We start from the raw sequence: 144,179 nt of genomic DNA, 5'->3' as shown, positions 1-144,179 counted from the left end.
TGAAACGAAGATATCGCAAAACCAGTTGAGGAAAAGAAACGAGCATATCAGATATATTTTTAGGCGAAAACAGACTGTAATGGTTCTTTCTTTAGGTGACCATTACGGCACTCCAACCCCAGTTCTCGATACCAGTAATATGGAACTACTTTTCTGCGAAGCAACAGACATATTTTTGTGACAATATTCACATTTAGTTTTATTAATGTATAGGTACTGAGATGTATCGATATATTACAGAGATATGGTTCTTGTGTGTATTCATTTCTATGAGACTGTCATATTCTTTGACTTACTTGTAATCGTTTTAGCGTGAATTCGCACAGAGTAGTGTTTGTTTCACTTTGCAGAAGTTAGGTTGTTATTTCGCTTTGTATAAGAACAGTCAAGTCTTGTGTTTGGTTAAAGTGGAAATTAAATATGTGAAAATTGATACAAGACTGTTTTATTGATGATGTGACAATTAAGAAGAAGTATATGTGAATTTACAAGAAGTTTATTAAAAATGTGGATCGTGAACACCAAGTCAAGAATTATTTCTGTCATGCCCTTGTTCCGATCTGGGATTGTTTGATCATTAAGAATTTCCTGAAAAACGCGTTTGTTAGGTCTTCAAATTTTGCTAAAATACAGATCCGGACGTTCTAGCAGCCAAAGTGGAATCACCCTAGAATTAACAAGATGAGCCATAACGACTTCGACGAAATCTACGTGGGAATCCATTCAAGATAAGTGCCAAATTAATGACTTCTTTACAGTGACCTCATTATTTCGATTCTGACGATACCATCCACAGTCAATAGTTTTGTTGTTGTCCGATAAAGCGAACATAAGCTGCGTGAGCAACATTATTAATCTGATTTCTAATCTACTTTGCAAGTGATGGTATTGTTAGAAGACACCGCGAAACAAGAACGTAAAGCGAAAAGAAATAAAGTTAGAATCATTCTCAGGAAAACAAACGATGAATCATGAATAATTTTTTTGAGCAGAATTGCACCTGTATCCGCGGGACACAACGTTTAGCTTACAGATGACGAAACAGTTAAATGAAATCACGACTCGTGAGATCACACTACACGCCCCCATTTCGCTACTACCCGGTTTTTGTGTTGTATGGCCCGTTGTAGACTTTCACCTGTATGTGCCACCGTGAGCAATGTTGTTTTTGCGATGTAGTCGACTCCGAGGCCACTGAATGTCCCATCGCAGTGTTCGCTCTGCAACTGGTTGAGACAGCGGCAATACCTGACGTGTTTGAAACCGAGCGTCATTGACGGGGCGTGACACTCGTCTGTACTCCCTCTTGGCTACGACTGGCTAAATACTAGCCAAGGTCTACAACCTGACCAAGGGTCTTAACGTAACTAGGCTCGTCCCCACTCATTTGCAGAATCGCAGGTTTTTCGTCGGTTGAGACTACACGGAAAACCGAGCTCCCACAGGGAAGCATGCTGGCTCCAGTTTTGTTCAGTTTATACACAAAGACGAACCGTTAAAATATTCTCGGGTTTCCAGCCGTGTCAGGTGGTTCAGTGCCCACGAGCTTTCGGCAGAGAACTCCTCTGCCATTGTCAAGTGGATGACTGTCGCGTGACTGCCGCTGACGTGCTTATATAGCAGCGCCGTCACCAGTGACGTCACTGATGCTCAGTGTCACCAACACCGACTCAAAGGAAGGCCTCGGTGCTTGTTCGTGACGTCACGTCAGCTAGGCACGGCGAACGCCAGGTCTGTTGCAGGCATACTCATAATGGTGGTGTCTCCCTCTCTGACACAGGAAAATGTGAAACTATTGGCGGTAGTTGACCAACACACATTGTTCTGAGAGATTTCTGCAATCAATTAATTGTGCAATTCATTACACTTCTTAACAAATAGTGTACTCCTGGACTTAAATTTCCACCTGTTTTAAGGATTGACATACAAAAACAACTTCACGGTCCAGCAGCAACAGAATTCGTGCTTCTTTACCTTATTTGTAAATCTGAGGAAGTTACGTTTGTACTGGGTTGCTTTTACAAGAAACTATGAACATATTGGTGCTCTTCTTTAGGTTTCTTGGTTGACTATGGAGTGAGGAGCACTGAATATTAATGAAATATCTTGCGATTGTACACGTTGTGGGAGGGGGTGGGGGACAGAAGAAGAGGCAAAAGAGAGATACTTGTTTTATCAAATAATTTTTTTTATCTTATAAAGTTTCTCCTTTCAGTTGCAAGAGGGGAATATTTATCTTTTCTAATGTGCATGTTTAAAAAAGTTTAAGCTCAGCCGTACTTTCGATGTATGAAGCTATTTTGTTTCCTGTTTAGAATTCCTTTCGTTGAAAACGACTGTAATCTAATGACTGGCAACAGTTGGATATTTACACATGTAAATTAGTTCACATTTCCAGTGACGATGTCAAACGAAAATAAATAAATAAATAAAAGAAACGAGTTAATTGTAAGGGGGTTGGGGTAAGTTTCGATAACAAAATGGATCAAGTAAATATAGTTACTTGAATGTAAAACTTCCGAAGCTTGCAATGGGGCAAAGCATCTTCTCATATTGATCTACGCTTGTTTCGACAGGATTCAGTAATACAGAACTATGATCTTCATTTGTAGCTTTACGATAGTAATAAAATCTTTCATCTAAATAAAACTGCAGAATCCAAGACAATACCAAACATTTTGTCCAAAAATAAGAGATTTAGAGTCATAAGCACGTCCAGGCGTTTCTGCCTGCAACAGACCTGGCGTTCTCCATGCCTAGCTGACGTGACGTCACCAACAAGCGCCGAGGCTTTCCTTTGAGTCGGTGTTGGTGTCACACACCTTATGCGTCTAACGTTTTGCCGGCCGGAGTGGCCGTGCGGTTCTAGGCGCTACAGTCTGGAACCGCGAGACCGCTACGGTCGCAGGTTCGAATCCTGCCTAGGGCATGGATGTGTGTGATGTCTTTAGGTTAGTTAGGTTTAAGTAGTTCTAACAAGGGAACCTCCCCATCGCATCCACCTCAGATTTAGTTATAAGTTGGCACAGTGGATAGGCCTTGATAAACTGAACACAGATCAATTGAGAAAACAGGAAGAAGTTGTGTGGAACTGTGAAAAAATAAGCAAAATATACAAACTGAGTAGTCCATGGGACACATAAGTAGCATAATGGACAATGTAAGCTTAGGAGCCCCGTGGTCCCGTGGTTAGCGTGAGCACCTGCGGAACGAGAGGTGTGTGACACCAACACCGACTCAAAGGAAAGCCTCGGCGCTTGTTGGTGACGTCACGTCAGCTAGGCATGGAGAACGCCAGGTCTGTTGCAGGCAGAAACGCCTGGACGTGCTTATGACTATAAATCTCTTATTTTTGGACAAAATGTTTGGTATTGTCTTGGATTCTGCAGTTTTATTTAGATGAAAGATTTTATTACTATCGTAAAGCTACAAATGAAGATCATAGTTCTGTATTACTGAATCCTGTCGAAACAAGCGTAGATCAATATGAGAAGATGCTTTGCCCCATTGCAAGCTTCGGAAATTTTACATTCAAGTAACTATATTTACTTGATCCATTTTGTTATCGAAAATTACCCCAACCCCCTTACAATTAACACGTTTCTTTTATTATTTTATTTTATTTTATTATATTATAAAGTGGCGACCGTGACAGGACGCGAGCCTGCCACCCCTTTATAATATAATAAAATAATGGAATAGATGATAATAAAATGTTGAAATGTGTGGCTTTTTAAAATGTATTGAATTAATGAGATTAATTTTTCGGCATGAATGACAAGCACAATAAGCTGAGCTATGCCTGGAAATAAGTTCGTATTAGTTTATATTAGTTTGCAGGGCGAAGTAGCTTCTTTCTCCACTGTAGATTTGTGCTTACCATTCTTTATAATGCTACATTTGGTCGCTGTGTTCACCTTTGAAGTCTTGACCGTGTTCCCATTAAGCTTATCGGATCTTCGAAATTTTCCAAAGTACACAGGTGGGCTTCAGTTTTTGTAATTATCGTACTATTTGAAATAACAACTCACACGACCTTTCCGTTAATAAAACAATACTGTATTTTTCTAAACGATGCACATATGAAATACGTACTCCTCACTTATTCGTAGCGACCCCAAAATGGCGGTCTACAATTAAGCGCTAAAAATGGCGTGCTTTTCACTCGTTCACTAGCTGAACGCGAATCCTTCCTTCCTCCTACTGGCACAAGAAAATCTCCTCTCTTTTTTAACAACTGAAAATCAAAAATACCTGACGGTAGGCATAGGTTCTATGATGGGCTACCGCTTCAGCTTTTCTCTTTGCCTTTAAAGAAAACGAAAACACAAAAGAAATGCAAAAGGTTTATCACACCGGAAACTCTACAAAACTCTGCAATGGCGCTATGCTGTTCTGCTGCAGAGTATACATTACATGCCCTGTTTGGTATAATTTAACACCTGCAAAACGGGTGGACATAGCTGTCAATGGCAGAATCATAACAGGATGCTTGAAATTCACTCCAGTCATACGGCTTTACCACATCGCAGGAATAGCACCACCTCCTGTTCGACGCGAGACAGCCGCGAATGAGAAAATAAAGGAAGTTAAGCGGGACAGATCGCGTCCTCTTTATGGGCTTGAACCGGACTCGCAAGAACTGAAGTCAAGGAGGGGTTTCCTACGAACGTCGACGGTACCTGGACTCAATGTCAAAAAAGCTACGTTGCAGCTGTGGAGAGCTACGACCTACACTCCATCTGGCTGGAATAGAGTTTCAGAAACTCTACCTCCTGGCTATTACGAGAAATGGACGACTTGGAAGTCCCAGAGTAGACTTAGAACTGGTGTTGGGCGATCGAAGGTTAATTTGGCAACACGGTGGTGCACTGCATAAGACGACAAACAATGCGACTGTGCAGAAGACCAGACGGTTCATCACGTATTTCAATGCCGCCTGTGTTTGGCCTCTTGCACGGAAGACGAATTTCATCAAGGAGCAAAAGGTGCACTGAAAGTGGTCGCGTTTTGGGCAAAAGTAATACAGTCATGCCTGACGTAAAAACAGTAGCGACAACAAAAAATAATTAATGTTGTGCAATGAAATTTTTGGAAGTACATTTGCCCAGGTAACATGTTTCCAGTGAGATCACACGTTAATGTAAGCGTCAGATAAGACATTGCAAATATGAAATGCTGGTACATTAGCGCTATAATGTTGGATGGAAACAATCAAACGTGCGTGCGTTGTGTTATACAGGTGTCAGTTTTTGGAATGGAGTTCTCACCTCTACATCTACATCTACATACATAGTGCGCAAGCCACCTGACGATGTGTGGCGGAGGGTACCTTGAGTACCTCTATCGGTTCTCCCTTCTATTCCAGTCTCGTATTGTTCGTGGAAAGAAGGATTGTCGGTATGCCTCTGTGTGGCCTGCAATCTCTCTGATTTTATCCTCTTTGTCTCTTCGCGAGATATACGTAGGAGGGAGCACTATACTACTTGACTCCTCGGTGAAGGTATGCTCTCGAAACTTCAACAAAATCCCGTACCGAGGTACTGAGCGTCTCTCCTACAGAGTCTTCCACTGGAGTTTATCTGTCATCTCAGTAACGCTTTCGCGATTACTAAATGATCCTGTAACGAAGCGCGCTGCTCTCCGTTGGATCTTCTCTGTCTCTTCTATCAACCCTACGTGGTACGGATCCCACACTGCTGAGCAGTATTCAAGCAGTGAGCGAACAAGTGTACTGTAACCTACTTCCTTTGTTTTCGGCTTGCATTTCCTTAGGATTCTTCTCGTGATGTTCCGCTACTGCCGATTTTGTACTTTGATTTAGCCGCATGTGCCGTTAGTGTTCCTTAATGCGCTCTTTAACAGTTCTTCCCGTTTCGCCTATATACACTTTGCCGCAGCCACATGACACTTGATAGACGCCTGCATTGTGGAGGTAATCAGGTGCATCCGTTTGCAGTCGGCCAAAGTCTTATATTTTGTTTTGACTAAAGAAAGATGTCTGGATACCATTTTTCCTTAAAATTCTGCTTATGCAGTCAGTGACCCCAGAAACGAACGGTAACCTGACGGAGTGTGAAGGTGGTTCCTCGTCATTCTTATTAGCGGTATAATCATTCCGCCTAAAAGCCCTGTCGATTGAATAACTATCATATCCATTTGCCTTCAATGTCCTCTTTAAAAAATTCAACTCCGATTCTAAGTTGTCGTCATAGCTGATACGGAAGGCACGTGAAGACAGAGTGTTGAGTACTGCTTGCTTCTGGGCTGGGTGGTGGTGCGAAATGGCATCTAAATACCTGTTTGTGTTAGTCGGCTTTCTGTGTACTCTGTGACCTAGAGTGTTATCAGATCTTCTGTATACCAGCACATCTAGGAACGGGAGACCGACCTCACTCTCAACCTCCAAGGTGAATTTTATATTGGGGTGAATTCCATTTAAGAGATTGTGGAACGCATGAAGTTCTTCTTCGCCGTGTGGCCATACGAGGGCTATACCAAAAGTTTTTAGCAGCCCGTAAACCGTAAGGCAGAGGGCAATGGGGTTGTTTTGATTCGAAAGAGCGATGTTTTTCGACCTTGGAACGTGCGCGCGCAGCCCCTGGCTAGCGGTGATCCCCCCAAAGCGCGGTAAGAAAGCACAGGCAGTGCTGAATCAGAGACAGTGCAGGATGGAGCTGTCGCGCATGACTTTTTGCGATTATAAAAATGGTTTAAGTGCCGAAGAATGCCACTCTTCTTTGCTGCGTGTTTTTGGTGAAGCTTCCCCTTCTAGGGCCACAGTTGGTTTCGCGAGTTTTCGAGGGGTCGGCTGTCAATTGAAGACGAACCTAGTCCAGGTCGGCCAGCAACAGCTATGACTCCTGAAAACAATGATGCTGTGAGGAAAATGATGAAAGAAGATCCACATCTTACATTTTGCGACATTGAAGGGACCCTAAATATTGGATCAACAGGAGCACAGACCAGTGTTTATAGTCACTTAGGCCTTACTAAGAGATGTGCCTGTTGGGTGCCACATTCCCTGACAGAAAATCAAAAGGAGGCGAGAGTGGACTGTTGTCGTTTCATGCTCGAAAAATTCAGTAGAGGGAAGTCCCAAGACACCTACAATACCGTTACAGGTGATGAAACGTGGGTCTACCATTATGACCCTGAAACGAAGAAAAAGTGTTCTGTGTGGTGCTTTCCAGGGGAGGAACCACCAACAAAAGTTCGACGAAGTCGGAGCTCTGGAAAAAAGATGGTGGCAACTTTTTTCACAAAGATCGGGCATCTCACATCTGTGACCTTGAGCACACGTCGTACAGTCAATGCTGAATGGTACGTGATCGTTTGTCTTCCAAAAGTCATCGCCACATGGAGGTCACAGCATCCAAAGTTCAAGAGTGGGCACCTTCTGCTGCATCACCACAATGCATCTGCGCACAGGGGATGCCAGAACGATGGACTTTCTGGAGAAGGGGTGTTACCCCACCCTCCCCATATTCACCTGACCTGGCCCCCTGTGACTTCTTTCTGTTCCCTAAGACGAAGGAAAAAATTCGAGGGCACTGGTTTTCATCAGATGAAGGAGCCATTGCAGCGTACGAGAGTGCACTAAGTGACATTCCAAAAGAAGCTTGGACTGACACATTTCCTAAGTGGTTTCACAGAATGGAAAAGTGTATACATGCTAATGCAGAGTACTTTGAAAAGCTGTAAACGTTTTTGTGCAAATAATTTTTTTTTCACACATTCTGCTAAAAACTTTCGGCATAGCCCTCGTATAACAAAGGTATCGTCCACGTAGCGGAGCCAGCAAGAAGGCTTCAAAGGAGCACTACTTAACGCCTGTTGCTCAAAATGTTCCATAAAAACGTCAGCTGCAACTGGCGAAATGGGTGAACCCATAGCAAGGCCGTCAGCCTGTTCATAGAATTCACCATTGTACTTAAAATAGCTCGAGCACCCCAGGTCTGGTCCTAATCTACACACGGCCATCGCTGGCTAGAACCAGCTGTCGTCAAAAATGACAACAAACTCGACCCTGCCCTCCGGTGAGCTCTCGCTTGACACCACTGACGTCGCGAATGGTCTGAGGTCAGTGGAGTGCAGGCAGGCTACAAGGCGTCTGGCCTGGAGCTGTACGTGAAGTAACCGACTTGTAACAGTCCGTAGTGTCACAGTGGTGCCACCTGCTGCTCAGGTTGCTGCTGGTGGTGCTGCAGCTGCAGCAGAAGGCACCAGGGCCGCACGCCGAACACGACGGTCTTCCCTCCCAACAGTGCGACGTGGCCGTATGGAGACCAGTCTTCCCACGACCGTAAGTTCCCGTGACCACTGCTTCCGGCAGCCACCTACCGTGGCTACATTCCTGCCGAGACTTTCTGCAGCATCGCAGAAGGATCATCCAGCCTCTCGTAGCCCTATCGCGCGATCTCGTTAAAACTCAGTGATGTGTTGATAACGATGTCTTTATCGTCTTAAGGGGCGTAGGGCGTCAAACGGGCCTACTTGGAGCAGGAGAGGCACCACAGGACATTTCAATTTCCACTGTCTACACTTTTACAAATAAATTTATAGAACTTATTCAGCATGACCAGGAAGGATTCAGAATTCACACTCTTAGCAGTGGAAGTTGTAAAACATAACGAAATATTTTTTTTACGTGTGAAATTTCATAATTTTTTTCACTCTACTAATGGCAGCATTTGTTGCTATAGGTACATTTTTCTTCATAAATAAGAGAGATTCTTCGATGAATTTTGCACAGCATACAAACTGTGGTGTCACCGCCAGACACCACACTTGCTAGGTGGTAGTTTTAAATCGGCCGCGGTCCATTAGTGCATGTCGGACCCGCGTGTCGCCACTGTGTGATCGCATACCGAGCGCCACCACAAGGCAGGTCTCGAGATACGGACTAGCACTCGCCCCAGTTGTACGGACGACGTAACTAGCGATGCGCACTGACGAAGCCTCGCTCATTTGCAGAGCAGATAGTTAGAATAGCCTTCAGCTAAGTCAATGGCTACGACCTAGCAAGGCGCCATTAGTAACATTGCATGTATCTAAAGAGTCTCACTTGTATCGTCACAATCTCCAGATGTACCAAAAGGATGGATTAAAGTTTATTCCAGAAGCTACGTACTTTTCTTTATAGCATTCATTACGTATCCTGTTTCAGACCTCACGCCATCCTGCTTTAGCTTAGCGCGTGCCTTTCGGCTTCCTCTCATTGTGTCTAGGCTGTCTTGTCTAGACACAACACAAACCATACTTAAAGGTGTATGAAACTCTAGAATCTTCCAAATCTATTAAAAACTGGGGTAAAAATTGAGGTAATTAACTAGAAAATTAGTGTTATTTCTAAACATCAAGTTTAAAATACAACAGCTCATTCATTTTCTCATAAATTAAATAAATTCTAGAGTTTCATGCACCTGTAAGTATGGTATGTATGCTGTGCAAAATTCATCGAAGAATATCTCTAACTTATGAAGAAAAGTGTGCCTATAACAACAAATGCAGCCATTAGTAAGTGAAAAAACGATGAATTTTCACACGCAAAAAAAATTATTTTGTTATGTTTTCGAACTTCCACTGCAATGTGTGTGAAACCTGAATCCTTCCTGGTGATGCTACAAAGTTTTATGAATTGATTTGTAAAAGTATACACACTGGAAATTAAAATGTCCTGTGATGCCTCTCCTGCTCCAAGTCGGCCCGTTTGACGTCCTACCCCCCTTAAAGGCATTCTTGACTAACATCGACTCACCACGTCCAATCTCAAAGATAACTAACGCTCACGACCGTTCGCATATTTAAAGCAATACTGGTGGAAAATTCGGAGTAGACGTCATCTTTGAAACGTACAAACACGACTGCCAATTTTCGTTTGCGTCGCACAACTCCTTCTTTGTGTTGCGACTTTTCTTTCAGTCAGTGTATGTCTGTTTCTGTTACATCATATTACATGTCTGCGAGTGATACCGCATTCCTTGTAGAAGGACGGATCCTCAAAATTACAGACCAATATCCTTAACATCGGTTTGTTACAGGATTCTTGAACATATTCTCAGTTCGAATATAATGAATTTCCTTGAGACAGAGAAGTTGCTGTCCATGCATCAGCACGGCTTTAGAAAGCATCGCTCCTGCGAAACGCAATTAGCCCTTTTTTCACATATCTTGCGAACCATGGATGAAGGGTATCAGACGGATGTCATATTCCTTGACTTCCGGAAAGCGTTTGACTTGGTTCCCCTTTGCAGACTCCTAACTAAGGTACGAACATATGGGATTGGTTCCCAAATATGTGACTGGCTTGAAGACTTCTTAAGTAATAGAATCCAGTATGTTGTCCTCGATGGTGAGTGTTCATCAGAGGTGAGGGTATCATCTGGAGTGCCCCAGGGAAATGTGGTAGGTCCGCTGTTGTTTTCTATCTACATAAATGATGAAACTTCCTGGCAGATTAAAACTGTGTGCCCGACCGAGACTCGAACTCGGTCGGGCACACAGTTTTAATCTGCCAGGAAGTTTCATATCAGCGCACACTCCGCTGCAGAGTGAAAATCTCATTCTGGATACATAAATGATCTTTTGGATAGGGCGGATAGCAATGTGCGACTGTTTGCTGATGATGCTGTGGTGTACGGGAAGGTGTCGTCGTTGAGTGACTGTAGGAGGATACAAGATGACTTGGACAGGATTTGTGATTGGTGTAAAGAATGGCTGCTAACTCTAAATATAGATAAATATAAATTAATGCAGATGAATAGGAAAAAGAATCCCGTAATGTTTGAATACTCCATTAGTAGTGTAGCGCTTGACACAGTCACGTCGATTAAATATTTGGGCGTTAACACTGCAGAGCGATATGAAGTGGGACAAGCATGTAATGGCAGTTGTGGGGAAGGCGGATAGTCGTCTTCGGTTAATTGGTAGAATTTTGGGAAGATGTGGTTCATCTGTAAAGGAGACCGCTTATAAAACACTAATATGACCTATTCTTGAGTACTGCTAGAGCGTTTGGGATCCGTATCAGGTCGGATTGAAGGAGGACATAGAAGCAATTCAGAGGCGGGCTGCTAGATTTGTTACTGGTACGTTTGATCATCACGCGAGTGTTACGGAAATGCTTCAGGAACTCGGGTGGGAGTCTCTAGAGGAAAGGAGGCGTTCTTTTCGTGAATCGCTACTGAGGAAATTTAGAGAACCAGCATTTGAGGCTGACTGCAGTACAATTTTACTCCCGCCAGCTTACATTTCGAGGAAAGACCACAAAGATAAGTTAAGAGAGATTAGGGCTCGTACAGAGGCATATAGGCAGTCATTTTTCCCTCGTTCTGTTTGGGAGTGGAACAGGGAGAGAAGATGCTAGTTGTGGAACGAGGTACCCTCCGCCACGCACCGTATGGTGGATTGCGGAGTATGTATGTAGATGTAGATGTAGATGTAGACGTTGAATAGTTCTTGTTGACAGACCAACAAATCTAGTAATCTCATTCACGGTGTGGGCATGGGCTCGTACAAACGCGACTGCTCAAGTCTCAGGTCTTCTAATTTTACTGCGTCGATTCCACAGACCCGATTGCCACATAGACAACGCTTCACTGCCGTGACTGACGGAAGCGATGGGAGGTCACGTGAGAAGCTGGTAGCAGTTCAACACTATCTACACAGCACCAGAAGTGACCGTGGCGGCCTTTCAGAGGGGTGACTCTTTTCCTTCTGGTGGGCTGAGAACTCTTTGATCTCTGACTGCTGAAGTGGGTATTCTTCTGCAGTGGTCGCGAGTACGGGAGTACCGGGCGTAATGGCGCCGATGTTTACGAGCGATAAAAATTGCGCAGTTGCTACTTCAGCGTCGTCACTTTAAGATTGCTCCCTGATGTTATCGCTGAAAGATATAAATCTTTGTGATTGGAGATAAAAGAGATGTGTCAGTGTTGATTTCAGCCACGTGAAGTCCTTTTCGTGGGAAATTAACCAATCACCGCTATGAATGAACAACCACGGCGATCGCCGCTGATACAGGCGGTTCCGGTCGTTATAAATTTCACACAGCGAGATTAGACGTGTGACTCATGTTACAAGTAACTATTATCAAGAAAGAAATAAACAGCCTCGGACAGCTGTTGACTTCGTATGTCTAGCATGTGGTGGGTTTCTGATGCCCTCAACGTTCGCAAGTATAACAAACAAATCACTGAAATGTGGATGGTTTATTCAAAGGAAAGAGTTTCAGGAATTGGTCAGTAAAGCGTCGGTCCACAGGTGGTCCTTATGCAACAGATTTTTCGGCTTGTTGTTGGATGTCCTCTTGAGCGAACCGAACTTTCTCATTTAGAGAGATATCTGACAATCTTGCTGGTCAAAGTAGAGTTATGCAAACACGGACACACGCAGTAGAAAATGGCAGTTTGCATGCGGGTATTGTTGTTGTTGTTGTGGTCATCAGTCCTGAGACTGGTTTGATGCAGTTCTCCATGCTACTCTATCCTGTGTAAGCTTCTTCATCTCCCAGTACCTACTGCAGCCTACATCCTTATGAATCTGCTTAGTGTATTCATCTCTTGGTCTCCCTCTGCGATTTTTACCCTCCACGCTGCCCTCCAGTACTAAATTGGTGATCCCTTGATGCCTCAGAACATGTCCTACCAACCGATCCCTTCTTCTATTCAAGTTGTGCCACAAACTCCTCTTCTCCGCAATTCTATTCAATACCTCCTCATTAGTTATGTGATCCACCCATCTAATCTCCAGCATTCTTCTGTAGCACCACATTTCGAAAGCTTCTATTCTCTTCTTGTTTAAACTATTTATCGTCCATGTTTCACTTCCATACATGGCTACACTCCATACGAATACTTTCAGAAACGACTTCCTGACACTTAAATCTATACTCGATGTTAACAAATTTCTCTTCTTCAGAAACGCTTTCCTTGTCACAAGGGATGGGGTCCCTCCACGCCCACACCAATGTGGTGACCAAACCAAAAGTTCTACTGTCACCTCCGTATAACATGTTAGTTTTTGAATCAGGGGTCACAGGATGCGGGCTGTGATGTTATCCGTGCATCTGGGTAAGATTACTCATTAACATGGTCCATCAGGAGATAGAGAGTGGACGAAAGCGATCGAAGGGTAGCAACTGTGAGGGCAGAGGAAAAAAAGTGCCAAGGCAAGCGCCAAGGGGAAAAAACCTCTGCGACAGTAGGACGGGTAGCAAGGGCAGTAGCGGCTTGCTAGCTGCGACAGTGTATTCAAGGTGTGGTTATGTTAGTGCGAGGTATTGTGCATCGTTACCTTTGTCGTTGCTGCAGCTCGTTGCGGGACTTGCTGCAGTTGCTGCGTCCCTGCAACAGTTCAAGGTCGTTGTACATTAGTGGGCGATCAGTCATAGATCGGCTCACAGATAGTGCAGGAAGTGTGTGTGATTGGTTTGCGTGCTGTGTACGGTACGGTTTCCCTGCGGCTGCCTGTTTTTCGGCTGGTCGAGCATCTGGGGTTACCAGTAGTAGCTGTGTTGCAGGGGCTCGCCGGTACTGTCGTGTTAGCGTGCTATGGACCATAGATGTTTAGTTCCTAGCCAATAGTGTCTTGCCATTGCCAGTCTACATTTTATATCCTCTCTACTTCGACCATCATCAGTTATTTTGCTCCCCAAATAGGAAAACTCCTTTACTGATTTAAGTCTCTCATTTCCTAATCTAATTCCCTCAGCATCACCCGACTTAATTCGACTACATTCCATTATCCTCGTTTTGCTTTTGTTGATGTTCATCTTATACCCTCTTTTCAGGACACTGTCCATTCCGTTCAAGTGCTCTTCGAAGTCATTTGCTGTCTCTGACAGAATTACAACGTCATCGGCGAACCTCAAAGTTTTTATTTCTTCTCCATGGATTTTAATGCCTACTCCGAACTTTTCTTTTGTTTCATTTACTGCTTGCTCGAAATGTAAATCCAGGATGGCTTGACACGAATGTCACTAAAAAGGAACGCAGGATATCGTGGTCCTACTACTGTGCTGTAAGGCTGCCGCGGATGACAACCAAAGAGGTCCTGCTATGAAGTGAAACGACGTCCCAGAGCATCGCTCTTGTTTGTGTGGCGGTACGGCAGGCGACATCCGGCTGCTGCCGAGGACATCTTCAGTCACGTCTTCACTGGTCATCGGTGCTGAGTTCGAAGCAGGACTCGTTACTGAGGAGATTTCTGCTCTGGTCAGTGAGATTCCAGGCCCTGGAGACCTCCCGGACAGCGGCCCTCCATCCTGACAGTCGCCCGCCATATTGCCCAACAACCGAGAGTGGTGGTCTAGGGTGCCGTGCCTTTTCAAAGCGGAACTCTTCGGCTGTCGTCCGCAGCTCGTGGTCTCTCGGTCGCGTCCTCGCTTCCCGAGCACAGGACCCGGGCTCGATTCCCGACGGGGTCAGGGATTTTCACGTGCCTCGAGATGACTGGGTGTTTCTGTTCTCCTCACCATTTCATCACCATTCATGAAAGTGGCCAGTTTGGACTGACCAACGGTTGGGACTCTATACGGGCGCTGATAACAGCGCAGTTGAGCGCCTCACAAACCAAACATCCTCTTCATCATTATCTTTGGTTGTCATCGGCGGCACCCATACAACAGAGCTGGACGTCGGCTATACAGAGCGTCCGAAAAGTCTTTCCCTGATTACATAAATTGATAACTCAGGCTAGAAGTAAGATACATATATGAAACTGGTTTCTAATTGTTTACAAACTATCAAAGTTTTTTTCACACATCAGTAAACTTCCATTTCCATTGTTGGCCAATGACAGTACACGTCGATATGACTTTGCGGTCGAAATGCTATCATGTATTGAGGACGGTGATGGTTATCTCAGACGAATTGACTTTTCCGACGAAGCGACCTTTTCTGTCAGTGGAGTAGTGAATCGCCATAATGTGCGCATTTGGGGTTCACAACCCCCTGGCGAGGTCATGGAGTGCACCAGAGGCAGTGAACGTTTGGTGCGCGCTATTGCACGATCGAATTATGGGGGCCATTCTTCGCTGAGGCTACCATCACATCTGCAGTGTATTTGGACATGTTGCAACTGTATGCTGTTCCTCAGATGCTTCAGTATCACCCCGATGTCTTGTTTCAGCAAGACGGTGCACCGCCTCATTGGGGTTTGGACGTCCATGCCTATCTCGATATGACCTTTCCTGGGCGATGGATTGGTCGTGATGGGCCAACGGTTTGGCCTCCACGCTCTCTTGACATAACCCCATTAGACTTCTTGTTATGGGGTTATGTCAAGGACGAGGTCTACCGAACACGTGCACGAGATCTTGAAACCCTGCGGCAACGGATAACCACAGTCGTTGAATCGATCCCTCCAGTGATGTTGGCTAACGTGTGGGCGGAAATTGAATATCGCCTAGATGTGCTACGTGCTACCAAGGGTGCTCAAGTGGAAGTTTACTGATGTGTGAAAAAAACTTTGATAGTTTGTAATCAATTAGACACCAGTTTCATATTTGTATCTTACTTCTAGCCTGAGTTATCAATTTATGCAATCAGGGAAAGACTTTTCGGACACCCTGTATTTTAGGCTCCGCTTTGTCGCCCTTCGTGCCAAGCAATCATATGTTTAGACTTCAGTAAGATAATGTCCACCCGCACACGGCGAGAGTTTCTGCTCCTTGTCTTCATGCTTGATAAACCCTACCTTGTCCAGCAAGGTCGCTGGATGTCACCAATTGGAAACAATAGGAACGTCATGGACAGGGCCCTCCACCCAACTTGGGATTTTAACAATATAACCGGCCAATTTGAAACGTCACAGGTTTACGCTTCATTTAACTGACTCATCAATTTCTACATGTTTAGTAATTCATTTTACGCCGAGAGCGCCCATTCAATGTTTCGTCTAGCTAATTAACCTCTGGATTCAAGAATGCTTCCGTGTATATTTCTTCTTGGTGTCACACCTCCTCTCTCATCCTTTGATCCCATGATGTATGTGGATGGATAAACGTAATTATGTATGGAATATATAATAATCTGGGTTAGTCAAAGATGGTAGCAGTAGGGTAGTTTAGCACCAACATAACAACGTGAGCAGAATCGGCAGAGAGTTCGTGATTCCAAAGATAGTAGGGATGAGCAGGGCAGAGTTTGTGCGGTTGGTTCTCACTGAGGTCCTACCCCCACCAACAGTTTTTTTTTACGGTTGGCGGATGGTCCTGGAACGCTCCATGTGAGGACACTCTGGGGCCACCGATTGAATGAGAAGGACGCAGGGCTGCGGCGCTCATCATGGATGGTGAGGAAAGTTATTCGCAATGTAGGTTTTTTGGAGTAACATTGATTATCAAGCATGTTCGGGTGTGAATTAATACCGGGAAACGTTCAGCGATATTTTATTTCTAGAAATTTTTCAGATTAATGTGTTTCGACTAGCGGATTTGGGCGCGAGGTGATTGAGGGCATGAACCAACGGTTCTTGTTCTTAGGCCAATAGCGGATAGGTTCATTAATGTTTCATTTGTTGCATAGTTTCGTTCTGGGTACAAGCAATATAAATTTATCACGATTCAGCGGTTTATTTTACTCCTTTCTTTGTTGTCGAACTTGGCCACGTGTTGCCAGCATTCATAACGGTAGTCACTGGATTTGCCTTTCGTTAATCACAGCATGAATAACGTGGAGTCATGAAGTCTGGGCTGGTTTGCTCGCGCTGCATTGCGGTTGCACAATACGCGCTTTCAGCATGAACTTATCCGCATGGTACTGCATGTGTAGTAACACAAGTAATGTGTGAGAGAGTGAAAGGTAATATCCTTCCCTGCTCGGCGCGTTAAATAGGTGTGACAATAACTAAATGGTGTTAAGATGCCACCATTCAGTAACATTCATTTTTACCCATTTTAATCATTAGTAGATGTAACTGGCGGCGAAGTGTTGTCTGTGTTTCCGGTATGACGAGATGCAAGAGATAGTGTGAGTGCTTCATGAAGGTTTTGTCACTGAGAGCGGTAGGTTTCTTAAATGTAATAGATTTCATGTATGTTTTGTCACAGCGAGTAATAGTTTCATTAAACGTTTTGTCACAGAGAGTAATAGTTTTGAGATTACAATGAAATGAACAACCTTAGCTGATTACAGGCGTTGACATACGTCAACGGGAACAGATGAAAATGTGTGCCCCGACCGGGACTCGAACCCGGGATCTCCTGCTTACATGGCAGACGCTCTATCCATTTTATTTATTTTTTACTCATTTTGTTCGTTTTCGTTCGTTTCATCTGCTCGGGGCGGACGTCACACCCATTTCAGTTCGTCGTCGATCCATTTACTCAGTTTTTTTATTACAGAGGCCACCCGGCTCTCTGACCGAACACGCTGAGCTACCGTGCCGGCATCCATCTGAGCCACCGAGGACACAGAGGATAGCGCGACTGCAGGGATTTCTCTGTGGCACGCCTCCCGCGAAACCCACATTCTCAACGTTTGTCCCGCACTACATTCGTAGTGCCCCCGCCCATTACACTCCTTACTCGCGGCGCATTGCCGATTCCCGTAAGAGTTCGGGCACTGTTTGTGCATTCGCACAGAAGAAGAAGATGGCCAAGTGGCCGGTGAGCCTTAACTACACTCCTGGAAATTGAAATAATAACTCCGTGAATTCATTGTCCCAGGAAGGGGAAACTTTATTGACACATTCCTGGGGTCAGATACATCACATGATCACACTGACAGAACCACAGGCACATAGACACAGGCAACAGAGCATGCACAATGTCGGCACTAGTACAGTGTATATCCACCTTTCGCAGCAATGCAGGCTGCTATTCTCCCATGCAGACGATCGTAGAGATGCTGGATGTAGTCCTGTGGAACGGCTTGCCATGCCATTTCCACCTGGCGCCTCAGTTGGACCAGCGTTCGTGCTGGACGTGCAGACCGCGTCAGACGACGCTTCATCCAGTCCCAAACATGCTCAATGGGGGACAGATCCGGAGATCTTGCTGGCCAGGGTAGTTGACTTACACCTTCTAGAGCACGTTGGGTGGCACAGGATACATGCGGACGTGCATTGTCCTGTTGGAACAGCAAGTTCCCTTGCCGGTCTAGGAATGGTAGAACGATGGGTTCGATGACGGTTTGGATGTACCGTGCACTATTCAGTGTCCCCTCGACGATCACCAGTGGTGTACGGCCAGTGTAGGAGATCGCTCCCCACACCATGATGCCGGGTGTTGGCCCTGTGTGCCTCGGTCGTATGCAGTCCTGATTGTGGCGCTCACCTGCACGGCGCCAAACACGCATACGACCATCATTGGCACCAAGGCAGAAGCGACTCTCATCGCTGAAGACGACACGTCTCCATTCGTCCCTCCATTCACGTCTGTCGCGACACCACTGGAGGCGGGCTGCACGATGTTGGGGCGTGAGCGGAAGACGGCCTAACGGTGTGCGGGACCGTAGCCCAGCTTCATGGAGACGGTTGCGAATGGTCCTCGCCGATACCCCAGGAGCAACAGTGTCCCTAATTTACTGGGAAGTGGCGGTGCGGTCCCCTCTGGCACTGCGTAGGATCCTACGGTCTTGGCGTGCATCCGTGCGTCGCTGCGGTCCGGTCCCAGGTCGACGGGCACGTGCACCTTCCGCCGACCACTGGCGACAACATCGATGTACTGTGGAGACCTCACGCCCCACGTGTTGAGCAATTCGGCGGTACGTCCACCCGGCCTCCCGCATGCCCACTATACGCCCTCGCTCAAAGTCCGTCAACTGCACATACGGTTCACGTCCACGCGTGTCGCGGCATGCTACCAGTGTTAAAGACTGCGATGGAGCTCCGTATGCCACGGCAAACTGGCTGACACTGACGGCGGCGGTGCACAAATGCTGCGCAACTTGCGCCATTCGACGGCCAACACCGTGATTCCTGGTGTGTCCGCTGTGCCGTGCGTGTGATCATTGCTTGTACAGCCCTCTCGCAGTGTCCGGAGCAAGTATGGTGGGTCTGACACACCGGTGTCAATGTGTTCTTTTTTCCATTTCCAGGAGTGTATATACTAAGATGGTATCTGTTCTTCCGGACATGTCTTCTGTGCGAATGCGCAAACAGTGCCCGAACTCTTACGGGAATCGGCAACGCGCCGCGAGTAATGAGTATAAAGGGCGGGGGCACTACGAATGTAGTGCGGGACAATACGTTGAGAATGTGGGTTTCGCGGGAGGCGTGCCAGAGATAAATCCCAGCAGTCGCGCTATCCTCTGTGTCCTCGGTGGCTCAGCCGGCACGGTAGCTCAGCGTGTTCGGTCAGGGAACCAACGATCAATTTGAACGGATGTCTTTTGACGTCAGCCGCGACCAAACGGAACGAATTATATCGAACAAAATGAGTAAAAAAAAAAAATGGATAAAGCGTCTGCCATGTAAGCAGGAGATCCCAGGTTCGAGTGCAGGTCGGGGCACACATTTTCATCTGTCCCCGTTGACGTGTGTCAACGCCTGTAAGCAGCTAAGGGTGTTCATTTCATTGTAATTTCATTCTAACGTGCTGCATGGTCACTGATGGTATCTGCTCTTTCGAAATTCTGTCTTAGCGTTATTTACTATCCTTCATCCATGCCACTGAGATAATGACTGTATTCGATGAATTTTCAACCCAGGCACATCCATTGTATACATTATGCACTTTATGCGACTAACTGAATTCATAGTATCAGAAAAAGAAGGTCTTACCATCCCTATTGTGCACGTATTGTTCCATGGCCAGTCACCGATGTTGCGTTATCCGTTGCTTCATTTTTAAATTAGAATACTATCTTTTCTAGCGGGTTTGATTACCCATATCTCAATTTATCGGGCCTAATTGAAAGAATTAGACACATAGACTTTCAAATTGCACAGAAATTGGCACGATATCTGACGTCCAATAGCTCTGCCAATCAGTGCCAAGCCGAGTAACTGCTTGCATAAGGGCCAGACGTGGACCAACGCCTTAATGTCTTGCTCAATTCATGACACTATTTCTCTTGAATAAATCATCCAATTTTTCTGAAACTGTATGTGTTTGTCTATAGGTGTACATCGTATCTTCTGATTTCCGCCCCATTCGGATAACTCATTTGTGATATGTAGTTTTGTGTTTTTTGCCTTAATAGGGGACCCTCCACACAGTAATTCACGGATTTTGATGCGCTTCAAACATGTTGTAGAGGCACTCCCCATGAGTACCTGCCTATCCGGTTTTATAGCGACGGGCCTTGGTTTTTGAGAAAACCGATTTTGAAGTTCATTGCGTAGTTTGTATACCCGTAACATTGCATGCGTTCCGAACAAGTCAGCGTAGCTCAGCGGTAATTTTTCTCTGCGCAGGAACTGGGTGATGTTTAAGTGCTCGGGTAGCTCAGATGTTAGAGCACTTGCCCCCGGAAGGTAAAGGTCTCGAGTTCGTGTCTCGATCCGGCACTGAGTAATCGGTATCTCAGCGTGTTCGGTCATAGGGGGAGCTGTCCTCTGTAATAAAAAGCTGGGTTAATGGATCAACAACGAACTGAAACCGGTGTCTTTCGACGTCCGTCCAGAGCAGATACTGTTGTGGATTGGCAAGACAGCCAACCCACTATAAGGAAGCCGGAGGCACGTGTTTAAGCCCACGCAGGCTGGCGTGAGGTCTGGAACAGGACACGGATTTTAGACTTCAGAAAAAAAGAGGAATCTGGTAGAATACTTAACTTTAATCCATAATTGGTGAACATCGCACTTGACGGTACATGTTTTACAGCATCAATAGTAATTGGTAATGGCGCCTTGCTAGGTTGTAGCTAATGACGTAGCTGAAGGCTATGCTAACTATCGTCTCGGCAAATGAGAGCGTAATTTGTCAGCGAACCGTCGCTAGCAAAGTCGGCTGTACAACTGGGGCGAGTGCTAAGGAGTGTCTCTAGACCTGCCGTGTGGCGGCGCTCGGTCTGCAATCACTGATAGTGGCGACACGCGGGTCCGACGTATACTAACGGACCGCGGCCGATTTAAAGGCTACCACCTAGCAAGTGTGGTGTCTGGCGGTGACACCACAGATACAACGAACAAAAACCAACAAAATGAGATTAAAAAAAGCCGTAAAGGTTTACAGCGCTGGAGGTACTGTGTTCGAATCCTGTTCGTGTACCTTCATTTTTTTCAAAAGCGAGTGAATTTTTAAATTTTATTTTAAAGTATATCAGCAAACAGTGTAAGGTGTGCGATATTATAAAGATATATTCAGTTATTAATTTTTTCAATTGTTCATTCCGTTTGTGGTTCGCAGTTGGAGTTCCCAACGTTCGTACAATGGTCGCTTCTTGTATTACCTGAAATCGATCTCCGCGCATTTTTGTCCCCCTCTCTCGTGAATACCGTTAGCCGTAACGGGAGCCCCGGCTCCTAGTAGCGGCCAATGAGGATGCGAGTTGCATTCCTTTACGTTCGCATCTAACTACAGCGTCAGTCGCCCGCAGAGCGTACTTAGTGTCGTGTGTTGGAAAAATTCTGTCAAATGGAAGAACCGAGCGTTTCTGCTGCAGTGTAGCCAAAAGAAGATCCACAAGTAGAGGAGGTGAACGAAGAATCGAAAGGCGAAATCACAAATGCCATTAAATTCGCCGAAAATCTACTCCGCGGGCGGGATTCGAACACGGTACCTCAAGCACGGTAGCTGTGAACCTTTACCGCCGCGCTACGCTGACTTGCTCGGAATGTATGTAATGTTACGGGTATACAAAGTGCGCAATGAAGTTCAAAATCGATTTTCTCAAAAGCCAAGGCCCGTCGCTAAAAGACAGGATAGCCAGGTACTGAGGGTAAGTGACTCTACAACATATTTGAAGCGCATCAAAATCCATGATTAGAGTACGTATGGAGTGTATTTACCTGCAGCTCCCTACCCCCCCCCCCCCCCCCCCCTCACCCTCTCCCCTGCTCCCGCAATCATATCGCCTGACAATCTTATTTTGAGCAGCTAGTTGCACACAAGAGTAGTCGACGGACAGTTGTGACCAAGAGTCAGAAATTGGACCATGTTACAATCGTAGACTTGTCGTCCCATTCGTCATGTAAACGAAGAAGACTCTTAGTTCCCTATAGGACTCCTGCAGCGGCTCTCGAAGAGCAAATTTAAATCATATTTCTACGATTTCCGAAGCTACTCGGAATACCTTCTTAACTACACTACTTGCCATTGTTACACCACGAAGATGACGTGCTACAGACGCGAAATTTGACCGACAGGAAGAAGACGCTGTGATATGCAAATGATTAGCTTTTCAGAGCATTCACAGAAGGTTGGCGCCAGTGGCGACACCTACAACGTGCTGACATGAGGAAAGTTTACAACCGATTTCTCATACACAAACAGCACTTGACCGGCGTTGCCTGCTGAAACGTTGTTGTGATTCCTCGTGTAAGGAGGAGAAATGCGTACCATCACGTTTCAGACTTTCATAAAGGTCGGATTGTAGCCTATTGCGATTGCTGTTTGTGGTATCGCGACATTGCTGCTCGCGTTGGTCGAGATCCAATGACGGTTAGCAGAATATGGAATCGGTGGGTTCAGGAGGGTAATACGGAACGCCGTGCTGGATCCCAACGGCCTCGTATCACTAGCAGTCGAGATGACAGGCGTCTTATCCGCATGGCTGTAACGGATCGTGCAGCCACGTCTCGATCCCAGAGTCAACAGATGGTGACGTTTGCAGGCCAACAACCATCTGCACGAACAGTTGGACGACGTTTGCAGCAGCATGGACTATCAACTCGGAGACCATGGCTGCGGTTACCCTTGACGCTGCATCACAGACAGGAGCGCCTGTGATGGTGTACTCAACGACGAACCTGTGTGCACGAATGGCAAAACGTCATTTTTCCGGATAAATTCAGGTCCTGTTTACAGCATCATGATGGTGGCATCCGTGTTTGGCGACATCGCGGTGAATGCACATTGGATGCGTGTATTCGTCATCGCCATACTGGCGTATCACCCAGCATGGTGGTATGGGGCGCCTTTGGCTACACGTCTCGGTCACCTCTCGTTCGCATTCACGGCACTTTGAACAGTGGACGTTATATTTCGGATGTGTTACGACCCGTGGCTCTATCCTTCATTCGATCTTTGCGAAACCCTGCATTTCAGCAGGATAATGCACGACTGCATGTTGCAGGTCCTGTACGGGCCATTCTGGATACAGAAAATGTTCGACTGCTGCCCTGGCCAGCACATTCTGATCTCTCACGAACTGAGAACGTCTGGTCAATGGTGGCCGAGCAACTGGCTCGTCACAATACGCCAGTCATCACTACTCTTGATGAAATGTGGTATCGAGTTGAAGCTGCATGGGCAGCTGTACCTGTACACGCCATCCAAGCTGTGTTTGACTCAATGCCCAGGCGTATACAGGCCGTTTTTACTTCCAGTGGTGGTTGTTTGGGTACCGATTTCTCAGGATCTATACACCCAAATTGCGTGAAAATGTAATCACATGTCACTTCTTGTATAATATATTTGTCCAATGAATACCCGTTTATCATCTGCATTTCTTCTTGGTGTAGCAATTTTAATGACCAGTAGCCTATAAGAGAATGTCAGAGAAACCATTTGATGACCTATTGGAAACTATAAAACATATGGTTCTGGGCTGAGGTGAGAGCACAAAACAATAAATTTTGTGTTCAAGTGCAGCTTGGTGTGGCGTTGTGATCAATGTTGAGTAATGGCGCTTTTACGAGCTTGTATTTAGAGTGTTCAACTTGTATTTTGAGTCATCAGCGACGCAGGCTTTGCATCACGTCCAGATATTTATTTTATTTATTTATTTATTTAACCTGATCAGATTAGGGCCATCAGGCCCTCTCTTACATCAGACCAGTGTTCCACACATGCAGCATTTCACACATCAGAGTTACATCATGACCATAGTTTAAATGAGAAAATTAGCTTACTCTAGTGACAATATGAATAAAGAGTAGTGACTAAGACCTAATAAAGTAAATGCGACAGTATTTTCACAACAGGTGCTATACATACAGATTATGATAAAAGCAATAATAATAACAGTAAAAAAAATCAAATAATAATGACAAACATGAGAAGGATTGGCAATAGTAATGAAGGTTTGTGCAGATGTACATAATATCTCGGTGTGTAAAGTAGATGTTTACTAGTATAGCGAGTTTTGCGGAAGGGAGATTTAAGGAGGGGGAAAGAGGGAAGTAATGAGGTGAAGTGCACTCATGTACAGAGGAAGGCATTACTGTTGCTTAAGTAGATACGTCATTAACTGTTTCTTGAAGCCGGACATGTTTTTAAGTTCTCTAACATAACGAGGGAGGTTACTCCAGAGTCGGGTTCCCGCTACCGTAAAGGACTTGGAGAAGGTGACTGAGCGATGCAGTGGAACGGAGAGGATTTTATTATGATGGGAACGTGTGTTTATGTCAAGTTCTTCCGACATGAGCGTTAGGGATGAGGAGAGATATGAGGGACAGTGTACATTTATAAGGCAGTAGATGAGGCAGAGTGTATGGAAATCTCTGCGTTTGTCTGCACGCAGCCAGGACAATTTTGCATATGCTGGTGAAATGTGATCAAAAAGTCGAACGTCACAGATATATCGGACGCAGGCATTCATGACCAGTTCTAGACGTCGGGAGTTTTTCTGAGAGAGGCCTGGTAGGATAATATCGCTGTAGTCAATGATTGGGAGTATAAGTGTTTGTACTAATTTCTTTTTCAGATCGAAAGGGAAGAGTTTTTTATATTTTTGTAGGACTTGAAGGGATGCTGATGCTTTTTTGCACACTGCAGTTACGTGCTCTGTCCAATTTAGATTTTCATCTATTATTACTCCCAAACTCTTTGCTGAGGGAGAGAAGTTAATATTTGTTCCATTTAGTATAAGAGGTGGTACGGATTCCCGATGTTTTGGGCTAATGAGCTTAGAGTGACCAACAAGTACTGCTTGGGTTTTAGATGGGTTTAGTTTTAGACCTATGTCCTGTGCCCATTTTGACAGTGCATCGAGGTCAGTATTGAAATTTTCAATAGCTTTCTTGAGATTGCTTGGTTTCGCACTTAGATACAACTGAAGGTCATCAGCATACATATGGTATTTGCAATAGGTCAGAACCGATGACACATCATTGACATACAGAGAGAAGAGTATAGGACCTAATACTGAGCCTTGGGGAACGCCTGACACTACCTGCCGCCATTGTGATTTTATATTCCCGGACAGGACGCGTTGCTGACAAGACGTCATGTATGAGCGAAACCATTGCACTGCACTTGGTGAGAAATTTAGACCGCTAAGTTTGGCCAGTAAGATGTCGAAGTCGACAGTATCAATTGCTTTGCTGAAATCTAAGAAGCAAATGATAGTCGCTTCTTGTCTGTCCATGGCAAGTTTCAGGTCAACTGTCACCTTTATCAGAGCGGATGTTGTGCTACGATGTTTACGGAAACCTGATTGGTATTCGTCTAGTAGGTTGTTAGTAGTTAAGTAGTTGGTGAGCTGGTCATGGACTATATATTCTAAGGCCTTTGATAGTGCAGGAAGAAGGCAGATGGAGCGGTAGTCGGAGGGTGCTGTGGCGATGTCCTTTTTAGGCAGTGGCTTAATTTGTCCCAGTTTCCAGGCCTCAGGGAAAACACTTGTGATTAATGAATCGTTGAAAATGTCTGTTATAGAGGGCAGTAGTTGGTCAATAATAAGTTTTAATATCTGGATAGTGATACCATCATGCCCAGTAGATGCTGATCTAATCCGCATTATGGCTTTCTTGACAGTACTGCAAGTGACGTGCTGTACATAGAATTTTTCTTTGCTACAGTTGTTCATCTCCATGAAGTAATCAATGATTCTCTGTTTTTTTTGCGGTTCAATTTTGGTTGTAGGTAGTGTGAAGAATCGGTTTAGTTCTTCAGCTGGGACCATGTGATTTTCTGCAACTTTTATTTTGCCTAAACCGAAACTACGGAGGTTTTTCCACAGGATAGCTGGTCTACATCTATTGTCAGCTAATGTACGGGCATGTCTGAGCTTTGCGTTTCTCACCGCTTGACTGACTTTGTTTCGTTTCTGCTTGTATACAGCATGATTTTCAGGTGTAGGGTGTATCTTGTATGCTCGATGTGCAGCATCTCTGTGATTCATGAGCATAGTACCTTCGATTAACAGTTTGTCCCTGTGGCACGAATTCATGATGAACTAATGCCAAACAAAGAGCAATATGAGAATGCCTTTGACATTTGACCTGACCTGACGAGCCGTTTTTGGGCTTCGAGAATCTTTCCGGACCACTTGTGAAGACTGAACATTGGTCTCATAATCGTAACCGTAGACCCACGACTCATCACCAGTTATCATTCTCTTAAGGAGAAATACTAACGCGAATTCTTCACAGACGAATGGAAAATCTGGTAGAAGCCGACCTCGGGAAAGATCAGTTTGGATTCCGTAGAAATATTGGAACATGTGAGGCAATACTGACCCTACGACTTATCTTAGAAGAAATATAAGGACAGGCAAACCTACATTTCTAGCATTTGCAGACTTAGAGAAAGCTTTTGACAATGTTGACTGGAATACTCTCTTTCAAATTCTGAAGGTGGCAGGGGTAAAATACAGGGAGCGAAAGGCTATTTACAGTTTGTACAAAAAACCAGATGGCAGTTATAAGAGTGGAGGGGCATGAAAGGGAAGCAGTGGTTGGGAAGGGAGTGAGACAGGGTTGTATCCTCTCCCTGACGTTATTCAATCTCTATATTGAGCACGCAGTAAAGGAAACAAAAGAAAAATTCGGAGTAGGTATTAAAATCCGTGAAGAAGAAATAAAAACTTTGAGGTTCACCGATGACATTGTAATTCTGTCAGAGACAGCAAAGGACTTGGAAGAGCAGTTGAACGGAATGGACAGTGTCTTGAAAGGAGGATATAAGATGAACATCAACAAAAGCAAAACTAGGATAATGGAATGTAGTCGAATTAAGTCGGGTGATGCTGAGGGGATTAGATTAGGAAATGAGACACTTAAAGTAGTAAAGGAGTTTTGCTATTTGGGGAGCAAAAAACTGATGATGGTCGAAGGAGAGCTGCATCAAACCAGTCTCTGGACTGAAGACCTCAACAACAACAAAGGAGGATCTCGTTCGCAGTTGCTCGATCCAAAAGTTCTTCGCAGATTGCGAGGTGAAGGTCATTCTGGTCTCGGCTCATGAGCCGTGGGACGAACTTGGCGGCAACTCGATGCACTCCCAGATGCTGTGTCAGAATTTCCTGAGGTGATCCAATTGAATTTTTACATTCTTCTGCAGTCTCTCGAACAGTCAGTCTTCGACTGGCACGCACAGATTCGTTGACATTCCTGACAAGAGCATCGTCGGAAGACGTCGAAGGGTGCCACGAACGAGGATCGTATTTAACTTTTCGTTCGGACATTTTTAAACCGTGCGAACCATTCTAACATCGAGTACGGCTTAAGCAGTCATCACAGTAGGCTTACAGCATCGTTTGGTGTGTCTCTGTAAAGGTTTTCTTGACTTTAGCGCAAAATTTAATGATGACGTGTTGTTCCTCTAACTCTGCTCTCTCGAAATTCGCAAACTGTGAGCCCACGTTTTACTCAATACAGCACTCAACAACAACGAACAGACACACAACAATGAAACTTCTGGTTCAAGTGGCTCTGAGCACTATGGGACTTAACAACTAAGGTCATCAGTCCCCTAGAACTTAGAACTACAGGGTAGCGCAAGAAATGTGTTACCATTTTGTTTTTGAATATAAACTTTATTGTCAATACAATCTGAAAGGAACATATACTTCAATGAAGAGCCGTCCATGGTGATTTGTTCTAACTCAGCACATGCTCAATATGTCCACTATTTCGTTTCCTAACTTCCTTCAAACGAACACTGAAGTTAGTGATTACCCTACGGCAGATGTCTTTCGTAGTTTCACTGCAAGCTTGAAGAATAAGTCTTCTGAGCTACATTAAATCACGTGAACGTTTCGGGAAAATTTTTTCCTGTAGGTATCCCCAAAGAAAAAAGTCACATGGCTTGAGGTCTGGACTATAGGGGGGCCAATTTTGTCCGTTATTGAAGCTACCTGGAAACCTGAGTGAAATGATCCGCATGTCGAAATGCTCGTGTAAAATCTCCAACACAGTGTTTGCAGTATGTGGCCTTCCTCGCCCGCCCGGACTCCCGGGTTCGATTCCCGGCGGGGTCAGGGATTTTCTCTGCCTCGTGATGACTGGGTGTTGTGTTATGTCCTTAGGTTAGTTAGGTTTAAGTAGTTCTAAGTTCTAGGGGACTGATGACCATAGCTGTTAAGTCCCATAGTGCTCAGAGCCATTTGAACCATTTGGCCTTCCTCCATCTTGCATGAAGCACTGCGTGTCGAAGGGTAAGGCAGTAGCAAGAAGCTGTGGAATGAAGCTATTGCGAAGCATGCTCAAATAACGCTCGCTCTTCACAGTTTCTTCAAAGAACAAGGGTCCAATAAGTCCGTGACTGGAAATTGCTGCCCACACTGTAATCCTCGGAGCATGTTGTTGTCGTTCATGAAGCACTTGTGGGTTTTCAGTGGCCCAAAAGCGTACATTTTGTTTGTTAACCACACCGTCTAAATGAAAATGCTCCTCGTTTGAAAACCAAACGTTGTTGAGTGTTTCTTTCCTATCCTCCACCCACTGAGCAAACAGTAGTCTCTGCTGCTTGTGTTCTTCAGTGAGCTTCTGTGCACAGGTCATCTTGTATGGGTACATATGGAGGTCACTTTTAAGAATGCGTTGAACGGAGCGTCTGGATATTCCCAGTTGCACTGCTGCCTTTCTACACGATTTCCCGGGACTTCTCTGTACAGCAACTCGTACCGCTTCAATATTCTCCGGCTAACAAACAGGCTTAGGCCGAGGTCGCTTCGCTTCCAATACTGTTCCTTCCTGTACAAATTTATCGCACAACCTGTGGATGGTCTTGTTGCAAGGGACCCATCGTGTGTTAAACTGTTGTCGAAAACGCCTCTGAGTCACAACAAGGCTTTTCGTTTCATGAAAAAGTAACAGAATTGCCGATCGTTGCTGTGTCGTCAGTCTTCCATTGTCAGCCATTGCTGCTTACTAGTCTCCTAGCGGCAGTATCGTGAATTACACGTCTTTTCGTAACTAATTTGTTTTTCCAAGCTCTGCTGGTACTGCTATAGAGATCCCAGAGGGATATCTAATGTGCGTCGTAAATTGTGAAACGAACAATTGGTAACATATTTCGTGCGCCACCCTATACTTAAACCTAACTGCCCGCATCTCGTGGTCGTGCGGTAGCGTTCTCGCTTCCCACGCCCGGGTTCCCGGGTTCGATTCCCGGCGGGGTCAGGGATTTTCTCTGCCTCGTGATGGCTGGGTGTTGTGTGCTGTCCTTAGGTTAGTTAGGTTTAAGTAGTTCTAAGTTCTAGGGGACTTATGACCACAGCAGTTGAGTCCCATAGTGCTCAGAGCCATTTGAACCATTTTTAAACCTAACTAACGAAAGGACATCACACACATCCATGCCCGAGGCGGGATTCGAACCTGCGACCGTAGCAGTGCGCGGCCCCAGACTGTAGCGCCTAGAACCGCTCGGTCACAGCGGCCGGCCGAAACTTCTGGCAGTTACACGTTAAACACAGTCGTGTGCAGGGATGTCAACCGCATTTCGCTCCAACATACCATTGGTACGAAATTACGAATGTGCTGGAATTTTATGAGCAGAGCTTGGCCAGCCATGAAAGTGTGAGTACTAGATGGACAAGCTTTAAGGGGGAAAAATTGGCCAGGTGCGATAACAACACGCGCTTTTACGGTTCAATACTAACTTAATTATGTTTATAGGAAGTTCATCCATCCTGGATTTCGAAGACATGCAACCGTTCGCTTGACAAAAGATCCGTACCCAAAGATTGGAAAATTGTACAGGTCACACCAACATTCAAGAAAGGTAGTAGGAGCAATCCACTAAATTATAGACCCATATCGTTAACGTCGATATGCAGCTGGATTTTAGAACATATATTGTTTTCGAACGTAATGAATTACTTCGAAGAAAACGGCCTATTGACAGACAGTCAATATGGGCTTAGAAAATATCGTTCCTGTGAAACACAACTAGCTATTGAGTGCTACTGACAAGGGATTTCAGATCGGTTCCGTATTTCTGGATTTGCGGAAGGCTTTTTATACTGTACCACACAAGCGGCTTGTAGTGAAATTGCGTGCTTATGGAATATCGTCTCAGTTATGTGACTGGATTTGTGATTTCCTGTCAGAGAGATCAGAGTTCATAGTAATTGACGGAAAGTCATCGAGTAAAACAGAAGCGATTTCTGGCGTACTGTTATAGGCCCTCTGCTGTTCCTTATCTGTATAAACGATTTTGGAGACAATCTGAGCAGCCGTCTTAGGTTGTTTGCAGATGACGCTGCGCTGTCGTTTATCGACTAATAAAGTCATCAGAAGATCAAAACAAATTGCAAAACGATTTGGAAAAGATATCTGAACGGTGCGAGAATTGGCTGTTGGCCGTTAATAACGAAAAGTGTGAGGTCAATCACATGAGTGCTAAAAGGAATTCGTTAAACTACGGTTACACGATACATCAGTGTAATCTAAAAGCCGTAAATTCAACTAAATACCTAGGTATTATAATTACGAACAACTTAAATTGGAAGGAACACATAGAAAATGTTGTGGGGAAGGCTAACCAAAGACTGCGTTTTTAGGCAGGACACTTAGAAAATGTAACGGACCTACTAAGGAGACTGCCTACACTATGCTAGTCCGTCCTATTTTAGAATACCGCTGCGCGGTGTGGGATCCATACCAGATAGGACTGATGGAGTACATCGAAGAAGTTCAAAGAAGGGCAGCACGTTTTGTATTATCGCGAAATATGGGTGAGAGTGTCACAGAAATGACACAGGATTTTGGCTGGACATCATCAAAAGAAAGGCGTTTTTCGTTGCGACGGAATCTTCGCACGAAATCCCAATCGCCAACTTTCTGCTCCGAATGCGAAAATATTTTGTTGACACTAACCTACAGAGGGAGAAACGATCACCACGATAAAATCAGAGCTCGTACGGAAAGATATGTGTTCGTTCTTTTCGCGCGCATATGAGTTTGTAATAACAGAGAATTGTGAAGGTGGTTCGATGAACCCTCTGCCAGGCACTTATATGTGATTTGCAGAGTGTCCATGTAGATGTACATGTACTTATTGCTGACATTGATATTGGCAAGATATCGATTCCAGGCTTTCGAGAATGTTATAATTTCATGCTCGAGGTTGAATAATAAACGACAAAAGAAATTTTTTTCCAGTGATATGATTACAAATTAACATTTTTCTAATTTTTACCCTTTACTTGTACTGTGGTACTCTTCTTGCCAAATTTCATCATTCTAGATCTACGAGAAGTACACCATAGATTTCGAGGAGTGAGTTTGCGAGTATGAAATTCTGTAATGTAGATGGCCATATCTTTTAAGAGCACAGACGTAAAAGCCATCGTTGTTTATAGCGTCAAGGGACCATTGTGACACATAAACTGAAGACCCAAAGAAATGTGTTCACCACCCTAATATCGTGTAGGGCCTCCGCGAGCACTCATGGGTACCGCAGTACGACGTGGCATGGAATCGACTAATGTCTGAAGCAGTGCTAGAGGTATCTGACGCCATGAACCCTGCAGGGCTGCCCATAAATCCGTAAGAGTACGAGGGGGTGAAGATCTCTTCTGAAATTCACGTTGCAAGGCATCTCTCATATGCTCAATAATGTTCATGTCTGAGGAGTTTGGTGGCCAGCGGAAGTGTTTGAACTCAAAAGAGTGTTCGTAGAGCCAGTCTGTATCAACTCAGGACAGGTGGGGTGACGAATTGCCAAGTCCGTCAGAATGCACAATGGACATGAATGGATACAGGAGATCAGACAGGATGCTTACGTACATGGCAGGTATCAGAGCCGTATCTAGACATATCAGGGGTCCCATATCACTCCAACTGCATACAACCCACACCATTACAGATCCTCCACTAGCTTGAATAGCTCCCTGCTGACATGCAGGGTTCATGAGGTTGACTCCATACCCGTACACGTCCATCCGCACGATACAATTTGAAACGAGACTCGTCCGACCAGGCAACATGTTTCTGTCATCAACTATCCGATGTCGGTGTTGACGGGCCCAGGCAAGGCATAAACCTTTGTGTGATGCAGTCATTAAGAGTACATGAGTGGACCTTCGGCTTCGAGAGTCCATATCGATGATGTTTCATTGAATGGTTCTCACGCTGACACTTGCTGATGGATCAGCATTGAAATCTCAGCAATTTGCGGAAGGGTTGCACTTCCCTCACACTGAATGATTCTCTTCAGTCGTCGTTGATCCCATTCTTGCAGGGTCTTTTTCCGGCCACAGCGATGTCGGAGATGGTCGTACAGGAAAATCCCCACTTCATCGTTACATAGAAGTTGCTGTGTACTCCCGCTCGTGTGCGGACTACAACACCACGTTCAGACTCATATAAATGTTGATAACCTGCCATTGCAGCGGCAGTACCCGATCTAACAACTGCACCAGACACTTGTCTTATATAGGCGTTGCCGACGGGAGCCCTATATTCTGCCTGTTTACATATCTCTGTATGGGAATACACATGCCTATACCAGTTTCTCTGGCGCTTCAGTGTATTAACGTAACTTTTTGCAGTATTTCTTATAAAATGTTTGACATTTCACGATGTAATGAACCATACAGTAAGTAATGTTTATGGAGATATTTAGAATGCCGTTTTCATATAACAGAAAAATGGAAATGTAACATTACATGAGCCGGCCGAAGTGGCCGTGCGGTTAAAGGTGCTGCTGTCTGGAACCGCAAGACCGCTACGGTCGCAGGTTCGAATCCTGCCTCGGGCATGGATGTTTGTGATGTCCTTAGGTTAGTTAGGATTAACTAGTTCTAAGTTCTAGGGGGCTAATGACCTCAGCAGTTGAGTCCCATAGTGCTCAGAGCCATTTGAACCATTTTTTTTAACATTACATGGCTATAGAAAAGCAGGCTCGGAACTTATGTGGTACTTCGCAAATATTAAGTGTATCGAGTTAAGAGTTCGGTACCAATGTTTTCAAATATGAGTGTTGTGCAGTAATAACCGGTGGCTATATATTAGTTTTGCCTATATATAGCCACTTGTAAGAGATGTGTTTATTCAAAAGGAGCTATTTTAAGAAATGCTCCATTTTTATTTTACAGAGGTGGGGGAAAGTATATTTTCGTCTCACAGTGAAACGAATTTTTATTAATAGTTTCATCTATCATTTAACCAGTATAAATTCTACGCACTCTGATAGGTTTTTTGCTTGTTGAATTGTGGTAAAAACTTAATTCTCTGAAGGTTTTGTAACTTGTGCAGTTTCCCGCACAATGACCAATTCCAAATATCTGAATTAGCTCTCGTTCTACCGTGCTTATGTGTGAAATGGGGTTAATTATTAATTAGTTTTTGTTGTATGTTTATGATAAGACGTATAGATTCCTCTCCAATTTACCAACTGCGAAAATATCTCATGAATCTAAACATTTTGAGACGAACTGCTTCACTACAGTTTCTGACTGGGAAGAAACGCAGTTGCGTACACGTGGATTCATGTTTATAGCTATTTTTATTAATGTGTATTTACAATACACAGCTGAACGTCAGGTGGTTGCCAATTGTCTCTCCGGCAGGCTATGGCCCATTTTTTTTATTCATTCAGGGTCACTAGAAAATCGAAACATGAAAAACCTTTTTCGTAATGATCAGTGCAGTTCATAGCTGAGCAACCACCCATTTTTACACTGAAATCCTCATTACTTTAGCCGGCCGCTGGTGACCGAGCAGTTCTAGGCGCTACAGTCCGGAACCGCGCGACTGTTACGGTCGCTGGTTCGATTCCTGCCTCGGGCATGGATGTGTGTGATGTCCTTAGGTTATGTTTAAGTAGTTCTAAGTTCTAGGGGACTCATGACCTCAGGTGTTAAGTCCCATAGTGCTCAGAGCCATTTGAACCATTGTCTTCATTACTTTACACTGAAGCAGCAAATAAACTGGTATAGGTATGCATATCCAAATACACAGATATGTAAACAGACAGAATACGGTCGTGCAGTCGGCCATTCCCGTATAAAGCAACAAGTGTCTGGCGCTGTTGCCAGATCGCTTACTGCTGCCACAAACGCAGGTTATCGAGTTTTAAGTGAGTTTGAACGTGGTGTTACAGTCGGCGCACGAGCCATGGGACACAGCATCTCCAAGGTAGCGATGAAGTGGGGATTTTCCCAAACGACCATTTCACGAGTGTGTCGTGTATATCGAGAATCCGGTAAAACATCAAATATCCGACATCGCTGCTGCCGGAAAAGTATACTGCAAGAACGGGACCAGCGGCGACTGAAGACAATTGTCCAACGTGGCAGAAGTGCAACCTTCCGTAGATTGCAGCAGATTTCAATGCTGTGTCAGTGTGCGAACCATACAACAAAACACCTATGGGCTTTCAGAGCCGAAGGCCCACTCGTGTACCCCTCATGTTGTAAGACGTCGTGGTCTCCTGACCTTCATTGCTTACATATTCCGCCCTCACAATCATATTCCGCACATCAAGATGCTTCATTCGAACCCAAACTCGATAAGATGAAGTCAATGTTGTATGAATTCATGTAAGCGCACCAGGGTAGAAATACTAAAGGTTGGCGTACACACATACATTACAGACACGACGGTCACAGGAGCTTTTAGTTCAGGAGAGAAACCGCACAACGGGATGCTGGTCTCTTCAGAGGACGACGCAGCCTATCTATGTCAGCCGGCGACCGCCCGTGGAGCGGACAGCATGTGCCTGAGGGAAAAGAGGAACGATCCCATGTTTGGCTTAAAAGCAAATTCCGCTACATTGTGCGGGAGCGGCCAGCCTACGCATTCTTTACACATAGCACGCAGTTTCAGAGATTTTCACTGGGGGACAACAAACGCTAAACGCCAATGCTACAGATTTCCGGATTGGTCACCTTAAACGAAACGTCATTCTCTCGTTTTAGAAGATCAATGCTGATTGGCAGACGATATTTCTGACGCCTTGAGCTGAAGGAGTAGTGGAAGAGAGCGAAGGATACACCCCTGCACGTCTGGCGCGGAGAGGGGCCGTTCCGTTGTCGCTCTTGGAGCGAGAACATGTAACGAGAGTGTGCGTGCTTATACGTGTACTCAAAGAGTGAGGAACAAGTCTCTCCTCAGTACTTCACTGGGAGAGCACCTCTGTCGAGAGCAAATCGAAGTGCGACTCTATATTGAGTCCTTCCGATTAAGCGTTGTTCACTGTGTTGGCCGACACACTTATTGTGCGGTGTGAACAGACAGAGTTATAGTTAAACGCCTGCAAGCGAATTTTGAGTGGCATCATGGTGGACTGGTTATCTGACCGGTGTACCACGCCAATAGTTAGACTAGGGGCGAATAGGAGTCCTTGACTTCATCAAGGCGTGGGGAGAGTTTGATTGGTGAAGGTCAATCCAGATAGAACGAGAGTTATCTTATTTGTCAGCAGCGAGCGGCGCAGACAGCAGTCATCTCAGTTTACAGTATTGTGCGCTACAGCTCTTGCGAGCCCCGTATTTCCTGCACAACAGTACCCTTCACTGCATTTCACACGCGACAGCCTCGACCGTACCTAGCAACATTCTAACGGATAATTATTCAAGCTGAGTAGGCGCGGCTCTCAGCCATTCTGCCAAGTCAATAAGAATCTTAAACTTTGTATAGAAATTTCATTAGCGAATCCTGTCCTTGAGAGGTAACTTCACATTCCGAAAAGAACCAGGAAATAACGTGTTAAATTCATAACTAAAAGTGCCATTGTGATTTCTCAGAATTTTTGCAAAATAAATAATAATTTTCGTTAGTTTCATGTTTTTCTTACACTAACTAGCACTACTCCAGTACCCAAGTATCCCACTAGTTACGTAAGAAATGTTGTGAATTTTTGTGTCATTTCCTTACAGCAGACGACTCCAGAAGATACTTATTGCTGAAAGTTTTTCAGGCATTTCTCTTTAGAACGTTAGGAGCGTCTGTCTGACTTCTGTAGTAGTGTGGGGGTGGAAACTGCATCTTGCAGGAGCCACAGGGTAAAGGGTACATCTCAGATTAATCCGTTGCGCAGAGTGACAGAACAGCAATCCCACGCTCACAATGTCTGCACGACACGTAGCTTTACGCCTCGCCTGGGCCCGTCCAACACCGACACTGGACTGTTGGTGACTGGAAACGTGTTGCCTGGTCGGACGAGTCTCGTTTCAGATTGTATCGAACGGGTGGACGTGTGCGGATATGGAGACAATCTCCTGAGTCCACGGACCCGGCATGTCGACAGGGGTCTGTTCAAGCTGGTGGAGGCTCTGCGATGATGTGCGGTGTGTGCAGTCAGAGTGATATGGGACACCTCATATGTCTAGATACGACTCTGACAGGTGACACGTACGTAAGCATCCTGTTTGATCACTTGCATCCATTCAGGTCAATTGTGCATTCCGACGGACTTGGACAATTCCAGCCGGCCAATGCGACACCCCACACGTCCAGAATCGCAACAGAGTGGCTCCGGGAACATTCTTCTGAGTTTAAACACTTCAACATTATTGAGCATATTTGGGGCGCCTTGCAACGGGCTGTTCAGAGAAGATTTCCACCCCCTCGTACTCTTACCAATTTATGAACAGCCCTGCGGGATTAATGGTGTCAGTAACCTCCAGCACTACGTTAGTCGAGTCGGTGCCACGTCGTGTTCCGGCGCTTTTGCGTGCACGCGGAGGCGCTACACGATATTTGGCAGGTGTACCAGTTTCTTTCGCTCTTCATTGTAATTATAAACCTCCAGTCGCATGGTGACTCGTACTTAAACAAGTAGAATATTCTATACTTTGGGGAAACTTGGCAGACAGTTCGGTTCAGGTTATGGGAGTCTTACAAGGGGAGGCCACGACGTTTGGAACGCAGATTTATTGAGAAAATCGCAAGATAATTTCGGTCGTCAAATATATGCCTGTGCGTGGACATTTGTACCACGAAGCGGCAGCAGCCGAGTGGCGCCGGCGCGGTACCTCAGCGTGTTCGGCCAGAGAGCCGGTTGGCCTCCGTAATAAAAAACAAAGTTCGTTTGTTGATCCTTCCATTCAGTTTTTTTTTATTACAGAAGCCAACCAGCTCACTGACCGAAAATCCTGAGCTACCGTGCCGGCATACTCAGCTGCTGCCTCTTGTGGTAAAAATGTCCACGCACAGGTATACAGGGTGTTACAAAAAGGTAAGGCCAAACTTTCAGGAAACATTCCTCACACACAAATAAAGATAAAATTTTACGTGGACATGTGTCCGGAAATGCTTAATTTCCATGTTAGAGCTCATTTTAGTTTCGTCAGTATGTACTGTACTTCCTCCACTCACCACCAGTTGGCCCAATTGAAGGAAGGTAATGTTGACTTCGGTGCTTATGTTGGCACAAGACTGATTGCTCTACAGTACTAGCATCGAGCACATCAGTACGTAGCATGAACAGGTTAGTGTTCATCACGAACATGGTTTAGCAGTCAGTGCAATGTTTGCAAATGCGCAGTTGGCAGATGTCCATTTGATGTGCGGATTAGCACGGGGCAATAGCTGTGGCGCGGTACGTTTGTATCGAGACAGATTTCCAGAACGAAGGTGTCCCGACAGGAAGACGTTCTAAGCAATTGATCGGCGTCTTAGGGAGCACGGAACATTCCAGCCTATGACTCGCGACTGGGGAAGACATAGAACGACGAGGACACGTGCAATGGACGAGGCAATTCTTCGTGCAGTTGACGATAATCCTAATGTCAGCGTCAGAGAAGTTGCTGCTGTACAAGGTAACGTTGACCACGTCACTGTATGGAGAGTGCTACGGGAGAACCAGTTGCTTCCGTACCATGTACAGCGTGTGCAGGCACTATCAGCAGCTGATTGACCTCCACAGGTACACTTCTGCGAATGGTTCATCCAACAACGTGTCAATCCTCATTTCAGTACAAATGTTCTCTTTACGGATGAGGCTTCATTCCCACTTGATCAAATTGTAAATTTTCAGAATCCGAGAATCCGCACGCAATTGTGCAATCACGTCATCAACACAGATTTTCTGTGAACGTTTTGGCAGGCATTGTTGGTGATGACTTGATTGGGCCCCATGTTCTTCCACCTACGCTCAATGGAGCACGTTATCATGTTTTCATACGGGATACTCTACCTGTGCTGCTAGAATATGTGCCTGTACAAGTACGACACAACATGTGGTTGATGCACGATGGAGCTCCTGCACATTTCAGTCGAAGTGTTCGTACGCTTCTCAACATCAGATTCGGTGACCGATGGATTGGTAGAGGCGGACCAATTCCATGGCCTCCACGCTCTCCTGACCTCAACCCTATTGACTTTCATTTATGGGGGCATTTGAAAGCTCTTGTCTACACAACCCCGGTACCAAATGTAGAGACTCTTCGTGCTAGTATTGTGGACGGCTGTGATACAATACGCCATTCTCCAGGGCTGCATCAGCGCATCAGGGATTCCATGCGACGGAGGGTGGATGCATGTGTCCTCGCTAACGGAGGACATTTTGAACATTTCCTGTAACAAAGTGTTTGAAGTCATTGGTACGTTCTGTTGCTGTGTGTTTCCATTCCATGATTAATGTGATTTGAAGAGAAGTAATAAAATGAGCTCTAACATGGAAAGTAAGCGTTTCCGGACACATGTCCACATAACATATTTTCTTTCTTTGTGTGTGGGGAATGTTTCCTGAAAGTTTGGCCGTACCTTTTTGTAACACCCGGGTATATTTGACGACCGATATTATGTTGCGATTTTCTCAGTAACGCTTGAGAAGTACGCGCTACTGCTTTCACATTTTGCTGTCCTCGCGGAGTACTACGAGTGTACGAAGTTGCAGTAAATACGCGTTCCACACGTCGTGGCCTCCCCTTGTTAGCTAAGTCTGTGACGTCAGCGGCGCACTGCTTCTCCCGGTAATGGTGGCCGCTCCTCTGTAACTCACGCGCATTTACCACGTTGGGGGGGGGGGGGAGGGGGGGGACGTGGTGTCTGTTCTGCTCAGGATTCTGCCTGCTGCTCCTAGCACACAGTTTTTTTTTTTTTTTTAATCTTATGGGACATAACTGCTAAGGTCATCAGTCCCTAAACTTACACACTACTTAACCTAAATTATCCTAAGGACAAACACACACACCCATGCCCGAGGGAGGACTCGAACCACCGCCGGGATCAGCCGCACAGGCACACAGTTTTAATCTGCCAGTAAGTTTCAAAGAAAGAGTTACTTCCTGGTATGCAGTAATTCCACTGGCAATCGTAAACCGCGCCTTACTTTAATTGGCAAATCCAAAAACCAAGAACATTTGGTCGGCAACCACGTGACAAACATTTGCCGTTGATGTACACGAATCAGTCTAAGGCATGGATGAACGGTGCCATCATCAAAGAGTGGTTCCGGGCAGAGTTTCTTCCAGCTGTAGAAAAATACATGGAGGACTATGGACTTCCACAAAAGCGCAAATTCTTCTCACCCAGGTGATCGACAAGATGGGGACATCAAAGCTGTATTTCTCCCACCAAACGCCACGTCTCTATGTCAGCCGATGGACCACGGTGTTCTCGAGACGATGAAAAAACATTGCAGACCAAAGCTGCTGGAATACTTAATCTGTGTTGTGTGATGTCCTTAGGTTAGTTAGGTTTAAGTAGTTCTCAGTTCTAGGGGACTGATGACCATAGATGTTAAGTCCCATAGTGCTGAGAGCCATTTTTTTTTTACTTAATCTGTGCGACTAATGCTGAAGAAGATTTTGTGCAAGCTCTTAAAAAAAATTGGTGTTTTAAGTGTCATTCGTTGAATAGGTGAAGCTTGGAATCTAATTCCTCCAATTTCTCTCCTTAGATCGTGGAAAAAACTCTTAGATCATAAGAGAACTCATCAGTGGTGGGAAGAATGAGGCGACACCGGAACTGAAGATGACGAGCCAGAAGATTCTGCTACGGGGTAGGAACATTGATCAAGTAAGACTGACCTTGGGGTTTTACTAAAATGTGAATGATGAAATAATGTTTATCTCTTGCGGAGAAGTATTCCAAATTAGTACCTCACTGTTTGTAATGGAACTTTGATAAGCCTGCGTCCTTATTGATTGGACATGGTACTTCCTTTTCGTGAACGATGGAGGAAATGTGCGTTTTAATAGAGCTAACGTGGGAATTTCACATGCGCCCGTTGAGTAAACAGTGTGATTTACGAACTAGAAACATCCCTCAACTGCCGCTGGTGTGCGTTGCGATCGCATATACCACGTTGGGTCCCACGTACCACAAGTCGCATCGTTCCAGAGCGTTCAGCAGCACGTTGAACTTGGCACGCCCAACGTGACGTTCGACAGCACGGTCCGTGTGCCGGCGGCTTTAGCGTGGTGACATTGCCTCGCTCACTGCGGTGGCTACTGCAGCGCTATAATGTTTTGTTCTGGGATCAACAGCCTTTGGTATCCAACCTGATTGCCTGTCGGTTTATACACGTCACTACACGGACGGCTTCCAACCCGAGACGGCCAGTCCAATGCTTCTTGTCGCTAATTTACCACTTCCGATTACTTTCTCCAGACTGTGGTGTTACAGCATGATCAAACTGAATATTAGTTAAGTTACAAAATAACTAAAATATCTAAATCCTTAGTAAAATTGATGTTGTTGTGATCTTCAGTCCAAAGACTGGTTTGATAAAGCTCTCCATGCTACTCTGTCCATTAAAGCCGCGTGCTCTCTGCAAAAATTATGGCTGTAGTTTCTAATTGCTTTCGGCCGTTTGCAGTACCAGCACAGCAAAGCCGTTTTGGTTGATGTTACAAGTCCAGATCCGTCAATTAACCAGACTCTTGCCCGTGAAATTGCTGGAAAAGCTGCTGCCCTTTTCAGAAACTACACGTTTGCCTTGCCTCTCACCAGATACCCCTCCGTTGTGGTGTAAAATTAATATTAAACACATAAAAATTATGAAAACATTGCCATTTTAATGTGAAAGTACAGGCTTCAAATGGTTCAAATGGCTCTGAGCACTATGGGACTTAACATCTGAAGTCATCAGTCCCCTAGAACTTAGTACTACTTAAAGCTAACTATCCTAAGGACATCACACACATCCATGCCCGAGGCAGGATTGGAATCTGCGAGCATAGCGGTCACCCGGTTCCAGACTGAAGAGCCTAGAACCGCTCGGCCACCGGGGCCGGCCAAAGTACAGGCCATGCTGAATGTAGCCCCTCTGTACATGGCAACAAACTGATCCCTTTAGTGGTGTGATGGAATAAAGGATCACTTACTCGCTGGTGTATGGAGTATTAGTCTATTACAACATGTCCTAAATACATTGTTGTCCAAAATATTAAAAATGCAGACACTGCGACAACTAGTTATTCCTTATCAGATGCTACAACCTAGAGGGAGCATACAGAAATGAAAATAAGGCATGCACTGAAAGCACATGGTGTAATGTATATCCTACACTAGAACGCAGGCAGTTTTATTTAATTCCTCAGGTAGAAAGTGTTCCAGCCTAACGACAAGTGCCAGCACGTAGGTGAAGAACGCAAAAGCAGAGAGGGCTATGAGACGACGTCAGCCAATAGCTTGCTGACTAGGAGGTCACCGTGACAGAAGCGGCCTCTGCATGAAGAGAATAAAAGCCAGCCTCGGCCATACTTCCACCGTCCTTCATACCTACAAATCCTTGTACGCCCCATCCTTTGTTATTCCAGCGTTGCTTGGATTTCCACCCCTCCCAGGTTCTATAACGTCCTCCAAATCCTCTAGCACCATGCACTCCACCTTGCCTTCTGTATCCACCTACCGTCCCCCACGCACATCCTCTAAGACCTTCTCCCTTTCCTTGAACACACCAGCACCTTGTATATTGTCTGCCAACTCGATCCCCCCTACCCCCTGGTGTTCCCCTTCCTCCCCAGCACCGGCCCATTTCCGCTGCTTTACTGTTTTGTCCCGCCCTCCCTTCATCTCCACACCCTCCACCTCCTCTCCCAATGCAACTTCCAGTGTCTACCCCTCCCAGAAGATGAACTTCGTCCTGACGTCTACCCCTACTACCACCATCCTCTTGCCTCCTCCTCAGGGCTCCCCCTCCTTCCCCCTTCCCCTGAGTGGCTTTCCCCTCCTACACCCTGTCCCTCTCCTGTGATCCCCTTCAATGTCTCTGCACTCCCTCCTGCCTTGTCTTCCCTCTTCATATCCCACCCACCTGTCTCCTGCCTCTCGGTACACCCCCTGACCCCCCTATTCCTTTCGTCCCACCCCCTCCCCCCACTGCACCTTGCTCTCCCCTCTTTTTCCATTTCCTCAGGCCTTGCCCGTTGCGGCCGTTCTGTGGTCTTTGTGTGGACCCCGGGCCATGTTGGGATACCAGGTGATGAACACGTAGACCGCCTGGCCAAACAGGCCACCAGTAAACCATCTCTGGACGTTGGCCTCCCGGAGATTGATTTGCGAGCATTCTTACGCCGAAAAGTTTTCACGCTTTGGGACGCTGAATGGCGTGATCTGGCCACACCCAATAAACTCTGTGCTATCAAGGAGACGACGACTGTGTGGTGGTCATCCATGCGAGCCACTCACAGGGACTCAGTTGTCCTTTGACAGCTCCGCATTGGCCACACCTGGCTAATTCACAGTTATTTACTGCATCATGAGGACCCGCCTCTATGTCGCTGCGGGGCAGCTTTGACGGTGGTCCACATTTTGTTGGCCTGTCCCCTTTTAGCTGTGCTCAGGCAGATATTTGCGCTGCCTGATACGCTCCCTGCCCTTTTAACAGATGACACTGCCATGACAGGCCTAGTTTTGCGTTTTATTCGGGCAGGGGGCTTTGATCAATTAATCTGTTTACCTTTTTTGTGTTGAGTCTGGCCTACGATTTTAGACTGAGTTTTTAATGTGTTTCTCGGTGGTTGGTTTTTCCTTTTTTGTCTCTATGGTCAGCCAACTACTGTCACACTCTGTGTGATATTAATTCCTTTTGTCTGGACTCTGTCTAAGTCTTTCTTGTCCTGTGTCGTCTGCCGTCTTTTCCATTGTTCGGTTTTATTCTGTGTGGGTGTTTGAAATTTTGGAAAAAGGGGCCGATGACCATAGCAGTCTGGTCCCTTCAATCCCACAAACCAACCAACCCTCAGGCCTCTCCCTCGGCGGGTCCCTCCTGCCAGGGTTTATTCTTTGTCATGTGTGCTTCATCTCTTAAAGTGGTTTTAAAGTGCCTTTTTTCTGGAGAGTTTTAATACTGTGGCCAACTTTCAACCTCTGCATGTGACTTCAGTGTCTTTTTTGTGCTCTATGAATCGCCAACAGATTTTTTTAACTTTATGTAGACATTTTTAATTGTCCCCCCATGAACACCTCCATGTCAGTGTATATTTTACCTCGATTGTCTCCCCTTACTCTGTTTTTATGTCCCCTTTTTTATCGCCTTTATACAGGGCGAAAAGTACTTAAACTGACAAACTCTGGGAGGTTGTAGGGGACATCAAAAGAAATATTTTTCCCTGATGTCATTTTTTCCTACGAGGATTATTTAAACCGGTGGAGGCCGTATTACGCTCTTCAGTTGTTAGCAGCTGTATTAAGATCTTCACTTGTTAGAGGGCGTATTACTCTCTTCAGTTGTACGCAACTGCTGTCCACCAGTGTAGAAGCGCATTGTCTCTGTTTACTAATGGAGCGATACACCTGGAGTGAGTACACTGATATGATTCGTGCATACTACGTAGCTCACCACAACGGACGAGCTGCACAGCGGGTTTATCAACAACAATATCCTAATCACCGTATCCCGCATCATACGACCTTTGCTGCTGTGTACCAACGTCTGCGTGAGACCGGGTCATTTAGCAGATTACCTGGACAGGGACGCCGTCGCACGGTAAGAACGCTGCAATTTGAGAAAGCTGTCTTGCAGCATGTGGAGCGGGATCCTTCAATCAGCACTCGTGCAATTGCACGTAACATGGGGACGAATCAGACGAATGCAAGAACAGTCCTTCGAGAGCAATTGTTACGTCAATTTCACATACAGCGTGTCCACAACCTGGAACCAGTTGATTATCCACCTAGAGCACAGTTTTTGCAGGGATGGTACCTGGAACAATCTGAAATGCATCCTTCATTTCCATCCTCTGTGTTGTTTAACGATGAAGCAACGTTTGGGCGTGATGGAGTCTTCCACATGCCCAATTCTCATGTTTGGAGTGAGGATAACCCGCATGCCACAGTTACTAGCGCTCATCGAGTGTGGTTCTTCGTTAATGTGTGGGTCAGTGTCGTTGGGGACTGTTTAATTGGGCCGTATCTGCTACCTAGGCCATTAAATGGCAGGCACTATTACATTTTTCTCGCCAGAGTATTGCCAGAATTGCTGGAAGACGTCCCGCTCCCTACAAGACACCACATGTGGTTCCAACATGACGGGGCGCCGGCACATTTCAGTCGTTGTGTGCGTCGATTCCTGGACCGACGGTTCCCAGAAACGTGGATTGGCAGAGGTGGTCCTGTACCGTGGCCTACTCGATCCCCAGATATGTCCCCTCTGGACTTTTTTGTGTGGGGAGAGATGCGCAACCTTGTTTACATAACTCCAACTCCTGTTGCATCAGAAGAGGGTCTGGTTGCCCGGATAGTAGCAGCAGTAGCAGGAACAATTCAGGATACTCCTGGGATTTTTGTCCATGTCAGACAGAACATGATCCGACGGTGTAACCTTTGTTTACTTGTCAATGGAGGCAATTTTGAAAATCTACTGTAATTGAAATTGCGTTGTGTTAATGTGTTGTCTCTTGGTCATAAAAAATAGAAAAGTGTTTGTTGGTTTAATTAATTTGCCGCAGGAGAAATCGTCCTCTACCGGTTTAAATACTCCTCATAGGAAATAAATGACATCAGGGAAAATATTTGTTTTGATGTCCCCTACAAACTCCCAGAGATTGTCGGTTTAAATACTTTTCACCCTGTATGTATAATTTTCTCCTTTTTTAGCTGTCGTATCAGTCGACTGAAGAGCGGTCGATTGTGCCGTTGCCAGCCCTCCCCTGCCCATATGGGGCAGGGGAATGAAATCACAATAATGGGGGGAAAAAACCAGCCTCGGCCGGACAGTAGTAGACCAGGACTAGTAGAAGGCAGACACTAACAGAGAGACCTAGAAGAGCTCTGATATTAACGATAGCAGTGACTTATGAGTGGGTGTGAATAACTTGCCTGGACATTGTAATTAGTGAAGGACACAGATTATTTGTTTGTCGCCCATTGCTTGCGACACCATTGTAACCAAAGTTAAGTATTGTCATTCTACTTTTTGGAATAAAAACTATTAATGTGATTTGCTGGAATTGTTGTATGGGTATCGAAGAAAGCAGCATCGTTTAGGCACTCTATGAGAGACGAGTAGGCAGGCCCCACTGAAAGTATATACACTATGTAAGGAATGGGGAATTAAAGTGTCCACTGGACGAAGAATCTAAGTGGATAGATTGGTAAGGGCACTAACTCCAAAAGTCAGGAGTGACTTCCACGACATTTCAGAGTTTAAACCTATCTTGAATGGGAAAGGCAGTTAGTCAGATCAAAGTGAGGTTGGCGATGGACAAAAACTAGCTTCCGAGAGATCTGAGAGTTTGGTGAGCCATGTGGGCAGTGCCAAAACTGGGAAAAGCTGTGTTCACTGCAGCTCAGCACAAGCCTGAGCGTTATCGAATCCCAAACCGTGATAACAATATGTCCAATTCGCTTTCTGACCACAGGCTAATATCTTCATTCAGGTCTCTTCCACTGTTTGTGAGCCCTGTGGTATACTTAGTCCAAGGAGGAGCAGCCTTTGACTCAGCATGCAGTCTACAGTGCTGGTCTGTGAGCAGATCATCAATATTTGCTCCCCATAAACCAATCCAGGCGGACCATTACCTTACAGAAAATGATAGCTTAATAGCATGAACACTTATATTAAAGACTGAAATCTACCCTTGTTGGTTCCCATCATCCTCACTGGGCTACTATTATTACTAGAGTGATCTTTGGCAATCGATAGAGGAACAGGTGTAGACATGGGCACTCTCTATTACTTTTGACTTAAAGATACTTTCTTTTCGAAAAAGTTCTAGATTTTTGTTCTTCAATAACAATTATAATAAGTTTAATAAATGAATGGAGGCAAAACTATGATCAATATCTTACTCGAAAACGACGATTCACAAAAAGGACATAAAACGGAAGCAAAATATGAGTCATAACTTGTAAAAGTTGCCAGAAATTAAGATATTTTAGTGAAATGGATAAAACGGAGGTTTCTTGCGCCAGTGAAGGCGCAGTGAGAATACTACCCAGATAAACAGTTTAGAACAAGTTTATTATTTAGTACATAAAAAAATTAACTCCTTGGAGTAAACAATTTACAAATGAAAGTTTGTTCTGTAATTTGTGTCCTAACAAGAAAAGCAAATGACGACTAAGTGGCCGATGCCCAAAATTAGTAACAAAATGGTGCAAGGCCAGGTTCATTCAGAATGTTCACTTCTTACTTCCACAGAAAGTAGTTGGTTGGTATAAGGCCAAAACCTGAAGAAGTCCAGTACAGATCAGAAGTTTAGCGTCCGGAGAAGGATCCTAGTGAGAGCTTGGACTGATAGGCTACAGATGCAGCCAGTGTCTGGTCCAGGGACCTCGAAGCAATCATCGGTCTGATGGCTGCGACGGCATTCGAGATCCATTGTTGAATGCTTTTCTAAATACCGTCGCACCACGGGGATACAGGGCGTGCTGCTGGTGGGCACGTGACACGGCATAGGTTGGTTGGTTGACATGGGGGAGGAGACCAAACAGCGAGGTCACTGGTCCCATCAGATGAGGGAAGAATGGGGAAGGGAGTCAGCCGTGCCCTTTCAAAGGAACCAACCCGGCATTTGCCTCAAGCGATTTGGGGAAATTATGGAAAACCTGAATCAGGACGGCCAGACGCGGGTTTGAACCGTCGTCCTCCAGAATGCAAGTCCAATGTGTTAACCACTGCGCCACCTCGCTCAGTTATGTTGTAGGGAAATAGTGAGGCGAGTCCATGTGGAAGTGGACACTGCCGGCTGTGGACTGGGGGCCTCTAATGGAGGCTGCCAGAGACTCATTGGGCAACAAATCAGCGTGCTGTTGTTGCTCTGGTTGTTTTCATCCAAAACAGTTACCAACATCCACACGAGCATGCATCGCTGTCTGGCTTCCAGATGCGTTTGCCTGTTGCAGCAGGCGACGCCTGAAGTACGGCAACCTGCAGGACGTCAGCGTGCTGCGCAGTTGCCACTGGCTGTCTTGTAGGGTGGGCACAGCAAAAACAATACAAAATGGTTGAGTAGTGGGCAAAGAGGAACTTGTATGTGCAAAATAGTAGAGAGAAATTTTGAAGGATGGTATAGGGTGTCTTGTGTAGCAAATCGCGAAACCTATATCCAGAAACGTCATCCAGTGAGGTTACTGAGAATCGAAGTTATAGGCGCTGGCGCCTGCCAGTAGGCCACCCCTTCAGCAGTAAACATGGCTGTGTATCCAGAATAAGATTTTCACTCTGCAGCGGAGTGTGCGCTGATCTGAAACTTCCTGGCAGATTAAAACTGTGTGCCGGAACGAGACTCGAACTCGGGACCTTTGCCTTTCGCTTGCAAGTGCTCTACCATCTGAGCTACCCAAGCACGACTCACACCCCGTCCTCACACCTTTACTTCTGCCAGTACCTCGTCTCCTACCTTCCAAACAAGGTACTGGCAGAAATAAAGCTGTGAGGACGGGGCGTGAGTCAAGCTTGGGTAGCTCAGTTGGTAGAGCACTTGCCCGCGAAAGCCAAAGGTCCCGAGTTTGAGTCTCGGTTCGGCACACATTTTTGATCTGCCAGGAAGTTTCATATCAGCGCACACTCCGCTGCAGAGTGAAAACCTCATTCTGGAAACATCCCCCAAGCTGTGGCTAAGCCATGTCTCCGCAATATCCTTTCTTTCAGCAGTGCTAGTTCTGCATGGTTTGCAGGAGAGCTTCTGTAAAGTTTGGAAGGTAGGAGACGAGGTACTGGCAGAAGTTAAGCTGTGAGGACGGGGCGTGAGTCATGCTTGGGTATATCAGTTGGTACAGCACTTGCCCACGACAGGCAAAGGTCCCAAGTTCGAGTCTCAGTCCGGAACACAATCTGCCAGGAAGTTTCAAATCAGCGCACACTCCACTGCAGAGTGAAAATCTCATTCTGGAAGCATCCCCCAGGCTGTGGCTAAGCCAAGTCTCCGCAATATCCTTTCTTTCAGGAGTGCTAGTCCTGCAAGGTTCGTAGGAGAGCTTCTGTAAAGTTTGGAAGGTAGGAGACGAGGTACTGGCAGAAGTAAAGCTGTGAGGAAGGGTCGTGGGTCGTGCTTGGGTCGCTCAGTGGTAGAGCATTTGCCTGCGAAAGTGAAAGGTCGCGAGTTCGATTCTCGGTCCGGCACACAGTTTTAATCTGCCAGGAAGTTTCATGGCTGTGTATGTTCGTGGGCTGCAGGCAGAACGCCTCGCAGTTTTGCTCGTTATTCAGTGATCGCGCTGATCGCCACGTTTGCCAGGGGAGGACATGGAACCAGCTGTTGAGTGGGCAAGCCTTTTCTCCTATGAATGCCATAATCTGTTGCCCTGGTAGAAGACAGTTTCAGACATTAGTTTCTACGCACACTTTATTTTCCTCCTGTACAGTGAAAGACGTTAAAAATTTTACAGGGTTCCAGGAGAAAAACTGCGGATGGAAACCTGCGTCCGAAACTGTCATCCACTGAAGCAACAGAGAGTTCTAAATCTAAAGCCTGTCAAAGATGTCAGCTAAACTGACCAATCTTGACAATCATCACTGAAAAAATTCTACTTATTAATGTTTTTTCACTGAAAAACATAAAGATTTCGGTCTTCAGTTCAAATATTCTGTTTAAAATCTGGTCGTGACAGAGCCATATTAGTTGAGAAGAAAAAGGAAACGCCAGCGGCTGTGGCCGAGCGGTTCTAGGCGCTTCAATCCGGAACCGAGCTGTTGCTGCGGTTGAAGGTTCAAATCCTTCCTCGTGCATGACTGTGTGTGATGTCCTTAGATTAGTTAGGTTTAAGTAGTTCTAACAAGGGAACCTCCCCATCGCACCCCCCTCAGATTTAGTTATAACTTGGCACAGTGGATAGGCCTTGAAAAACTGAACACAGATCAATTGAGAAAACAGGAAGAAGTTGTGTGGAACTGTGAAAAAATAAGCAAAATATACAAACTGAGAAGTTCATGGGAAGATAGGCAACATCAAGGACACAGGGGCTGCAGGTACGCCGTGGTCTCGTGGTAACGTGAGCAGCTGCGGAACGAAAGGTCGAGTGAAAACTTTAACTTTTTATTTTCAGTTTATGTGACAAACTCTTATGTTTTCATCACTTTTTTGGGGGTGATTTTCACATCCACAAGAATACCTAAATCGGGCAAGGTAGAAGAATCTTTTTACCCATTCGCCAAGTGTACAAGTTAGGTGGGTCGACAACATATTCCTGTCATGTGACGCACATGCCGTCACCAGTGTTGTATAGAATATATCAGATGTGTTTTCCTGCGGAGGAATCGGTTGACCAATGACCTTGCGATCAAATGTTTTCGGTTCCGATTGGAGAGGCACGTCCTTTCGTCTACTAATCGCACGCTTTTGCGATGCGGTCGCAAAACGCAGACACTAAACTTATTACAGTGAACAGAGACGTCAATGAACGAACGGACAGATAATAACTACGCAAAAATAAAGTAAAATTTTCACTCGTGGGAAGACTTGAACCAAGGACCTCTCCTTCTGCAGCTGCGCACGCTGCCACGGGACCACGGCACTGCTGAGCTCACATCCTCCTTGATGTTGCCTATGTAGCCCATGGACTACTCAGTTTGTATATTTTGCTTATTTTTTCACAGTTCCACACAACTTCTTCCTGTTTTCTCAATTGATCTGTGTTCAGTTTTTCAAGGCCTATCCACTGTGCCAACTTATAACTAAATCTGAGGGGGGTGCGATGGGGAGGTTCCCTTGTAAGTCTAGGGGACTGATGACCTCAGACGTTAAGCCCCATAGTGCTTAGAGCCATTTGAAGAATTTGAATTTGAAAAAGGAAACTTTTAAATTTACCTCCCATATCTCCACACAATCATTACAACTTCACTCACGATTATACACTGAAGAGCCAAAGAAGCTGGTTCACCTGCCTAATATCTTGTAGGGCCCCCACGAGCACTCAGAAGTGCCGCAACAGGACGTGGTATGGACTCGAATAATGTCTGAATTAGTGCTGCAGGGAACTGACACCAAGCAGGACCGTCCATAAATCGGTAAGAGTACGAGCGGATGGAGATCTCTTCTGAACAGTACATTGCAAGGCATCCCAGATATGTTGAATAATGTTCATGCATGGGGAGTTTGGCGGCCAGCAGAATTATTTTAAACTTAGTTCCTGTAGCCACTCTTTAGCAATTCTGGGCGTGAGGGGTGTCGCATTGTCCTGCTGGAATTCTCCAAGTCCTTCGGAATATATAATGGACATGAATGGATGCAGGTGATCATAGAGGATGTTTACGTACGTGCCTCCTGTCAGGTCCGCCACGCCCGGGTTCCCGGGTTCGATTCCCGGCGGGGTCAGGGATTTTCTCTGCCTCGTGATGACTGGGTGTTGTGTGCTGTCCTTAGGTTAGTTAGGTTTAAGTGGTTTTAAGTTCTCCGGGACTGATAACCATAGATGTTAAGTCCCATAGTGCTCAGAGCCAGCCACCTGTCAGAGTCGTATCTAGACGTATCAGGGATCCCGAATCACTCCAGCTGCACACCCCACACACCATTACGGAGCCTCGACCACCTTGAACAGTCCCCTGCTCACATGCAGGATCCATGGGATCATGAGCTTGTCTCCATTCCCGTACACGTCCATCCCCTCGACAGCGTTTGAAACGAGACTCGTCCGACCTGGCAAATTGTTTCCAGACATCAGCAGTCCAATGTCGGTGTCGACTGGTCCAGGCGACGCGTAAAGCTTTGTGTCATGCAGTCATCAAGGGTACACAAGTGGGCCTTCGGCTTCGAGAGCCCATATCGATGATGAAACTTCCTGGCAGATTAAAACTGTGTGCCGGACCGAGACTCGAATTCAGGACCTTTGCATTCCGCGGGATAGTGCTCTACCATCTGAGCTACTCAAGCACGACTCACGCCCCATCCTCACAGCTTCACTTCTGCCAGTACCTCGTCTCCTACCTTCCAAACTTTGCAGAAGCTCTCCTGTGAACCTTGCAGAACTAGCACTCCTGAAAGAAAGGATATTGCGGAGACATGGCTTTACCACAGCCTGGGGGATGTTTCCAGAATGAGATTCTCACGCTGCAGCGGAGTGAACGCTGATATAAAACTTACTGGCAGATTAAAACTGTGTGCCTGTTCGGCTGATCCCGGCGGTGGTTCGAGTCCTCCCTCGGGCATGGGTGTGTGTGTTTGTCCTTAGGATAATTTAGGTTAAGTAGTATGTAAGCTTAGGGACTGATGACCTTAGAAGATAAGTCCCATAAGATAAAAAAAAAACTGTGTGCTAGACCGAGACTCGAACTCGGGCCCTTAAGCAAAGGTCCCGAGTCCGAGTCTCCGCCCGGCACACTCCGCTGCAGAGTCAGAATCTTATTCTGCATGTCGATGATGTTTCATTCGATGCTTCACAAGCTGCCACTTGTTGACGATCCAGCATTGAAATCTGGAGCAATTTGCGGAAGGTTGCACTTCTTTCACGTTGAACGGTTTTCTTCAGTCGTCGTTGGTCCCGTTTTTGCAGGATATTTTTCTGGCCGCAGCGATGTCGGAGATTTGAAGTTAACCGGATTCCTGGTAGTCACAGTACACTCGTGAAATGGTCGAACTGGAGAATCCCCACTTCATTGCTACCTGGGAGGTACTGTGTCCCATCGGTCGTGCGCTGACTGTTCAAACTCACTTAAATCTTGATAGTCATCAAAGCAGCAGTGAGCGATCGAACAACTGCGCCAAACACTTGTGTTACGAGGGCTATTCGGAAAGTAAGGAACGATAGGTCGCGAAGTGGAAACCTCAATGAAAATCAAAACTGTTTTATTTGCAACGGTTAGCTACACCTTCCAGCCACTTCTCTACACAGTCGCCGCTCAGACTTAGACATCTGCCATAGCGTCGTACCAGCTTTTCAATTCCCTCGATATAGAAGACAGCCCCCAGTGATTTTCGACAGTTTTCTACTCTGGACTGCAGCTCGTTGTCTGTGTCAAAATATTGCGTTCATAGCCAGAGGTTCATTTGAGCAGAGATGAACTTCAGGGGTAGCCAGTTACGCACCGTATTGTGGGTGATCAAACACTTCCCTTCAGAAACGCTGCAGGAGCGTCTTCATTGCCCCTGCAGAGTGCGGCCGAGAATTGTCGTCTAGAACGAACCGCATGACAGTTATATTATGTTGATTGCATGGCTTCAGGCGAAATATTTCGCCAGGCCCTCATACTTGGTGGGAGACGCTAATTTCTAGCCATCTTTACGCTCTCACTGTGAGCACAGAACTGAAAAGAGAACCATGATGCGATCGACGGGCGTACTAGACACAGGGCCCAACGCATCTGTGCAAAGCGTCATCAGATTTTCACTGTATTTTCCATTTCGCGACCGATCGTTCTTTCCTTTCCGAATAACCCTCGTATATAGGCGTTGCCGACCTCAATGCGGTATTCTGCCTGTTTACATATTTCTATATTTGAATATACATGCGTATACCAGTTACTTTGGCTCTTCAGTGCAGAAGTCAAGCACCAGCTCGATGTAATTCATACAGTCCGGTTCCAGGTGCAAGCTTCCTCCGTATCACGGTGTCACTTAATGTATCGGCAATAAAGAGACAATGACAATAAAATGTTTACTGCGTAATGACTACAGCAGCGCCGCATATTCGTACACCTCATAAGCTGGTAAGCAGCTGCAAAGAGTATCGAAAATTTTCAAATAACAATGGCTAAGACTACAGGGTGTTACAAAAAGGTACGGCCAAACTTTCAGGAATCATTCCTCACACACACAAAGAAAGAAAATATGTTATGTGGACATGTGTCCGGAAACGCTTACTTTCCATGTTAGAGCTCATTTTATTACTTCGCTTCAAATCACATTAATCATGGAATGGAAACACACAGCAACAGAACGTACCAGCGTGACGTCAAACACTTTGATACAGGAAATGTTCAAAATGTTCTCCGTTAGCGAGGATACATTCATCCACCCTCCGTCGCATGGAATCCTTGATGCGCTAATGCAGCCCTGGAGAATGGCGTATTGTATCACAGCCGTCCACAATACGAACACGAGGAGTCTCTACATTTGGTACCGGGGTTGCGTAGACAAGGGCTTTCAAATGCCCGCATAAATGAAAGTCAAGAGGGTTGAGGTCAGGAGAGCGTGGAGGCCATGGAATTGGTCCGCCTCTACCAATCCATCGGTCACCGAATCTGTTGTTGAGAAGTGTACGAACACTTCGACTGAAATGTGCAGGAGCTCCATCGTGCATGAACCACATGTTGTGTCGTACTTGTAAAGGCACATGTTCTAGCAGCACAGGTAGAGTATCCCGTATGAAATCATGATAACGTGCTCCATTGAGCGTAGGTGGAAGAGCATGGGGCCCAATCAAGACATCACCAACAATGCCTGCCCAAACGTTCACAGAAAATCTGTGTTGATGACGTGATTGCACAATTGCGTGCGGATTCTCGTCAGCCCACACATGTTGATTGTGAAAATTTACAATTTGCTCACGTTGGAATGAAGCCTCATCCGTAAAGAGAACATTTGCACTGAAATGAGGATTGACACGTTGTTGGATGAACCATTCGCAGAAGTGTACCCGTGGAGGCCAATCAGCTGCTGATAGTGCCTGCACACGCTGTACATGGTACGGAAGCAACTGGTTCTCCCGTAGCACTCTCCATACCGTGACGTGGTCAACGTTACCTTGTACAGCAGCAACTTCTCTGACGCTGACATTAGGGTTATTGTCAACTGCACGAAGAATTGCCTCGTCCATTGCAGGTGTCCTCGTCGTTCTAGGTCTTCCCCAGTCGCGAGTCATAGGCTGCTCCCTAGGACGCCGATCAATCGCTTCGAACGTCTTCCTGTCGGGACACCTTCGTTCTGGATATCTGTCTCGATACAAACGTACCGCGCCACGGCTATTGCCCCGTGCTAATCCATACATCAAATGGGCATCTGCCAACTCCGCATTTGTAGACATTGCACTGACTGCAAAACCACGTTCGTGATGAACACTAACCTGTTGATGCTACGTACTGATGTGCTTGATGCTAGTACTGTAGAGCAATGAGTCGCATGTCAACACATGCACCGAAGTCAACATTACCTTCCTTCAACTGGGCCAACTGGGGGTGAATCGAGGAAGTACAGTACATGCTGACGAAACTAAAATGAGCTCTAACATGGAAAGTAAGCGTTTACGGACACATGTCCACATAACATCTTTTCTTTATTTGTGTGTGAGGAATGTTTCCTGAAAGTTTGGCCGTACCTTTATGTAACACCCTGTAAATCGAGCTACCGCCAACGTCAGAAAAAAACGTTATCATTCCTGGCCAAGGCTGCCACGATTAATGAAGGGAGGTTTGGGGAAGGTACACTCTGACCTTCCTGTGTCCTGCGTAGTGTCTGAAACAAACATTCTGGGGTAAATACAGTTTCTTTAAGATATACAGATGCCGTTGTTATCATTCACTTTTCTCAAGAACGGACAGCTATTGCCATTGAGTCCGATTCCAGCACACTGTTTTAATATTCTAGGAGTTTCCATTCAGTGCAGCTGCATTACCGGTTGTTCATACCTGTGAATTGTTTCTGCCAGAGAAGAAAGAGAACTAATTATTGCAACCACTCATATTTCTACAAACAGTTGTGTAGGAACAACGTACTGTTTCTTCTGCGACCTACTGCCTGTCTTCTTTGCATGTTACCACTGTGTATTAAATACAATGGTATGCAAAACTTAAGGACGAAAGCAACTTTCGCATGGTGTCACTGCAAAGTAACGTAGCGTGACGAAACTAGGACTGCACATAGAAAGAACTGCTGCAACATAGGAGGTAACTGAACGAAATATGCAGTTAGGCGCACGGGAGTGACATTTTTATTGAAAAAACACTGAAGTCACCATGATTAATGATGGTCCTCTGGTGGACACTGTGATATTTCTGGCTCAGGCCACCAAAATTTTATTTACAAGGAAATGAACACCCTTAGCTGCTTCCAGGCGTTGACATACGTCAACGGGGACAGATGAAAATGTGTGCCGCGACCTGGACTCGAACCCGGGATCTCCTATCTCCTGCTTACATGGCAGACGCTCTATTCATCTTTTTTTTTTTGCATGTTGTTCGTTATTGATCGTTGTGTTTGGTCGTTGCGGACGTCGCAAGACATCCTGTTCAAGTTCGGTGGTTGATCCTTCCACTCAGTTTCTTATTACAGAGGCCACCCGGCTCTCTGACCGAACTCGCTGAGCTACCGTGGCGGCATCCATCTGAGCCACCGAGGACACAGAGGATAGCGCGACTGCAGGGATTTATCTCTGGCACGCCTCCCGCCAAACCTACATTCTCAACGTATTGTCCCGCACTACATTCGTAGTGCCCCCGCCCATTATACTCATTACTCGCGGCGCGTTGCCGATTCCCGTAAGAGTTCGGGCACTGTTTGTGCATTCGCACAAAAGAAGAAGATGGTGAAGTGGCCGGTGAGCTTTAACTATATATATACTAAGATGGTATCTGTTCTTTCGGACATGTCCGAAAGGACAGATACCATCTTAGTATACTGGGTGTCCCAGCTATCTTGTCCACCCAAAATATCTCTGGAACAATAACAGCTATTGGAAAACGACTTTCACCGGTATATATGTAGGGCAGGGGCCCATGAATTTACATATTTGGAAACATTCTAAAACGAAAGCATATGTGTTTTTAACACAAACTTATGTTTTTTAAATGGACCTCCTATGTTTTTTCTGCAGAAATCCATAGCATGACAAAGCACATACACAATGGCGATTGCATCGCAATATTCCCGAGATATTGAGACGCGAAGTTGACGCTTGAAACACCCGACATGCGCTGCTAGCGCACGTCCTGAGGCTCAGGCGTGAACCCCACGCTGCCCGTAATCGCGATGTGATTGACAAGTAAGTGTCCCTCTTGATAAGTATGGAGGTGTGATTACACATGTCAATCACATCGCGATTAAGGGCAGCATGGGGTTCACGCCTGAGCCTCAGGACGCGCACTAGCAGCGCATGTCGGGTGTTTCAAGCGTCAACTTGTTATGTTGGGTGGACAAGATAGCTAGGACACCGTGTATATAAAATTTTATTTTGCTAGAAGCTCGCCTTGAAGCAGCTTGATATACGTGAAGTAGCATTCGGTACAAAAGTGGAGTGAAGTATGTATCAGTCCCGTGGGAGAGTGCGCCAATTCTACTGAACTTGCTCCTGCTTGGTCGGTACGTTCGGGTGCAAGGCACCAAATAGCCAAAATGGCGAACTTCTCTTATTATTTACATGCTTTTCATTGTATTTAACCCAGCTTTTAGTATGAGAATCTCTCATGGTTACCCTACGAGTCTATCGTTTTTGTGTACTAAATTTTAGTAGTTTTGGGAATCATAAGAGTAACGATATTGCGACCGAAGTGCTTCGGACACCTTCGGCGCCTGGGAGACAAAATACTTCGGCTGCACTAGTCACTCTTTCGGCCGTTCTGGAGGACCGGACACGTATCTCAGTATCGTGCGTGAATGTGTAATAGTCACTCTGTTTCGGGTGTTCTTCAGAGCCGGACATGTTGTACTCTATATCGGGTGTAACTTAGTTGTGAACATGTAATACTCACTCAGTCTTGTGCGTATCGGAGAGCCGGACATGTGTATCATATTTCGGAAGTTGGATGGAAAAGTTATCACACAATTAAGAAAGCTGTGTCAAGTGTTGTAAAAGATAGTGTAAATGTATGGATATTTGAATAATAAACAGACAGGATACAGTAATGAGAAGTGTCACCTGCTATCATTGTCAGTACTACAGATCTCGCCCACTGTAGATAGAGAGTAATCTGGGCGAGTGGCATCCCGCAAAAAGGACTGTAAGCTACCGCTTCTGTTTTGCTCTTTTCTACTGATGGGTAAGCCTGCGAGCCGAACGTGTAAGTGGAAAATTTTGCACAACGGACTTTATAACGCTAATCTGTCGCCCTGACACTTATACTCCACAAGCGTAAGCTTATCCTTTGCTCTATATGTGACGTTAACTAGTCATATGCAAATCTGGTTGGTTTATGATCATATCCTCAGTATATGCTAGAATGTTCAGATGTGCTGACCTACAAACACTGCCTCCACCACGTGGTTGTAAACAAGAAACACCCAAATAAGGAGATAATAAAATGACCAACGAAAGTACTAGCTATGAAGTGATACACTCAGTAGTGTTAAATACTTTACTCTCCTGCAATTTACTCTATACAAGATTAGACAGCACGTGCAACATTATAGTTCTGCCTATTCACATTTGGTTATCGCTCTGTCTGGCACTGTCCTGTCATATATTCGCTGTCGTTAATTCAAGCGCGGAATACTGACATCAGCTATGGCAATTGCAATTATATTTAGAACTACACTCGAGACTAGCAACGTGAAGCCTCAGCATAGAACGAAAAAGACACGTGATCAGCAATTTACTTTACTTCCCTAACCGCCGTTGCGAATGTACTACCACTACAGTGATCTAGCTCTTATCGCTGCAAAGGTTCTCGTCTCAGTAAGATAACATAAATTCTACCTCACCAAAAGCTTCCGTAGGCACCTCCACGGCTGCCGTGGAACGCCAGACGATCCTCAGGCTCTCGCTACAAGTCCTCTGTCCCAGTAACGAGGTCGCACATCTCGCCAGGACCAACCTCTCTCCTCGACGCCCCAGGAACAAGTGTTTCTCAGTAGCTGCGCTTTTTCGTAGCTCCGGTGGGAAATGGCAGGCCGGGGCATTCGCCGAATGTGCTCACATTTCTAGAGCGCATTTTCATCCATTATCAGGACCAAATGCATATGGGGAAGGACTACAGCGTCACAGTAACACTGTGGCTGTACCGTGTTTAAAGATATGGAGGTCAGTAGGCCCACCCACCGTTATGTTTCTGTCGCCAAAACATCTGGACCATCAAACGATCATATGCGACAGTGATCCTGGATGCGCTACACGTCCCCACCTCTCACCATATGAGGGTACGTCCAGAATCACTAATCAGACTGAATCTGCTCTCATACGAGAAGGGTACGCCTTCTCTCTGGTCCAGTCGCTATGCTCTTTGAAACCAGCGCAAATGATGCCACCGAAGTGTGGATGTGAACGGAACACCTCGTACCGACCTTTATGCAAACAGAACCCCTCTCCCCACTCCCAAGCAGTCACTATGGCATGTGCGTTGCGTGTCTTGCAGTCTTGTTAAACGTGCTTGTAACAACACACTCTGTTTGATGTGGGTCCCATTTTGGCGGTTGCGCCGTGTGCTGCTGTAGTTGACCACACTCAACCATCTCCTCTCCCTGGGGCAGCACTGCCTGTGCTTTGGAACGCTCACCATGCACGTGCCCTAGCCACACGACATTTCCATTTACGTGAAAAGTTGCAGTGAGCAATATCGAACTCCTGCATTACGTACATCATTCTTTCAGTTTCCCATTGATTCTTCCATGTGTGAAGTCATCCAAATTTTGTGTCCAGATCATGTTGTAATGAAAAACACCATCACAGTACACTGTAATTGCTCTCTGACTGACACATACTGTCTTTTTCGCGTTCCTTCAAGCGCCTCGTTTTCCGAGGCCAACCCATTTGGCACTACAGCCACGCACGCATTACCCCATGTGACACGAGGCCCACGAGAAAGACAGGCGCGACGCGTACATCGCGAAGGTGGGCTTGAAGTCACTTGCTCGCTCAACTCAGCAGACAAACTGCGTTTCCATATCTGTTAACTCGTAACTAGTTGTGTGGGTGCAAACGGGAATTTCATCTTCTACGGGGACCCGCTATTATGGAGTCTTACTGTTACTAGCCCTACAATGATCGGAAGTCCATAGGCCTACTCATAAATTGTTACGGTTGTACTGGAGAAAAATAAAATTAAAATCATGTCAATATCATTATCAGCCGCACAAGGCACCACTTCTTGTATGAAGCATCGGTTTGTTGCAGGATTCTCGAACATGTTCTCAGTTCGAATATAATGAATTTCCTTGAGACAGAGAACTTGCTGTCCATGTATCAGCACGGCTTTAGAAAGCAGGGCTCCTGCGAAACGCAACTCGCCCTTTTTTCACATGATATCTTGCGAACCGTGGATGAAGGGTATCAGACGGATGCCATATTCCTTGACATCCGGAAAGCGTTTGACTCGGTGCCCCACTGCAGACTCATAACTAAGGTACGAGCACATCGGATTGGTTCCCAAGTATGTGAGTGGCTCGGAGACTTCTTAAGTAATAGAAGCCAGTACGTTGTCCTCGATGGTGAGTGTTCATCGGAGGTGAGGGTACCATCTGGAGTGCCCCAGGGATGTGTGGTAGGTCCGTTGTTGTTTTCTATCTACATAAATGATCTTTTGGATAGGGTGGATAGCAATGTGCGGCTGTCTGCTGATGATGCTGTGGTGTACGGGAAGGTGTCGTCGTTGAGTGACTGTAGGAGGATACAAGATGACTTGGAAAAGATTTGTGATTGGTGTAAAGAATGGCAGCTATCTCTAAATATAGATAAATGTAAATTAATGCAGATGAATAGGAAAAAGAATCTTGTAATGTTTGAATACTCCAAGAGTAGTGTAGCGCTTGACACAGTCACGTCGATTAAATATTTGGGCGTAACACTGCAGAGCGATATTAAGTGGGACAAGCATGTAATGGTAGTTGTGGGGAAGGCGGATAGTTGTCTTCGGTTCATTGCTAGAATTTTGGGAAGATGTGGTTCATCTGTAAAGGAGTCCGCTTATAAAACACTAATACGACCTATTCTTGAGTACCGCTCGAGCGTTTGGGATCCCTGTCAGGTCCGATTGAGGGAGGACATAGAAGCAATTCAGAAGCGGGCTGCTAGATTTGTTACTGGTAGGTTTGATCACCACGCGAGTGTTACGGAAATGCTTCAGGAACTCGGGTGGGAGTCTCTAGAGGAAAGGAGGCGTGCTTTTCGTGAATCGCTACTGAGGAAATCTAGAGAACCAGCATTTGAGGCTGACTGCAGTACAATTTTACTGCCGCCAACTTACATTTCGCGGAAAGACCACAAAGATAAGAGAGATTAGGGCTCGTACAGAGGCGTATAGGCAGGCATTATTCCCTCGTTCATTTTGGGAGTGGAACAAGGAGAGAAGATGCTAGCTGTGATACGAGGTACCCTCCGCCACGCACCGTATGGTGGATTGCGGAATATGTACGTAGATGTAGATGAAATGAGGACCTTTAAACAGAAGAGACTAAATGCTACAAACAAGCCGTTATACCATTTATATCGAGTATTGATCTTAAATTGCCAACGGGCTTGCCGCAATGGTAACATCAGTTCCCGCCATATCAGCGAAGTTAAGCGCTCTCGGGCTGGGCTAGCACTTGGATGGGTGACCATCTGGTCTGCCGACCGCTGTTGGCAAGCGGGGTGCACTCAGCCCTTGTGAGGCAAACTGAGGAGCTACTTGATTGAGAAGCAGCGGCTCCCGTCTCGTAAACTGACGTACGGCCGCGAGGGGGGTGTGCTGACCATATGCCCCTCCATATCCGCCTGTGGACTGAGGATGCCACGGCTGCCGGTCGGTACCATTCAGCCTTCATGGCCTGTTAGGACGGAGTCAAAACAAAAAAAAATAAATCTGATATTAAACTGTCCAACTTTCTTTGCACGACTGGGAGACCTCTGACAACACGCCCCTACACTCATTCATTTCAACCGAGTACATCTCATTCTGCAGAGCAGCGCAGTCGGAAGCGAACACGTACTCGGCAGAGAACTTTACCGTCGATGAATCACCCATCACGATGAACAAGTACGATGGAAGTACAGGTATTCTCCACGAGCAGTGATAACGCGAAACTGATATCTCGCTAATTTGCTCTGTAGCAATCCTCATATGTTATCGCTCTCGACGACCTCTGTTATTTAAGCGCTTACCACGAACTGAACGCACACACACCGCAGGGGAAGTGATACGGGGTATAAAGAGGCCCGGCGGGGTAACGCACGAAGCAGTGCAGTCTTCTCGCTGGCTGGCGGTACAACAGGGGCAGAAAGGTAAACACCGTACGAGGCGTCTGCTGCGTTCCCTCATACTGCAGCACAGGCGATATTCCATTGTCGCTCGTTTCAACATGGAACTGCTATCCGAGTTCACAACTGACTTTTATTGTAACTTCGACTTTGTCGTATTGCTTGCTACCTACAGCTACGAACCACTGTAGTCACTCAGACTTATTTACTTTCGTCCGCATGGTTAAACAGGAAAAATGGAAGGTTGTGTTTGACGGTGTTGAAACACAAATAAAAGATAGGGACACTGCGCTTAACTCATCACATACTGTGGCGTTCTGTTTTATAATTGTATTATCGTAGCCTCATTGAATGTTCTGCAGCTCCTTTTTTGCTTAATTCCGCTGGTATGTGAGGATAACTATAGCAAATTGGACGCCACGATAAAATGCTTATTATAAAACACTTAAACCACTGAATCTACCCGCAAAATTGTGTCATTGTACGACACATAGTCCAGGAAATGTGATGTCATAAACACTGAGCTTCGTAAAAAGCATGATTTTGCTTAAAACGGTGCGCAAGTTATCCACAATGCATTCAATCACTGTTCGACGTAAATTCACGTAACGTTTGCTTGATTATTCCATCTTTGTTATGATGAATAAAATCCTTGTCGACGAAGATAGACCGTTGGAAAAGTTGCTGTGCAGTTACAACATAAGTTGGAGATGACGCCCTCCAACAGCTATGCTAGTCTGAACCATCTTAATTTTCCAGAATGAGATCTTCATTCTGCAGCGGAGTGTGCGCTGATATGAAACTTCCTGGCAGATTAAAACTGTATGCAGGACCGAGACTCGAACTCGGGACCTTTGCCTTTCGCAGGCAAGTGCATCTGAACTTTATTGGAAAACGCTTTCCGTAGATATTATTGTGATATTTTTCTTCTTTAAGGCCAGCAGCATAATATATGTTTGATAACGACTCGATTATCAGAATATATGCACCAAATAGCTGCTTACAATAAGTAATCTTTTTTCACGACAGACTGTTTCGGTCTTTATCGCCATTGTCAAGCGCGTGTAGATTGATGTAACTTCCATATTACGTTGTAAACTGTCTTATAACTGTCACCTTTTTAATATGTTGGTAAATGATGTAAATATGTTGAAAATAAAATATTAATTACGGTGCGACAGCAGTTTGTCAGTTCCACTCAGTTCTTAGACTGAAACTGACAATCTACTGTCACACCCAAATTAACATTTCATTTTCAACATATTTACATCATTTACCAACATATTAAAAGAGTGACTGTTATAAGACAGTTTACGACGTAATATGGACGTCACATCAATCTACACGCACTTGGTAATGACTATAAAGATTACTTATTATAAGCAGCTATTTGGTGCATCTATTCTAATTATTGTGATATGCGTTTCACGTCTGCAATTAAGTCAAACCCCAAGCCGTGCGTGGGCGATGCATTGCGGAGGTTGCTGCAGACTAAAGTCTGATGTAGTAAAGTCCGGCGAGCGATGGAGCCATAGATTTTTTTGAGATGACCGTTCCCCAAAAAATTCTCCCAGAAGACGCATAGTATTGTTAACTGTGTTGAAACCATGTTAGTTGATTTTGTCTGCCTCTAGCTGGCCAATGGAATCGTCTATCATAGAGCAATAACGTTCAATGTTGACGGTTTCTTCAAAACATAAAGGTCCAATAATGCGCCGTGTGTATATTGCTACCTACAGGCCAAATTTCTAATCATTCAGTGACCTTTCAAGCACAACACGAGGATTCGACAATAACTGTGTATATTGCGTGTTAACATGTCTAGGGAGATGAGGTCAATGAAGAATATCAGTTTTATTCCTCGCAATAAAAGATGTTAACCATTTGCGGTAATGGATTCGTTTTTCATGATCCGCACTTTTCAATCCATGCACCGCGGTCGCTTCATACAGGAACAATTCCAATGTTTGTCTCACCGCTTCATGCGCGGTTGCTAGCCCGATATCTTTTTTCTTGTGGCAGCTTGCGCAATGATTTTGTTGGGCTCCGATGCCTACAATCATAAATATCCAACAAATTTTGTTCATTTCGTTTAGGTTGCCTTCCACTTCATTCGGCATATCATAAAGCTGGGCTGTCCCTCGAAATTTCCGGCGAGCGGCATTATGACTGGGTACAAATGCCATGTGCAGGAAATCAGTGTATTTATCTCCTTGTGAAATTTGATGCTCAACTAGAAAAACACATTCCCCAGTTAAAAGCATCATAATTTAAAAACAAACTGGACATCTAAACACCACACATCGCACTCAGTAGCTTTCATTTATTGCATCAAACAGTTAAATGTAAAGCAGCACTAGAATAAATCAAGAAACTACGGTGTATATATGAAAAAACCAGTTCTGCCAACTTGTGTTATGTCAGCTTTGTTTCGAACTTCCAACGTAATGTAGTCCAGTCCACAGCAACTTTCCGAACGAACGGTATTAAATCGCTGGCGTGAATCTGTCTCCCAGGGCTTGTTTCATCCTTCCATCCTGTTAATGAACACTCTCTCTTCTGGACGTGCCGGCAAGCAGTACCTAATTTTGTTTGTTCTCGTAGTTGCATACATTTTCCTAAATTACTAATTGAACTGGTGACTGAAGACATGAAATTAATAATCGTGTGCGCGATAGTGCTAATGACTGGTAAACCAGGTCAGTTAACATGTCGTCATTTATTTATAATGTACCAGATACTGTTAAGAAAAGAAGTTTTTTTACGCAATGTTTATGGTGTCGTATTCCCTGAACCACCTGCTGTGCTATATGCGCTATATGTGGAGACAGTAAAATGTGTTGCTAATAAAGAAGAAATAAATACGTCAAGCCGCTAGAACAGTGAAAATATAGTACGTGATAAACTTTTTTTCGTTTCAGCATTTTGTGCGGAGGGATCATAAGCGGGGAAAAGGTCGCAAAGATTTGCGCTTACGAACAAAGTTTGTTGCAAGCTATTAAGTGCTGCCGGTCGTGGTGGCCGAGCGGTTCTTGGCGCTTTAGTCCGGATCCGCGAGACTGCTACGGTCGCAGGTTCAAATCCTGCCTCGGGCATGGATGTGTGTGATGTCCTTAGGTTAGTTAGGTTTAAGTAGTTCTAAGTTCTAGGGGACTGATGACCTCACATGTTAAGTCCCATAGTGCTCAGAGCCATTTGAACCATTTATTAAGTGCTCTCTTTCTCAAATACTGGATGAATATATTCCGGGTATTTGCGCGCAGTGGATTACGCTTCCTCAAGGGACGAACACAGTTTATAACTGCAATACGTGTGTCACTGTGTCGAACCTTTCACAGAAGATTCTACCTCAGAATGAGAAGATGACGATGGCTATTCGTCGCCATATACAGGGTGTTGCAAAAAGGTACGGCCAAACTTTCAGGAAACATTCCTCACACACAAATAAAGAAAAGATGTTATGTGGACATGTGTCTGGAAACGCTTCATTTCCATGTTAGAGCTAATTTTATTTTCGTCAGTATGTACTGTACTTCCTCGATTCACCGCCAGTTGGCCCAATTGAAGGAAGGCAATTGTGCAATCACGTCATCAACACAGATTTTCTGTGAACGTTTGGGCAGGCATTGTTGGTGATGTCTTGATTGGGCCCCATGTTCTTCCATCTACGCTCAATGGAGCACGTTATCATGATTTCATACGAGATACTCTACCTGTGCTGCTAGAACATGTGCCTTTACAAGTACGACACAACATGTGGTTCATACACGATGGAGCTCCTGCACATTTCAGTCGAAGTGTTCGTACGCTTCTCAACAACAGATTCGGTGACCAACGGATTGGTAGAGGCGGACCAATTCCATGGCCTCCACGCTGTCCTGACCTCAACCCTCTTGACTTTCATTTATGGGGGCATTTGAAAGCTCTTGTCTACGCAACCCCGGTACCAAATGTAGAGACTCTTCGCGCTCGTATTGTGGACGGCTGTGATGCAATACGCCATTCTCCAGGGCTGCATCAGCGCATCAGGGATTCCATGCGACGGAGGGTGGATGCATGTATCCTCGCTAACGGAGGACATTTGGAACATTTCCTGTAACAAAGTGTTTGAAGTCACGCTGGTACGTTCTGTTGCTGTGTGTTTCCATTCCATGATTAATGTGATTTGAAGAGAAGTAGTAAAATGAGCTCCAACATGGAAAGTAAGCGTTTCCGGACACATGTCCACATAACATATTTTCTTTCTTTGTGTGTGAGGAATGTTTCCTGAAAGTTTGGCCGTACCTTTTTGTAACACCCTGTATAAGAGAAAATGTCCTGACTGACTCATTGCTAATGAATGACTGACTGACAAATTGCTAATGATACAAACTTGATATCTGCAGATGAGTGTTGATATCATGCTGTGGGCATCGATTAAAGTGAGATTTTTCGAAACTACACTCCTCAAGGGAATATGTCGCTATCAAGGCAATTTTGAAACTAGACCCACTCGGTCAGAAATAACAAAAAAATACGTGCTTCACCATTTTTGGAAACTTAACCACTGAGAGTGTAAAACTATACGTAAAAGTTAGTTTGGAAACAAATTACTAATACAGCATTTTTAGAAGTACATTTACAGAAATTGATATTTTGCTTCTCTGGTAGAAATAAAGTGTACATATTTCAGTGTTTTTCGAAATCGAACCTCTACAGGCGTGAAATAGAGGAGGAAAATTATTCATGTTTCCGATTCCCCACGTGCCTTACTCGCTTGACCTAACTCCATGCGACTTTCCACGCATGGTAGCTCAGTGTGTTTGGTCAGAGGGTTACTTACCCTCTGTAATAAAAAAACTCAGTTAATCGATCATCAACGAACTTAATCCGATGTCTTACGACGTCCACCCCGAGCAGATACAACGAACAAAAGCGAACAAAATTAGATTTAAAAGAAAAAAATGGATAGAGCGTCTGCAGGAGATCCCGGGTTCGAGTCCCGGTCGGGGCACACATTTTCATTTGTCCCCGTTGACGTATGTCAACGCCTGTAAGCAGCTAAGGGCGTTCATTTCATTGTAATTTCAATCTAACGAACTGCATGGTCACCGCTGGTGTCTGTTCTTTCGGACAGATACTATCTTACAAGGGAACCTCCCCAACGCACCCCCCTCAGATTTAGTTATAAGTTGCCACAGTGGATAGGCCTTGAAAAACTGAACACAGATCAGTCGAGAAAACAGGAAGAAGTTGTGTGGAACTATGAAAAAAAAATAAGCAAAATATACAAACTGAGTAGTCCATGTGCAACATAGGCAACATCAAGAAGGGTGTCTGCTAAGAAGCGCCGTGGTCCCGTGGTTAGCGTGAGCAGCTGCGGAACAAGAAGACCTTGGTTCAAGTCCCCCCTCGAATGAAATGTTAACTTTTTTGTTTTCAGACAATTATTATCTGTTCGTCCGTCCGTCCGATGGATTTGACGGTCTACGCACGGAAAAATTTGAAAACGTTAAAAACATATGTTTTGACAGAGCACAGGGATAACTGTGCGACTGTGAAACTGTTGCATTCGTTTGTTGCAGTTTATGTGACAAACACTTATGTTTTCATCACTTTTTTGGAAGTGATTATCACATCCACAAGAAAATATAAATCGGGCAAGGTAGAAGAATCTTTTTACCCATTCGCCAAGTGTACAAGTTAGGTGGGTCGACAACATATTCCTGTCATGTGACGCACATGCCGTCACTAGTGTCGTATAGAATACATCAGACGTGTTTTCCTGTGGAGGAATCGGTTGACCTTATACCTTGCGATCAAATGTTTTCGGTTCCCATTGGAGAGGCACGTCCTTTCGTCTACTAATCGCACGGTTATGCGGTGCGGTCGCAAAACACAGACACTAAACTTATTACAGTGAACAGAGGCGTCAATGAACGAACGGACAGATCATAACTTTGCGAAAATAAAGAAAGAAAACTTTTCACTCGGGGGAATACTTGAACCAAGGACCTCTCATCCCGTAGCTACTCACGCTAACCACGGGACCACGGCGCTCCTTGCGTTACAATCTCCTTAATGTTGCATATGTTGCACATGTACTACTCAATTTGTATATTTTACTAATTTTTTTCATAGTTCCACACAACTTCTTCCTGTTTTCTCGATTGATCTGTGTTCAGTTTTTCAATGCCTATCCACTGTACCAACTTATAACTAAATCTGAGGGGGGTGCGTTGGGGAGGTTCCCTTGTCAGGCACAAATTTAGTTGAGGCTCACCGGCCACTTGACCATCTTCTTCTTCTGTGCGAATGTTTCGAAATGTGGAAGCACCGGTGGGACAAAAGGTGTAGTTGTAATGGAGAGTATCTTGACGAGGATAAAACTGCTTTGCAAGAAAAAAATTGAAAATATATAGCTTTTAAAAAATAATTCCTTTTTTCGGGTTCCTCCTCGTAACTGTATTACGAGACTAACTAATTAACTGACGAGTACGGTACCTGCATAACTGAAGTTCTTTCCTTTTCTATGTCTATCCAGGTTGCAACTGAGGATGCAGTACGAAGACCTCACACTAAGCCATCTGCAGATGAACGATGAGTTACTGAACGAAACGAAATCCACCAACGAGCAGCCGCTGGACTGTTCCAGTGTTCCCCTACCAAGCACTGGGGAATACTACGCTGGTGAGTGCGCTGGAACGCCTTGCTTTCGTTCACGTGACGCGTCCAGTTTATGCCATTATGCTACGTAGCAATAGTTACACTGACGGAAAAATCGCAACATCAAAAAATTATTGTTGTTGTTGTTGTGGTCTTCAGTCCTGAGACTGGTTTGATGCAGCTCTCCATGCTACTCTATCCTGTGCAAGCTTCTTCATCTCCCAGTACTTACTGCAACCTACATTCTTCTGAATCTGCTTAGCGTATTCATCTCTTGGTCTCCCTCTACGATTTTTACCCTCCACCCTGCCCTCCAATGCTAAATTTGTGAGCCCCTGATGTCTCAGAACATGTCCTACCAACCGATCCCTTCTTCTAGTCAAGTTGTGCTACATACTCCTCTTCTCCCCAATTCTATTCAATACCTCCTCATTAGTTATGTGATCTACCCATCTAATCTTCAGCATTCTTCTGTAGCACCACATCTCGAAAGCTTCTATTCTCTTCCTGTTCAAACTATTTATCGTCCAAGTTTCACTTCCATACATGGCTACACTCCATACGAATTCTTTCAGGAACGACTTCCTGACACTTAAATCTATACTCGATGTTAACAATTTTCTCTTCTTCAGAAACGCTTTCCTTGCCATTGCCAGTCTACATTTTATATCCTCTCTACTTCGACCATCATCAGTTATTTTTCTCCCCAAATAGAAAAACTCCTTTACTACTTTAAGTGTCTCATTTCCTAATCTAATTCCCTCAGCATCACCCGACTTAATTCGACTACATTCCATTATCCCCGTTTTGCTTTTGTTGATGTTCATCTTATACCCTCCTTTCAAGACACTGTCCATTCCGTTCAACTGCTCTTCCAAGTCCTTTGCTGTCTCTGACAGGATTACAATGTCATCGGCGAACCTCAAAGTTTTTATTTCTTCTCCATGGATTTTAATACCTACTCCGAATTTTTCTTTTGCGTCCTTTACTGCTTGCTCAAAATATATATATATATATATATATATATATACTCCAGGAAATGGAAAAAAGAACACATTGACACCGGTGTGTCAGACCCACCATACTTGCTCCGGACACTGCGAGAGGGCTGTACAAGCAATGATCACACACACGGCACAGCGGACACACCAGGAACCGCGGCGTTGGCCGTCGAATGGCGCTAGCTGCGCAGCATTTGTGCACCGCCGTCGTCAGTGTCAGCCAGTTTGCCGTGGCATACGGAGCTCCATCGCAGTCTTTAACACTGGTAGCATGCCGCGACAGCGTGGACGTGAACCGTATGTGCAGTTGACGGACTTTGAGCGAGGGCGTATAGTGGGCATGCGGGAGGCCGGGTGGACGTACCGCCGCATTGCTCAACACGTGGGGCGTGAGGTCTCCACAGTACATCGATGTTGTCGCCAGTGGCAGGCGGAAGGTGCACGTGCCCGTCGACCTGGGACCGGACCGCAGCGACACACGGATGCATGCCAAGACCGTAGGATCCTACGCAGTGCCGTAGGGGACCGCACCGCCACTTCCCAGCAAATTAGGGACACTGTTGCTCCTGGGGTATCGGCGAGGACCATTCGCAACCGTCTCCATGAAGCTGGGCTACGGTCCCGCACACCGTTAGGCCGTCTTCCGCTCACGCCCCAACATCGTGCAGCCCGCCTCCAGTGGTGTCGCGACAGGCGTGAATGGAGGGACGAATGGAGACGTGTCGTCTTCAGCGATGAGAGTCGCTTCTGCCTTGGTGCTAATGATGGTCGTATGCGTGTTTGACGCCGTGCAGGTGAGCGCCACAATCAGGACTGCATACGACCGAGGCACACAGGGCCAACACCCGGCATCATGGTGTGGGGAGCGATCTCCTACATTGGCCGTACACCACTGGTGATCGTCGAGGGGACACTGAATAGTGCACGGTACATCCAAACCGTCATCGAACCCATCGTTCTACCATTCCTAGACCGGCAAGGGAACTTGCTGTTCCAACAGGACAATGTACGTCCGCATGTATCCCGTGCCACCCAACGTGCTCTAGAAGGTGTAAGGCAACTACCCTGGCCAGCAAGATCTCCGGATCTGTCCCCCATTGAGCATGTTTGGGACTGGATGAAGCGTCGTCTCGCGCGGTCTGCACGTCCAGCACGAACGCTGGTCCAACTGAGGCGCCAGGTGGAAATGGCATGGCAAGCCGTTCCACAGGACTACATCCAGCATCTCTACGATCGTCTCCATGGGAGAATAGCAGCCTGCATTGCTGCGAAAGGTGGATATACACTGTACTAGTGCCGACATTGTGCATGCTCTGTTGCCTGTGTCTATGTGCCTGTGGTTCTGTCAGTGTGATCATGTGATGTATCTGACCCCAGGAATGTGTCAATAAAGTTTCCCCTTCCTGGGACAATGAATTCACGGTGTTCTTATTTCAATTTCCAGGAGTGTATATATATATATATATATATCACATTAGAAAGTGTAAAATAATTTCTTCTATCGCCATTCATATTGCTAACTGCATAAAGATACTTTTGAAATTTTGAGATAGTGAATTTTTGATAAGTATGAAAATGCATACCGGTATAAGATTTATAACAATAACCATAGGACACATGCACTACTTAATAGTAAGCGTTATACCGAAGCCAAGGTAGTCCCTGAGGGCTGGCAACCTATATAGCACCAGAGAGGACGAGGTTGTCTATGCCCAAGTCATACCCAAAAGCACCAAGGTAAACACCTGCTATTTATTTATAAGATAATAGAAACAGACATTCCGAGCACTACTTCCTGCAGGGGGAGCTCGATCCACGGCCTGCAGGAAGTATCACTACGCCAAAACCTGATTGGCTGGAGACAGCTATTTAGGAGCCAGAACCAGCCCCGAAGTTCAGTTCACGCCGGATGCCGACCTCGTGTACTGCGACCGTTGAAGATTATGCCTTCGTCTCGCAAATGGACTGTTACTAGTGTGTGAATGTGTTACCACGAACATTTGTGGAAAATTATAAGTGAACTTTTGTTTGCCTCAATTAGGAGACTTTTTTCGTTGTTGTTACCTTTCGTTTGTATATTCAGTCATCAACCTTGTGCACTTATATCAATAAAAGTTGTGTTTGTGAAAAATTTCGAATTGTCAGTCACAACAGTAAGGGAGTGAACAATTCATACATCAAATAGTAAGTACTATAATAGTAAAGAAATGAACTACTCATGTATCAATTAAGTTTTGGATTCGCCCCAAGTTTTTCGATTTTAAATCTGACAAGTATTTTCAAAGCTATTAAAAATTCATAATCACTAATGTTCAGGATTATCTGCATGGGATTATGATTCCGTGCGGGACAAGGAGAAATTATTTTGTACCTTTTAGTCAGGTTTAAAAATGTGCTATATTAGAAATTCATTTTTACTCAAGTAATTATTTTCTGCTTTTTACTGTTGAATGTGCGAAATTTTTTGCTCGAGTTCATACAAGTTGAAGAGATTACAACGCATACATGAGTAAGTTTCAGGTTTACGTGAGCTTCTCTTCACGAACTCAACCAATATTAGGCTTCCTCCTACATATATTTCACGAAAGGCCGTGAAGATAAAAATGAGAGATTCGAACTCAGATTGAGGCTCACGAGCAGTCGCCCTTCCTGCCAAACACTCGGCGACTGGAGCAGGAAAAGGGGAAACTAGCAGTGGTACACAAAGTACGCTCTGCCACACACCAGATAAGGAAGCGAATTAATGTTGCACTGTCATACAGTTCTGTGCCAAATCGAAAGTCCAAGTCTGTAACTCATCAAGAAGGTAGTTAAAAAACCAATTACAAAATTTGTTGCTGAAAGGAGTCTACTGGAGCACACTTGTGTGTGGCACCCGAATATGATATGAATATTAATGTAAACTAAACGGAAACTATGATATTATAAACGTTGTATGTCTCTGATAGGCTTTATAAAGCGGATCGCTGACTTTGCAAGACCGCTGACTTTGCACGACCGCTGAGCCAAAGATACTGTTGTCTGAGATTGTAGTGTTGGAGTCAGAGAGCGCTTGGCTCACGACTGTAGGTAGCTGTCTGTGAGCAAAAGACGATGGAGTAGGCCGTTTTTGTGGTGTGCTGTGTGAAGCGCCAAGTGTTAGATTAATGAAGGTATGTCAATATTGTTGAACATGGAAGCAGAAGTTTTCATGCAAGCAAGATAAAGATGTTAAATAATTATGATCTTTATTTTGCCAGGTCGTTAGTATAGATGAGTTGGCCGATAATTTGTAATTGTTGAGTAATCCCAGAATGTACATAAGCTGATTTCATAAAAAGGCCAAATACATGTTTCACTTTTATAATGGTTCTAAGACTTGTTAATAGAGCGATATGTAATGTGATGATTTGCATTTATGTTGGATTGGCAAGGTTAAATAATACTTGCTGTTTAAATCTCATTGTTTGTGAGTCAATTGTGAGTAATGTAACTTCAGTAGTCAGATGTTTCTGAAAAGACAAACTTACCTTGCAATATAATTTTTGATAAAAAAACTCAGTAATTCACCATAATCAGTACCGCTTCCCTCTCCAAGTCATATATTTTTTCAAAGGAGTTTTCATAAATGTTTTCATTAATCAGCCAAAACAATTCCGTGTGCATTTCAAAGTATTACAGCCAGCACTGCACACCGCTGAGCCTGTAGCTTGTATATTTATATTTTCTGTGCAAGAACAGACTATTTCGCGTTCCACCGTTGCTGCTTTAGAGGTAAAACAATTTCATTTATTTGTTATGTGCACAGGGACCAAAGTGGTCAGTTTCGAACAGGGCCAGAGGATTCAGTGCCTAAGGGGCTGAATGTATTTTGCAGTGACTGTATTTCTTTATTGATATTGGGAGTTACAGTGCCCAAAATGTTTGTATATAGTTTTTGCTAACAAACAATAACACTGAGTTAGCACAGCACTTGCAGTTACAACAATCAACACGATAATTCGAGTTTAGTACCCATTTCACAGTTCAGACATTCATTCAACGTAAACACAAACTTTTATCAATTTTTTAAAAGGAAGTTACATAGCGAACAGAAAGACAGACAAGAAAACGACAACTATCTCCTTCCCCACACCCCTCTTCCCCTCTCTTTCTGCTCAGCCGTGTCTTCCAGCTTGAATACCGCCTGGAGGGCCCAATGATACTACCTGAAAAACACGCTGGACCAGCAGTGCATTCGAGATGTCAGGTGTCATCACCCTTTCCACACCCACCCTCAACCCTATGGATCAGGCAGAGAAGGAAGCCAGTTAATATTGCATTATCATCCTGTTCTGAGCTATGTTTATAACTTCAAGTCGCTAGTTCATCAACAACTTAGTTTACAATCAACTGCAAGGCTTGTACAATACAGAGGGACAGACAAGGAGGAAAGTTAATAAAAACTTGGTAAAAATGATTGAAGCTTATGTTGAAGAAGTAGCGTAAGACACATTGCTAGACACATATCTGATAGCCAGTGTGGCCGTGTGGTTCTAGGCGCTTCAGTCTGGAACCGTGTGACTGCTACGGTCCCAGGTTCGAATCCTGCCTCGGGCATGGATGTGTGTGATGTCCTTGGGTTAGTTAGGTTTAAGTAGTTCTAAGTTCTAGGGGACTGATGACCACAGATGTTAAGTCCCATAGTGCTCAGAGCCATTTGAACCATTTTAGACACATATCTCCACCTATATGTAGACTGCACTTGCATAGTCACTGAAGTACTAGGGTAAATAAGTACCACTAGGATTTGCATTTCGGAAGCTTATGTCCGATTGATGGGCCCAGTTCCGCCCTCTAACACCTGAATCGTTGATGGCTCCTTTTATACATAGTCTTCTTCTTTTGCTTGGGCCTTTGTCCCACTACAACACAGGGTCGGCCTTGTTACTATGGAATTGGCAATGCTAGTGATGGAAGGTGGCTGGATGCCCTTCCTGTCGCCACCGCATACCTCCCACGACGGAATTAGTATACCCCAGCTGTCTGTGTCTAGTGCAGGCCATGAAATAGTGCAAACGTTTTCAAATATCTATGTGGCTGGTCCCGGAGGAGGTTCGAGTCCTCCCTTGGGCATGGGTGTGTGTGTGTTTGTCCTTAGGATGATTTAGGTTAAGTAGTGTGTAAGCTTAGGGACTGATGACCTTAGCAGATAAGTCCCATAAGATTTCACACACATTTAAACAACATCAAATATCTGTGAGTCATGTAACTGAGGCAGTGGGATGTGGAAAACTGCCTGAAAACCACATCCAGGTTGGTTGGCACTCGTCGTTATTCCGCCAGGCGGATTAGATCTGGGGCCGGCGCGCCTACCCGAGTCCAGGAAGCACCGCATTAGCGCTCTCGGCTACCCTGGCGAGTCGCTCCTTATACACCTACTACTGACAGCAAATGCATTTGTCAGTACACTGTGAAACATCCTCTTAGAAATATTTAACAATGACAGTGCTGGAAGACATCTTGTGTTATTTTATTTTCAAACAGCTGAGCATAACTGAACTTACTCAGACATTTTTCTCTTTACTCATTCTGATCAACCCTAAACTGACACACAATATATTTAGCGCAGCGCAATCTGACCTTCTACAAAAGAATGGACCTGACTAACAATAACCTATACCTTTCATGAATCACTTACCTCACAAAAATCTTCGTTACTCGAACTACTGCAATACAGCGAGCGCCACTACTGCCAGCTAAATAAAAGATTCAAACTACTGGAGGCACTAACTACTGATAGGCATAGTTAGCAAATGAAAGATTTTGATAGAGAACAAACAACGTATTTACGTTAATAGTGTTCAAAAGTCATATATAGCAATTCATGGCATCCAGTCTTACAGATTTACTCTTTCTGATGGGCACACCTCCAGATCGTCCGCTCTCAAAATTCTGCCATCTCTCTCCCCACATCCACCACTGCTGGCGGCTCACCTCCGACTGCGCAACGCTACGCGCTGTTCACATCCAACTGCCCTACACTACAATAGCGAGTATTCCAACAATGCCAACCAGCCACAGACTTCACACAGCACAGCCAGTGATTTTCATGTAGAGCGCTACGTGGCGTTACCAACAAAAAAACCTGAACAGCCTACTTACAACTGGATCCCATACTACCGCGTTTACAATATGCGCATCTATTCCAGACGACAATATAAATTTTCACTGATTTCCACTACTACATACGATCCCCTCCCGGTAATTAAAATTTTTGTAGCTTCTATCCTCCCTGCCGCAGCATTTTCAGTGCAGTTGAGGACACTGTTTCTCTGCCGCAGGCCCTCTGGCGGTGATCGTGCCGGTGGTCGTGCTGAGCACGCTGGCCACGATCGTGGTGGGGGCGGTCTACGTCAGCACCATGCGCTACGTGCAGCTCCACACGCCGCAGGTGCTCCGGGGCTACACGTCCTTCGTCATCTCCATCTACCCGGTAAGGCAGACACTCTAGGCGGCGAGCCGTCACATGGGCACCTGCTCGCGCGTCCTCTGTCGAAGAGAGCCAGCTGATGCGATGGGAGAGAAGTGGGGGTGAACCAAAAGGGCCCCATATTTGTGGTTTCCCCTTAACTGCCTGAAGCGAACTTCCAACCATCGAAAACCGGGGCGTTGTGGAGTATCTTTTCCCGCTTGCATAAAGCCCAACGTTGTTTCATCCATTGTCAACCTCCAATACTCCATCCCAGAGATATACACTCCTGGAAATGGAAAAAAGAACACATTGACACCGGTGTGTCAGACCCACCATACTTGCTCCGGACACTGCGAGAGGGCTGTACAAGCAATGATCACACGCACGGCACAGCGGACACACCAGGAACCGCGGTGTTGGCCGTCGAATGGCGCTAGCTGCGCAGCATTTGTGCACCGCCGCCGTCAGTGTCAGCCAGTTTGCCGTGGCATACGGAGCTCCATCGCAGTCTTTAACACTGGTAGCATGCCGCGACAGCGTCGACGTGAACCGTATGTGCAGTTGACGGACTTTGAGCGAGGGCGTATAGTGGGCATGCGGGAGGCCGAGTGGACGTACCGCCGAATTGCTCAACACGTGGGGCGTGAGGTCTCCACAGTACATCGATGTTGTCGCCAGTGGTCGGCGGAAGGTGCACGTGCCCGTCGACCTGGGACCGGACCGCAGCGACGCACGGATGCACGCCAAGACCGTAGGATCCTGCGCAGTGCCGTAGGGGACCGCACCGCCACTTCCCAGCAAATTAGGGACACTGTTGCTCCTGGGGTATCGGCGAGGACCATTCGCAACCGTCTCCATGAAGCTGGGCTACGGTCCCGCACACCGTTAGGCCGTCTTCCGCTCACGCCCCAACGTCGTGCAGCCCGCCTCCAGTGGTGTCGCGACAGGCGTGAATGGAGGGACGAAAGGAATCGTGTCGTCTTCAGCGATGAGAGTCGCTTCTGCCTTGGTGCCAATGATGGTCGTATGCGTGTTTGGCGCCGTGCAGGTGAGCGCCACAATCATGACTGCATACGACCGAGGCACACAGCGCCAACACCCGGCATCATGGTGTGGGGAGCGATCTCCTACACTGGCCGTACACCACTGGTGATCGTCGAGGGGACACTGAATAGTGCACGGTACATCCAAACCGTCATCGAACCCATCGTTCTACCATTCCTAGACCGGCAAGGGAACTTGCTGTTTCAACAGGACAATGCACGTCCGCATGTATCCCGTGCCACCCAACGTGCTCTAGAAGGTGTAAGTCAACTACCCTGGCCAGCAAGATCTCCGGATTTGTCCCCCATTGAGCATATTTGGGACTGGATGAAGCGTCGTCTCACGCGGTCTGCACGTACAGCACGAACGCTGGTCCAACTGAGGCGCCAGGTGGAAATGGCATGGCAAGCCGTTCCACATGACTACATGCAGCATCTCTACGATCGTCTCCATAGGAGAATAGCAGCCTGCATTGCTGCGAAAGGTGGATATACACTGTACTAGTGCGACATTGTGCATGCTCTGTTGCCTTTGTCTATGTGCCTGTGGTTCTGTCAGTGTGATCATGTGATGTATCTGACCCCAGGAATGTGTCAATAAAGTTTCCCCTTCCTGGGACAATGAATTCACGGTGTTCTTATTTCAATTTCCAGGAATGTATATGAAGACAGTAACTGTTCTCTAAAGAACAGATACCACTGATGACCGTGCAGCTTCTCTAGAATAAATGATAATAAATTGAAACCCTCAGCTGCCGACAGGTGCTGTTGATCTACATCTACAGCTACATCCGTACTCCACAAGTCACCTGACGGTGTGTAGCGGAGGGTACCTTGAGTACCTCTATCGGTTCTCCCTTCTTATTCCCGTCTCGTATTCTTCGTGGAAAGAAGGATTGTCAGTATGCCTCTGTGTGGGCTCTAATATCTCTGATTTTATCCTCATGGTCTCTTCACGAGATATACGTAGGAGGGAGCAATATACTGCTTGACTCCTCGGTGAAGGTATGTTCTCGAAACTTCAACAAAAGCCCGTACCGAGCTACTGAGCGTCTCTCCTGTAGAGTCCTCCACTGGAGTTTATCTATCATCTCCATAACGCTTTCGCGATTACTAAATGATCCTGTAACGAAGCGCGCTGCACTCCGTTGGATCTTCTCTCTCTCTTCTATCAACCCTATCTGGTACGGATCCCACACTGCTGAGCAATATTCAAGCAGTGGGCGAACAAGCGTACTGTAGCATACTTCCTTTGATTTCGGATTGCATCTCCTTAGGATTCTTCCAATGAATCTCAGTCTGGCATCTGCTTTACCGACGATCAACTTTATATGATCATTCCATTTTAAATCACTCCTAATGCGTACTACCAGATAATTTATGGAATTAACTGCTTCCAGTTGCTCACCTGCTATATTGTAGCTAAATGATATGGGATCTTTCTTTCTGTATATTCGCAACACATTACACTTGTCTACATTGAGATTCAATTGCCATTCCCTGCACCATGCGTCAATTCGCTGCAGATCCTCCTGCATTTCAGTACAATTTTCCATTGTTACAACCTCTCGATATACCACAGCATCATCCGCAAAAAGCCTCAGTGAACTTCCGATGTCATCCACAAAGTCATTTATGTATATTGTGAATAGCATTGGTCCTACGACACTCCCCTGCGGCACACCTGAAATCACACTTACTTCGGAAGACTTCTCTCCATTGAGAATGACAAGCTGCGTTCTGTTATCTAGGAACTCTTCAATCCAATCACACAATTGGTCTGACAGTCCACATGCTCTTACTTTGTTCACTAAACGACTTTGGGGAACTGCATCGAACGCCTTGTGGAAGTCAAGAAACAAGGCATCTACCTGGGAACCCGTGTCTATGGCCCTCTGAGTCTCGTGGACGAATAGCGCAAGCTGGGTTTCACACGATCGTCTTTTTCGAAACCCATGCTGATCCCTACAGAGTAGAGTTCTAGTTTCCAGAAAAGTCATTATACTCGAACATAATACGTGTTCCAAAATTCTGCAACTGATCAACGTTAGAGATATAGGTCTATAGTTCTGCACATGTCTTCGACCTCGATGGGACAGCTGTCGGCAGCTGAGTGTTTCAATTAATTACCATTTATTCTAGAGAAGCTGCCTCGATACGCCTGGGCATTGAGTCAAACAGAGGTTGGATGGCGTGTACAGGTACACCTGCCCTTGCAGCTTAAACCCGATACCACAGTTCATCAAGAGTAGTGACTGGCGTATTGTGACGAGCCAGTTGCTCGGCCACCATTGACCAGACGTTTTCAGTTGGTGAGAGATCTGGAGCATTTGCTGGCCAAGGTAGCAGTCGAACATTTTCTGTATCCAGAAAGGTCCGTATAGGACCTGCAACACGCGGTCGTGCATCATCCTGCTGAAAATAGGGTTTCGCAGGGATCCAATGAAGGGTAGATCCACGGGTCGTAACACATCTGAAATGTAACGTCCACTGTTCAAAGTGCCGTCAGTGCGAACAAGAGTTGACCGAGACGTGTAACCATTGGCACCCCGTACCATCACGCCGGGTGATACGCCAGCATGGCGATGACGAGTACGCGCTTCCAACGTGCGTTCACCGCGATGTCGCTAAACACGGATGCGACCGTCAGGATGCTGCAAACAGAACCTGGATTCATCCGAAAAAATGGTTTTTTGCCATTCGTGCACCCAGGTTCGTCGTTGAGTACGCCATCGCAGGCGCTCTTGTCTGTGATGCAGCGTCAAGGGTAACCGCAGCCATGGTCTCCGAGCTGATAGTCCATGCTGCTGCAAACGTCGTCGAATTGTTCGTGCAGATGGTTGTTGTCTTGCAAACGTCCCCATCTATTGACTCAGGGATCGAGACGTGGTTGCACGATCCGTTACAGCCATGCGGATAAGATGCCTGTCATCTCGACTGCTAGTGATACGAGGCCGTTGGGATCCAGCACGGCGTTCCGTATTACCGTCCGGAACCCACCGATTCCATATTCTGCTCAAAGTCATTGGACCTCGACCAACGCGAGCAGCAGTGTCGCGATACGATGAACCGCAATCGCGATAGGCTACAATCCGACCTTTATCAAAGTCGGAAACGTGATGGTACGCATTCCTCCTCCTTACAAGAGGCATCAAAACAACGTTTCACCAGGCAACGCCGGTCAACTGCTGTTTGTGTATGAGAAATGGGTTGGAAACTTTCCTCATGTCAGCACGTTGTAGGTGTCTCCACCGGCGTCAACCTTGTGTGAATGACTGAAAAGCTAATCATTTGCATACCACAGCATCTTCTTCCTGTCGGTTAAATTTCGCGTATGTTGCACGTCATCTTCGTGGTGCAGCAATTTTAATGTCCAGTAGTGCAGTTTGCCTGGACAGGCCTACAGAACGGTGGATGAAGTGGGAACCCTGTGTCGGACAGGTGTCTGCGTCCGTGGCGTACGTGTCGGTGCTGGTGCCGCGCACCTTCCCCATGGTGCAGCTGGTGATGCAGGGCATGTTCGTGGTGTGCTTCTACCAGCTGTTCTCGCTGCTCGTCTGCCACTTCGACAGCAAGGAGCAGGAGCTGTCCTCTCAGCTGGTGGCCACCACCCTGCGCCCAGCCACCGGACCCTGCTGCTGCTGCTCCTGCTGCGGCCGCTGCCTCAAGCCCGTGCCCCTCACCAGGTACGTGTGTCCTGAAAACCATCCTAGAGGTAAAATACATGCTGTCCGAAAACGTCTCTCCCTATATTGCTCTAAATTATATCATACGGAACTAAACGCTTTATTAGAAATTCTTTGGTGACCCCCTGTACACCGCAAAATAAATATTCTTCTTAACGAAACGTTGTTTTCTGCTGAATGCAAGCGCGTAATGACGGTGTTACCAACTACGCACAATACGCGCTGTCGACTTATTTGACATTCCAGTGCAATTTCGTTGTTGTTGTTGTTGTGGTCTTCAGTCCTGAGACTGGTTTGATGCAGCTTTCCATGCTAGCTTCTTCATCTCCCAGTACCTACCGCAACCTACATTCTTCTGAATCTGCTTAGTGTATTCCCTCTGGTCTCCCTCTACGATTTTTACCCTCCGCACTCCCCTCTAATGGTGATCCCTTGATGCCTCAGAACATATCCTGTCAACTGGTCCCTTTTTCTAGTCAAGTTCTGCCACAAACTCCTCTTCTCCCCAATTCTATTCAATACCTCCTCGTTAGTTATGTGATCTACCCATCTAATCTTCAGTATTCTTCTGTAGCACCACGTTTCAAAAGCTTCTGTTCTCTTCTTGTCCAAACTATTTATCGTCCATGTTTCACTTCCATACATGGCTACACTCCATACAAATACTTTCAGAAATGGCTTCCTGACACTTAAATCTATACTCGATGTTAAGAAATTTCTCTTCTTGAGAAACGCTTTCCTTGCCATTGCCAGTCTACATTTTATATCCTCTCTACTTCGACCATCATCAGTTATTTTGCATCCCAAATAGCAAAACTCATCTACTACTTTAAGTGCCTCATTTCCTAATCTAATTCCCTCTGCATCACCCGACTTAATTCGACTACATTCCATTATCCCCGTTTTGCTTTTGTTGATGTTCATCTTATATCCTCCTTTCAAGACACTATCCATTCCGTTCAGCTGCTCTTCCAGTCCTTTACTGTCTCTGGCAGAATTACAATGTCATCGGCGAACCTCAACGTTTTTATTTCTTCTCCATAGATTTTAATACGTACTCCGAATTTTTTTTGTTTCGTTTGTTTTTTCGTATATACGCAAATTAAATAAACAATTTACTAACAATAACAAATCACATATCATAAATTTTCTCTTACCATCTGTTCCCTCTACCTTCCCCCAGATGAGGTTGTCCCTCTTGCTGACCTAGCTGCCTTGTTCGCATAGCTCCCCCTGCCACTCCTTCTTTTGGGGGACTTTAATGCCCACCACCCTTTATGGGGTGGGAGCCAGATCTCGGGTCAGGGTAGGAACGTTGAGGCTCTCTTGGCACAGCTGGACATTTGACTCCTTAACACTGGTGCTCCCACATATTTTAGCTTGACTCATGGCACATACTGGGCCATTGACCTCTCTCTTAGTAGCCCAGGTCTTCTTCCATACCTCAGTTGGAGGGTCCACGACTGTGATAGCGGCCACTTTCCTATCCTGGTTTCTCTTCTTCAATCCCAACCCCCTGACCAGCTGCCACGATGGTCTCCTCGTAGAGCTGATTGGGCAGCCTACACCTCAGCTACTATGCCCATTGCTCCGCTTCCTGGTGACATTGATGTGGCAGTGGACGAGGTCACTATGGCCATTGTTTCTGCTGCTGAGGCAACTGTCCCCTGTTCTTCAAGTACCCTAAGGCGTAAGTCAGTCCCTTGGTGGACACCAGAGATTGCAGAAGCTATCCGGGACCGCCAGCGAGCCCAGCAACGACACCGGCGTCATCCTTCCCTAGAGAACATGGTTGCCTTTAAACGGCTGCGGGCCCGGGCTCGGCAGTTAATCCGGCCGAGCAAACAGGCCTGCTGGGAACGATATCTTGCCAGCATAGGTTCTCGCAGCTCCCCATCTCAGGTGTGATCGCGGGTTCGGCGCATTTTTGGCTTTCACCCTCATGCGTCTGTCCCTTGCCAGTCTCTTCGGGGTACACTTTGTACTGACCCAATCGCCATCGCCGAACATCTGGCAAAGTACTTCGCTCGTAGTTCCGCGACAGCAGGCTACAGCGCAGATTTCCGCACCATTAAAGAGCAGGCTGAGCGTACGCACTTGTCGTCTCGCACGCACCATTGCGAACGATACAAACCCCGTTTAGTGAATGGGAGTTCCAAAGTGCCCTTACAGCCTGCTCCGATACCTCTCCAGGTCCAGACCGAATTCACAACCAGTTTCTTCGCCATCTCTCGGCGCACTGTCAGGGTGAACTACTCACCCTGTTTAACCGCATCTGGACGGAGGGCGTTTTCCCACCTCGTTGGCAGGATAGCGTTACTGTCCCGGTGCTGAAACCTGGTGCAGATCCGCTGGTGGTTGATAGCTATCGCCCTATCACCCTTACCAACGTTATGTGCAACCTCCTGGAACGGATGGTGAGTCGGCGGCTCATGTGGATCCTCGAAGCTCGGGGCCTCCTGACCCAGCAACAGGGGGGCTTCCATCAGGGCCGCTCAGCGACCGACAATTTAGTCTCCGTAGAGTCGGGTATTCGTACAGCTTTTACTCGGCGAGAACATCTAGTTGCTGTTTTCTTTGATCTTCGGAAGGCGTACGATACGACCTATCATATCCTTGCTACGCTGCACAAATGGGGCTTACGGGGTCAACGTCCGATTTTTCTACGGAGTTTTCTCTCCAATCGCTCCTTTCAGTTTAGAGTTGGCACTTATTTTAGCTCTGCTCATATTCAGGAGAACGGTGTCCCGCAGGGCTCGGTTCTCAGTGTTCCCCTCTTTTTGGTGGCGATTAATGGTCTTGTGGCTGTGGTGGGCTCATCGGTCTGTTCCTCTCCATATGCCGATGACTTGTGTCTTTATTACAGTTCCCCAGGCATCAGTGTCGCTGAACGGCGGCTACTGGGAACTATCCGTAAGGCACATTTTTGGGCATCCATCCATGGTTTTCAGTTCTCAGCCTCTAAGACCCGAATGATGCATTTCTGTCGTCCTCGAACTGTCCACCTCCATCCAGAGCTCTACCTCGTCAATGAACTCCTTCGTATTGAGGAGACGCATTGCTTTCTTGGCATGCTGTTTGATGCTCAGCTCACTTGGACACCTCATCTTCGCGATCTTAAACAATGGTGCTGGCGGCACCTCAACATCCTTCGCTGCCTCAGCCACACCGTTTGGGGGGCTGCACGAACAACCCTCCTACAGCTCTATAAGGCCTTAGTCCAGTCCCGTCTCGACTACAGGAGCGTGGTGTACGACTCAGCAGCACCTTCAACGTCGCAGATCCTCGACCCGACTCTCCATTGTGGCGTCAGGCTGATGTTCAGCAGCATTCCCTGCCTTGTGGGAGCAGTGTTTTCACTGCAGAGCTGGTTGCTCTTTATCGTGCACTTGCTCACATTTCCTCCTGCCCTGGGGAGTCATTTGTCATATGCAATGATCCCCTGAGTGGATTGCAAGCACTCGACCAGTGTTTTTCTCATGACCCTTTGGTGCGCGGTATTCGAGATGCTGTTTTTGCTCTCGCCGAGTGTTGTCGTTCAGCGACGTTTGTGTGGACCCCGGGCCACATCGGCATTCCAGGAAACGAACGTGTCGATCAGTTGGTCAAGCAGGCCACCACTTCGCCGCCCCTGGAGCTTGGTCTCGTGCAAAGAGACCTCCGGGCAGCCCTACATCGCAAGGTCCGCGATGTCTGCAGCGCTGAATGCTCTGTCTTGAACACGCCAAATAAGCTCTGCACGGTAAAGTCGTCCACGGCCGTATGGAACTCATCCTTGAGGAGCACGAGTAGGGACTCAATTGTTCTCTGCCAATTGGACATACGCGGTTGACTCACAGCAGTTATCTCCTTCGCCGTGAGAACCCGCCCAAGTGTCGCTGTGATGCAGGGCTGACAGTGGTCCATCTTCTGATAGACTGCCCCCTTTTAGCTCCCTTGAGGCAGTCCTTTAATTTACCCCCTGCACTTCCTTTAATTCTAGCTGCCTCTATAGCTGACTAAGTTTTACTTTGTGTCCGTGCAGCTGGGTTTTATCACACTCTCTAGTGTGGGCGCTCTCGCATGATTTCTCAGGCTACAACCACTTCTGCGACATTTAATTGTGACGTGGATACCAAAATAGTGTCGTTTATGGTAACAAGTTGTGTTGGTACCTCTATCAACGCTTTCCAGCTGGAGGTTCTTCGTTTGTAGTTGAGTGGTTGACCTTTCACCTGATCCATCAACCACTGTAGTCTGTTTTACTCTAGCCAACTATTTGCTCTGCTCCTTTTAAGTGTCCTCTATTACGTGTTACTGCGGTGTTTATTTTAGCTCTGTACCCCTTGGTGTTCTCTCCCTATGGGTGCAGAGGTTACGTTTTAACAAGTATGTCTGTTTGGAACAGGGGACTGATGACCTCGATGTTTAGTCCCCATCAAACGCCAAAACCAACCAAATTTTCTCTTAAAAAATTTGTCCTATATTTGAGCGACCATGGACTGAAAAGTACCATGGACTGAAAAGTACATTTGCAATCTCCGTCCGAAAGAACGATGAACAAATGTAATTACAGTGGATGATTCAATAGAGCATACACTGGCGATTCGACGACACATATCATCTGGCGTAATTGAGCCTTTGTCATAGACTGCATCTTGGAGTGCTCTTCAAAGAATTAAATAAAAAAGTGTTAAATCGGGGACCTCGCAGGCTATTGGACAACAAATTTAGTCCGATCCAACGTGCAGGTAAGTTCTCATTTAGTATTTGCGTTGCAATACGGGTTGAGTGAACTGGACAACCGCCGTGTTGCAGCCACAGGCACTGCCGAATATGCAGTGATAGCTCTTCTAGAAGAAGCGGCAGAATGTCCGTCAGAAAGATGAAGTAAGGTCCCGCAATGTAATTTCCTAAGATGCTGCACCATATATTTACGCTCCACGGCCGTTTGTGTCACACGTGATTGAGCCCGTGTGGATTTTCAGCTGCCCAGTAGCGCATTTTACGCAAATTTACAGTAGCGCGGTTAGTAAACGTTGCTTTTTCGGTAAAGAGCACACGTTTGAAACACGGAGGGTCGTCTCACATTTGCTGAATTGCAAACCGACAAAATTATGTACGTTCGAAATCACTCTCGCCAAGTGCCTGATGTAGTGACAGATGACAGGGATGGAAATTCCGTCGATGCAGGATGCGAATCACACTCGTGTGGCTGATTCCGCATTCCTCGGCAGTGTGTCTCGTAGCGTCCGCCTGCTTAGCTGCGTGGGTAACGCGCTCGCCTCCCACGTAAGCGGGCCCGGGTTCGATTCCCGGCCGGCTCGGAGATTTTCTCCGCACCGGGGACTGGGCGCTGTGTTGTCCTCCTCATCATCAGAGCGTAAGTCGCCCAATGTGGCTGTCGAGTGAAGTAAGACTCCCACTTGGCGGCCGAACTCCCTCGGTTGGGGCCACCCCGCCAACGGTGCCATACCGTCATCTCGTTTTCATGTCTCGTGGCCCTGTGCGGATTCAATAGCGTCGTAGCTAGAAGAGCTTCCTCGTGTTCTCTGTCAGTTGCAGTCTTCCTTCTTGTCCTCTTTCTCGCGCTCAAGCAGCCTGTTCGCACTAACGTCTTAATAATTTGCGCAATTGACTGGCGCCTTGGACACTGGCGATCCGGATAGATATCTCTGTACCGCTGTACTCTTTTTACGGCATTCCTTTCACATTCTCCATATAAAAGTACACTACTGGCCATTAAAATTGCCACACCAAGAAGAAATGCAGATGATAAACGGGTATTCATTGGACAAATAGACTATACTAGAACTGACATGTGATTACATATTCACGCAATTTGGGTGCATAGATCCTGAGAAATCAGTACCCAGAATAACCACCTCTGGCCGTAATAACGGCCTTGATACGCCTGGGCATTCAGTCAAACTGAGCTTGGATGGCGTGTACAGATACAGCTGCCCATGCAGCTTCAACACGATACCACAGTTCATCAAGAGTAGTGACTGGCGTATTTTGACGAGCCAGTTGCTCGGACACCATTGACTAGACTTTTTCAGTTGGTGAGAGATCTGGAGAATGTGCTGGCCAGGGTAGCACTCGGACATTTTCTGTATCGAGAAAGGCCCGTACAGGACCTGCAACATGCGGTCGTGCATTATCCTGCTGAAATGTAGGGTTTCGCAGGGATCGAATGAAGGGTAGAGTCACGGGTCGTAGAACATCTTAAATGTAACGTCCACTGTTCAAAGTGCCGTCAATGCGAACAAGTGGTGACCGAGACGTGTAACCATTGGCAGCCCCTACCACAACGCCGGGTGATACGCCAGTATGGCGATGACGAATACACGATTCCAATGTGCGTTCACCGCGATGTCGCCAAACACGGATGCGACCATCACGATGCTGTAAACAGAACCTGGATTCATCCGAAAAAATGACGTTTTGCCATTCGTGCACTCAGGTTCGTCGTTGAGTACACCATCGCAGGCGCTCCTGTCTGTGATGCAGCGTCAAGGGTAACCGCAGCCATGGTCTCCGAGCTGATAGTCCATGCTGCTGTAAACGTCGTCGAATTGTTCGTGCAAATAGTTGTTGTCTTGCAAACGTCCCCATCTACTGACTCAGGGATCGAGCTATGCCTGCACGACCTGTTACAGCCATGCGGATAAGATGCCTGTCATCTCGACTGCTAGTGATACGAGGCCGCTGGGATCCAGCACGGCCTTCCGTATTACCCTCCTGAACCCACCGATTCCATATTCTGCTAACAGTCATTGGATCTCGACCAACGCGAGCAGCAATGTCGCGATACGATAAACCGCAATCGCGATACGCTACAATCCGACCTTTATCAAAGTCGGAAACGTGATGGTACGCATTTCTCCTCCTTACACGAGGCATCACAACAACGTTTCACCAGGCAACGCCGGTCAAATGCTGTTTGTGTATGAGAAATCGGTTGGAAACTTTCCTCATGTCAGCACGTTGTAGGTGTCTCCACCGGCGCCAAGCTTGTGTGAATGCTCTGAAAAGCTAATCATATGCATACCACAGCATCTTCTTCCTGTCGGTTAAATTTCGCGTCTGTAGCATGTCATCTTCGTGGTGCAGCAATGTTATGGCCAGTAGTGTAGTATAGCCAGCTTCTCCTCATTGGTGTACATGTCTGCAGGCAACGGATGTTGGGGCAGAAATGAGCTGCCTGCAGTGCAGACATGTAAACAGGCAAATGTGTTGACATTCTGACACAGCGTAGCACGAGGCCTCTGATTGGCGGTGTTTGCACCGCTAATGCCGATTCCGCCGTGCTCTCGGATTCTAGGACATTTCTCGAATTTCTTTTACTACCGGTTCAACGTCAACATTAACAAACGCTATATCACTAGAAGTCGCTTTTCAAGAGCTATCGAATTCAGTTATAAAAAGTATACGATTCCAGTTTTAAAAAAAACGTACTTACTTCAATATCTAAGTTGATACCAGCGCTAAAAACATCAACCAAACAAAAAAATACGTGTCCCTCGACCCTCTAATATCTGCCGAAAACCGCGTTTCGATATGTGTAACCGTTCACGAAATAAAAGGTGTGTTACGTTCTACGTTAATCACTCTGCATATGCGGGGTGCTCCATTGATCGTGACTGGGCCAAATATCTCACGAAATAAGCATCAAACGAAAAAACTACAAAGAACAAAACTCGTGTAGCTTGAAGGGGGAAACCAGATCGCGCTATGACGCTATGTTTTAGTTGGACCACTTTTTTCGCTTTGTGATAGATCGATGGCGCTGTAATAGTCACAAACCTATAAGTGCGTGGTATCACGTAAGATTCCGCCAGTGCGGACGGTATTTGCTTCGTGATACATTACCCGTGTTAAAATGCACCGTTTACCATTTGCTGGAAAGATCGATATCGTATTGGTTGGTTGGTTGGTTTTGGGGAAGGAGACCAGACAGCGTGGTCATCGGTCTCATCGGAATAGGGAAGGATGGGGAAGGAAGTCGGCCGTGCCCTTTCAGAGGAACCATCCCGGCATTTGCCTGGAGTGATTTAGGGAAATCACAGAAAACCTAAATCAGGATGGCCGGACGCGGGATTGAACCGTCGTCCTTCCGAAAGCGAGGATATCGTATTGATGTATGGCTATTGTGATCAAAATGCCCAACAGGCGTGTGCTATGTATGCTGCTCGGTATCCTGGACGACATAATCCAAGTGTCCGGACCGTTCGCCGGATAGTTACGTTATTTAAGGAAACAGGAAGTGTTCAGCCACATGTGAAACGTCAACCACGACCTGCGACAAATGATGATGCGGTTTTAGCTGCTGTTGCGGCTGATCCGCACATCAGTAGCAGATAAATTGCGCGAGAATCGGGAATTTCAGAAACGTCGATGTTGAGAATGCTACATCAACATCGATTGCACCATATTTCTATGCTCCAGGGATTGCATGGCGACGACTTTGAACGTCGTGTACAGTTCTGCCACTGGGCACAAGAGAAATTACGGGACAATGAGAGATTTTTTTTCACGCGTTCTATTTAGCGAAGAAGCTTCATTCACCAACAGCGGTAACGTAAACCGGCATAATATGCACTATTGGGCAACGGAAAATCCACGATGGCTGCGACAAGTGGAACATCAGCGACCTAGCCGGGTTAATGTATGGTGTGGCATTATCGGAGGAAGGATAACTGGCCCCCATTTTATCGATGGCAATCTAGATGGTGCAGTGTATGCTGATTTCCTACGTAATGTTCTACCGATGTTACTACAAGATGTTTTACTGCATGACAGAATGGCGATCTACTTCAAACATGATGGATGTCCGGCACATAGCTCGCGTGCTGTTGAAGCGGTATTGAACAGCATATTTCATGACAGGTGGATTGGTCGTCGAAGCACCATACCATGGCCCGCACGTTCACGGGATCTGACGTCCCCGGATTTCTTTCTGTGGGGAAAGTTGAAGGATATTTGCTATCGTGATCCACCGACAAAAAAATGGTTCAAATGGCTCTGAGCACTATGCGACTTAACTTCTGAGGTCATCAGTCGCCTAGAACTTAGAACTAATTAAACCTAACTAACCTAAGGACATCACATACATCCATGCCCGAGGCAGGATTCGAACCTGCGACCGTAGCCGTCGCCCGGCTCCAGACTGCAGCGCCTAGAACCGCACGGCCACTCCGGCCGGCCCACCGACAACGCCTGACAACATGCGTCAGCGCATTGTTAATGCATGTGCGAACATTACGGAAGGCGAACTACTCGCTTTTGAGAGGAATGTCGTTACACGTATTGCCAAATGCATTGAGGTTGATGGACATCATTTTGAGCATTTATTGCATTAATGTGATATTTACAGGTAATCACGCTGTAACAGCTTGCGTTCTCAGAAATGATAAGTTCACAAAGGTACATGTATCACATTGGAACAACCGAAATGAAATGTTCAAACGTACCTACATTCTGTATTTTAATTTAAAAAACCTACCTATTACCAACTGTTCGTCTAAAATTGTGAGCCATACGTTTGCGACTATTACAGCGCCATCTGTCACAAAGCGAAAAAAGTGGTCCAACTAAAACACTCATATTTCTTTACGTACTACACCAATATGTAATTAAAAATGAGGGTTCCTTTTTAAAAGAACGCAGCTGATATCCGTTTGACCTATGGCAGCGCCATCTAGCGGGCCAACCATAGCGCCATCTGGTTTCCCCCTTCAAGCTACAAGAGTTTCATTCTTTGTAGTTTTTTCGTTTGACGCTTATTTCATGAGATATTTGGCCCAGTCACGATCAATGGAGCACCCTGCACACTCCAAGAAGAAAAAAAAAATAGAAAGGTGCACCATGAATGAATTAACCAAATAGGATGGGATTGGCAGATGAAAGTACGTACAGAGATAAACAAATGATTACAGTATCAGAAAAACTGAAGGATTTGTTCAAAAGAGAGAACTTCACAAATTGAGCAATATGACCTCATTCCTTTCGCCCCATCTGCTCCTATTCCTCGAACATATCCGCATCCTCTACACCTCCCGCCGCCTGAAACCCCCTCACCCCCTGGTTGCTCCTCTCCTCTCCCATCCCTGCCCCCTGCCATGCCTTCACTGTTGTGTCCCCCCTACCCTCCATCTCTACACCCTTCTTCTCCTTTCCCAAGGTGGCTTCCATCAACTCCCCCTCCCGGATGATGCCCTCTCTCCATCCATTTATACCTCCTATCAACTCTGATCCTTACTCCCCCTCCATTTCTCCATCCTTTCCCTGGGCTCCCTCTTCCCCACCCCCCCGCCTTCCATCCTGTTTTCTCCCCACCAAACCTCTCCCTACCTCCCTTCTCCCCCCCCCCTTGAGTCCTTTTGTATTCTCCTCCTCTGCCTTCCCCACTCCCTGTCACGTCTGCTCAGTACCCCTCACCCCTCTTATGGGTCCTGATCCTCCATTGGCTCCTACCCCTCTCCCCCCTTCGCTTTTTCTCTCCTTCCCCCCTTTTTTATTTTCCCATCATCTGTCCAGTTTCCCCCCACATGCTCTCGGCTGTGGTATGTCATATTTGTGCCAACTTTTTAGTGCAGTGTTTAAGTGAGTGTTCAGTGTTGTGCGTCTTTCCAAAGTGTTGGTTCAAATGGCTCTGAGCACTATGCGACTTAACTTCTGAGGTCATCAGTCGCCTAGAACTTAGAACTAATTAAACCTAACTAACCTAAGGACATCACACACATCCATGCCCGAGGCAGGATTCGAACCTGCGACCTCCAAAGTGTTGCAAACAGAAATCATGCTGTTGCTGGGTGTGAATTTTATATGTCTTGCGAACAGAAACCAGACTGTCGCCGTGTTTTTTAATTGTCTGTCTATTATTTTTCTGCTTCATGTGTATTTTATTAGCATCATCAACCCTTTGTTTTATGTTTTAAGTTCCAAAATTTTCCGCCATTTTACCTTTAAGTCACGGATTTTATCGCAAACTTTTATTATTTATTATCTTCATCTTTTTAAAACAAATTCTGTAGGCTGAGGAGCGGCGTAATCAGCTGCTGCCAACCCGCCCCCCCCTTCAGGGGGAATCGAAACTCAATAAAGAAAAAAAAGTTCGCAAATTGAGCAAGTCAGTAGCAGTTATTGGACTTGGAATTGATTGACAGAGTTGTTGCAGTCCTCCTGAGGGTCGTGCCACAGTCTATCCGATTTGCGCGTTATATCATCACAATCCCAAGCTGATCAGAGGGTTCTGCCAATAATGCTCCAAACATTCTCAACTGGGGAGAGATCCAGCGACCTCGATGACCGACGTAGGGTTTGGCAAGCACGAAGACAAGCAGTAGAAACTCTTTCCGTGTGCGGACGGGCATTACTTGACAGAAATGTAAGCCCAGGATGGCTCCCCATCAAGGGCAACAAAACGGGACATAGAGTGTCGTCGACGTACCACTGTGCTGTAAAGGCTCTGCGGATGGCAACCAAAAGGCTCCTGGTATCAAACGAAATTACACTCGAGACCAACGCTGCTGGTTGTTGGCTGATATGTCGGACGACATTCAAGTTGGTATCCCACCACCGTCTGAGGCGTCTCTGGACAAGTCTTCGCTGGTCATTGCGGCTCAGTTCGAAACGGGGCTCATCAATGAAGACAATTCTATTTCAATCGATGAGATTGCAGACCGAATGTGCCCAGCACCACCTCAAACGGACTGATTGTTGTGCAGAAGTCATTGGTAGACGGCGCAAGGGGCGTCGTGCGTTTAGCCCTCTCTCTGTGAGCCACCTACTAATGGCCCTTATGGTCACCGAAGCACCAATAGCACGTCGGATCAATAATAATGATGAATCCGGGGCTCCAAGTGTCTCTCTGACCACTGCTCTCTAGATCGACAGCTTGCTTCTTGACGCTAACACATCTTTGTGGAACATGTGTTGCCAGAACTGTTGGAAGTCCTACCTGCGATTGTTAGACAAAGGATGTACTTCCAGGGCGATGGGCAGCCAGACCATTTCACCATTCCTGTGACGGATTATCTGAGAGCCATGATGGATCAGCTGAGGTAGACCTGCGGTCTGATCAGCCATGTCATCTATCTTCACGTGACTGGACTTTTTCCTCTGGTGGTATATGAAACAGCTGGTAGATGAAACTGTTGTGGAACCAGTACGCCGGCCGGGGTGGCCGAGCGGTTCTAGGCTCTACAGTCTGGAACAGCGCGACCTCTACGGTCGCAGGTTCGAATCCTGTCCCGGGCATGGATGTGTGTGATGTCCTTAGGTTGGTTAGGTTTAAGTAGCTCTAAGTTCTAGGGGACTGATGATCTCAGGAGTTAAGTCCCATAGTGCTCAAAGCCATTTGAACCTTTTTTTTTTTTTTTGGAACCAGAACAAGACGTCGTCGCTAGAGCGACCAAATCTGATGGTACTATTGTGGACATGCGAGTAATCTTCAAACGGACATGACCGTCAATGATCTGACGATGTACTGTGGGCATACGGGACTTTGGTCGCACATTCGAGGTGTTGGAGCACTGCTGTAAATAGCATGCAAGGTTACATTAGTACCTTCTGTGTAAGTCGTCCTTTGCATCACAAATTACCATCAAGTACCCTATGTACCATAAATAAATAACAGGTGATCAAAAAGTCAGTATAAATTTGAAAACTGAATAAATCACGAAATAATGTAGATAGAGAGGTACAAATTGACACACATGCTTGGAATAACATGGGGTTTTATTAGAACCAAGGGAAAAAAGTTCTAAAAATGTCTGACAGATGGCGCTTTATCTGATCAAAATAGCAATAATTAGCATAACATAGTAAGACAAAGCAAAGATGATGTTCTTTACTCGAAATGCTCAATATGTCGACCATCATTCCTCAACAATAGTCGAGGAATAATGTTGAGAACAGCACTGTAACGCATGTCTGGAGTTATGGTGAGGCATTGGCGTCGGATGTTGTCTTTCAGCATCCGTAGAGATGTCGGTCGATCACGATTCACTTGCGACTTCAGGTAACCCCAAAGCCAATAATCGCACGGACTGAGGTCTGGGGACCTGGGAGGCCAAGCATGACGAAAGTGGCGGCTGACCACACGATCATCACCAAACGACGTGGGCAAGAGATCTCTCACGGGTCTAGCAATATGGGGTGGAGCGCCATCCTGCATAAACATCGTACGTTCCAGCAGGTGTTTATCATCCAGGCTGGGGATGATGCGATTCTGTAACATGTCGGCGTACCTCTCACCCGTCTCGGTAGCAATTACAAATCCAGAATCATGCATTTTCATCTGTCGGACATTTTGTGAACTTTTTTTTTTTTTTTATCTAATAAAATCCCATGTCATTCCAAGCATATGTGTCAATTTGTACCTCTCTATCTACATTATTCCGTGATTTATTCAGTTTTCTAATTTATACTGACTTTTTGATCACCCAGTATATTTGTTTTGCTGGTCTCTACCTCTTTTACTAATTTGAACAAATAGTTTCGGTATACCCTGTATATATAAACAGCGTTCCTTTACATGTGTACAATGTGCAAAGAGAGGTGATACATAAAAAGGTAGGTACATTCACAGAGTTTCTACGCATTCTACAAATGTTCAATATTTGAACCCTTGGTCATCCGGCATACATTCAAATGGTAATGCATTTCCGTCCATGTGTTCAGTGTCATGTTTCCGTCAATGTCCATCAGAGCAGCTGTGATACGTTCCTTTAATTCTTGCAGCGTTGTTGACATTTGAGGACCATATGGTTCAAATGGCTCTGAGCACTATGGGACTTAACATCTGAGGTCATCAGGCCCTAGATTTAGAAGTAATTAAACCTAACGTAAGGACATCACTCACATCCATGCCCGAGGCAGGATTCGAACCTGCGACCGTAGCGGTCGAGCGGTTCCAGACTGAGGCGCCTAGAACCGCTCAGCCACACCGGCAGGCATTTGAGGACCATAAACTTAGCCATTAACATAATCCCACATGGCGTGAGATCCACATTATTTTCATATCGTATTAGTCCTTCAGGAGAATAGATGCTAATGCTAGTTGGTCAACAGAAGCTCTTAAAACTAGTGTACTGAAGACATCGTTAGAAAATTTCCGTTCAATAATGTCTCACGACTTTCCTCTTAGGTTTTAAGATAAGAGAGATATTTGTTTTTCCTCCACAAGGAAGCAATAAAATTTAGTTCTGCGTTATTGACTATACAACTACGTCTACATACGAATACAGCAAGCCACCCATGTGGTGCAAGTTGGAGGCTACCTTACTTCTTTCGCTGTGCTACAAATAACAGTTTTCCACTTGCAACCAAACAGTCCAAGGAAACTTTGTGAGAACAAACGCGCTTCTTTCTCCTTTCAGGGGCAGCGTTAAGCGCGTGCGTTTGCTGGTCCTGCAACTGCCGGTGGTGCAGTGGGTGATCTACCTGGCGACATTCATCATCCTTTTCGAACGAGCGGTGAGTCATCTGTAACACGATAAATCACCATTAGTGTGTCAGACATAAGAAGTTCGCAAATCAAGTCTTAAAGTGGGCCTACAATAGAAGATGAAACTTCCTGGAAGATTAAAACTGTGTGCCGGACCGAGACTCGACTCGGGGCAAGTGCTCTATCAAGCAAGACTCATGACTCCTAGTCACAGCTTCTCATGCTGGAAACATCCCCCAAGCTGTGGCTAAGCCATGTCTCCGGAATATCCTTTCTTCCAGGAGTGCTAGTTCCGCAAGGTTTGCAAAAGAGCTTCTGTGAAGTTTGGGAGGTAGGAGACGAGGTACTGGCAGATCTGAAGCTGTGAGGACGGGGCGTGAGTCGGGCTTGGTAGAGCACTTGCCCACGAAAGGCAAAGGTCGCGAGTTCGAATCTCGGTCCGGCACACAGTTTTAATCTGCCAGCAAGTTTCATATCAGCGCACACTCCGCTGCAGAGTGAAAATCTCATTCTACAATAGAAGATGTTTCAGGAAGTAACCACTTCCTATGACAAATCAGTCCCAGTTTCGATTCCTGCCGGGGTCAGGGATTTTCACCTGCCTGGAGATGGCTGGGTGTTTGTGTTCTCCTCATTATTTTATTATCACTCATGAAAGTGGTGAGATTGGGCTCAGCAAGGGAATCGTAAAATCGGTAAGCGGGTCGAAGGCTTCCATCCAGTCACTCACTGATCAGTCTGGCCTGGCAACGGAGGACAGCAAGACGAAAGCTGAAAGTTTAAATTTAGCATTTGAGAAATCTTTCACGCAGGGGGATCATACAAGCATGCCGCCGTATGAGTCTCGTACAGATTCCTGTATGGAGGACATAGTGATAGATATCCCTGGGGTTGTGAAGTAGCTGAATGGGATGGGTTGAAAATAAATAAATGGCAGGTCCTGATGGGATTCCAAATTCGGTTTTACAGAGAGTACTCTACTGCATTGGCTCCTTACTTAGCTTGCATTTATCGCGAATCTCTTGCCCAACGTAAAGTCCCGAGCGACTGGAAAAAAGCGCAGGTGACGCCTGTATATAAGAAGGGTAGAAGCACGGATCCTCAAAATTACAGACCAATATCCTTAATATCGGTTTGTTGCAGGATTCTCTAACATATTCTCAGTTCGAATATAATGAATTTCCTTCAGACAGAGAAGTTGCTGTCCATGCATCAGCACGGCTTTAGAAAGCATCGCTCCTGTGAAACGCAAGTCGACCTTTTTTCACATGATATCTTGCAAACCATGGATCAAGGGTATCAGACGGATGCCATATTCCTTGACTTCCGGAAAGCGTTTGACTCGGTGCCCCACTGCAGACTCCTAACTAACGTACGAGCATATGGGATTGGTTCCCAAGTATGTGAGTGGCTCGAAGACTTCTTAAGTAATAGAACCCAGTACGTTGTCCTCGATGGTGAGTGTTCATCTGAGGTGAGGGTATCATCTGGAGTGCCCCAGGGAAGTATGGTAGCTCCGCTGTTGTTTTCTATCTACATAAATGATCTTTTGCATAGGGTGGATAGCAATGTGCGAGTGTCTGCTGATGATGCTGTGGTGTACGGGAAGGTGTCGTAGGAGGATACAAAATGACTTGGACAGGATTTATGTGGTTTATATGTACCAGTGTAAAAGGCATTACAGTTGCGTAAATGAATATATGATGCTTTCCAAACATAGGACATCATCGTCAAATGTTACCATATATCATAGCATTTGTGATACTCATATGTTTGTAAGCTCTTTGTATGTATCAACACATGTGGTGCGAGGTAGAAATCTTCTCAGTGACAAATCTAAAGTATTCAGTGAGAACAATTTACGCGTGCAACAATAAGAATGTAGTGGGAATGCATTTACATCTGTTGGACATTTCACGTAAGTCACATGCGACGAAAATCTGTAATGCAACCATCTGTGTGTGGCGTGTTTATAATTACATATTTTAGGACAATTAATCTGTAAAAAACACACCACATGTCATAAAGAAAGCGTGTAAACCGTCTGAGGATGAATCACAACGATTTGAAACCGGTAACAGTACCCTTTGAATAAAGGAACTGAAAGTAAATTTGTGGCTGGTTGCTGTCCTAACACCATCAACTATTCTGTTATAAACAACAAATTTGAAGCCTGTTTGTCTGCGAATAATATGGTTACGAAAAGATGGTGGTCATTACTTTCTGAACCACATGAGACTCTTCCTTAAGGTAAAAACAGATTACAAATATCAAAAGACATTTAAGGTGAAGAAATTCAACACATTACTCTGAACAGGAACAGGTACACGATTTGCTGTGCATTATTTGCATATTTCACAGAGCGTTGAAATGCAAGATGAAAATCATTTGGTAAGCTCCCACTCCAGTCGATCACTATTAAAAATACAGTGGATTACAGGACTGCATCAAAATTGCGGAAATACGGAAGCGTCCGATCCCGCCCGTCTGCTTTGACCCATGACGTCACAAATATGGCGGAAACGACCATAAACCACGCTTCCAATATGGCGCATATAAAGTCGTTACGTACACATTATGAGGACAAAAATGCATCAAAAAACAAACACGCACACGTTCCACAAAAAAACTAATGACACTAACGGGACAAGCACAGGAAATAGGGGGTTTTTGGGTGAGGACAAACTAAATATAAACAAATTTAGACACCCACCTCCATACAAAACCACGCAAAACGACGAAAAAACCGACATCACAAAACTCCCCAAATACCACCAAACACAATATCATCTGGAATCGGACACTTCCCTTGACCTATATAGCTCAACAGCAGCTCCCGATCCCATAAATTGGGATCGAACACTTCCCTTTACCTGTTATCCTTACGACATCTCCACATACAGCCGTCCCTGGCCCGAGGCGCCGGAACTTTAAGTAAGCCTCATTTCTTCACGACATACTGAACACGTCTTCATCCAAATATCCGAATAGTTGAAGAAATCTTATTAGAGACAACGCACTGTCCCCCATCATAGCCGACATCCGAAAACTGTTGACCCTGTCAGTCATATCCATACCTACCAAAGACATAAAAAAGCAATTTACCAAAATTCACATACGACGCCACACTCGCAAACTAAACCAAAAACATCACCTAACATACCACCAGAGAGCACCGCCGATCGCATCAAAATGACATACAAACACGCCACTCTCACAAACTAAATTCCGCGCCGTCGTGACGTCACACACCACAACAGCCTTACGTCACGGGTCAAAGCCGACGGGTGGGATCGGACGCTTCGGTCGACCCAAAATTGCAACTGAAGTGTTAACATTTTTCATTTGCGGAAGCATTGTCAGTTACGAGTAACGTGTGCACTTATCAGCCAGACCGGAACATTATGACCATCTACCTAATAGGCGGTATGTCCAACTCTGGCACGGATATCAGCGGCGACGTGTCGTGGCGTGGAAGCAGTGAGGCCACATCTTCACGCACAAGTCACCTAATTCCAGTAAATTCCGGGAACAGTGGTAATGAGCTCTGACGCCACGTTGAATCACATCCCAGATGTGTTAGATCGGGTTCAAATCTGGCGAGTTGGCGGCCAGCGCATCAATTGGAACTAGCCACTGTGCTCCTCGAGCCACTACGTCACAGTCCTAGGCTTGTGACATGGCGCTTTGTCTTTTTGAAAAATACCACTGTCATCGAGAATCATGATGGTCATGAAAGAGTACACTTGGTCTGCAACCAGTGTACGATACTCCCAGGGCGTGATTCCATCTTTGTTTCACCACGTGTTGAAGACACTCATCACAACACTCCTCGAACACCCGGAGAGTCTACATTTACATCTACATCTACGTGATTACTCTGCTATTCACAATAAAGTTCCTGGCAGAAGGTTCAATGAACCACCTTCAAGCTTACGGTGTATTGATAATTTTTACTTATGGACCGTCTGACAGCAACTGAATAAAACACAATTTTAGTGCCATACGCGTTTCGCCTTTATTTTCTGCAAGGCATCATCAGTGGCCTGGAATATGTACATACGTTAGCTATTTAATTTACATTTTTGTCACTGTGCCTATAGGTTATAAACAGTTCTGGTGGTTGGTATTTCCTATTAAGTAGTAATGTTTTGAACTGTACTTGCAGGTTGGGTGGACAATTTCTTTCATATTACGCTCCCGTTGCATTTTTGGTGTTGTTCTTCTTCTTATGAATGCCAATTTGCGGTCTTTTTCCCCACACTACACAGCACTATGAACTGTTTGACAGTCAGCAATAGAAACCAAAACATTGCATTGAAACAAGCGTTCAGTTCATAGTGCTGTGGAATGTGGAGAGACAGACTGCAAATTGGCTTTCATAAGAAGAAGAACACCACCAAAAATGCAACGGGAGCGTAATATGTAAGAAATTGTCCACGCAACCTCTAAGTACAGTTCAAAACATTACTACTTAATAGGAAATACCAACCACCAGAACTGTTTATAACCTATAGGCACAGTGACAAAAATGTAAATTAAATAGCTAACGTATGTACATATTCCAGGCCACTGATGATGCCTTGCAGAAAATAAAGGCGAAACGCGTATGGCACTAAAATTGTGTTTTATTCAGTTGCTGTCAGACGGTCCATAAGCAAAAATTATCAGTATACCGTAATATTACACGCAACTGAGGAAGACATGACTAAAAAGTTGAACATGTCACCTTCAAGCTGGCTCTCTACCGTTCCACTCTTGAAAGGCACGCGGGAAAAACGAGCACTTAAATTTTTCTGTGCGAGCTCTGATTTCTCTTATTTTATCGTGATGATTATTTCTCCCCATGTAGGTGGGTGCCAACAGAATGTTTTCGCAATCGGAGGAGAAAACTGGTGATTGAAATTTCATGAGAAGGTCCCGTCGCAACGAAAAACGCCTTTGTTTTTTTTTAATGATTGCCACTCCAATTCAGGCTGCAGTTTCCGAAATGCTCCTGCCGAGCCTGCGGGCCATCACGATCTGCCCTCGGTCAAACACATAGATCGGTCGCCTCCCCCATTCTCCACACCGACAGCACACTCACCGATATTACACTACTGGCCACTGAAATTGCTACACCACGAAGATGACGTGCTACAGACGCGAAATTTAACCGACAGGAAGAAGATGCTGTGATACGCAAATGTTGAGCTTCTCAGAGCATTCACACAGGGTTGGCGCCGGTGGCGACACCTACAACGTGCTCACACGAGGAAAGTTTCCGACCGATTTCTCATACACAAACAGCAGTTGACCGGCGTTGCCTGGTGAAACCTTGTTGTGATGCCTCATGTAAGGAGGAGAAATGCGTAGCCAATCGCGAATGCGGTTTATCGTATCGCGACATTGCTGCTCGCGTTGGTCGGGATCCAATGACTGTTAGCAGAATATCGAATTGGAGGGTTCAGAAGGGTAATACGGAACGCCGTGCTGGATCCCAACGGCCTCGTATCACTAGCAGTCGAGATGACAGGCATCTTATCCGCATGCCTGTAACGGATCGTGCAGCCACGTCTCGATCACTGAGGCAACAGATGGGGACGTTTGCAAGACAACAACCGTCTGCACGAACAATTCGACGACGTTTGCAGCAGTATGGACTATCAGCTCGGAGACCGTGGCTGCGGTTACCCTTGACGCTGCATCACAGACAGGGCGCCTGCAATGGTGTACTCAACGACGAACCTGGGTGCACGAATGGCAAAACGTGATTTTTTTCGATGAATCCAGGTTCTGTTTACAGCATCATGATGGTCGCATCCGTGTTTCGCGACATCGCTATGAATGCACATTGGAAGCGTGTATTCGTCATCGCGATACTGGCGTATCACCCGCGTGATGGTATGGGGTGCCATTGGTTACGCGTCTCGGTCACCTCTTGTTCTCATTGACGGCACTTTGAACAGTGTACGTTACATTTCAGATGTGTTACGACCCGTGGCTCTACCCTTCATTCGATCCCTGCGAAACCCTACATTTCAGGAGGATAATGCACGACCGCATGTTGCAGATCCTGTACGGGCCTTTCTGGATACAGAAAATGTCCCACTGCTGCCCTGGCCAGCACATTCTCCAGATCTCTCACGAATTGAAAACGTATGGTCAATGGCGGCCGAGCAACTGGCTCGTCACAATACGCCAGTCACTACTCTCGATGAACTGTGGTATCGTGTTGAAGCCGCATGGGCAGCTGTACCTGTACACGCTATCCAAGCTCTGTTTGGCTCAATGGCCAGGCGTATCAAGGCCGTTATTACGGCCAGAGGTGGTTGTTCTGGGTACTGATTTCTTAGGATCTATGCTCCCAAATTGCGTGAAAATGTAATCATATGTCAGTTCTAGTATGATATATTTGTCCAATGAATACCCGTTTATTATCTGCATATCTTGTTGATGTAGCAATTTTAATGGCCAGTAGTGTACATGCACCGTGCGTGTATCTGACTAGCAGCGTCGCCAGGTGGCTCTGCTATCGCCTGGACGGATTTATATTATATACGAGGGTTGGAACTTAAATAGTGGTAACTATTTATTCACAACCAATACAAAAGAGTTACATGTTTTCACCTGTTACTGTCCTTCAAAGTAGTCACCAGCGTTGTGTAGAACCCGTTGCCAGCGATGTGGAAGGCGTAGCATACCGTTAGCAGAGCCTGTTCTGTTGACGGTGCGAATGGAGCGGTCTGCTGCCTGTCGAATCTCTGGAACAGTTCTGAAGCGAATGCCACGAAGTATCTATCCTTCATGCTGAACTTGGAGATGTACTACATGCCAGGGGCGCTTCTCTTGCCGCGATACGTGGGTCTGGTCAGGCCCACAAGCAACACGTGATCTTTCTCAGCCAACAATCTGGGGTGGTACGGATTCTATCTCAGCAACATGACAATATACACCACCAAAGGTTGGATGGCTCGGCTGCCTTTGGGATGGAAATGCCGTGTGATGTAGCCACGCAGCCTCTTGTGCATTATCATTCATATGGCCATACCTAAAAATCATGTCTGTCTGCTTACGAAATGAATATCCTGCCATGTTTGATCGGAGTGGTCACGTCGAAGACAGAAGAATTAAAAAAGTATATAAGTTTCCGTGGCAATACTGTGTCACGTAGGATACAATGAACCACACGTGTACATAGATCATAGAAATGGCTGGGTTGTATATCTCAAAAGCTTTTGAAAGTGAAACTTCGTTAATAACTTGAAAACGAAGGATTTTTGGACATAGGTTCGTCTGAACTTTCTGATGTTTTGGCGTAAGGAACCTGTACCCAAAATTAATAAAACTATTTTTGAAAGACCCCATATAAAATACATTTTCTCGAGGTTGGACGTAACTGTTGAACTCATCCCAAGTTTAAAGAAAAATTCGATGTTTTGGCTACATTTCATATACAGCAAAGTATAGTCTAATTTGCACCAAACGTAAATTCAGAGCGACTCCTATTTTTCGTTGTAAACCACTGGAATATTGTGATGGGAAGTACGTCATTTCTAAATATCACAAAAACTATGACCGTGAAACGTCCCATTAGAAAAATTTATGAATGATTGTGCTGATAAACCCCTTACGTTACTTGATTTTCAAACAGCTGAGCAGAACTGAAAGTACTCAGACATTTCTCTCTTTACTTATTCTGATCAACACTAAACTGAGACACAATATTTTTAGCGCAACGCACTCTTTCTTTCAATAATCCCTACAAAAGAATGGCCCTGACTAACAATAACCTATACCTTTCATGAATCACTTGCCTCACAAAAATTTTCGTTAACCGAACTCTTGCAATACAGCGAGCGCCAATACTGCCAGCTAAATAAAAAAATTCTAACTACTGAAATCACTAACTACTGATAGGCACAGTTAGCAAATGAAAGATTTATAGAGAACAAACAATGTATTTACATTAATAGCGTTCAAAAGTCATTATATATATTCAGGGTGAGTCACCTAACGTTACCGCTGGATATATTTCGTAAACCACATCAAATACTGACGAATCGATTCCACAGACCGAACGTGAGGAGAGGGGCTAGTTTAATTGTTTAATACAAACCATAAAAAAATGCACGGAAGTATGTTTTTTAACACAAACCTACGTTTTTTTAAATGGAACCCCGTTAGTTTTGTTACCACATCTGAACATATTAACCAATACGTAATCAGTGCCGTTTGTTGCATTGGAAAAATGTTTATTACATCCGGAGATATTGTAACCTAAAGTTGACGCTTGAGTACCACTCCTCCGCTGTTCAATCGTGTGTATCGGAGAGCACCGAATTACGTAGGGATCCAAAGGGAACGGTGATGGATCTTAGGTACAGAAGAGACTGGAACAGCACATTACGTCCATATGCTAACACCTTTTTATTGGTCTTTTTCACTCACGCACGTGTACATTACCATGAGGGGTGAGGTGCACGTACACACGTGGTTTGCGTTTTCAATTACGGAGTGGAATAGAGTGTGTCCCGACATGTCAGGCCAATAGATGTTCAATGTGGTGGCCATCATTTGCTGCACACAATTGCAATCTCTGGCGCAATGAATGTCGTACACGCCGCAGTACATCTGGTGTAATGTCGCCGCAGGCTGCCACAATACGTTGTTTCATATCCTCTGGGGTTGTAGGCACATCACGGTACACATTCTCCTTTAACGTAGCCCACAGATAGAAGTCCAGAGGTGTAAGATCAGGAGAACGGGCTGGCCAATTTATGCGTCCTCCACGTCCTATGAAACGCCCGTCGAACATCCTGTCAAGGGTCAGCCTAGTGTTAATTGCGGAAGGTGCAGGTACACCATCGTGCTGATACCACATACGTCGACGCGTTTCCAGTGGGACATTTTCGACCAACGTTGGCAGATCATTCTGTAGAAACGCGATGTATGTTGCAGCTGTTTGGGTCCCTGCAATGAAGTGAGGACCAATGAGGTGGTCGCCAATGATTCCGCACCATACATTTACAGTCCACGGTCGCTGTCGCTCTACCTGTCTGAGCCAGCGAGGATTGTCCACGGACCAGTAATGCATGTTCCGTAGATTCACTGCCCCGTGGTTTGTGAAACCCGCTTCATCTGTAAACAGGTAGAACTGCAACGCATTCTCTGTTAATGCCCATTGACAGAATTGCACTCGATGATTAAAGTCATCACCATGCAATTGCTGATGTAGCGACACATGAAACGGGTGAAAGCGGTGACGATGCAGTATGCGCATGACACTACTTTGACTCAGTCCACCGGCTCTCGCAGTGTCCCATGTACTCATGTGTGGGTTCATGGCAACTGCAGCTAACACACCAACTGCACCCGCTACTCCTGTGACGGGCCTGTTACGGACCCGTTTGCGTGCTACGACCACGCCTGTTGCATACAGTTGGCGGTAGATGTTTTGCAATGTGCGGCACGTTGGATGCTCTCTGTCCGGGTACCGTTCTGCATACACCCTGCAGGCTTCAGCTGCATTTCGTCGACACTCGCCATAGATGAGTATCATCTCCGCCTTTTCGGATTTCGAATACACCATGGTCACAGTTCCTACAACACTACACTATCACAGACGTTTGGTAACAGGGTGTACTATGGTTGGTCTGCGTGTGGAGACGAATGCAGAATAACAATAGCAGCAAGCGCTACATGCGGACACTGCGACAGCTAGACCAAACCACAACAGTGCACTACAGCCACACTCGTAAACACGGTCGTCATTATAAACATGTCCCTGCAGATGCTGCTCGCCGACCGTGGCCCGTGTTTGTTACAACAAGCAAATGAACGACGGAGATTTCAAGCGTCAACTTTAGGTTACAATATCTCCGGATGTAATTAACATTTTACAATGCAACAAACGGCACTGATTACGTATTTGTTTATATGTTCAGATGTGCTAACAAAACTAACGTGGTTCCATTTAAAAAAACGCAGGTTTGTGTTGAAAAACATACTTCCGTGCATTTTTGTATGGTTTGTATTAAACAATTACACTAGCCCTTCTCCTCACGTTCGGTCTGTGGAATCGGTTCGTCAGTATTTGATGTGGTTTACGAAATATATCCAGAGGTAACGTTAGGTGACTCACTCTATATATATATATATATATATATATATATATATATATATATATATATATATATATCCACCATTGCTGGCGATTCACTTCCAACTGCGCAACGCTACGCGCTGTTCACATCCAACACTACAATGGCGAATATTCCAACAATGCCAACCAGTCACAGACTGCACACAGCACAGCCAGTGATTTTCATACAGAGCGCTAGATGACGTTACCAACATAAAAATCTAAACAGCCTACACAGCCTGCTTACACCCGTTAACGAAAAGATAGACTGTTCGTTATCAAGCTGGTATACACTGAGCTGGCAGAAGACGCGGCATAGCGAGTTGCACGTATACAGATGGCGTTAGCATCGCGTACCCAAGGCACTCGTATGAAAGGTTCAGTGCATTGGCAGATGTGTCATTTGTACTCAGACATGTGAAAAGGAAAACTGGAAATTTGTGGAAGGGTCTTACGGGACCAAACTGCTAATGTCGTCGGTCCCTAAGCTTACGCACTACCTAAACTAACTCACGCTAAGGACAACACACGCACCCATGCCCGAGGGAGGACTCGAACCTCCGACGGGGGAGCCGCGCGGACCGTGACAAGGCGTCTCAGACCGCACGGCTTGTGAAAAGGTTTCCGGCGTTATTATGGCCGCATGACGGGAATTAGACTCTGAGTGGGGAGTGGGACATTTCATTTCGGAAAATGATAGGGAATTCAATATTCCTAAACGCACAGTGTCAAGAATGTGCCCAAGAATACCAAGTTTCAGGATTACCTCTGACCATGAACAGCCTTCACTTAACGACCGAGCATTAGCGCAGAGATTCCCGTGCTAACAGACAACCGACAATAAAGGGAATAACGGAAGAAATCAGTTTGGGACGTACGACCGACATATTCGTTGCGACAGTGCGGGAAAATCTCACGTAAATGTGCTGTGGCAGCAGCGATCAGCGCGAGTGTCTCTTCCGACAGCTGACATCGCGTGCAGTGCCTCACCTGGGCTAGTGACCGTATCAGTTGGATCCTAGACGACCAGAAAACAGTGGCCTGGTAAGACGAGTCACGAACTCTGTTGCTGAGAACTGGTATTAGGGTTGAGGTGTGGTGCAGACACCACGAAGCCACGGACCTAAGGTGCCAACAAGGTACTGGTGGTGGCTCCATAATGGTGTTGGCTGTGTTTACAAGGAATTTATTGGATCATCTGGTCGAACGGAACCGATCGTTGACTGGAAATGATTATGTTCGGCTGTTTGGAGACGATTTGAAGCCCAAACAATGGTGGAATTTTTGTGGATGACAATGCGTCAAGTCATCATCATCATCATCATCATCAGTTATCTTCTATATTAGCAGGTCCTTTGCCTCTCCATTTTCTGCGATCCATTGCTTCCTTCTTAAGGCTGCTGTATGTTGTACCGTTCATCATGTCATCCAGTATCTGGAATCTCTTCCTTCCTCGCTTCCTTTTCCCTTCTACATAACCTTCTAAAACTGTTTTGATCAGTCCGTCATTCTTTCTTAATATACGCCTAATCCAATTTCTTTTTCTTCTCTTTATTACATCTAGTAACTGTCTTTTCTCTTCCACTCTTCTCAATATCTCTTCATTTTTTATTCTGTCCATCCAAATTATTCTTTCCATCCTCCGTCATGTCCAGATCTCAAAAGTCTCCGGCCATTCTCTGTCTTTCTTCCTCATAGTCCATGTTTCAGCGCCATATAGAAGAACGCTGCACACAAGACGTTTTATGAGTCCAGACCGCTGCAGAAAATTCTCCTTTTCTTATAAAATGCCTCTTTTGCCATTGCTATCCTTGTTTTAATTTCTGTGGTGCACTTCCAGTCGGTGTCTATCCTGCTTCCAAGATACTTAAAATTTTGCACCTGTTCTAGTATTTCTCCATTCAGCATAATTTTCGTTTCTTTATTTCTTCCTAGTGCCAATACTTTTGTTTTATTTGTGTTAATTTTCATTCCATATTTTTTTTACGTTAGTTTCAATGGTGTCAACCAAATCCTGTAATTATTTTTCCCCTGTGGCTAGAAGGACCATGTCATCAGCAAACCTCAAACACTCTACTCATCTTCCTCCAATTTCTACGCCTTTGTCATCTAATGAGCATTGGTCAATCATATTTTCCAAGTAGAGGTTGAAAAGAGTAGGTGATAGACAGCATCCTTGTCTTACTCCTTTTTCTAGCCCGATCCAGTTTGTACTTTCTCCTCTCACTTTAAGTGAAACTTTTTGATTAAGATATAATGAGTTTACAATTCGAGTCACCAGGCCACAATTGTCTGTGACTGGTTTGAACAACATTTTAGACAACCCAACCGAAAAATTTGGCTGCCCAGATCGCCCGACATGAATCCTATCGATCGTTTTTTGGGACGCAATGGATAGAGCAATTCGTCCACAACATACTATTTCGGCAAACTTTGGAAATTATGGACCGCTCTAGAGGCAGCTGGCTCAGTATTTCCGCAGGGGACTTCCAACGACTTGTAGAGTCCATGTCACGTCGTGTTGCTACACTATGCTGAACAAGAGGAGGCCAGACATGTTATTAGGAATATCCCATGACTTTTGTTATGAGCTACGATAGGATAAAAATTATTCACCGATTATTTTACGAAACATTGTTTGAGAAAGATCACAGGGTAGCTGACATTGTTGTTGTTGTTGTTGTTGTTGTGGTCTTCAGTCCTAAGACTGGTTTGATGCAGCTCTCCATGTTACTCTATCCTGTGCAAGCTTCTTCATCTCCCAGTACTTACTGCAACCTACATCCTTCTGAATCTGCTTAGCGTATTCATCTCTTGGTCTCCCTCTGCGATTTTTACCCTCAACGCTGCCCTCCAATGCTAAATTTGTGATCCCTTGATGTCCTACCAACCGATCGCTTCTTCTTGTCAAGTTGTGCCACAAACTCCTCTTCTCCCCAATTATATTCAATACCTATTCATTAGTTAAGTGATCTACCCATATAATCTTCAGCATTCTTCTGTAGCACCACATTTCGAAAGCTTCTATTCTCTTCCTGTCTAAACTAGTTACCGTTCATCTTTCACTTCCATACATGGCTACACTCCAGAAACGACTTCCTGACATTTAAATCAATACTCGATGTTAACAAATTCCTCTTCTTCAGAAACGCTTTCCTTGCCATTGCCAGTCTACATTTTATATCCTCTCTACTTCGACCATCATCAGTTACTTTGCTCCCCAAATAGCAAAACTCTTTTACTACTTTAAGTGTCTCATTTCCTAATCTAATTCCCTCAGCATCACCCGACTTAATTCGAGTACATTCCATTATCCTCGTTTAGCTTTTGTTCATGTTCTTCTTATATCTCAAGGCACTGTCCGTTCCGTTCAACTGCTCTCCAAGTCCTTTGCTGAGCTGAGTGTGCTTAGATTCTGCCAGAGTAGTGGGTCGGCCACCTGGCATGCCAGTGTTGGTAAACAGTGTCTCGCACATAATGTGGCCTGCGTGTGTCTACTGCCCTCAGTGCTGCGACCCTGCCTCCACTGTGTGCTGCCCCATTAGATAACACACGAATCTTATTATCATGTACTCTACTACACTGAACAGCCAAAGAAACTGGTACACTTGCCTAATATCTTGTAAGGCCCCCGCGAGCACGCAGAAGTGCCGCAATACGACGTTGCAAGGACTCGATTAATGTCTCAAGTAGTGCTGGCGGGAACTGACACCATGAATCCTGCAGGGCTATCCATAAATTCTTAAGAGTACGAGGGGGGGGGGCGGGTGGAGATCTCTTCTGAACAGCACGTTGCAAGGCATCCCAGATATGGTCAATAATATTAGTATCTGGGGAGTTTGGAAGCCGGCAGAAGTGTTTAAACGCAGACTAGTGTGGGCGTGTGGGGTATCGCATTATCCTGCTGGAATTGCCCAAGTCCGTCGGAATGGACAATGGACATGAATGGATGCAGGTGATCAGACACGATGCTGACGCACGTGTCACCTGTCAGAGTCGTATCTAAACGTTCATGCGTCCCATATCACTCCAACTGCACACGCCTCGTACCATTACAGAGCCTCCACCAGCTTGAACAGTCCCCTACTGACATGCAGGGTCCATGGATTCATGAGGTTGTCTCCATATCCGTACACGTCCATCCGCTCGATACAGTTTGAAACGAGACCCATTCGACCAGGCAACATGTTTCCAGTTGTCAACAGTCCAACGTCGATGTTGACGGGCGTAAAGCTTTATGTCGTGCAAGCATAAAGGATATACGAGAGTGGGCCTTTGGCTCCGAAATCCCATGTCGATGATGTTTAGCTGAATGGTTCGCACGCTGACATTTGTTGATGGCCCAGCGTTGAAATCTGCAGCACTTTGCGGAAGAAATTGAAATATTTTCACTTCACAAAAGCAGTTTTAAACGAACAACTTCAATTCAAAGACAAACATTTCTTTGAGCTTTTCGACGATCTGCTTCAGAGCGTTCACTCTTCTGTCCTTTGTTTTTTAATATAATTAAGACTTTAAGAAATATTTTATCTTTACTTTGTAATTTTATTTCACCAAACATTATTTTATGACTGACTATCTGTTTTAGAATGTTTTCTTATGCTTTTAGACCGCATATTGCTAATTCACATCATTTTTACGGCTCATAGTATTATAATTTTAAATTCCTTCCATTTTTTATTATTTTTATTTGTTTATAAGACTGACATACAACTTAAGGAATACCAGTGCCTTTTAAAAATTGTCACATGTAATTAAAAATTAATTTAAAAAATGCAATCTACATACGAACTTCATAGACAATGTATCATAAATATGGACAACTACTTCGTATCGTATTTGTGCAGCATGTAGTATACATGTCAGATAAATATTATTGCAGCCTACTCACTAAAATCGTTTCAATAAAGACATGTTGCTGCACAATAATACATCGTCTGACGTGACAGTCTTCGCCATTCCACTTTCGCAACAACTTTGTTAGAAAGAAGCCTGCTGCCACATCTTTGGACGGGCGTTTATCCTCACCATGGCAACCACTAGTTTGCCTATCGACTTTAGAACAACTTCAGTGGAAAGAAGCCTGCTGCCTCATCTTTTGAACGGCGTCCAACTTCACCATGGCAACCAGTGGTTCCAAATGGGTCACTAACAGGCCTTGAGAGGGCAACCCATGTACTACCAAACCGAAGTTCATTTATATTACATATTTTAATATTTTTAACGCTTCTTAATTGACAATAGCTGTTTAATAAGCTAAGTTTAGTGTGTGTTTATTTTTATTTCTTGACAATGTTCTTTTAACTAAGAAATTTTACATTGTTATTCGACTTATAACTCATTGGTTAGTAACGACATCATGCCGTCAGAAGTGGGTGGAGCCTCCATTATATATAGTAAGACGTGCACTGGTTTCTCCAGTAGTGATTCTTCAGCTGAAAGAGGTTCCTACTCAATGGTAATTCATTGTTGTATAGCTGTATAACTTTATGTATGTTCTTTAATGTATGTAGCCCTCTAATTGAAGCTTTGTATACTACTTGTAGGTCTGAAGATGACCACAGCAGTGGTCGAAACCGGTCCCTTTAATAAATATACATCGTGATCAAGACTATTTTTAATAGTAAAAATTTGCGGAAGGGTTGTACTTCTGTCACGTTAAACAATTCTCTTCATTTGTCTTTGGTCCCGTTCTGGCAGGATTTTTTTCTCGGCCGCGGCGATGTCGGAGTCGTGATGTTCCACCGGATCCCTGATATTCACGGTAACTCGTGAAATGGTCGTACGGGAAAATCCCCACCTTATCGCTACTTCGGAGATGCTGTGTCCTATGTCTCATGCGCCAACACCACGTTCACACTAACTTAAGTCTTGAACGTGCCATTGTAGCAGCAGTAACCTACCTAACAACTTCCACAGACACTTACTGTCTTATACAGGCTTTGCCGGCCGCAGCGCCGTATTCTGCTTGTTTACATATGGCTGTATTTGAATATGCATGCCTATACCAGTTTCTTTGGCGCTTCAGTGTATGATGAACTATATATCACCTCACTTGTCAGTAAAATTACACTGTTCTCGATGTGGCTGGATTGAAGAGTTTTTAGCAAACAGAACACAGCGTGTTGTTCTCGATGGAGAGACGTCTACAGACGTTAAAGTAACCTCTGGCGTGCCATAGGGGAGCGTTATGGGACCATTGCTTTTCACAATATATATAAATGACCTAGTAGATAGTGTCGGAAGTTCCATGCGGCTTTTCGCGAATGATGCTGTAGTATACAGGGAAGTTGCAGCATTAGAAAACTGCAGCGAAATGCAGGAAGATCTGCAGCGGATAGGCACTTGGTGCAGGGAGTGGCAATTGACCCTTAACATAGACTAATATAATGTATTGCGAATACATAGAAAGAAGGATCCTTTATTGTATGATTATATGATAGCAGAACAAACACTGGTAGCAGTTAATTCTGTAAAATATCTGGGGGTATGCGTGCGGAACGATTTGAAGTGGAATGATCATATAAAAGTAATTGTTGGTAAGGCGGGTGCCAGGTTGAGATTCATTGGGAGAGTCCTTAGAAAATGTAGTCCATCGACAAAGGAGGTGGCTTACAAAACGCTCGTTCGACCTATACTTGAGTATTGCTCATGAGTGTGGGATCCGTACCACGTCGGGTTGACGGAGGAGATAGAGAAGATCCAAAGAAGAGCGGCGCGTTTCGTCACAGCGTTATTTGGTAAGCGTGACAGCGTTACGGAGATGTTTAGCAAACTCAAGTGGCAGACTCTGCAAGAGAGGCGCTCTGCATCGCGGTGTAGCTTGCTGTCCAGGTTTCGAAAGGGTGCGTTTTTGGATGAGGTACCGAATATATTGCTTCCCCCTACTTATAACTCCAGAGGAGATCACGAATGTGAGGGAGGTAATGACAGTGGCACGTAATGAGAGGAAAGGGAGGTAATGACAGTGGCACGTAAAGTGCCCTCCGCCACACACCGTTGGGTGGCTTGAGGAGTATAAATGTAGATGTAGATGTAGGTGTTGAGTTTTTTTTCTGGCAGTGTGTATATGACGGAGCACGCCTAGCTCTCACACCCAGTTTTGACAAGGTGACTACACACTCACACACACACACACACATCAAATAAATCCACGTAGGGCAATGCACTGATGTGTCCCCTTTGTTTCCAGGAAGTCCTGGAGGTGGTGAACACCTTTCTGCAGGTGCTGTTCCTCGTGTCCATTCTGCTGGCCGCCTGGGGCACCAGCATGTTGAGTGGGATGCTCAACAGTGTCTCCAAGGACTTCCACCCCAAGTCCAAGTTCGCGGCGCTGCAGACCCACGTCGGGCTGCACGCCCTCCTGTCCATCATCGGCGACACCGTCACAGACTACCTGCCCTGCACCGCGTCGCTGACGCCGACTCTGTGGAGAAACTGTGAGTAGCGTCGCTTGTACACCTAGAGTTCCCACAGGCTGCTTTTACGCAGTCGACGCAATTGTGGAATTCCTGAGAAAAGTATTCACCAACGCACTAAAGATTCATTAAAATTGCAGCATCATAAATGGGGATACAACAAACATCAAATTAACTTGAAGTGTACTACACGCTTGGATACTCAACTGCTTATTGTCACGTGTACACTACTGGCCATTAAAATTGCTACACCACGGAGATGACGTGCTACAGACGCGAAATTTAACCGACAGGAAGTAGATGCTGTGATATACAAATGATTAGCTTTTCAGAGCATTCACACAACGTTGGCGCCGGTGGCGACACCTACAACGTCCTGACACGAGGAAAGTTTGCAACCTATTTTTCATATACAAACTGCAGTTGACCGGCGTTGCCTGCTGAAACGTTGTTGTGATGCCTCGTGTAAGGGGGAGAAATGCGTGCCATCACGTTTTCGACTTTAATAAAGGTCGGATTGTAGCCTATCGCGATTGCGGTTTATCGTATCACGACATTGCTGCTCGCGTTGGTCGAGATCCAATGACTGTTAGCAGAATATGGAATCGGTGGGTTCAGGGGGGTAATACGGAACGCCGTGCTGGATACCAATGGCCTCGTATCACTAGCAGTGGACATAACAGTCATCTGATCAACATGGCTGTAACGGATCGTGCAGCCACGTCTCGATCCCTGAGTCAATAGATGGGGACGTTTGCAAGACGACAACCATCTGCACGAACAGTTCGACGACGTTTGCAGCAGCATGGACTATAAACTCTGAGACCGTGACTGCGGTTACCTTTGACGCTCCATCACAGACAGGAGCGCCTGCGATGGTGTACTCAACGACGAACCTGGGTGCACGAATGGCAAAACGTCATTTTTTCGGATGAATCCAGATTCTGTTTACAGCTTCATGATGGGCGCATCCGTGTTCGGCGACATCACGGCGAACGCACAGTGGAAGCGTGTATTCGACATCGCCATACTGGTGTATCACCGAGCGTGATGGTATGGGGTGCCGTTGGTTACACGTCTCGGTCACCTCTTGTTCGCATTGACGGCACTTCGAACAGTGGACGTTACATTTCAGAAGTGTTACGACCCGTGGCTCTACCCTTCATTCGATCCCTGCGAAATCCTACATTTCAGCAGGATAATGCACGACCGCATGTTGTAGGTCCTGTACGGGCCTTTCTGGATACAGAAAGTGTTCGACTGCTGCCCTGGCCAGCACATTCTCCAGATCTCTCACCAATTGAAAACGTCTGGTCAATGGTGGCCGAGCAACTGGCTCGTCACATTTCGCCAGTCACTACTCTTGATGAACTGTGGTATCGTGTTGAAGCCGCATGGGCAGCTGTACCAGTACACGCCATCCAAGCTGTGTTTGACTCATTGCCCAGGCGTATCGATGTCGTTATTACGGCCAGAGGTGGTTGTTCTGGGTATTGATTTCTCAGGATCTATGCACCCAAATTGCGTGAAAATGTAATCACATGTCAGTTCTAGTATGATATATTTGTCCAATGAATACCCGTTTATCATCTGCATTTCTTCTTGATGTAGCAATTTTAATGGCCAGTAGTGTATTTTAACTTTGACACTGTTAAAGTTTACAATATTAGTAGCCTGCGTCCGCCTGGGAAACACAAGGTAAAATCTGCTGCTTTGTACTCCGATCTCGAAATGCTGTAGGAAACAATCTTAAATTCACTTTTTACCTGATCGCTTATTGCGGTATGATGGCCCCTATTATCAGATTTGAATCTGCCGCGCCCGCGGCTCGTTCTGCCGTGTCGCAGCTCTGCACGACGAACACTAGTTAAAAAGCTGAAAATGTCTTAAATAAATGGGTATAATACCAGGCAAGCTTTCTAATAATAACATGCGACTTCTCATGAAATAACTATATTTAAAAATCGAATAATCGCAAGTTCAGACACCTTTCTTTATAAGCAGCACCTAACGGCGTCCTGCTTACAGTCTTGACAAATGAAAGCTACCTATGCGTTAAAGGGTAGCATTCATTTCACGGTAGGTGAGCAGAGCCCTACGTCAACGTGACGTAGACACGCGTCATCATGAGTTTCAAGAATTGTCCTATCGTCTGTTGTGTGCATTCTGTATACATCGACTGTTGTGTGCGTCTTGAATCTGCACTGTTCATTGTTCTTACAAGGGAACCTCCCCATCGCACCCCCCTCAGATTTAGTTATAAGTTGGCACAGTGGATAGGCCTTGAAAAACTGAACACAGATCGATCGAGAAAACAGGAAGAAGTTGTGTGGAACTATGAAAAAAATAAGCAAAATATACAAACTGGGTCGTCCATGTGCAATATAGATAATATTAAGGGTAGTGTGAGACGAGGAGAGCCGTGGTCCCGTGGTTAGCGTGAACAGCTGCGGAACTGGAGGTCTTTGGTTCAAATCTTCCCTCGACCGAAAATTTAACTTTTTATTTTCAGTTTATGTGACAAACCCTTATGTTTTCATCACTTTTTTTGGAGTGATTATTACATCCACAAGAAAACCTAAATCGGGCAAGGTAGAAGAATCTCTTTACCCATTCGCCAAGTGCACTAGTTAGGTGGGTCGACAACATATTCCTGTCATGTGACGCACATGCTGTCACCAGTGTCGTATAGAATATATCAGACATGTTTTCCTGAGGAGGAATCGGTTGACCTATGATCTTGCGATCAAATGTTTTCGGTTCCCATTGGAGAGACACGTCCTTTCGTCAACTAATCGCACGGTTTTGCGGTGCTGTCGCAAAACACAGACACTAAACTTATTACAGTGAACAGAGACGTCAATGAACGAACGGACAGATCATAACTTTGCGAAAATAAAGAAAGCAAAATTTTCAGTCGAGGGCAGATTCGAACTTAAAACCTTTCGCTCCCCAGCTGTTCACGCTAACCACGAGACCACGGCGCTCCTCGGCTAACATTGCCCTTAATATTGCCTATCTTAGGCATGGTCGACCCAGTTTGTATATTTTGCTTATTTTTTCATAGTTCCACACAACTTCTTCCTGTTTTCTCGATTGATCTGTGTTCAGTTTTTCAAGGCCTATCCACTGTGCCAAATTATAACTAAATCTGAGGGGGGTGCGATGGGGATGTTCCCTTGTTAGTTGATTTACTACATGAAGGCAAAATTAAATGAAACTATATGGTTTAATATTTCCAGCAACATTCGGAATTACTTCGAACTTCAGTTTCTCAGTTTAACGTCTCTGCCCACATGAATTATGTACAATTCATTGGCTTTTATAAAACTAGGAACACTTTAATTACTCTCTATTTCACGTTTCTATCCACACGATTTATGCACGGTTCATCGGATTTTTTTTTTTTTAATTGACTAAAAGCTTTTTTTTTTACTTGCGTTATGGGTCCTTCGTTCAGACATTCATTATGTTCCTGCTACACATAATGCCATCCCAAATTGTTGGGATTACAGCTTATTAATGAATTCAACTGGGATGAGCGTAACAGATTACTCCTGTCACTTCGTTTGTACACATGTATTTACATTTAGTTTTGACGTTATCGGTACAACCGCAAAGATCGATATACGCAGTCGTGTAGTCGATTTAGGTTATTTACGTCACGATTACGTAGCGTTACGTCACTATGACGTAGGGGTCTCCTCACCTAGCGTGAGATGAATGCTACCCTGCGTTAAACATAGCGTCACAGGTCCCTCCCATAGCGTAAATATCTCTGGAGTGAGCATTGCGTTCTGCGCATGTTGTCAACATTAAACCAGGATAGTCACGTGTTTTCGGGACTTGGCTGTGCGTGTGTGCTTTCCGCAGAGTTTGAAGTTTATAATATCAAGAGTTTTTGTTGTGTTTTCACCGTTTGTTGATAGTGTAATAGCGATGGTGAATTACTGTTGTTGCTACGGGTGCAAAGAAAAATATGTGAAAGGAGGGATAGTAACTTTTCACGGGTACTATGTTTAAAAATTTCGAGACGCATTATAATTAAGGCTTGATTCTGTAGACCTATTTTTCTACGATTTTATGACTATACAGGATGTTACAATAAGGTATGGCCAAACTTTCAGGAAACATTCCTCACACACAAAGAAAGAAAATATGTTATGTGGACATGTGTCCGGAAACGATTACTTTCCATGTTAGAGCTCATTTTATTACTTCTCTTCCAATCACATTAATCATGGAATGGAAACACACAGCAAAAGAACGTACCAACGTGACTTCAAACACTTTGTTACAGGAAATGTTCAAAATGTCCTCCGTTAGCGAGGATACATGCATCCACCCTCCGTCCCATGGAATCCCTGATGCGCTGATGCGGCCCTGGAAAATGGCGTATTGTACCACAGCCGTCCACAATAAAAGCACGAAGAGTCTCTACATTTGGTACCGGGGTTGCGTAGACAAGAGCTTTCAAATGCCCCCATAAATGAAAGTCAAGAGGGTTGAGGTCAGGAGAGCGTGGAGGCCATGGAATTGGTCCGCCTCTACCAATCCATCGTCACCGAATCTGTTGTTGAGAAGTGTACGAACACTTCGACTGAAATGTGCAGGAGCTCCATCGTGCATGAACCACATGTTGTCTCGTACTTGTAAAGGCACATGTTTTAGCAGCACAGGTAGAGTATCCCGTATGAAATCATGATAACGTGCTCCATAGAGCGTAGGTGGAAGAACATGGGGCCCAATCAAGACATCACCAACAATGCCTGCCCAAACGTTTGCAGAAAGTCTGTGTTGATGACGTGATTGCACAATTGCGTGCGGATTCTCGTCAGCCCACACATGTTGACTGTGAAAATTTACAATTTGATCACGTTGGAATGAAGCCTCATCCGTAAAGAGAACATTTGCACTGAAATGAGGATTGACACATTGATGGACGAACCATTCGCAGAAGTGTACCCGTGGAGGCCAATCAGCTGCTGATAGTGCCTGCACACGCTGTACACGGTACGGAAACAACTGGTTCTCCCGCAGCACTCTCCATACAGTGACGTGGTCAACGTTACCTTGTACAGCAGCAACTTCTCCGACGCTGACATTAGGGTTATCGTCAACTGCACGAAGAATTGCCTCGTCCATTGCAGGTGTCCTCGTCATTCTAGGTCTTCCCCAGTCGCGAGTCATAGGCTGGAATGTTCCGTGCTCCCTAAGACACCGATCAATTGCTTCGAACGTCTTCCTGTCGGGACACCTTCGTTCTGGAAATCTGTCTCGATACAAACGTACCGCGTCACGGTTATTGCCCCGTGCTAATCCATACATCAAATGGGCATCTGCCAACTCCGCATTTGTAAACATTGCACTGACTGCAAAACCACGTTCGTGATGAACACTAACCTGTTGATGCTACGTACTGATGTGCTTGATGCTAGTACTGTAGAGCAATGAGTCGCATGTCAACACAAGCACCGACGTCAACATTACCTTCCTTCAATTGGGCCAACTGGAGGTGAATCGAGGAGGTACAGTACATACTGATGAAACTAAAATGAGCTAGAACATGGAAATTAAGCGTTTCCCATGTCCATATAACATCTGAAAGTGGCCGTACCTTTTTGTAACACCCTGTATAATAGATACGGCGGCTTGTACAAAAGCTTACAAACAATCGCTTCCTCTCGTGAATTTGCTAGTGGAACAGGAAAGGGAATGGTTAGTTGCTTCAGCATATACTATCCTCCATGCATTTATCAGAGACGTCGATTATTTATATAGATTTGAAAGACGGGAGACAGATAAATTCTATAGAGTGGGAGTCTGCAATTGTCTTCGTATAATATGTGTGTTCAAACCTTTTTGTTTACTATAAAGTTACAGTAGGAGACCATGTTAAGTGTATCTAGGACATGGAGAATGATTATGTGTGATTTATATTTTCGTTTCCCGAAGGATGAACAACGAGATAAGATGTGGCTCCAGAAAATAAGGAGGAGTAATTTTGCCCCCACAAAATATTCCAAAGTATGTTTAAAACACTTTCAAGAGAAATGTTTAGACAGAGAAAAATTTGGACGTGTGTGGCTGAAGGTAGATGCTATACCAACTATTTTAATTTTCCACAGCACCTACTACCAATTTCTGCATTCAGCTTAAATACATTTTCTGCACAAATCAAATAAAAAACACAATAGTGTAGCTAATCAAAGTACACGTTCATCTTCTTTGGTGTATTTTGCCTTCAATTTATTTTCTTCGCCATTTGATTAAGAAGCGTAAAATATTAGTAAACATCTCCCCAAACCCTTCCATTTGTGTAACTTTCCACTTCTCTTAATGGTGATATTGGTTTACTGTTACATGACCAACTGTATTTGCTTTACAGTACATTTATTCTCCGATCGCCTTCCCTCCCCCCCCCCTTTTTTCACTCAGTCTACTATTTATTTAATAAACTGGGAGCAAGTACGTAAAATGCGTTAAATAAACACTTCAAAGTGTCACCAGTAAGAAAAATTGTGCTTTAGGTCGCAAAAACGAGAAAATAAATATGCAGAAATAGCAGAAAAAAGGACGAATTAGCAGGGATATAATCGCTAATGTGCGGCAAATTCGGTGTTTTTCGGACACTTGCAAAAGTACTAGCGTACTGTCAAGTCGTTTTGCAAGACCATCACTGCAAAAATGTACGTCAGGCTCTGTAATACTATAAAGTGCCGTATCGTACCGAAAACTACCAGAAATCGAGTGCATCTGAACTGTGATACCTATCGTAAAGAAGCAGAATGCAATATCACTTACCCTTACCCTTACCCTTAAAATTTACGTAGCTGGTTTATTCCCGGTATCGAATGGATAATGTTAAAATGTCTGCGCAACATATATGAATAATCCACGACACTTACGAAAAGAATCCGTCTGTACTAGGGATGTAGTGACATTCGAAATATACAGGGCGCTATACGGACAAACACACGACGTCCCGAGAACACGTGACCAGGTCGGCAATGTATGTTGACAACACAAAATCTGTTCTGCGCATGTGAATGCTCACTCCAGAGATATTTATTCTATGGTACCTCCTCTCTACGTTACTCCAAGAAGACGACAACGACATTATTATTCTTACACTACTATTTATACAATGCCTGATCGTCATGAAATCTCAGAGTTCTTCTTTAGTAATCCTTTCTGTGGCGGTTTCAGAACTCGCCAGCACACATATTATTTCACATATCCAGTACGTAATTCTTTACAAATACAAAATATAACATAATTGTCTCTATTCTATTATTATTCAGAGTTCACAGACGTAATCAGTGCCTATATATAAATAAAATTGTAATTGCATAGTTATAATGCATGTTTTGCCAGGAAACGTTATAGACCTGAAAGCAGTGGAACACCTATGGTTCAGTTAAATTTCTCTTCAGACACCCGCATCCAACATCATTGTCTTCTCTGGTTTCGGCTTTTGATGAAGACTGGTCCGTTCTCAGACATTCACACACTTAATCGATAGTGTACTCAGCAGAACTGAAGCCATCATAAAGGACTGGAGTGAACGCAACACATATTAAGATAAGATAATTTATGTCTGGGTATTTTTAAAAAGCTAATGTTCATAAATTCCAACCGAATACCGCTCTACATGTACATGTACATCTACATTTATACTCCGCAAGTCACCCAAGTGGCGGAGGGCGCTTTATGTGCCACTGTCATTATCTCCCTTTCCGGTTCCAGTCGCGTATGGTTCGCGGGAAAGAACGACTGCCGGAAAGCCTCCGTGCGCGCTCGAATCTCTCTGATTTTACATTCGTGATCTCCTCGGGAGGTATAAGTAGGGGGAAGCAATATATTCGATACCTCATCCAGAAACGCACCCTCTCGAAACCTGGACAGCAAACTACACCGCGATGCAGAGCGCCTCTCTTGCAGAGTCTGCCACTTGAGTTTGCTAAACATCTCCGTAACGCTATCACGCTTGCCAAATAACCCTGTGACGAAACGCGCCGCTCTTCTTTGGATCTTCTCTGTCTACTCTGTCAACCCGACCTGGTACGGATCCCACACTGATGAGCAATACTCAAGTATAGGTCGAACGAGTGTTTTGTAAGCCACCTCCTTTGTTGATGGACTACATTTTCTAAGGACTCTCCCAATGAATCTCAACCTGGCACCCGACTTACCAACAATTAATTTTATGTGATTATTCCACTTCAAATTGTTCCACACGCATACTCCCAGATATTTCACAGAAGTATCTTCTACCAGTGTCTGTTCCGCTATCATAAAATCATACAATAAAGGATCGTTCTTTCTATGTGTTCGCAATACATTACATTTGTCTATGTTAAGGGTCAGTTGCCACTCCCTGCACCAAGTGCCTATCCGCTACAGATCTTCCTGCATTTCGCTGCAATTTTCGAATGCTGCAACTTCTCTGTATACTACAGCATCATCCGCGAAAAGCCGCATGGAACTTCCGACACTATCTACTATGTCATATATATATATATATATATATATATATATATATATATATATATATTGTGAAAAGCAATGGTCCCATAACACCCCCTGTGGCACGCCAGAGCTTACTTTAACGTCTGTAGACGTCTCTCCATTGAGAACAACATGCTGTGTTCTGTTTGCTTAAAACTCTTCAATCCAGCCACACAACTGGTCTGATATTGCGTAGGCTCTTCCTTTGTTTATCAGGCGACAGTGGGGATCTGTATCGAACGCCTCCCGGAAGTCAAGGAAAATGGCATCTACCTGGGAGCCTGTATCTAATATTTTCTGGGTCTCATGAACAAATAAAGCGAGGTGGGTGTCACACGATCGCTGTTTCCGGAATCCATGTTGATTCCTACAGAGTAGATTCTGGGTTTCGAGAAATGACACGATACGCGAGCAGAAAACATGTTCTAAAACTCTACATCAGATCGATGTCAGAGATATAGGTCTATAGTTTTGCGCATCTGCTCGACGACCCTTCTTGAAGACTGGGACTACCTGTGCTCTTTTCCAATCATTTGGAACCTTCCGTTCCTCTAGAGACTTGCGGTACGCGGCTGTTAGAAGGGGGGCAAGCTCTTTCGCGTACTCTGTGTAGAATCGAATTGGTATCCCGCCAGGTCCAGTGGACTTTCCTCTATTCAGTGATTTCAGTTGCTTTTCTATTCCTTGAACACTTATTTCGATGTCAGTCGTTTTTTCGGTTGTGCGAGTATTTAGAGAAGCAACTGCAGTGCGGTCTTCCTCTGTGAAACAGCTTTGGAAAAAGGTGTTTAGTATTTCAGCTTTACGCGTGTCATCCTCTGTTTCAATGCCATCATCATCCCGGAGTGTGTGGATATGCTGTTTCGAGCCACTTACTGATTTAACGTAAGACCAGAATTTCCTACGATTTTCTGTCAAGTCGGTACATAGAATGTTACTTTAGAATTCACTGAACGCTTCACGCACAGCCCTCCTTACAGTGTGTAAAATTTTAGATGGCAGACCTCCCCTAGTCCTGAATCGGTAGAAGTCGGTAAACGTCGGGAGGCTTCGGTAGGCACGCAGTTTCGACTGCTGCCAACATTACGTAGCTGACTGTGTTGTACAAGGTAGCCATCGTCGTCTGCTTCGTTATTGTTTTGCGCTGTACTGTTCTGCGAGTTTTTATTGTGCAGTTGTACTACACATTATCAAAATGAGTGAAGAGGCAGTTGCTGGCCCATCTCAGGAGTTTTGTAGGAATACGCCCGTGGTTTTATATACTTTTTTTAACACGCTTGCGAAACGTGTTGCGAATAGCGTTAGTAGTGGAGAAATAATAGAACAAAACGTCATGCCTGACGCGGCACTTTCTCACGCATCTCCATGTTTACCACGTCATATCTCCTGAATTATATGTCGTAGAGAGACATAAATTTGCCGGCGCATTTACTGATATATGTGGATACTGTATGCGAAATATGTTGCGATTAGGGTTAATAGTAACGAAATAATATATTAAAACGTTATGCCTACTGCGGCAGATTTCCGGTATGTACTGAGAAAATGTAGTAAGCGACAACCATTTTTCCTTTCATTATTTTGTGGGGGGTGTCAGCGAGAAAAATTTTCGTAAAGGTTTGAAATTGTGTGTAACGTTTGTTGCTAGTCGCTAAGTGCTCTCATTCGCAAATAGTGGATGCGTAAATCTGGGTATTTTCCCGCGGTGGCATCTCATTGTTTATTACGTCATATCTCCTCAAGAATGTGTCAAATGGTTCAAATGACTCTGAGCACTATGGGACTCAACTGCTGAGGTCATTAGTCCCCTAGAACTTAGAACTAGTTAAACCTAACTAACCTAAGGACATCACAAACATCCATGCCCGAGGCAGGATTCGAACCTGCGACCGTAGCGGTCTTGCGGTTCCAGACTGCAGCGCCTTTAACCGCACGGCCACTTCGGCCGGCTCCAAAAATGTGTCTTATTTCTCTTCTTTCTCGGCTAGGAACCTTCGTGGGCGTACGGAGAACAAATCTCCAAAGTTTCATCGCAATCGGATGAATGGTTTGGGAACGCACAGAGGGCAGACATACATACATTCATTTTTATATATAGAGATTGACAGTTACGTTATACTTCATGACCTGTTTAAGCATATTTAAATTTTATAATTAATAGTTTAACATTGTGGGGAATGAAATAAAATTGCAAGCAGTGGGAATCAAACCCAGATCGGGTGTATGACAAGCCTTTGCCTAACCAACTGCGCTACGCATGCTGTAGTGACATAATTGTTGAAACATTGTCCATTACTCTTTTCGGGCGTTCGGAGAACAACTCACCAAAGTTCCATTGCATTCGGATGAATGGTTTGTGAGCGTATAGACGATTTCAGTTTCGTTTACGAACAACATTTAAAGCGGGTTTTACTTCCAAGCCTTTCGTCTGCTTTCGTGTAAGCATGAGGCACAATTTGTAGTGCCAGCTCAGCAACTGGTAGGCGTGCCTTGTCTCCCCCCCCCCCCCCCCTCCCCCGGCTCCTACCACTCGCCAGCCAATGCTTGCTTCCTCATCTCCCCCCTCGCAACTCTGCCGTCTTACAGTTGACACACTGTACGCTAACTGTGACATCGTGTAGGTTCTGTTTGTCTGAGAGGTTTTGGCTGCGTTTAAATTTGCAGTGAAGCTCTTTGCCTTCGCAGTAGTTTCCTACCTTTGTTTTTGAACCACGGTGGGTTTTTCCCGTCCCTCACAGTTTTAATCGGCACGTACCTGTCTAAAACGCATTTTACGATTGCCTTGAACTTTTTCCATGAACACTCAACATTGTCAGTGTCGGAACAGAAATTTTCGTTTTGATCTGTTAGGTAGTCTGAAATCTGCCTTGTATTACTCTTGCTAAACAGATAAACCTTCCTCCCTTTTTTTGTATTACTATTTACTTCCATATTCAGGGACTACTGTCTAGTTCTAGCCCCCATTTACCTTTATACGAAGGGACTTCAAAAAGTAAGTTACACATTATTACTTCGGGCCGATAAACGTTTATTGAATTCTGTACTACACTTCAGAGTGCTGCAGATACGCATGTGGATCATCATTCGTACTACAGCCATTACACTGCTCGATGGGCATCGTGTTTGTTTGCAGTGACGCTGTCGTGTCTGCTGCTGTTGGAGCTGGTGGCGCTGAGCCTATGGGCCCGCAGGCTGTACTGCCGCGAGTCTACGCCGGTGGTGACGCTAGGGTACCAGCCACGGAGAGATGCACAGGCTGAAGCGGAGGCTGGCGGCGGACCGGAAGTGGCCAGTGCTGTGGTCACCACACAGCCGAGGCATCACAACGGGATACAGCGCGCCAGAGATCGTCCACTGAACTCCATCACCATTGTCACGTGATCCAGCCTAATATCTTTTGGAATAGTCAGGCAGCTGAATCTGTCAACAGGAAGCAGATATGTAGAATACTGCTCAGAAAAGCACAAAGACCTCCATCATCTGATGAAACCATTCACGTGTGTTAGTCAGTTTTAGACCAAGTTGCCCTTGGCTACTTTGTGTAAGTCTCTTCAGTTGTCTCCAGTTTGGCGATTTGATAGCTCACATTTCTCGTCCCTGCTTCCATTCGTGGTATCTGTCGGATTGGTCACGGAATGGGAACTTCTGAATTCTTGGTGAAACGTGTATCAACTCGTACTACACCTTGTATTTAGATTGCATTGGTTTTCCTTTTCTTCCCCTGACATGTTTGTTTGATATGTTGTCTGTCATTAAGTGGCTGCTTGGTTGTCTTTTCTCTCTGCTATCGATATCTGCGTTTTGCTTCCGGGAAACTGCTATGGAGGAAGTGAGATCTTTGGCCGGTTGTAACCTCGTGTGGTGGCGCGGAAGTAGGGGCGTTGCGCGCAGAGAGAGTGTGGTGGACACGCGAAGCAGGCGTGGTCGGTTGTACCGAGTCGCCACGTGATGTGTGTCGGTTGTGTGTAACGAGCGGGTCGAGTTGACGAAAGAGCTCCCCGCGTGTTGGTTGTATACAGAATCGCCCCACGAGTAGCTGCCGTTCATTTCACCTTGGTGGGACGTTAACAAGCTTCACCAAATCCTCCGTTTCAACACTGGAGTTTAAAAGGAGACACCTAACATGAAGGAGCGGTCACTACCCGTCAATGTTGCAGAGAAGATGTGAACTCCGGTGACAGAGCGTGTTGTCGCGTGACCGTGGCGTGTTGGGTACGCTGGCGACGCGTGCGCGGTCGGATGTGTGGATCCTTGCCATCGGAGGTCGTGTACTGCCTGTTCGAGCATAACTGCAAGTTAAGTTCGTGGAAGGTTTAATCACTAAGTAGTAATTTTGTGTAACCAGCGTCTCTTCTGCCTTGTGGCCTCCGGCGACCGGGTTTCCTGTCCCCGGCACCGGTGTAATTGAAGACAGTGATCTTTCCTCCTCCTGTCGTTACTGCCCGATGGGAGGTGTAGTTTTGGCAGTTTAATTGTTTCGCTATTCTGTCGTGGGTTATGAGTAAATTCATGCTTCTTATTGGTTGATGATGTGGTCGCTCATTCAGGACTGTGTGGTGTAATGTTTCCTTGCACGGGGTTAGCTCTAATTCCGTCAGCAAGTTAAGGCATCTTATTATAAGTTTTCGCTGGCTAAAAGTCGGTGCAGTGACCAGCCTGAGAGTGGCAATTGTGTTTACGGGCGTATTTAAATTGGTCAGTGCTCTGTCTAGCCTGAGCATCCCTGATGATTTGTGGCCGCCTTACACGGGTCCGTCATATCTGTTATGTTCTAATGATATTCCAGGACACTTTTGTTTAAAAACTTTTTTTTAAATTCCTCCATTCCTTTATTGCCATTAATCGTGTGTTTGCTGAGACCTGTTTAATTTTTTTAATAGCTTCAATACCTCACCGTACTTTATTAACAAAGTTCTGTATTTACTTTAGTAGCCTGTTTACTAATGTTTTACTAATTTTTTATTTTTTTGTAAGATATGAATAAAACATTTGTGTGTGAAAATCTCAACTCGACAGTAAACTACTAGAAATTTGGCCTCGTTTCCCAATTTGCGGCCGGCCGGTGTGGCCGTGCGGTTCTAGGCGCTTCAGTCTGGAACCGCGTGACCGCCACGGTCGCAGGTTCGAATCCTGCCTCGGGCATGGATGTGTGTGATGTCCTTAGGTTAATTAGGTTTAAGGAGTTCTACGTTCTAGGGGACTGATGACTACAGGTGTTAAGTCCCATAGTGCTCAGAGCTTGTAGGAACCATAACCACTGTATGTGTCACTTGGAAAGAAATTCATAATGAAGAGATCTTTCGAAGAGCACATTCTTGGAGCCGCCTCATATTCAACATTTCCTATGCACTGGAAGGTCGCCTTGGGCGCTGTTAAAGGTCGGGTGGCTTGAACACGGTGGCGCTCAAGCACATATCTATAGTGGCGTTTAGAGGCTCTTTGGCTATTTCCCCTCCAGATGTTTGGATGAAATGTCCCCCTTTCTCCGCATGTCAACTATTAAGTTGCCTCCATCCCACTACGCACTTATGTTGCAGATGTTTCTTGTCTACCCTTCCAGCAGCAGGAGAGTTGGGTATGGGGTCCCCAAGCTCCAGATCTCAACCACAATGGTCTGCCCCACCCCTGTCTCATGTGTGGAAACATCTTGACCGTGTGTTAACCAGCTGGTGGACTGGGAGAGATAGCAACGTATTCGCTCATCAAACACGGTCGTACTTCAGCCTTCTTCGTTACGGGTTCCAGGCATTCAATCGTGTATGCATCAGTCGATGATACATTCACTATCATTCTATGATCCAACACAATCCTTCCTGGAAATGCTCTCCAGCTGTATCTATATCTACATCTACAGCTACATGATTACTCTGCAATTCACACTTAAGTGCTTGGCAGAGGGTTCATCGAACCACAATCATACTATCTCTCTACCATTCCACTCCCGAACAGCGCGCGGGAAAAACGAACACCTAAACCTTTCTGTTCGAGTTCTGGTTTCTCTTATTTTATTTTGATGATCATTCCTACCTATGTAGGTTGGGCTCAACAAAATATTTTCGCATTCGGAAGAGAAAGTTGGTGACTGAAAATTCGTAAATAGGTCTCGCCGCGACGAAAAACGTCTTTGCTTTAATGACTTCCATCGCAACTCGCGTATCATATATGCCACACTCTCTCCCCTATTACGCGATAATACAAAACGAGCTGCCCTTTTTTGCACCCTTTCGATGTCCTCCGTCAATCCCACCTGGTAAGGATCCCACACAGCGCAGCAATATTCTAACAGAGGATGAACGAGTGTTGTGTAAGCTGTCTCTTTAGTGGACTTATTGCATCTTCTAAGTGCCCTGCCAATTAAACGCAACCTTTGGCTCGTCTTCCCCACAATTTTATCTATGTGGTCTTTCCAACTGAAGTTGTTCGCAATTTTAACACTCAAGTACTTAGTTGAATTGACAGCCTTGAGAATTGTACTATTTATCGAGTAATCGAATTCCAACGGATTTCTTTTGGAAGTCATGTGGATCACCTCACACTTTTCGTTATTTAGCGTCAACTGCCACCTGCCACACCATTCAGCAATCTTTTCTAAATCGCTTTGCAACTGATACTGGTCTTCGGATGACCTTACTAGATGGTAAATTACACCATCATCTGCGAACAACCTAATAGAACTGCTCACATTGTCACCCAGGTCATTTATATAGATCAGCAACAGCAGAGGTCCCAGGACGCTTCCCTGGGGAACACCTGATATCACTTCAGTTTTACTCGTTGATTTGCCGTCTATTACTACGAACTGCGACCTTCCTCACAGGAAATCACGAATCCAGTCGCACAACTGAGACGATACCCCATAGGCCCGCAGCTTGAGTGGAAGTCGCTTGTCTCTCTTAGCAAGAAGCAGACATGGAGTATACAGCTCTGCAAGACTGAAGGAACTACTGTCACCTAACGGAATTTTGCATGTGTGATTGTTAATTTCAGACCAAGTTGATGTTCTTCTTTGTAGTGACACACAACTCATCCTCACAGTTCTCTCACTATCAACAGACAACGTTAGAAATTTCATCTGAATGCTCAGAAAGGAGTTTCATTTAGCAGAGATCTTTGGTACACGACGATTCTGTTAGTTCAATGTTCAGCATTGAGTAGTACATTCTTAAAAGTCTACTGACCTTAAAACAGCAGCTGACGCGATATACAAAATGGCTCTGAGCACTATGGGACTCAGCTGCTGTGGTCATCAGTCCCCTAGAACTTAGAACTAACCTAAGGACAACACACAACACCCATGCCCGAGGCAGGATTCGAACCCGCGACCGTAGCAGCAGCGCGGCTCCGGACTGGAGCGGCTAGAACCGCACGGCCACCGCGGCCGGCCATGATATACACGAACTTAGTCCTCTAGAGATATCAAAGAACGAAATAAAGCCCGAAGGACAGCTGGGTTTATTTCTACAGAGATAATATGGCATTGGTAGTCTTGCGGTAACTACAGACGTCTTGGAGGTCGTTGTGATTTACGTGTGAAGCGTTGCAAAGCTTACCGAAGACCGGTGTGCAGTGTCGTCCAAAGTTTCATTGTCTTCGTGGTCGACACGTCGTGCTTTTGCTGGAAGCGACTTTCTGTACTCGTAAACGACTGACTCGAAGTTACAACCGAAAAAGAGAAAATTGTCGTTGCTCTAGGATGTTGATAAGAAGACAAGTATACAAGTTTTTTGATAATTTTATTTGTCTACACAGTCACTCAATGTGATGCATTGACAATAAGTGTTCAAAGTCACTGATCCAGGTTTCTAGTCAGACATGACATTCTCGAGTAATGTTTGAGTCTTCCCGCTCAGACAACTATGATGTCACTGGAGCAGTTTAACAGGCAGTGATGCGTTTATACGACTGATTCTGATCTGCTTGAATTTCCACTTGAGCCCACAGTCAGAAACGAACTAAAATCACATCGACTGAATTTTCTGACCTTGAAGTGAAGAGCCTTCAGGATGTAGGGCTACAATTTCGTCGTTTAGTTTACCCTACTGTATCATAATCTGTCTACATAAGTCAACGCATTTTACGTTACACAAACAGAGATCTATATATTTTCGTATTACACTGTCGGAGTTACCACCATCCAGATTTGGCTTCTCAACCTTCGTTGCCGGAGAATGGTTCCTCCTGTGAAACTGGCTCTTCCCCTTACGATCATCCCCGGATATTGTGTATCGTGATAACGGAATATCTTTGTGCAATCTAAACAGATCAATGATTGTTTTGTTCACTTATTAGATAGTCTTTACCACAGAGTGTAACTATGAACACTGCCAATCATGGCGCTATATTATTTAATACATAGCCAAAAATGTAAACAGGAATTGCAACTGTCAAAGTAAACTTTCTTATAGCGTAATCAGTTGTGTGCAAGAAGACCAATTTGTTTTCACAGCTCTAATACTGGACTACATGACTCGGTGATTTAGTTCCTGAAAAAAAAAAAATTTGTGGAGAAGTATTTTCGAAAATCTTGATGGCCATAGTTAGTAGTTCTAGTGCCTTTATGTTATATTTGGCAAAATTCATGGACTTAGTATGCAATCTCAGAAGTTGACTTTTACTGTTCACGCAAAATTTAAAACGTCAAAATTCTTATTCGTGATGAGAAAAGGAAAAGCTTCAATTGTGAAACATCAAAAGTACACTGTGGCTATGTACAATGATAAATGCGGTGCATTTGCGTTCAAGGTACCAATAAATGTAGAGCTGTTGTAAGCTCTGGAACTTAACCGTGAACATATACTTTGTTTTCAAGAAAGAATTATAACAAATCCTATTACTACTTTTCTTACTTATAGAAAAGTTTGTAACCTCCCTCTTACTAATCGGCCTATCCTGCTTGCGATATAAAATATGACCGTGAATCGCGTGTATGCCTAATGGATTTTTTTTCTAATTGTATAAGGTTATCTTTCCCGAAGAAATAATAGCGACAAGTAGGAGGAAAGTGTATAACCGACCCTTCTGATGGAAAGTCTCCTAAAATTAAAAGTAATTAAACCAAACAGGGCTATAATTTGGAAAATGAGAGTTATTTTGTGCATTCACTCACGAACACCACTGGACAGAAAGGGGTACCACTTATCATGAATCCAAAAGTTACACTAATGAACGAAAAGGAAGTAATTAACGGTCGCCAGCCCACTAGGGAAACTTACATCCAAAATCCTGTAAGAGATGATGGGAAAGCAAAACATGTATTATTAAACACTGACGTGGCAACTAAAGGTTGCCACGTTTTTATTTTTTTTACACTAATTTTAAGTGCGTATGTAATGATAAAGAAAACTGAGGAGTCGTTCTTACGTTATGTATGGCATTAAATTTTGGAGAAGGCAATTGAGTAATGATTTGAAAATATCCAGTTAAACTGTATGTTAGTACTGAACTTCGTTACGTGAACAATGACTTTCAGTGACCTTAGCATAACTTCATCTAAGAAAATTAGAAAAAAAGCAAGCTCTTTTTACTTTGCCGTTACTTATTTTGCAAATTGGGTTTCATACTATTGTCTGAACAACTGAGCCTTTTTTACTGACTGGAACAGAATTGAATACGTACCAAACCAAACAGCCATGTGCTCCAAGCTATATGTAAAATAAATAAAACTTCCGTTCTCTTAATTTGTGCATTTCTTTAGATTTGGAATTTTTCAGTGGTTTACTTTAGTCATATAATGAAGCCTCTGTTACACAACAGTTAATTGAAAGTAGACTGAGCCTAAAATTCTTAAAAGAGAAATTATTCATTAATAAACTGGCTGTAACTATTCAATTTGTTTCTTATGACACTCAGTTAGCATATTACGGAAAAAAAGGAACAAGGATCTTGCTTGGTAACAATGAGGACACAATCGCCCTGAGTTTAACTGATTATTATTTAAATAAATCTTATCAATCAAGTCACATTCAGTTGTGCTGTTGGGTTATCCGTTAATACTTTCTACCAATGAACAGTATTACAGGGTGATTCAAAAACAATACCACAACTTTAGGAATTTAAAACTCTGCAACGGCAAAAGGCAGAGCTAAGCACTATCTGTCGGCGAATTAAGGGAGCTATAAAGTTTCATTTAGTTGTACATTTGTTCGCTTGAGGCGCTGTTGACTAGGCGTCAGCGTCAGTTGATGCTAAGATGGCGACTGCTCAACAGAAAGCCTTTTGTGTTATTGAGTACGGCAGAAGTGAATCGACGACAGTTGTTCAGCGTGCATTTCGAACGAAGTATGGTGTTAAACCTCCTGATAGGTGGTGTATTAAACGTTGGTATAAACAGTTTACAGAGAATGGGTGTTTGTGCAAAGGGAAAAGTTCTGGACGGCCGAGAATGAGTGATGAAAATGTAGCACGCATCCAGCAAGCATTTGTCCGCAGCCCAGGAAAATCGACTCGCAGAGCTAGCAGACAGCTGCAAATTCCACAATCAACTGTATGGAGAGTCCTACGAAAAAGGTTAGTTATGAAACCTAAACGTCAGCTACCCGAGGCGATGGATCGGCCGCCAGGCAGCCCGTGACAGAGCACTTCATCACTGGCCTCCAAGAAGCCCTGATCTTACCCCCTGCGATTTTTTCTTATGGGGGTATGTTAAGGATATGGTGTTTCGGCCACCTCTCCCAGCCACCATTGATGATTTGAAACGAGAAATAACAGCAGCTATCCAAACTGTTACGCCTGATATGCTACAGAGAGTGTGGAACGAGTCGGAGTATCGGGTTGATATTGCTCGTGTGTCTGGAGGGGGCCATATTGAACATCTCTGAACTTGTTTTTGAGTGAAAAAAAACCTTTTTAAATACTCTTTGTAATGATGTATAACAGAAGGTTATATTATGTTTCTTTCATTAAATACACATTTTTAAAGTTGTGGTATTCTTTTTGAATCACCCTGTACTTCAGTGCTGTGCATACGACGAAACTGTGATGCTGGAACTGCTGCTGTTGTTGAAGACGGTAGCATATTGTGGAGCCACGGCTAATTACAGGAACGGGCATTCGTAATTAATACTGCATCTTTCGCCCGTTCACTGTCCGTACTCCTGTTCTAGACATCTGGTATATGATGCCGCTGAAGTTGGTACTCTACTGCGAGAGCGTTAACATCACACTCCCGCACACTACAGCCGCTGAAACCCGTCTCCTCTCCGAGCGCTCCGCGCAACAACTGACTAGCCAAAGATTTTACAACGCACAAGCGCTGATATTATCGTTGCTAGTCGATGCAAATAACAATTCCTTTGGCTTTCTCCCAGAGCTTACAAGTTTCACAGAAAATACAGATAAATACAATGAAACGTCAACAGACTTCTACCTAAATGTACACATACAGTGCAGCAATGTCCTTACTTGTTAAAGGAAAACATTTAAATTACAAATATTTACATACAATTCAGAAAAAAAATTTATATATCGGTAACAGGTGCCACGCATCCTCCATTTTCGGTGTTACAGGTTTCTGATTACCTTTTAATTATGTGGTCTGTATGAAAACAAAAGTTTCTTCTTGGACACGAAGAATTCACCACGTGGGGGGACATTTTCAGTGTTTAAGTTGAGGTATATACTTAACCATTCTTGAGATCTAACTAATGCATCATAACTTACAGCCTCATAGAAGCCTTCTGTTGTTGAATAGTATGTTCTAGACGGCCAATAAAATTAGTTGTACAACAGTGATTCTGGAGTTTCTTCAAAAAAAGAATATTTGTCGGTTTCTGCAGTTCTTCGGAAAAGGCAAATGATGTACGAAACCATAAAACAACACATCGCGAGTACATACCGGGTGATCAAAAAGTCAGTATAAATCTGAAAACTTAATAAACCACGGAATAATATAGACAGAGAGGTAAAAATTGACACACATGCTTGGAATGACATGGGGTTTTATTAGAACAAAAAAAAATCCATATTGCTAGACGCGTGGAAGATCTCTTGCGCACGTCGTTTGGTGATGATCGTGTGCTCAGCCGCCACTTTCGTCATGCTTGGCCTCCCAGGTCCCCAGACCTCGATCGGTGCCATTATTGGCTTTGAGATTACCTGAAGTCGCAAGTGTATCGTGATCGACCGAAGTCTCTAGGGGTGCTGAAAGACAACATCCGACGCCGATGCCTCACCATAACTCCGGACATGCTTTACAGTACTGTTCACAACATTATTCCTCGAGTACAGCTATTGTTGAGGAATGATGGTGGACATATTGAGCATTTCCTGTAAAGAACATCATCTTTGCCTTGCCTTACTTTGTTATACTAATTATTGCTATGCTGATCAGATGAAGCGCCATCTGACAGACATTTTTTGAACTTTTGTATTTTTTTTATTCTAATGAAACCCCATGTTATTCCAAGCATGTGGGTCAATTTGTACCTCTCTATCTACATTATTCCGTGATTTATTTGGTTTTCAAATTTATACTGACTTTTTGATCACCTGGTACTTAACCATTCTTGAGATCTAACTAATGCATCATAACTTACAGCCTCATAGAATCTTTCTGTTGTTGAACAGTATGTTCTAGACAGCCAATAAAATTAGTTGTACAACAGTGATTCTGGAGTTTCTTCAAAAAAAGAATATTTGTCGGTTTCTGCAGTTCTTTGGAAAAGGCAAATGATGCACGAAACCATAAAACAACACATCGCGAGTACATATATCAACAGGATTTCCCTCATTTTAAAATCCAAGTTAAATGAAAAAAAAAAAAACCACCTTGTGCGTGTTTAACACATGTGTCGTTCCAGTTTTACACTTTTGGACAAAAACAGACATCGAAGAAATCCATAGGAAAACATAGGAAATTCTCACGAAGTATGGAGAGCATCATTCTAGAGCAGCTGTTGCAAAGCTGACTGTCGCATGTGAGACAGAAGAGGCCCTGCATCCACGCATGGAACCACTCCACTGGTCGAGGTCGGAGCCAACGTCTTGTTGCGTGAGTAACCTCCACCATCACCCACGTAATGCTTCATGCGGACTGCTTCCTTCATAAGGGCCAAAGAGATGCAAGTCGGAAAGTGCGAGATACGGGCTAGGGTGGATTTGCGTGAGACCTTGTGTTGTCATTGAGAAAGAGAAGTTCGTTTACGTATTTATTGTGACCAACACGCTGAAGCCGTCTCGTCAATTTCCTGAGAGTAGTACAATACACTTGAGAGTTGATAGTTGCACCATGACGGAGGAATGAAACAGAATAACTCCTTCAAGATCCAGAAGACCGGCTGAGGGTGCGGTATCGAACTTTTCTCCGGAGGACAGTTGATGTGGTGCCACTCCATGGATTGCAGTTTTGTTTCCGCTTCGAAGTGATGAACCCATGTTTCATGGTCCGTGACGATTGTTGTTGTTGTGGTCTTCGGTCCTGAGACTGGTTTGATGCAGCTCTCCATGCTACTCTATCCTGTGCAAGCTTCTTCATCTCCCAGTAACTACTACAACCTACATCCTTCTGAATATGCTTAGTTTATTCATCTCTTGGTCTCCCTCTACGATTTTTATCTTCCACACTGCCCTCCAATACTAAATTTGTGATCCCCTGATGCCTCAGAACATGTTCTAACAACCAATCTCTTCTTCTAGTCAAGTTGTGCCACAAACTCGTCTTCTCCCCAATTCTATTCAATACCTCCTCATTAGTTATGTGATCTACCCATCTAATCTTCAGCATTCTTCTGTAGCACCACATTTCGAAAACTTGTATTCTCTTCTTGTCCAAACTATTTATCGTCCATGTTTCACTTCCATACATGGCTACACTCCATACAAATACTTTCAGAAACGACTTCCTGAAACTGAAATCAATACTCGATGTTAGCAAATTTCTCTTCTTCAGAAACGTTTTCATTGCCATTGCCATTGCCAGTCTATATTTTATATCCTCTCTACTTCGACCATCATCAGTTATTTTGCTCCCCAAATAGCAGAACTGCTTTACTTCTTTAAGTGTCTCATTTCCTAATCTAATTCCCTCAGCATCACCTGACTTAATTCGACTACATTCCATTATCCCCGTTTTGCTTTTGTTGATGTTCATCTTATACCCTCCTTTCAAGACGCTGTCCATTCCGTTCAACTGCTCTTCCAAGTCCTATGCTGTCTCTGACAGAATTACAATGTCATCGGCGAACCTCAAAGTTTTTATTTCTTATCCATGGATTTTAATACCTTCTTTTGTTTCCTTTACTGCTTGCTCAATATACAGATTGAATAGCATCGGGGAGAGGCTACAACCTTGTCTCACTCCCTTCCCAACCACTGCTTCCCTTTCATGCCCCTCGACTCTTATAACTGCCATCTGGTTTCTGTACAAATTGTAAATAGCCTTTCGCTCCCTGTATTTTACCCCTGTCACCTTCAGAATTTGAAAATGAGTATTCCAGTCAACATTGTCAAAAGCTTTCTCTAAGTCTACAAATGCTAGAAACGTAGGTTTGCCTTTCCTTAATCTTTCTTCTAAGATAAAGCGTAGGGTCAGTATTGCCTCACGTGTTCCAACATTTCTACGGAATCCAAACTGATCTTCCCCGAGGTCGGCTTCTGCCAGTTTTTCCATTCATCTGTAAAGAATTCGCGTTAGTATTTTGCAGCTGTGACTTATTAAAGTGATGGTTCGGTAATTTTCACATCTGTCAACACCTGCTTTCTTTGGGATTGGAATTATTGTATTCTTCTTGAAGTCTGAGGGAATTTCGCCTGTCTCATACATCTTCCGTGACGATGTTCGATAAAAAATGGTTACCATCAGTCTCGTAACACGGAAGCAATTCCGCACAGTCTTGTGTTAGGCGGCGAGCAATCCAGCGGTCACACAGCTTGAGTACCCAAATATCGTGGACGATTGTGTCACTACTGCCAACAGACACGTCCAGTTGACCAGCGAGGTGTTTGAATGTGGTTCGTCGATCACCTCGAATGAGAGTGTCCGCACGTTCCAACATTGCAGGCGTCACGGATGGAGATCCGATAGGATTGCACGACCGTGTGGCGATGATGGCAGACGCCTCGCCCAACTACTCAAAGTGCTTTTGTTCACTGCCAGGTGTCCGAAGACATTCTACAAGCGTCTATGAATGTCTACGATGCTTTGGTTTTCCGCCAACAGAAATTCAATCTAGTGACAACTTTTTCCAAAATCATCCTTTTCAGAATCAAGCAAGATTGTGGAACGGTATCTTTTCGGTTTAACGTTTATTTGAAACAGGCACTGAATGGCTGGTACAGGAAATGCTCAGGTATGAGAATAAAGATTGGTAACAATGCTCTTCCATCTTTTATATTTGAGGATCTTCTCTCGAGATGAAGAAGATATGGAATACACGCTGACCAAGCTTAAAAAGAAGTATCGCGAATGACGTATGGGAATAAATCTGGACAAGAGGGAGTGTATGTGTATTGGACAGCATTTACTGGAAATTTGCAGAGGAGAACAAATAATAACCTGCAGAATTAACAAATATTTTGGAACAATAGTAGATAAAAATGTTCAAATGTGTGTGAAATCTTATGGGACTTAATTGCTAAGGTCATCAGTCCCTAAGCTTACACACTACTGAACCTAAATTATCCTAAGGACAAACACACACACGCCCATGCCCGAGGAAGGACTTAAACCTCCGCCGGGATCAGCCGCACAGTCCATGACTGTAACGCCTTAGACCGCTGGGCTAATCCCGCGCAGCCCAATAGTAGATAGCTCCGGTACATGTGACAAGGATGTTAGTTCCAGAATAGCAATGCAGAGGAGAGCTACTAAACCTTTGCATGAGATAGTATGTAATAATAAATTCGGCAGGACACTAGGAAAAGATAATTTTACAATGTGGTGGAGAGTTCCATGTGAACCTGAGATGTGACCTCAAACAAGGAAAGTTAAGGACGAAATTAGAACAGTGGAAATGGACTGTATAAGAAGAAGTCGCAGTTAACGAGGAAACATGGGCTGCGAAATGATGTGTGGAGATGGACGGAGATAAAGCGTTCCATAACAAAAACTTTGGAGGCTGGAGCGCTTCAGTGGTATGGACACGCACAGAGAATGCCTGACTAAAGGTGGCCAAGGGAGATTTTGAACTAGGAGTCTTCCATAAGAAGAAGGAAAGGAAGGACAGCTGTAAGTTGGGAAAAATGCATACAGGAAGCAATGGAAGGCAGAAATGTAGGACCAGATGACTGGAACGGAAGAGATCTGTGGTGGTCGTAAACGACTGATTCGTGAGAGGAAGTACCGAAGAAGAAGATGAGGAGAAGGAAAAGGTTAACAGAAAACGTCCCTACGATATATCATTCCTAGTACATTAGAATCGACACTATTCCACTACTCTATACGAATTACCCATTGCTTTTCTGATTATGTCAAGTCGCTTTAAATTGTTATATGCCGTCTCACTGCGTACGAAACTAAAGTGAATCAACAATTATTAATGCTCGATCCTACTTTCCGCACGCCGATGTGTGACTTTGCAAATCGCATTCTCCTGTGACTCAGTATGCAGAATTACTCCGACCGACTTTGGCGCGCGGAAACAGCAGGCGCCAAAACGTGTTAGTAGGCTGTTTAGGTATTTATCTTGGTAACGCCACGTAGCGATCTGTATGAAAATCACTGGCTGTGCTGTGTGCAGTCTGTGGCTGCTGACCGTCTCTACAAGGAGTGCAGTGGGTCTGCACCTCTGGTGGCCCACTGATACCATAATCTCTACCAGGACTACAGTGGGTCTACGCTGTGATGACCTACCTACCAATATTCTTCAGAACTTCGACTGACTCTGCTGTGGGTTTGCTCTGTTGTGGCCCTATCTGCATGTCAAGAGTCAGCATTGTCTTTCCGTTGGAAGGACAACACTACTTCTTCAAGACTGCATGGAAATCCACTACTTCCGTGTGCATTTTCTTTTACTGATCAGACTTTGAGAAAATCTTTGCTTTTGACCATCAGTATGCCAATAAGTGTGTGCATTTGATTTCTTTATTATTGCAATTATAAAAAAATTTTCAAATCTGTATTGGCCACTGCCCAAAACAACTTGTAAAATTTTTTGTGGGGAGCATGGGGGTTTTGTAAGTAGGCTGTTTAGGTTTTTATGTTGGTAACGCCACGTAGCGATCTGTATGAAAATCACTGACTGTGCTGTTTGCAGTCTGTGGCTGGTTGGCATTGTTGCAATATTCGCTATTGTAGTGTTGGGCAGTTGGATGTGAACAGCGCGTAGCGTTGCGCAGTTGGAGGTGAGCCGCCAGCAGTGGTGGATGTGGGGAGAGAGATGGCAGAGTTTCGAGAGCGGGCGATCTGGACGTGTGTCCATCAGAGAGAGTAAATTTGTAATATTGGATATCATGAACTGATATATATATGATGACTTTGGAACATTATTAAGGTAAATACAGTGTTTGTTCTCTATCAAAATCTTTCATTTGCTGACTATGCCTGACAGTAGTTAGTGCCTTCAGTAGTTAGAATCTTTTATTTAGCTGGCGGTATTGGCACTCGCTGTATTGCAGAAGTTCGAGTAACGAAGATTTTTGTGAGGTAAGTGCTATGTCTGCGTAAGAAGAAGAAACTAACTATCAAAGTCCGAAAACAGTTTATTGGACTGTTCAATTAACCAAAACAAATTCTCCAAGTAGAACACTAACACAAAATAGAGATCCGTCTTCGAATCACAACTACATACAAGAATAATACAGAAAATAACAGAAATAATTTCCTACTAGTCTCCGCCAGAGACTTCTCCGACATACCAAGCCTAATCCAGAGATCAGCGAGAAGATCCAAGCCGGGCTGCCGGGGCGGCAGCTATCCAAGTCTGCCGGCGGTCGATGAACTGCCGATGTGCGGCCGAGCGCCGGCCTTTATAGCGCTTTGGTCAATGAGTACCTCGGAACTATTTTCCATCACGTGGTTTGACGTGTGAAAATAGTTCTGGGATCTGCAGCGACCTCTTGCTTATGTTTATGTGGGCCGGTAGTGGCCCCTGGTGCCCGCTGGTGTCTTTGCAGTGTTGTTGTTGTTGTTGTTGCTGTTGTGGCCTTTCATCAATATTGCCTGTCGGTTGTGTAGTGCTTCGGTGTGCCTGCGAGAGGGCAATCCACGGCTGCAGGATGTCAGTTTGGTTGCTGATACTCTAGGTGCCATGATGTCTGGTGGAGAAAGCCACAGCAGTAAGTAATTCATGAAAGGTATACGTTATTGTTAGTCAGGGCCATTCTTTTGTAGAGATAATTGAAAGTCAGATTGCGTTACGCTAAAAATATTGTGTGTCAGTTTAGGGTTGATCAGAATAAGTAAAGAGCGAAATGTCTGAATACGTTCAGTTCTGTTCAGCCGTTTGAAAATCAAATAATGTAAGAGGTCTATCAGCACAGTAATTCATAAATTTTTCTAAGGGGACGTTTCAAACGCTGCTATACCCAGGTGATGGTAGATTCCCGCTCAACTTGTGAGAGTTGGTCCGCAGTAGACGATTAAGGGAGTCTTCCTGTTACGGCATAAAGTCAAGCTCTGGCACGCCAGTCAGGAACGACAGAGAAGAGATGGCTGTGAGAAGACGTCAGCCAATCGCATGCTGACTAACCCTTCTCCAGGACGACAACGCGACATCAGCGGCCCCTGTGTGAAGACGACATAAGCGCCACAACCGACTGGCCGCGGCCAGTTCAATAGTAGCTTCAAGACTAGTGACTTGTATAGCGGCGGCTTAGGATGGCCTATACTGAAGAAACTTCATTATTTCGTATGTCGCCCTTTGCTTCCGACACATCTGTGTAATCGCAAAGATAAGTACCGTCTTTTTTCATTTTGTAATGAAACTCATTAAAACGATTTGTTTGAATTGTTTGTCTAGCGAACCGAGTACTTAAGCCGTCGGCACACGGACCGTGCATCCGAACGTTGAGCGTTGAGCGTGCCGAGTTTCTGACGTCATAGCGTGGAATAGCACGCCCGGGAGTCTTTCCAACCGGCAGAGCAATATCTGGCGTGTCAGATATTCTGAGCGTGCGTCTGAGCGTTGACCAATGAGATGGCACAACGCCACCTACGTCACACGCACGCCGTCTCCCTTCAGTACAGAGTTGTGAGGCGCCATATTGGCATTCATTTCAAGCCTATATGTATATAAGCTGTTTCTGAGCACCAGCATATTGAGAATCACTGGGAAACATGTTTGTTAACTGTGTGATTCGTTCCAATAAAATAATGAGAAACATCATAATCGTGGCAAAAGAATTATTGTAACTTGCGTATTATGAGAGTAGGCTATTTGAAGGCAGCGACACGCTGAAGAGCCACCCAAAACGCATTTTTCTTGGTACAATGTATTATAATTAAATTTCAATTAGTAACATATCTACGAGTAAGGTCTTCAGCATGGGGTAACATAATATATTTAGAGGAAAGGGGCGCGATGTTGTTTTAGTGTAATGAGTAGCGTAACTGACCTGTACTTAGTTGTTTAGTGCGGCGATGGTTCGCGTCTTGACACAACCAAATTTTTTTCCTAACATTCGCGTTTTTATTAGGTTCTGATACTTTATTATTAGTTTAATATAAGTATATACTATAATATTTGATGTTATGTAAATATAAGTTCACCTTTTTTTGAGAGGTGACTTTGTCCGATTGGCATAATGTACAGGACAGCTTGTGCTACTTGATAAACACATTTTGCTCCTTTTTCTTTTACACCGTAATTCACATGTTGCAAAGATCCTGCTACTGGGTAGGAACAGTGATCAAGAAAGACTGAGCCTGGTGTTTTACTACAATGTGGGAGTGATGAAGTGTTTATCTTATGCGGAGAAGTATTCCAAATTTGTAACGCACTGTTTGTAATGGAACTTTTATAAGCCAGTGTCCTTATTGACTGGACATGGTAATTTCCTTTTCGTGGACGATGGAGGAAATGTGCGTTTTAGTAGAGCTAACGTGGGAATTTTACACGCGCCTGTTGAGGAAACAGTGTGATTCCGAACTAGAAACATCCCGCAACTGCCGCTGGAGTGCGTTGCGATCGCATATACCACGTTAGGGCCCACGTACCGTATGCACAAGTCGCACCATTCCTGAGCGTTCAGCAGCACGATGAACTTGGCACGTTCAACGTTAACTTTCGACAGCACTGTCCGTGTGCCGACGGCTTTAGGATTCTTAGACACTCATATTCGACGACGAGCGTGGAGACATAAAACTTCCGGTCTCGAGGTTTAAAAAAATCGTTTTTTTTTGCATACTTTGACACCTTATAGTCTTATTAATATGTGATCAAAAGGATCAGCGTCCATGTGGCGAACCACACTGTGGAATGGTGCGCCTAAGTTCCGTGCTGGTCTCGATTCGGCACAGCAAGCTGAACGATCTGGGAGGACAGCAGTAAGCGGAAGGTTGATGATTCGATTAGAGTGGACGGGTTCATGCCATTCGTGCTCTAGCAAAGAATCTTGACATCAGCTTTGGAAGTCTGCAACACTTTATCCTGCAGGAATTAGGCTACCGTAACGTCTGCAGCCATGCGTTGAGCGCCGAACAAAACGCAAACCGTGCCTGAAGAATCTGATGCGCCTTAGTGTTCAAGGCAACATGTTCGTTGAGCGAATTGTTGCAGTCGCGAAAGCTGGTACCACCAATGGAGACCGAAGTCCCAAGCGCCGACGATGCAGTGGTTTTATCCATCGCGTCCTTTGCGCAAGAACTTCAGTAGCCAGCCACACTCCGCAAATATGACGCTCAGCCTCTTCTTTAATTACCAGCACCCACTGTTCATTCATTTCAATGAACCTGGTGTCTCAATCACTGCGGAACGGTACTGTGCAGCGCTGGAGAAATTACGGCGTTCAGCTGAGACGAAAATTTCGGGAAAAGTGCGAGAATGTGTGCTGCTGCTTTGCGAAACGCCCCCATATCGCAAATGTCTTATAGCGAAGGCTACGTCAGCTCAAGTGGATGACACTTTTTGTTAAAAATTTCAAATAAATAGGCAAATCTATTATATGAGGACGAGGAAAAATCAATCTAGTCTTCATCTCTCCTCTCTCCCCATGTGTATATCGCGCCTTGAGTCCCTTTTTTTTTAAAAAAAAAAAAAAAAAAGCCTTGACGAGTCGACGATTCCTGTCGATTTGCAGCAGGCAGTTAAGGATTACTTTGCGCAGCAGGACGCGGTGTTTTACCGAACGAGTGTCTTCATCCTGGTGCCTTGTAGGATGATTGCCTCACTACTCACGGTGATTTTGCCTGATTGGTAAACCGATTCTAGACTGTATGGCCCTCGAACGGAAACTTTTTGATTGCCCCTTATAGATGACGTTATTGTTACACAAGCTAATTTAACGTTAGTTGCGTGTTGGCATCATGACGTTTGCAATTTTAATGGCTCGAGGCGTAAAGCGCCTTAGTTCGTTTCGTAAGCAACCCGCTCTACAGACGTTCTGGTTGGGTTACCGTACATTAGGCGCGATAAACATACAGGGTGTTACAAAAAGGTACGGCCAAACTTTCAGGAAACATTCCCCACATAGAAAGAAGGAAAATATGTTATGTGCACATCTGTGCGGAAACGCTTACTTTCCATGTTAGAGCTCATTTTATTACTTCTCTTCAAATCACATTAATCATGGAATGGAGACACACAGCAACAGAACGCACCAGCGTGACTTCAAACACTTTGTTACAGGAAATGTTCAAAATGTCCTCCGTTAGCGTAAATACATGCATCCACCCTCCGTCGCATGGAATCCCTGATCCCCGATGCGCTGATGCAGTCCTGGAGAATGGCGTATTGTATCACAGCCGTCCACAATACGAACAAGAAGAGTCTCTACATTTGGTACCGGGGTTGCGTAGACAAGAGCTTTCAAATGCCCCCATAAATGAAAGTCAAGAGGGTTGAGGTCAGGAGAGCGTGGAGGCCATGGAATTGGTCCGCCTCTACGAATCCATCGGTCACCGAATCTGATGTTGAGAAGTGTACGAACACTTCGACTGAAATGTGCAGGAGCTCCATCGCGCATGAACCACATGTTGTGTCGTACTTGTAAAGGCACATGTTCTTGCAGCACAGGTAGAGTATCCCGTACGAAATCATGATAACGTGCTCCATAGAGCGTAGGTGGAAGAACATGGGGCCCAATCAAGACATCACCAACAATGCCTGCCCAAACGTTCACAGAAAATCTGTGTTGATGACGTGATTGCACAATTGCGAGCGGATTCTCGTCAGCCCACACATGTTGATTGTGAAAATTTACAATCTGATCGCGTTGGAATGAAGCCTCATCCGTAAAGAGAACATTTGCACTGAAATGAGGATTGACACATTGTTGGATGAACCATTCGCAGAAGTGTACCAGTGGAGGCCAATCAGCTGCTGATAGTGCCTGCACACGCTGTGCATGGTACGGAAACAACTGGTTCTCCCGTAGCCCTCTCCATACAGTGACGTGGTCAACGTTACCTTGTACAGCAGCAACTTCTCTGACGCTGACATTAGGGTTATCGTCAACCGCACGAAGAATTGCCTCGTCCATTGCAGGTGTCCTCGCCGTTCTAGGTCTTCTCCGGTCGCGAGTCATAAGCTGGAATGTTCCGTGCTCCCTAAGACGCCGATCAATTGCTTCGAACGTCTTCCTGTCGGGACACCTTCGTTCTGGAAATCTGTCTCTATACAAAAGTACCGCGCCACGGCTATTGGCCCGTGCTAATCCATACATCAAATTTGTAAACATTGCACTGACTGCAAAACCACGTTCGTGATGAACACTAACCTGTTGATGCTACGTACTGATGTGCTTGATGCTAGTACTGTAGAGCAATGAGTCGCATGTCAACACAAGCACCGAAGTCAACATTACCTTTCTTCAATTGGGCCAACTGGCGGTGAATCGAGGAAGTACAGTACATACTGACGAAACTAAAATGAGCTCTAACATGGAAATTAAGCGTTTCCGGACACATGTCCACATAACATCTTTTCTTTCTTTGTGTGTGAGGAATGTTTCCTGAAAGTTTGGCCGTACGTTTATGTAACACCCTGTATACAAGTTTATTTCAGTAACGATTCGTTGTCTGTTATACGTTTGAAATCCCTGGGCTTGCAGGAGAGAGCGGATGAGATCAAATTTGTGGAAAGGGGCCAAAATAAGTTACTGTCAGTTGCACTCAACATATAAACTTTATTTCTTAAAACACACAATCACACAAGCAAGAATCAAAACTCTCAAGGTTTTAACGAAAGACCTCCTTTG

The 144,179-nt window shown here is 45.1% G+C and overlaps 1 protein-coding gene across 1 annotated transcript; it reads left to right on the top strand.

The window, feature by feature from the left end:
- Positions 1–68,132: 68,132 nt before the first annotated feature.
- LOC124550769 (organic solute transporter alpha-like protein) lies at positions 68,133–124,271 on the top strand. The gene is made up of 6 exons (XM_047125493.1): positions 68,133–68,265; positions 75,545–75,696; positions 80,160–80,404; positions 94,771–94,867; positions 112,154–112,400; positions 124,024–124,271. The coding sequence occupies exons 1-6, from the start codon at positions 68,133–68,135 to the stop codon at positions 124,269–124,271; spliced, it is 1,122 nt and encodes a 373-aa protein (XP_046981449.1).
- Positions 124,272–144,179: the final 19,908 nt, after the last annotated feature.

The sequence above is a fragment of the Schistocerca americana genome, chromosome 9 (genome assembly GCF_021461395.2).
Source record: "Schistocerca americana isolate TAMUIC-IGC-003095 chromosome 9, iqSchAmer2.1, whole genome shotgun sequence".
In the NCBI taxonomy this organism is placed as follows: Eukaryota; Metazoa; Arthropoda; class Insecta; order Orthoptera; family Acrididae; genus Schistocerca; species Schistocerca americana.
This window is presented reverse-complemented; position numbering and strand designations above follow the sequence as displayed.

What these genes read in the sequence shown, in the direction of transcription:
- LOC124550769 (XM_047125493.1), top strand. Translation starts at nt 68,133, where the DNA reads ATGCAGTACGAAGACCTCACACTAAGCCATCTGCAGATGAACGATGAG. An exon ending in CACTGGGGAATACTACGCTG is followed by an intron (nt 68,266 to 75,544) that starts GTGAGTGCGCTG and finishes TCTCTGCCGCAG; the next exon opens with GCCCTCTGGCGGTGATCGTG. An exon ending in AAGCCCGTGCCCCTCACCAG is followed by an intron (nt 80,405 to 94,770) that starts GTACGTGTGTCC and finishes TTCTCCTTTCAG; the next exon opens with GGGCAGCGTTAAGCGCGTGC.